The sequence below is a fragment of the Papio anubis genome, chromosome 20 (assembly GCF_008728515.1).
Source record: "Papio anubis isolate 15944 chromosome 20, Panubis1.0, whole genome shotgun sequence".
NCBI lineage: Eukaryota > Metazoa > Chordata > Mammalia > Primates > Cercopithecidae > Papio > Papio anubis.
Window position 1 is genome coordinate 31521019 of NC_044995.1, and position 144179 is coordinate 31665197.

The 144179-nt window shown below is 41.8% G+C and overlaps 2 protein-coding genes and 2 pseudogenes across 11 annotated transcripts; 1 reads left to right on the forward strand and 3 right to left on the reverse strand.

Moving 5' to 3' along the window:
• Nucleotides 1–5428: 5428 nt before the first annotated feature.
• Nucleotides 5429–5881, reverse strand: LOC116271608 (annotated as a pseudogene).
• A 15068-nt stretch (nt 5882–20949) lies between these two features.
• LOC103879999 lies at nt 20950–63495 on the forward strand. 10 transcript variants are annotated; one of them, XR_004180500.1, is made up of 5 exons: nt 20950–21428; nt 21991–22101; nt 23115–23235; nt 58413–58495; nt 58591–59288. XR_004180500.1 is itself a non-coding variant. In XM_031660357.1 (5 exons), the coding sequence occupies exons 1-4, from the start codon at nt 21343–21345 to the stop codon at nt 58425–58427; spliced, it is 333 nt and encodes a 110-aa protein (XP_031516217.1). In that variant the 5' UTR covers nt 20950–21342; the 3' UTR covers nt 58428–58439; nt 58591–59288. The 10 variants fall into 10 exon arrangements, 3 of the variants coding, with proteins under 3 accessions (XP_031516217.1, XP_021785997.2, XP_021785999.1); XM_031660357.1 differs by having other exon boundaries at nt 58413–58439; XR_001897881.3 differs by lacking the exon at nt 23115–23235.
• On the reverse strand, nt 31312–34525 carry LOC101010950 (annotated as a pseudogene).
• Nucleotides 45236–62632, reverse strand: LOC103879998 (zinc finger protein 85). Its single transcript, XM_009194005.4, is given in 5 exon segments — nt 45236–45700; nt 45702–47247; nt 51043–51141; nt 51618–51744; nt 62152–62632. Coding segments are annotated over 5 exon segments (1932 nt in total). The 5' UTR covers nt 62221–62632; the 3' UTR covers nt 45236–45609.
• Nucleotides 63496–144179: the final 80684 nt, after the last annotated feature.

The window sequence follows — 144179 nt, forward strand, 5'->3', positions numbered from 1 at the left end:
AGTCTATCCAATGTTTCCTGACGTTCTGATTGTTTTTTCTTCATGTTATTTCCTTGCATATTTCTCCCTTCACTTATTTTTTATTTTATTCATTTATTATTATTATTATTTTTGAGATGGAGTTTTACTTTTGTTTCCCAGGCTGGAGTGCAATGGCTCAGGCTTGGCTCACTGCAACCTCTGCCTCCCGGGTTCAAGTGATTCTCCTGCCTCAGCCTCCCGAGTAGCTGGGATTACAGGCATGCTCCACCGTGTCTGGCTAATTTTGTATTTTTAGTAGAGATGGGGTTTCTCCATGTTGGTCAGGCTGGTCTCAAACTCCCAACCTCAGGTGATCCACCCAACTCGGCCATCCAGAGTGCTGGGATTATAGGCGTGAGCCACCATGCCTGGCCTATTTTTTATTTTTTTTTTGAGACAGAGTGTCACTCTGTCACCCAGGCTTGAGTGCAATGGCACAATCTCAGCTCACTTCAACCTCCGCCTCCCGGGTTCAAGTGATTCTCCTGCTTCAGCCCTCTGAGTAGCTGGAATTACAGGCATGCGCCACCATGCCCGGCTAATTTTTGTACTTTTAGTAGAGACGGGGTTTCACCATGTTGGTCCGGTTGGTCTTGAACTCCTGACCTCGTGATCTGCCCATCTTGGCCTCCCAAAGTGCTGGGATTACAGGCGTGAGCCACCGTGCCCAGCCCTCCTGGATTCTTTTTCAGGTAAATCAGGGATTTATTTTTTGTTTGGATGGATTGCTAGAGAGCTAGTGTGATTGTTTGGGGGTGATAAAGAGCTTTGTTTTGACATATTACCAGAATTGATTTTCTGGTTTCTTCTCATCTGGGTAGCCTCTGTCAGAGGAAAGGTCTAGGGCTGAAGGCTGTTATTCAGATTCTTTTGTCCCATGGGGTGTTCCCTTAATGTAGTACTTTCCCCTTTTTCCATCTATATGGCTTCCTGTGAGCCTAGCTGCACTAATTGTTGTCTCTCTTCTGGATCTAGCCACCCAGCAAGTCTACCCAGATCGACGCTCGTACTTGTGGTTGTCTTCACAGAGTCCTGTGATGTGAACTGCATACGAGTCTCTCAGCCGTGAATACCAGCACCTGTTCTGGGGCAGGTAGCAGAGGGGTGAAATGGACTCTGTGAGGGTTCTCAGCTTTGGTGGTTTAATGCTCTATGTTTGTGCTAGTTGGCCTTCTGCTGGGAGGTGGCACTTTCCAGAGAGCGTCAGCTGTGGTAGTATGAGGAGAACCAGGTGGTGGATGAGGCCCTAGAATTCCCAAGAGTATATGCCCTTAGTCTTCAGCTACGAAGGTACAGAGGGAAGGCCCATCAGGTGGGGGCAGAGCTAGGCAAGTCTAAGCTCAGACTCCCTTTGGGTGGGGCTTGCTGTGGCTGCTGTAGGGGAAGTGGGTGAGGTTCCTAGGTCAATGAAGTTATGTTCCCAGGAGGACTATGATTGCCTCTGCTGTGTGATGCAGGTTGTCAGGAAAGTAGGAAAAAGCAGGCAGTAACAGGCCTCACCCAGCTCCCATACAACCCAAAAGGCCAGTCTAGCTCCCACCATGCACCCCCCAACAGCACCGAGCTTGTTTCCAGGCAGTGGGAACTTGCCACAGGCCTGGAAACTTGCCACAGGCTACAAGCCTCCCTGCTGAGAGAGCAAGCAGGACTTCCGTGCCTCTGCATCTGTCAAGTCTGCACACCGGATTCATTCCCTCCTCTGAGTTCTGGCTAGGAAACTTCATGTTCAGTTGGAATTGTTACAAAGTTCAGCTGGAGGAAAAAAAAATATATATATATATATATATATGTATTATTTTATATTTTATTTATTTATTTTTTTGAGATGGAGTCTCGCTCTGTCGCCAAGGCTAGAGCGCAGTGGCGCAGTCTCCACTCACTGTAAGCTCTGCCGCCTTCTGGGTTCGCGCCATTCTCCTGCCTCAGCCTCCCGAGTAGCTGGGACTACAGGCATCTGCCACCACGCCCAGCGAATTTTTTTGTATTTTTAGTAGAGATGGGTTTTCACTGTGTTAGCCAGGATGGTCTCGATCTCCTGACCTCGTGATGAGCCACCATGCCTGGCCTATATTTTTAATAAAAGATTTTTTTTCAAATTTTCTGTAAACTAACAGATCTAAAGATATTTAGCTTTTCTATATCATATAAAAAGAAGATTCCAGTCAGGCATGGTGGCTCATAGTTGTAATCCCAGCACTTTGGGAGGACAAGACACAAAGTCTGTTTAAACTCAGAAATTTGATACCAATATGGCAAAAGCCCATGTCTACAAAATATACAAAAATTAGCTGGGCGTGGTGGCCTACACCTGTATTACCTGCTATTCAGGAGGCTTAGGCAGGAGGATTGCCTGAGCCCAGGAGCTCGAGGCTGCAGTGAGCCATGATCCTGGGTGACAGAGTGAGATCATTTCTAAAAAAATGCCAGGCTGGGCGCAGTGGCTCATGCTTGTAATCCCAGCACTTTGGGAGGCCGAGGTGGGCAGATCACTTGAGGTCGGGAGATCAAGACCACCCTGACCAACATGGAGAAAATACTAAAAATACAAAATTAGCTGGGCATAGTGGTGCATGCCTGTAATCCGAGCTACTCGGGAGTCTGAGGCAGGAGAATTGCTTAAACCCAGGGGGCTGAGGTTGCGGTGAGCTGAGATCGCGCCATTGCAATCCAGCCTAGGCAACAAGAGCGAAACTCCATCTCAAAAAAAAAAAAAAAAAAAAAACCACAAAAAAATTAAAAAAAAAAAAAAAACACCAAAAAATGCCAACGCATATAAACATAAACTTACGTGGGTATTTTTGGAAATTTTTGTTACTATTATTATTCTAATAGTTTTTGGGGTACAGGTGGTATTTAATTACATAGCTTCTTTAGTGGTGATTTCTGAGGTTTTGTAGCACCCAGCAACTAAGCAGTGTACACTGTACCCAATGTGTAGTCTTTTAACCCTCACTCTTGCACTCGTCCCCTTGAGTTCCTGGAGTCCATTATATAATTCTTATACTTTTGAATCCCCATAGCTTGTCTCCGACTTGTAAGTGAGAACATATGATGTGTGGTTTGTTTTTTTTTTTTTTTTTTTTGAGATGGAGTCTCGCTCTGTCGCCCAGGCTGGAGTGCAGTGGCAGGATCTCAGCTCACTGCAAGCTCCGCCTCCCGGGTTTGCGCCATTCTCCTGCCTCAGCCTCCTGAGTAGCTGGGACTACAGGCGCCCGCCACCTTGCCCGGCTATTTTTTTGCATTTTTTAGTAGAGACGGGGTTTCACTGTGTTAGCCAGGATGGTCTCAATCTCCTGACCTCGTGATCTGCCCGTCTCGGCCTCTCAAAGTTCTAGGATTACAGGCTTGAGCCACCGCGCCCGGCCGATGTTTGGTTTTATATTCCTGAGTTACTTCACTTAGAGTAATGGTCTTCAGGCCAGGCACGGTGGCTCATACCTGTAATCCCCCCACTTTGGGAGGCTGAGGTGGGCAGATTACCTGAGGTCAGCAGTTCAAGACCAGCCTGGCCAACATGGTGAAACCCAGTCTCTATTAAAAATACAAAAAATTAGCCAGGTGTGGTGGCACACACCTGTAGTCCCAGTTACTCGGGAGACTGAGGTGGGAGAATTGCTTGAACCTGGGAGGTGGAGGTTGCAGTGAGCCGAAATCATGCCACTGCACTCCAGTTAGGGTGACAGGATGAGACTCCGTCTCAAAAAAAAAAAAAAAAAAAGAATAGTAGTTTTCAGCTTTATCCAAGTTGCTGTGAATGTCATTGTTCATTTTTTTGTTTTATGGCTGAGTATTTCATGATATATACATATATATCACATTTTCTTTATCTACTTGATAGCTGATGGGCATTTAGGCTGGTCCCATATTTTTACAATTGCAAATTGTGCTGCTATAAACATGTATGTGCAAGTGTCTTTTTACATAATGACTTTTGTCTGCATGTAAATAGTAGTAGGATTGCTGAATCAAATGGTAGTTCTACTTTTAGTTCTTTAAAAAATCCCCTGATGGGATGGGCATGGTAACTCACGCCTGTAATCCCAGCACTTTGGGAGGTCAAGACGGGTGGATCACCTGAGGTCATGAGTTCAAGAGCAGCCTGACCAACAAAGTGAAACCCCGTCTCTAATAAAAATACAAAAATTAGCTGGGCGTGGTGGCATGTGCCTGTAATTTCAGCTATTTGGGAGACTGAGACAGAAGAATTGCTTGAACTTGGGAGGCGGAGGTTGCAGTGAGCTGAGATCGTGCCACTGCACTCCAGCCTGGGTGAAGGAGCGAGACTCTGTTTAAAAAACAAAAAACAAAACAAAAAAAAAACCTTGGCTGTTTTCCATAGTGATTGTATTAGTTTACGTTACCACCAACAGTGTAAACGTTCTGGTTTTGATTTGAATTTTCCTGATAATTAGTGATGTTGAGACGTTCTGGTTTTGATTTGAATTTTCCTGATAATTAGTGATGTTGAGCATTTTTTCTTTTCTTTTTTTTTTTTCTTCAGTATTCACATTTTTTATTTTGAGGTGTAAAATATATGTGGCCAACACCGTTACTTTCATCGGCAGATAATATAATTGGGATGTATAAAAAAACCTGTACTTGACCTTTTATCAAGATTATCTGCCATCAAATTACCCATATCCAGGTTTCCATGAGCCTGGAATTTTCTTTCCACTTGATAGGGGTATGTATTAGAAAGTCCAGTTGATAACATTTTTATTTAAAACAAGAACAAAAATAAAAACAATCAGCATAGTCAAGTTGTCTTAGTCTTTTTTTTTGTTTTTTGTTTTTTGAGAGGGAGTCTGGCTCTGTAGCCTAGGCTGGAGTGCAGTGGCGCAATCTCGGTCACGGCAAGCTCCGCCTCCCGGGTTCACGCCATTCTCCTACCTCAGCCTCCCGAGTAGCTGGGGCTACAGGCGCCCGCCACCACGCCCGGCTAATATTTTGTATTTTTTAGTAGAGACGGGACTTCACCGCGTTAGCCAGGATGTTCTTGATCTCCTGACCCCATGATCCACCCACCTCGGCTTCCCAAAGTGCTGGGATTACAGGCGTGAGCCACCGTGCCCGGCCTCAAGTCTTAGTCTTAAGAATTTCTGGGCCGGGCGCGGTGGCTCAAGCCTGTAATCCCAGCACTTTGGGAGGCCGAGGCGGGCGGATCACGAGGTCAGGAGATCGAGACCATCCTGGCTAACACAGTGAAACCCCGTCTCTACTAAAAATACAAAAACTTAGCCGGGCGAGGTGGCAGGCGCCTGTAGTCCCAGCTACTCGGGAGGCTGAGGCAGGAGAATGGCGTGAACCCGGGAGGTGGAGCTTGCAGTGAGCTGAGATCCGGCCACTGCACTCCAGCCTGGGTGACAGAGCGAGACTCCGTCTCAAAAAAAAAAAAAAAAAAAAAAAAAAGAATTTCTGGATTTCCTTTTTGGAAGAGGTCAGGATCTTTCCAAGACCTGAGTCCTTGAATATTCTTCAAGCCATCAAAAATGGAGTCCTTTATTTTCTCATATTCTAACTCTAAAGATACTTTATTCGCTTTAAGTTTTTTTTTCCAACTCGGGATCAGTTTTAATCTTCACAGCATCATATCAGATTTGTGAAAACTCACAAAGACCAAAGGAACCTCCAACAATCAGCAACAACATGGGGACTCTGTAGCAGAGTCTTGTTCCTACACAAAGCACACATTACCACGGGTGCAAACATGATTGAACTCTTCCATTTGCTTAGAACTCCAAGCAGGCCCAGTGCTGACTCCCAAAGCTCAGCAATCCAAGCTCTCGAGAGGAGTACATCCTTGACTCACCTTCTTTCTTTGGTTATTTGGCATTTGGTCCTTACTGATAGGTTTCCAAGCATTTTTATTTATTTATTTTTTTATACATTTGTTGGTCATTTGTATATCTTATTTTGAGAATTGTCTGTTCATGTCCTTCAGCCACATTTTCAGGGGATTATTTTTTTTCTTGTTAATTTGTTCAAGTTTCTTGTAGATTCTGGATATTAGTTATTTTGTTGGATGCTTTGTTTGTGAAGATTTTCTCCTATTCTGTGAGTTCTCTCTCTTTACTCTGCTGATTTTTTCTTTTGTTGTGCAGAAGTTTTTAGTTTAATTAAGTCCCATTTATGGAATTTTTTTTGCATTTGCTTTTAGGTTCTTGATTATAAACTCTTTGCCTAAGCCAAGGTCCAAAAACGGTTTTTCTGATGTTATCTTCTAGAATTTTTATAGCTTCAGGTCTTAGATTTAAGTCTTTGTCCCATGTTGAGTTGACTTTTGTGTAAGGTGAGAGATGAAGATCCAATTTCCGTATTCTACATGTGGCTTGTCAATTATCTCAGCACCATTTGTTGAATCGGGTGTCCTTTTCACACTATGTTTTTGTTGACATTGTGAAATATTAGTTGGCTTTAAGTATTTGGCTTTATTTCTGGGTTTGCTATTTTGTTTCATTGGTCTACATGCTATTTTTATCCTAATACCATGCCGTCTTGGTAAATATTGCCTTGTGGTATAGTTTGAATTGGGTAATGCTGTGCCTCCAGATTTGCTCTTCTTACTTAGTCTTACTTTGGCTATGCGGGCTCTTTTTTGGTTTTATATTAATTTTATTTATTTATTTATTTGTTTCTTGAGACGAAGTTTTGCTCTTGTTGTTCAGGCTGGTGTGCAATGGCGCGATCTCAGCTCACTGCAACCTCCGCTTCCCAGGTTCAAGTGATTCTCCTGCCTCAGCCTCCTGAGTAGCTGGGATTACAGGCATGTGCCACTATGCCCAGTTAATTTTGTATTTTTAGTAGAGATGGGGTTTCTCCATGTTGGTCAGACTGGTCTCAAACTCCCAACCTTGGGTGATCCACCCGTCTCAGCATCCCAAAGTGCCGGGATTACAGGCATGAGCCACTGAGCCTGGCCTTCCATATGAATTTTATAATTGTCTTTTTTTTTCTTTTTCTTTTTCTTTTAGTTCTGTGGGGAATGATTATGTTATTTTGATGGAGATTACATGGAATTTGTAGATTGTTTTTGGCATTATGGTCATGTTCACAATATTCACTCTACCTATCCATGAGCATAAAATGTGTTTACATTTGTTAGTGCCATCTGTAATTTATTTTAAACCTGTTTTGTGTTTACCTTGTAGAGATCTTTCATGTCCTTGGTTAAGTATATTCCTAATTATTATTATTATTTTTGCAGCTGTTGTAACAGGGCTTGAATTCTTGACTTGATTCTCAGTTTGGTTGCTGTTTGTGTATAACAGTGCTACTGAGTTATATACATTGATTTTGTATCCTGAAACTTTACTGAATTCATTTTTCAGATCTAGGAGCTTTTTAGATGAGTCTTCAGTGTTTTCTAGGTGTAATATATCATCAGATGATACAATACAATCAGTGAATAGTCACAGTTTGACTTCCTGTTTACCAATTTGGATGCCCTTTATTTCTTTCTCTTGTCTGAATGCTCTGGCTAAGACTTCCAGTACTATGTCGAATAGAAGTGGTTGAAAGTGGGCATCCTTGTCTTGTTCTAGTTGTCAGGGGTAGTGCTTCCAACCTTTTCCCATTCAGTATAATGTAGGCTGTGGGTTTGTCATAGATGGCTTTTATTACCTTAAGGTATGTCCCCTCCATGACAATTTTGCCGAGAGTTTTAATCCTAAAGCAATGCAGAATTTTGTCAGATGCTTTTTCTGCATCTATTGAGATAATCATGTGATTTTTATTTTTATTTTTATTTTTATTTTTTTTTTTGAGACGGAGTCTCGCTCTGTCGCCCGGGCTGGAGTGCAGTGGCCAGATCTCAGCTCACTGCAAGCTCCGCCTCCCGGGTTTACGCCATTCTCCTGCCTCAGCCTCCCAAGTAACTGGGACTACAGGCGCCCGCCATCTCGCCCGGCTAGTTTTTTTGTATTTTTTAGTAGAGACGGGGTTTCACCGTGTTCGCCAGGATGGTCTCGATCTTCTGACCTCGTGATCCACCCGTCTCGGCCTCCCAAAGTGCTGGGATTACAGGCTTGAGCCACCGCGCCCGGCCAATCATGTGATTTTTAAAACAATTCTGTTTATGTGGTATATCACATTTATTGACTTGCATATGTTAAACCATTCCTGCATCCTTGGTATAAAATGCACTTGATCATGGTGTATTATCTTTTTGATATGCTGTTGTATTTGGTTAGCTAGTATTTTGCTGAGAATTTTTCATCATCTGTGTTCATCAGAAATACTGATGTATAGTTGTTGTTGTTTTTTTTTGTCATGTCTTTTCCTGGTTTTGTTATTAGGGTGATACTGGCTTGATGGAATGATTTAGAGATTTCCTCTTTATCTTTTGGAATAGTTTCAGTAAGACTGGTATCAATTCTTCTTTGAATGTCTGATGATAAAATATATCTGTGAATCCATGTGCTCCTAGAGTTATTTTGTTGGCAATTTTTATTACTGTTTCAATATGGCTACCTTTTTTCAGTCTGTTCAGAGTTTCTATTTCTTCCTGATTTAATCTAGGAGGATTGCATATTTCCAGGAATTTATGCATCTTCTCTAGGTTTTCCAGTTTGTGCACAGAGATATTTATGGTAGCAATTCAATAATCTTTTGTATTTCTGTGGTATTGCCTGTAATATCTTCTTTTTTTTTTCTAATTGAGCTTATTCAGATCTTCTCTCTGTTTTTCTTGGTTAATCTTGCTAATGGTCTATCAATTTTGTTTATCTTTTGCAAACAACCAGCTTTTTGTTTCATTTATCTCCTTGTGGAATTTTTTGTTTCAATTTCGGTTGGTTTTTTTTTTTTTTTTTTAATGATGCTTTGCTCTTGTTGCCCAGGCTGGAGTGTGCAGTGGTACACTCCCAGCTCGCTGCAACCTCCAAGCTCCGCCTCCCAACTTCAAGCGATTCTCTTGCCTCAGCCTCCGGAGTAGCTGGGATTACAGGCTTCCGCCACCATGCCCTGTTGGGTTTATTTTTTTGTATTTTTAGTAGAGACGGGTTGTTGGTCAGGCTGGTTTCGAACTCCTGACCTCAAGTGATCCACCCACCTCGGCCTCCCAAAGTGATAGGATTACAGGTGTGAGCCACCGCTCCCAGCTCAGTTAGGTCTTCTCTGATCTTTATTTCTTCTGTTCTGCTGAGTTTGGGTTTAGTTTGTTTCTGCTTCTCTAGTTCCTTGAGGTGTGACCTTACACAGTCTATTTGTGCTATTTTAGACTTTTTCTTGTAGGCCTTTACTGCTATAAACTTTTCTCTTAGTACCGCTTTTGCTGTATCCCAGAGGTTTTGATAAGTTGTGTCACTATTGTCATTCAGTTCAAAGAGATTTTTAATTTCCATCTTGATTTCATTGTTTATTTAAAGATTATTCAGGGCCAGGTGCAGTGACTCATGCCTGTAACTAACCCTAGCACTATGGGAGGCCAAGGTGGGTAGATCACTTCCATCCTGGACAACATGGTGAAACCGTGTTACTAAGAATACACAACTTAGTAGGGCATGGTGGCTTGCACCTGTAGTCCCAGCTACTCGGGAGGCTGAGGCAGGAGAATCACTTGAACCCGGGAGGTGGAGGTTGTAGTAAGCCGAGATTGCATAAATGCACTCCAGCTTGGGCACCAGAGCGAGACTGTCTCAAAAAAACAAAACAAAACAAAACAAAACAAAAACCCTTCGTGAGCAGGTTATTTAATTTCCATGCATTTGTATAGTTTTTAGGATTTTTTTGGAATTGATTTCTAATTTTATTCCATTGTGATCTGAGAAAGTAGTTGATATAATTTCAATTTTTAAAAATTTATTGAGACGTGTTCTGTGGCCTATCATATGTCTATCTTGGAGAATGTTCCATGTGCTGATGAATAGAATGTATATTCTGCAGTTGTTGGGCAGAATGTTCTGTAAATATTTGCTAAGTCCATTCATTCAAGGCTTTGGTTATCATTACTGTGAGGAAAAAATTTTCTGGGAAAAAATGTTGCATTTTCCTAAAATAAAAAACATGCCATGTACCAAATTGAGGCAAAAATAAAAAGACCTATGGTTTCATCCATCCCACCCAAGGATTAGGGCTTTAATTCCTTTTTTGGAATATTAAAATCTGTATGATCATATCTTGAGAGAGTTTTCCACCATAAAACAAAAAACAAAATGATGCCATTATTCTGAAATACTGAGTTAGCATTTTTGTGCAAATATGTACTATTTATTTTATTTCTATTTTTATTTTTTTTTGAGACAGTCTCGCTCTGTCACCCAGGCTGGAGTGCAATGGCTTGATCTTAGCTCACTGCAACCTCCGCTTCCCAGGTTCAAGCAATTCTCATGCCTTAGCCTCCCAAGTGACTGAGATTATAGGTGTGAGCCCTTATGCCCCGCTAATTTTTGTATTTTCAGTAGAGAGGGTTTCACCATGTTGTCCAGGTTGATCTCCAACTCACAACCTCAGATGATCTGCCTGCCTCGGCCTCCCAAACTGCTGGAAATTACAGGCGTGAGCCACCGTGCCCGGCCACACTATTTAATTTTCTATTGATATATAACATGCATTCAGAAATACATGCACGAAGAATTCATTCATGTAAAGCTCAATGAATTGTTCATTGTAAGTACAATGAATTACACAAAGAAACGCACTTGTGTAATCAGAAAATTAAACTGGGCACAGTGGTTCATGCCTGTAATCCCAGCATTTTGGGGTCCAAGGTGGTCAGATCACTTGAGCTCAGGGGTTTGAGACCAGCTATGGCAACATGGCAAGACCCTGTCTCTACTAAATAAAAAATACTACACATACACACACACACAAATAGCCAGATGGTATGGGAGGATCACTTGAGCTTGGCGGTGCAGGGGGAAGTTGGAGGTTGTAGTGAGCCAAGATCAAACTCCTGCACTCTAGCCTGGCTTACCAGAGCAAGACCCTGACTCAAAAACAAAATAAAAACAAAATATAACTAGCCTCATCCATGACCCAACAATCACTTTCTCTCAACTGTAATCTTGTTTTCTGTTTGTTTGTTTGTTTTTGAGATGGAGTTTCACTCTTTTGCCCAGGTTGGAGTGCAATGGCACAATCTCGGCTCACTGCAACCTCTGCCTCCCAGGTTCAAGCGATTCTCCTGCCTCAGCCTCCCGAGTAGCTGGGATTACAGGCACCTGCCACTATGCCTGGCTAATTTTTGTATTTTTAGTAGAGATGGGGTTTCACCATGTTGGCCAGGCTGGTCTCCTGACCTCAGGTGATCCTCCTGCCTCGGCCTCCCAAAGTGCTGGAATTACAGGTGTGAGCCACCACGTCCAGCCAGATATGTTTTTTTCTGCTTTTTTTTTTTTTTGAGATGGAGTCTCACTTTGTCGCCCAGGCTGTAGTGCAGTGGCATGATCTCGGCTCACTGCCACCTCCGCTTCCCAGGTTTGAGCAATTCTCCTGCCTCAGCCTCTGGAGTAGCTGGGACTACAGGCACCCATTACCATGCCCAGCTAAGTTTTGTATTTTTAGTAGAGACGGGGTTTCACCACACTGGTCAGGCTGGTCTTGAACTCCTGACCTCAGGTGATCCACCTGTCTCGGCCTTCCAAAGTGCTAAGCCCCCGTCATTCCTCTCATGGGACACATAAGATGTATGGAACCCAAAGTTCTGTCTATCTCTCCTCAGCCACAGTTTATATATTCTTCCCATACTCTTGGGTGACAGGAGGTTTTCCTTCTGGACCTGAAGTCCACCCAGTTTATAGTTGGCCCTGGACTCTGTAACCCTGATCAGAATCTGAGAGGATGCATCCATACATAGAGGAGGTCATGAGGGCCTCCTGAGGCGGGTGGATCACCTGAGGCCAGGAGTTTGAGACCAGACTGGCCAACATGGTGAAACCCTGTCTCTACTAAAAATACATTTCACATTCTCTGAAAATGACCTTTTGATGTCTACTTGGAGTGTCTGAGTCCCCGAATAGAATTGAGGCCCAGAGAACGTTGCTGCTTCAGTCACTAAATTATGCCAAAGTTCTAGAAAAGTGACTGGACTGCACAAAGTAAGTACTTAAGATATGTGTGTTGAGTGAATGAACCCCAACCAAAACATTCCTAGATATCTGAGTCAGCATGGAAACTCTCTTTCAGTGCCCTGATCTATCTATATCAAGGACAAAGACCAGCTAAAAAAATATATCAAACCTCCTTACAAAATCTAAAAACAGATTTGCTTTTTATATGTTTTCAATACAAAAAGTAAAGGTTGGGGGCGGAGCAAGATGGCCGAATAGGAACAGCTCCAGTCTCCAACTCCCAGCGCCAGCGACACAGAAGACCGGTGATTTCTGCATTTTCAACTGAGGTACTGGGTTCATCTCACTGGGGAGTGCCGGACGATCGGTGCTGGTCAGCTGCTGCAGCCCGACCAACGAGAGCTGAAGCAGGGCGAGGCATCGCCTCACCTGGGAAGCGCAAGGGGGAAGGGAATCCCTTTTCCTAGCCAGGGGAACTGAGACACACAACACCTGGAAAATCAGGTAACTCCCACCCCAATATTGCGCTTTAAGCAAACAGGCACACCAGGAGATCATATCCCACACCTGGCTGGGAGGGTCCCACGCCCACGGAGCCTCCCTCATTGCTAGCACAGCAGTCTGTGATCTACCGGCAAGGCAGCAGCGAGGCTGGGGGAGGGGCGCCCGCCATTGCTGAGGCTTAAGTAGGTAAACAAAGCTGCTGGGAAGCTCCAACTGGGTGGAGCTCACAGCAGCTCAAGGAAACCTGCCTGTCTCTGTAGACTCCACCTCTGGGGACAGGGCACAGCTGCACAACAACAACAACAACAACAAAGCAGCAGAAACCTCTGCAGACGCAAACGACTCTGTCTGACAGCTTTGAAGAGAGCAGTGGATCTCCCAACACGGAGGCTGAGATCTGAGAACGGACAGACTGCCTGCTCAAGTGGGTCCCTGACCCCTGAGTAGCCTAACTGGGAGACATCCCCCACTAGGGGCAGTCTGACACCCCACACCTCACAGGGTGGAGTACACCCCTGAGAGGAAGCTTCCAAAGCAAGAATCAGACAGGTACACTCGCTGTTCAGAAATATTCTATCTTCTGCAGCCTCTGCTGCTGATACCCAGGCAAACAGGGTCTGGAGTGGACCTCAAGCAATCTCCAACAGACCTACAGCTGAGGGTCCTGACTGTTAGAAGGAAAACTATCAAACAGGAAGGACACCTACACCAAAACCCCATCAGTACATCACCATCATCAAAGACCAGAGGCAGATAAAACCACAAAGATGGGGAAAAAGCAGGGCAGAAAAGCTGGAAATTCAAAAAATAAGAGCACATCTCCCCCGGCAAAGGAGCGCAGCTCATCGCCAGCAACGGATCAAAGCTGGACGGAGAATGACTTTGACGAGATGAGAGAAGAAGGCTTCAGTCCATCAAATTTCTCAGAGCTAAAGGAGGAATTACGTACCCAGCGCAAAGAAACTAAAAATCTTGAAAAAAAAATGGAAGAATTGACGGCTAGAGTAATTAATGCAGAGAAGGTCATAAACGAAATGAAAGAGATGAAAACCATGACACGAGAAATACGTGACAAATGCACAAGCTTCAGTAACCAACTCGATCAACTGGAAGAAAGAGTATCAGCGATTGAGGATCAAATGAATGAAATGAAGCGAGAAGAGAAACCAAAAGAAAAAAGAAGAAAAAGAAATGAACAAAGCCTGCAAAAAGTATGGGATTATGTAAAAAAACCAAATCTACGTCTGATTGGGGTGCCTGAAAGTGAGGGGGAAAATGGAACCAAGTTGGAAAACACTCTTCAGGATATCATCCAGGAGAACTTCCCCAACCTAGTAGGGCAGGCCAACATTCAAATCCAGGAAATACAGAGAACGCCACAAAGATACTCCTCGAGAAGAGCAACTCCAAGACACATAATTGCCAGATTCACCAAAGTTGAAATGAAGGAAAAAATCTTAAGGGCAGCCAGAGAGAAAGGTCGGGTTACCCACAAAGGGAAGCCCATCAGACTCACAGCAGATCTCTCGGCAGAAACTCTCCAAGCCAGAAGAGAGTGGGGGCCAATATTCAACATTCTTAAAGAAAAGAATTTTAAACCCAGAATTTCATATCCAGCCAAACTAAGTTTCATAAGTGAAGGAGAAATAAAATCTTTTACAGATAAGCAAATGCTTAGAGATTTTGTCACCACTAGGCCTGCCTTACAAGAGACCCTGAAGGAAGCACTCAACATGGAAAGGAACAACCGGTACCAGCCATTGCAAAAACATGCCAAAATGTAAAGACCATCGAGGCTAGGAAGAAACTGCATCAACTAACGAGCAAAATAACCAGTTAATATCATAATGGCAGGATCAAGTTCACACATAACAATCTTAACCTTAAATGTAAATGGACTAAATGCTCCAATGAAAAGACACAGACTGGCAAACTGGATAAAGAGTCAAGACCCATCAGTCTGCTGTATTCAGGAGACCCATCTCACACGCAGAGACATACATAGGCTCAAAATAAAGGGATGGAGGAAGATTTACCAAGCAAATGGAGAACAAAAAAAAGCAGGGGTTGCAATCCTAGTCTCTGATAAAACAGACTTTAAACCATCAAAGATCAAAAGAGACAAAGAAGGCCATTACATAATGGTAAAGGGATCAATTCAACAGGAAGAGCTAACTATCCTAAATATATATGCACCCAATACAGGAGCACCCAGATTCATAAAGCAAGTCCTTAGAGACTTACAAAGAGACTTAGACTCCCATACAATAATAATGGGAGACTTCAACACTCCACTGTCAACATTAGACAGATCAACAAGACAGAAAGTTAACAAGGATATCCAGGAATTGAACTCATCTCTGCAGCAAGCAGACCTAATAGACATCTATAGAACTCTCCACCCCAAATCAACAGAATATACATTCTTTTCAGCACCACATCGTACTTACTCCAAAATTGACCATATAATTGGAAGTAAAGCACTCCTCAGCAAATGTACAAGAACAGAAATTATAACAAACTGTCTCTCAGACCACAGTGCAATCAAACTAGAACTCAGGACTAAGAAACTCAGTCAAAACCGCTCAACTACATGGAAACTGAACAACCTGCTCCTGAATGACTACTGGGTACATAACGAAATGAAGGCAGAAATAAAGATGTTCTTTGAAACCAATGAGAACAAAGATACAACATACCAGAATCTCTGGGACACATTTAAAGCAGTGTGTAGAGGGAAATTTATAGCACTAAATGCTCATGAGAGAAAGCAGGAAAGATCTAAAATTGACACTCTAACGTCGCAATTAAAAGAACTAGAGAAGCAAGAGCAAACACATTCCAAAGCTAGCAGAAGGCAAGAAATAACTAAGATCAGAGCAGAACTGAAGGAGATAGAGACACAAAAAACCCTCCAAAAAATCAATGAATCCAGGAGTTGGTTTTTTGAAAAGATCAACAAAATTGACAGACCACTAGCAAGACTAATAAAGAAGAAAAGAGAGAAGAATCAAATCGACGCAATTAAAAATGATAAAGGGGATATCACCACCGACCCCACAGAAATACAAACTACCATCAGAGAATACTATAAACACCTCTACGCAAATAAACTGGAAAACCTAGAAGAAATGGATAATTTCCTGGACACTTACACTCTTCCAAGACTAAACCAGGAAGAAGTTGAATCCCTGAATAGACCAATAGTAGGCTCTGAAATTGAGGCAATAATTAATAGCCTACCAACCAAAAAAAGTCCAGGACCAGATGGATTCACAGCTGAATTCTACCAGAGGTATAAGGAGGAGTTGGTACCATTCCTTCTGAAACTATTCCAATCAATAGAAAAAGAGGGAATCCTCCCTAACTCATTTTATGAGGCCAACATCATCCTGATACCAAAGCCTGGCAGAGACACAACAAAAAAAGAGAATTTTAGACCAATATCCCTGATGAACATCGATGCAAAAATCCTCAATAAAATACTGGCAAACCGGATTCAACAACACATCAAAAAGCTTATCCACCATGATCAAGTGGGCTTCATCCCTGGGATGCAAGGCTGGATCAACATTCGCAAATCAATAAACATAATCCAGCATATAAACAGAACCAAAGACAAGAACCACATGATTATCTCAATAGATGCAGAAAAGGCTTTTGACAAAATTCAACAGCCCTTCATGCTAAAAACGCTCAATAAATTCGGTATTGATGGAACGTACCTCAAAATAATAAGAGCTATTTATGACAAACCCACAGCCAATATCATACTGAATGGGCAAAAACTGGAAAAATTCCCTTTGAAAACTGGCACAAGACAGGGATGCCCTCTCTCACCACTCCTATTCAACATAGTGTTGGAAGTTCTGGCTAGGGCAATTAGGCAAGAGAAAGAAATCAGGGGTATTCAGTTAGGAAAAGAAGAAGTCAAATTGTCCCTGTTTGCAGATGACATGATTGTATATTTAGAAAACCCCATTGTCTCAGCCCAAAATCTCCTTAAGCTGATAAGCAACTTCAGCAAAGTCTCAGGATACAAAATTAATGTGCAAAAATCACAAGCATTCTTATACACCAATAACAGACAAACACAGAGCCAAATCATGAATGAACTTCCATTCACAATTGCTTCAAAGAGAATCAAATACCTAGGAATCCAACTTACAAGGGATGTAAAGGACCTCTTCAAGGAGAACTACAAACCACTGCTCAGTGAAATCAAAGAGGACACAAACAAATGGAAGAACATACCATGCTCATGGATAGGAAGAATCAATATCGTGAAAATGGCCATACTGCCCAAGGTAATTTATAGATTCAATGCCATCCCCATCAAGCTACCAATGAGTTTCTTCACAGAATTGGAAAAAACTGCTTTAAAGTTCATATGGAACCAAAAAAGAGCCCGCATCTCCAAGACAATCCTAAGTCAAAAGAACAAAGCTGGAGGCATCACGCTACCTGACTTCAAACTATACTACAAGGCTACAGTAACCAAAACAGCATGGTACTGGTACCAAAACAGAGATATAGACCAATGGAACAGAACAGAGTCCTCAGAAATAATACCACACATCTACAGCCATCTGATCTTTGACAAACCTGAGAAAAACAAGAAATGGGGAAAGGATTCCCTATTTAATAAATGGTGCTGGGAAAATTGGCTAGCCATAAGTAGAAAGCTGAAACTGGATCCTTTCCTTACTCCTTATACGAAAATTAATTCAAGATGGATTAGAGACTTAAATGTTAGACCTAATACCATAAAAATCCTAGAGGAAAACCTAGGTAGTACCATTCAGGACATAGGCATGGGCAAAGACTTCATGTCTAAAACACCAAAAGCAACGGCAGCAAAAGCCAAAATTGACAAATGGGATCTCATTAAACTAAAGAGCTTCTGCACAGCAAAAGAAACTACCATCAGAGTGAACAGGCAACCTACAGAATGGGAGAAAATTTTTGCAATCTACTCATCTGACAAAGGGCTAATATCCAGAACCTACAAAGAACTCAAACAAATTTACAAGAAAAAAACAAACAACCCCATCAAAAAGTGGGCAAAGGATATGAACAGACATTTCTCAAAAGAAGACATTCATACAGCCAACAGACATATGAAAAAATGCTCATCATCACTGGCCATCAGAGAAATGCAAATCAAAACCACAATGAGATACCATCTCACACCAGTTAGAATGGCGATCATTAAAAAGTCAGGAAACAACAGGTGCTGGAGAGGATGTGGAGAAATAGGAACACTTTTACACTGTTGGTGGGATTGTAAACTAGTTCAACCATTATGGAAAACAGTATGGCGATTCCTCAAGGATCTAGAACTAGATGTACCATATGACCCAGCCATCCCATTACTGGGGATATACCCAAAGGATTATAAATTATGCTGCTATAAAGACACATGCACACGTATGTTTATTGCAGCACTATTCACAATAGCAAAGACTTGGAATCAACCCAAATGTCCATCAGTGACAGATTGGATTAAGAAAATGTGGCACATATACACCATGGAATACTATGCAGCCATAAAAAAGGATGAGTTTGCATCCTTTGTAGGGACATGGATGCAGCTGGAAACCATCATTCTTAGCAAACTATCACAAGAACAGAAATCCAAACACCGCATGTTCTCACTCATAGGTGGGAACTGAACAATGAGATCACTTGGACTCAGGAAGGGGAACATCACACACCGGGGCCTATCATGGGGAGGGGGGAGGGGGGAGGGATTGCATTGGGAGTTATACCTGATGTAAATGACGAGTTGATGGGTGCAGCAGACCAACATGGCACAAGTATACATATGTAGCAAACCTGCATGTTATGCACATGTACCCTACAACTTAAATTATAATAAAATAAATAAATTAAAAATATTTAGGATTATGTGTAAATTTAATTAAAATTATGTGTAATTTAAAAAAAAAAAAAAAAGTAAAGGTTGTGGCAAAGTATTTAATTATTGTTTATACCTTAGTGCAGGGGCCCCAACTTTCAGGTTGTGAACCAGTACTGTTCCATGGCCTGTTAGAATCCAGGCTACGCAGATTCTCACAGAAGCAAAAACTCTACTGTGAACTGTCCATTCAATGGATCTAGGTTGTGCACTGCTCATGACAATCTTGGTCCATGGAAAAATTGTCTTAGATGAAACCAGTCTCTGGTTCCAAAAAGTTTGAAGACTGCTGCCTTAGTAAACATCAGAGAGCTTATACTACAGAAACTCTGTACATGTAATGAATGTGGAAATAATTTTCTCCAAATTATACATCTAAAAACCAATGTTCACATTAAAAAAGATTTAGGGATGTAATACATGTGAGGAAGTAGTAAAAATATCAAGTCTGTGGGATGCGGTGTCTCATGCCTGTAATTCCAGCACTTTGGGAGGCTGAGGCAGGCAGATCACCTGAGGCCAGGAGTTTGAGACCAGCCTGGCCAACATGGTGAAACCCTGTCTCTACTAAAAATACAAAAATTAGCTGGGCATGGTGGCAGGTGCCTATAATCCCAGCTACTTGAAAGGCTGAGGCAGGAGAACTGCTTAAACCTGGGAGGCGGAGGTTGCAGTGAGCCGAGATCACACCATTGCACTCCAGCCTGGGCAACAGAGCAAGACTCCAGCTCAAAAACAAATACAAAAACATTAAGTCCAGTGTCTCTGCCTATAATTCTAGCATTTTGGCAGGATGAGGTAGAAAGATCACTTGAGGCCAGAATTTTGAGACCAGCCTAGGCATCATAGCAAAACACCCTTCTCTATAAAAAAGAAATAAAAACTCATTATAAAAAAAGTAAATAAACATCAGAGTATCACACAAAAAAGTACTAACACTTCAAAGTTTTATGCTAAACAAGAGTATTTGAGATAGGAAACAATCCAAAATCTAAACAATTAGAAAACTTGTTTGTATGTTTTAAAGAATTAAGACATTAATATTTGGACAGATATATTTATATTCAATGAATAGTTATTCTGTATTGATAGTATTTGAGATTTTTGGAAAGTAATGATTATTGATGTAATTAAACTCTCACATCAGTGGATGCAATGCCTACATTTCTAGTGTTTGTAAGAAAACATGTTGCTACATGTTTTGAGACCAGCCTGGCCAACATGGTGAAACCCTGTCTCTACTAAAAATACAAAAATTACCTTACCCTACCGTTGCTGCTTCAGAGCTATGAGAGGCCATTCTGTATTAGGGGGGCATCATTAGTATGATGGAAGCTTAGTGGGAAATGTAAAATTCATGAAGAAAATCTTTTTATTTTTGAGATGGAATCTCGCTCTACTGCCCAGACTGCAGTGCAGTGGCACGGTGTCAGCTCACTGCAACCTCTGCCTCCTGGGTTCATGCGATTCTCTTGCCTCAGCCCCCCAAGCAGCTGGGATTACAGGTGTGTGCCACCACGCCTGGGTAATTTTTGTATTTTTAGTAGAGACGGGGTTTTGCAATGTTGGCCAGGCTAGTCTTGAACTCCTCGAACTCCTGACCTCAGGTGATCTGCCCGCCTTGGCCTCCCAAAATGCTGGGATTACAGGCGTGAGCCACTGCGCCCAGCCTCATGGAGAAAAATTTAAGGAAAGTTGCCCCTTGTTGTTGACGTATAACAGTGATGCAGGTCACCATGAGGTCAGTGTTCAGGGCATCATTTTTCTTTACTAATGTAAGAGAGAAACATTCTGAATGTTTGAAATACATAATTATATGAATTTCTCCTCATTAAAAAAAAAAAACTGACCAATTTCCTAAAATACCAATATCTTTTTTTTTTTTTTTTTTTTTGAGATGGAGTCTCATTCCGTTACCCAGGCTGAAGTGCAGTGGCATGATCTTAGCTCACTGCAACCTCCGCCTTGTGAGTTCAAGTGATTCTCCTGCCTCAGTCTTCTGAGTAGCTGGGACTACAGGCACATGCCACCACACGCGGCTAATTCTTGTATTTTTAGTAGAGATGGGGTTTCACCATATTGGCCAGGCTGGTCTTGAACTCCTGACCTCATGATCCGCCCACCTCATCCTCCCAAAGTGTTGGGATTACAGGCATGAGCCACCGCGCTCGGCCAAAAATGTTTCTTATTGGCTGGGTCCAGGTATGAGAGTCATCATCGTGCCTGTGAGCTTGGTCCAAAAATGAATAACCATCCCACCTGTGTCAAGATTCACATAGGAGAGCCGCAGTTCCAACTGTCAAGTATGTTTGGCTATAAAATTGGGGACCTCACTAGTGAGCTGTGTCCATGTGTAAGAGTAACAATCCTAACTTTCGGCTGGATGTGCATGAGAGCCACGATGTGTTAACTCTACCACTTGAGAGTTTTATGTGATATGCTTGAGAGTCACAAATCTCTGTGACTTTCGTACAAGTATGAGATCCATGACCTTACCTATTTCCTTAAGGCTAGCTATGAGAGTCAGAATGTCTCTTGTTCGCTGGGTCCAGGTATGAGAGTCATCACTGCCTGTGAGCAGGGTCCAGCTAAATCTCACGGTTCCCCGTGTGGGCTTGGCTCAGGCAGAAGAGCTACATCACCTGAAGTCTGGGCCCATGTATCTGTCACAATCTCTCCTATGGTCGAGGCCCAGCAGAAGAGTCACATCACCTAGGCGCGGGGCCCAGGTATATTACAATCCCCTGTTTGGCAGGTCCCAGGCAAGATAGCCACATCACCTAGGTACTGGGCCCAGGTACGTGTCACATTCCCTCCTGTTGCTTGGGCTCATGCTGGAGATTCTTATCACCTAGGTTCTGGAATTAGCCATACATCACAATCCCACCTATGGCCTTGGCCCAGGCAGAAGAGTTACATCGCCTAGGTACTGAGACCACGTGTATGCCACAATCTCCGCTACGGGCAGGTCCCAGGTGAGAGAGCCACGTCGTCTAGGTGCTTAACCCTGGTATATTGTCCAGTCTCTTCTGTCGGCTTGGCCCAGGTTAGATATATACATACACCTCCCATAGGTGCCGAGTCTGGGTATGTGTCGCAATACTTCCTGTGAGCTGGGCTCAAGCTAAAGACTCACATCATCTAAGTGCTGGGCCCAGGTATATGTCACAATGCCCCTTGTGACTTTGGCCAGGCATGAGAGTCAGAACACATAGGTGCTTGGTTCAACTATATGCCACTATCCCATTTGTGGCCTTGACCTAGGTGAGAGAGTCGCATGACCTGTGGGCTGAGCCCAGGTGTATGTCACAATCTCCCCTGTGGATTGGGCCCATGCAGGACAGCCACATCACCGTAATTCCTGAGCCCAGGTATATGTCAGTCCCCGCCTGAGAACTTGACCTAAAAAAGGCTCAAATCACCTCAGTACTTGGCCCAGTTTTATGTAATCCCACTTGTGGCTTTAGCCTAGGCAGCGGAGTCACATGTCTTAGATGCTGAGCTAAGAAATCTGTCAAAATCTTTTTTGTGTTTTAGGTCCGGGCAAAGTGTAACATCACCTAGGTGCTGGGTCCAGGTACATGCCACAATCTACCCTCTGGGCAGGATCCAGGAGGAAGAGCAACACGACTCGGAAGATGGGTTCAGGTATGTGTCACAAGTACCTGGAGGCAGGGTCCAGGCAGGAGAGTCACATTACCTAGGTGCTGGAAGCAGGTGTGTTACAATTCTCCATTTGGACAGGGACCAGGAAGGAGAGCTCCATCACCTAGGTGATGGAAACAGGTGTATGCCCCAATTTCAAATGTGGGCAGGGATCAAACAGAAAAGTCACATCCACAGATGTGTCACGATACCTTCTTTGGGTAAAATCCAGGCAAGAGACTCACGTCACCTTGGTTCTGGGCCCACTGATATGTCACAATCCCACCTGTGGGCAGAGACAGGGCAAGAAAGTCACCTAACCTGGATGCTGGGCCAGGAATCTGTCACAATCCTTTTTGTGGGCAAAGCTGAGGCAAAAGAATTATACCACCTTGGTTCTGGGCCCAGAAATATGTTACAATTTCTGCCCAGAAATTCTGTGGGCAGGGCCCAGGAAGAAGTGTCCCATCACCTGGGTGCTTGGCCCAGCAATAAGTTACAAATTTCTCTGAGGGTAGGACCAAGGAAGAAAAGGAGAGGCATCACATAGGTGTTGGCCCCTGTAATATGTCACAGTCCCTACTGTTGGCAGAGCCCTGGCAGGAGAGGCATATCACCTGAGTGCTGAGCCCAGCAATATGTTACAGTATCTCCTATGGGCAAGACTGAGACAGGAGATTTACATCACCTGTGTGCTAGATCCAGTGATAGATCACCATGCACCCTGAGGACAAGGCTCAGAAAAGAGTCACATTACCTGGGTGCTGGGCCCAGCAATATACCATAATGCCCTGTGTGGGCAGGGCCCAGGCAGCAGAGTTACATCACCTAGGTGCTGGGCTCAGCGATGTGTCACAATCTCCCCTGTGAGTACAGCCCAGATAGGAAAGGAGAGTCACATCACCTAGATACTACGTCCAGCAGTATAGCAAAATCCCCCATTGTGACGGGGCCCACGCAGGAGAGTCACATCACCTGAGAGCTTGGGTCCAGGTGTATCTCACAATCCTATCTAGGAGCCGGACCCAGGGAGGAGAGGCACCTCACTCAGGTGCTGGGCAAAGGTATATGTCACAACCACATCTGTGGAAAGGCCCAGAGAAGAGCTTAACAAGCCCACACACATCCTGGCTTCAGGTATGAGAGTCGATGCCTGTGAGTTTGGTCCAAGCACATGAGTCAAAGTCTCAAGGGTTGACTGGATTTGTGCGTAAGATCCCCAATCCTGCCTGCAGAGGACTGTGTTTCAGTAAAGGAGTCACAGCCTCACTTGTGTTCTAAATCCTGGTCTGAGAGTCATTATCCAATCTGTGGAAAAGATTCACATAGGAGAGTCACAATTTCAACTTTTGACTGAATCCAGGTGTGAGATTAAGACCTTCAACAGTGGGGTGGGTTTATGAAAGAGGGTGACCATCCTTACTGCTGGTTGGGTGTGCATATGAGAGTCACAATAACTGCTGTGTGCTGGGCCACGTTATGAAACTCTCTGTATAACCCAAGGGCTCTGTACAGTGTGCAAGACAGTTGCTGTGTGCTCTAGAAACTTGTGCTGGTATGGAGCCAGGATCTTACTCATTGCCCTAGGTACAAGAGTCAACATCTCTCCTATTGGCGGGGTCAGATATGAAAGTCCTCATTGCCCCTGTGTGCTGTGTCCAGAAATGAGTCAGCATCACACCTCTGGCCAGGCCTATGTATGACAGTCACAATTCCAACTGTGTACTCCTGTGAGATCCAGGACCTCACCAGTGGGCTGTGTCCATGTTTGAGGGTGACAATTCTGGCAGCTGAGTGTGAATATGAGAGTCATAATCTCATCTGAGTGCTCTGTTTTTGTTTTTGTTTTTTGAGACGGAGTCTTGCTCTGTCACCCAGGCTGGAGTGCAGTGGCGCAATCTCGGCTGACTACAACCTCCGCCTCCCGGGTTCAAGTGATTCTCCTGCCTCAGCCTCCCGAGTAGCTGGGATTACAGTCATGCGCCACCACACCTGGCTAATTTTTGTATTTTTAGTAGAGACGGGGTTTCACCACGTTGGCCAGACTGGTCTCGAACTCCTGACCTCAGGTGATCTGCCTGCCTCGGCCTCCCAAAGTGCTGGGATTACAGGCGTGAGCCACCGTGCCCTGCTCCTGTGTTCTGTTATGACACTTTCTGTACCACTCAAGGGCTTTATATGGTATGTGTGAATGTCATAATCCTCTGTTATCTTCATAAAAGTAGGAGACCCAGGACCTTACCAGTTGCCCTAAACGTATTTATGAGAGTCAAAATCCCTCCTATTGGCTGGGTACAAGAATGAGAGTTATTTTCACAGCTGTGAGTTGAGCCCAGGCATGTCACACTCTCACCTGTGGGAAGGAACAAGGCAAAAGAGTCACATCCCCTAGGTGCTGGGCCCAGTGTTATGTCACAATTCCTCCTGTAGGCAGGGCCCAGGCAGGAGACGTGAGTTACCTCACCTAGGTGATGGAACCAGTGATATAATTCCTTCTGTGGGCCAGGCCCAGGCAGGAGTGTCATCTCACCTGTATACTGTGCCCAGAAATATGTCACAATCTTTTGTGCATAAGGCCCCCCAAAATAAGTGAAATGACCTAGATTTTAGGCCCATAGATCTGTCACAAAGCCTTCTGTGGGCAGAGCCTAGGGAGGAAAGTGATATATCACTGGATGCAGCATGTAGGTGATGTCACTCTCCTTCCTGAACTCTGTCCCCAAGGGACATTGTGACACATCACAGGGCACAGCACACAAGTGATGTGACTTTTTTTTGCCTGGGCCCTGATCTCAGGGGGCATTGTGACATATCGCCTTGCCCAGTACCCAGGGCAGGTATTAAGCAGGAGAGGAGACTAACACCACCTAGATGCTGGGCTCAGGTACATGTCACAATCCCAGCTGTGAGCACATCCAGGGAGAAGAAGAGTAACATCTGGGTGCTGGGCCCAGTGATATGTCACAATGCAACCTGGGGCCAGGCAAAAGAGAAGGGTCACATTACCTAGGTGCTAGGCCCAGTGATGTGTCACAATCACCAATTGGGCAGGTCCTAGACAGGAGAGGAGAGTCACATCACCTAGATGCTGAGTCTGGTAATGTGTCACAGTCCCAGAGCAGGGAAGGGGCAGGAGAGGAGGTTCACATCATCTAGAAGACTGGCCCAGAGAGATGTCACAATTTCTCCTTTGGGCAGTGCTAAAGCAAGAGGGTTACGTTACTTGGGTGCTGAGCCCAGCAATATTTCACAACCTGAGGGCGGGGCTCAGGCAGAGAGGAGATTCATATCACATGGTTGATGGGCCCAGCGATATGTCACAATGCCCTCTGTAGGCAGTGCACAGGCAGGAGAGTCACATTACCTGGGTGCTGGGTCGAGGAATATGTCACAATTTTCTCTGTAGGCAGGGCCCAGGCAGGAGAGGCGAGCCACATCACCTAGGTGCTGGGTTCAATGATATGTCAAATTCCCTTGAGGGCAGGGCTCAGGCAGAAGAGTCACATAACCTAGGTGCTTGGACTGAGTATATGTCACAATCCCATTTTTGGGCTTGGCCCAGGCAGGAGAGTCAAATCATTCAGATTCTGGGCAAAAATATCTTTCACAATTACACCCGCGGAAAGGTCCAGGGATGACATTTACGATCCTGCACATGTCCCGGGTTATGTATGAGAGCCAATATCTCCTGTGGGTTGGGTCCAAGAATGCAAAGCAGTCTCAGTGCTGGACTGAATCCCCGCATGAGAGCCCCAATTCTACCTGAGGTCCAAGAGTCATTATTCCACCTGTGGACCAGATCCATGTGTAAGAGTCACAATTCCAACCTTTGACTTACACTTGGCGTGACATTCAAAACCTCAACAGTGGTCTGTGTCCATCTGGAAGGGTGACAGTCCTTACAGTCAGCTGGGTGTGCATGGGAGAGTCACAATCTCTTCAGCATGGTTGTCCCTATTGACACTTTCGGTGTCACTTGAGGAATTTACATGATATGTGTGAATGTTGTCATTCTCTTTGACTTTGGTACAAGTAGGAGACCCAGGACCTTATCCATTGTTGTAAGCCAACCTATGAGAGTGAAACTCTCTTTTCTTGGCTGCGTCCAGGTATACAAGTCATTGTAGCATCTGTATACCTATGTGGGCCCAGGTATATTTAATAATCCCGCCTATGGGCAGAGATGATGCAGGAGAGTCACATCACCTAGGTTCTGGGCCCAGTGATATATTCAGGATAAATGAATTACAATTTTTGAAAGAAATGTAGTAAAATAACAGGCAGGATGCGGTGGCTCATGCCTATAATCCCCACACTTTGGGAGGCCGAGGCAGGTGAATCACCTGAGGTCGAGAGTCCAAGACCAGCCTGGCCAACATGGTGAAACCTTGTCTCTACCAAAAATGCAAAATTAGCCAGGCATGGTGGCATGTGCCTGTCGTCCCAGCTACTCAGGAGGCTGAGGCAGGAGAATCACTTGAACCCGGGAGGCGGAGGTTGCAGTGAGCCAAGATTGTGCCATTGCACTCCAGCCTGGGCAACAGAGCGAGACTTCACAGTCTCAAAATAAATAAATAAATAATAAAATACAAATAAATAAACTATTAATAATATCCAGATGAAACAGTTACCTGCATGTTCAAGTTATTTAACTTATATCATTCAAAAACTATACATTTTTATAAACGATTGAAAAACTATTAAAAGTATATCAACTTCTTGTTTTTAGTTTTAAAATACTGTCATGTGGCCGGGTGCGGTGGCTTACACCTGTAATCCCAGCACTTTGAGAGGCCGAGGTGGGCAGATAACCTGAGGTCGGGAGTTCTAGACCAGCCTGACCAACATGGAGAAACCCCGTCTCTACTAAAAATACACAATTGGTCGGGCATGGTGGTGCATGCCTGTAATCCCAGCTACTCAGGAGGCTGAGGCAGGAGAATCATTTGAACTTGGGAAGTGGAGGTTGCAGTGAGCTAAGATCACACCATTGCACACCATTGCCTGGGCAACAAGAGTGAAACTCTATTTCTAAATAAATAATATGAAATGAAATAAAATAAGATAAAATAAAATACTGTCATTACTTCTAGTTGACATAACACAAAAATTCAGCTGTTGTTGCTGTAGAAACTAGATGTCATGGTTGACTCCACTTTACTTCCGGTCTTTCTATTTTACACAATCAAAGTAGCACACCAAAGCCGGAAATGCTACACCTTGATTGCAAACACACCAGTGACCTTCTAGTAAGAATATATGTGTGAGGATATTAACTTGAAATTCTTGGCATCTTTTGTTGAAGTACAGACTTCTATATGACAAATAATAATAATAATAAAAAAGAATTTAACACTGCAATAGAATCAGAAAAGTATTCTAACAGTACCTTCTAATCAATTATTATTTTTTCATCACCAGAATGGTTGTGATAGAGTGGTTGCAGTAGTGTGGTCATAAATAACCCATACTGTGTATTTCATCATTTTTGGTATACAACCATAAGACTTTTATGCTTAAAAAAAATGTTTCCTTGCGAGGCAGAGTGGCTCACACTTGTAATTCCAGCACTTTGGGAGGAGGCAGACAGATCACCTGAAGTCAGGAGTTTGAGACCAGCCTGGCCAACATGGCAAAACCCCATCTCTACTAAAAATACAAAAACTGGCCGGGCGCGGTGGCTCAAGCCTGTAATCCCAGCACTTTGGGAGGCCGAGATGGGCGGATCACGAAGTCAGGAGATCGAGACCATCCTGGCTAACACGGTGAAACCCCCGTCTCTACTAAAAAAAAAAAATACAAAAAACTAGCCGGGCAAGGTGGCGGGCGCCTGTAGTCCCAGCTACTTGGGAAGGCTGAGACAGGAGAATGGCGTAAACCCGGGAGGCAGAGCTTGCAGTGAGCTGAGATCCAGCCACTGCACTCCAGCCTGGGCGACAGAGCGAGACTCCGTCTCAAAAAAAAAAAAAAAAAAAAAAAAATTAACTGAGCATGGTGGCAGATATCTGTAATTCTAGCTACTCAAAAGGCTGAGGCAGGAGATTTGCTTGAACCTGGGAGGCGGAGGTTGCAGTGAGCTGAGTTCATGCCACTGCACTCAAGCCTGGGTAACAGAGTCAGACTCCTCAAAAAAAAAAAAAAAAAATTCTTTTCCTAATTCAGGAATTTAACATGATTTTCACAGCCTCACATTTTCAAAAATGGTTTATTCTAAAAAAGAAATGTGATTAAACCACATTTTTCCCCAAAAAGAGTACAGTAACAAATTATAGTGTACAGTTAATAAATAAAATATAAAGATGTATCCATTTATTTTAGCTGCACACTTGGGGATAAGACACTTTTTGGGCCATAAACCAAGAGCTGTCAGAGACATTAGCTCATAAAACTTGGGGGGACCTGGTATAAAAACTTTCACCTCTACACCCAAAAGAGACATAATTCTGTGTCTTTCACTGCTAATTTCAACTATTAACCCAAAACTGGAGAAATGTAACATGCCATTATACCAAAAGCATTTTATTATTTTTATTTTAGATTCATGGGGGTATATGGGCAGTTTTGTAACTTAAGTATACTGCATGATGTCGAAGTTTGGACACTTAATAATTCCACTGTCCAAGTAGTGTACCTCATACCTGATAAGTAGTTTTTCAATGCTTGTCTTGGCCTTTTTTTTTTTTTTTTTTTTAGAATTCCCAGCATTTATTGTTTCCATGTTCACCCAATATTTAGCACCCACTTATAAGTGAGAACATATAGCATCTGAAATACTTATATATCGTGCAATACTAAGAAACCACAGAAAAAGACGTTCTTTGCAGCAACATGGATACAGCAGAAGGCCTTTATTCTTTTTTTTTTTTTTGACTTCTGAACTTTTTATTGGCCTCCTGCTCCCCAAAGGGTACCCTGCTTCTGCTGGCTCAGACAGCACTTTGTTGATCTCGGACAGCTCTTTGTCATCCACCCTCCGGCGGGTGGTTTTCTTTTGGATGGTTTGCATGGAGTTGCTGCTGTCCAGGGCATCACTAAGATTGAAGTCCTCGCCATCTTCCAGCAGGCGGCAGTAGGTGGCGATCTCAGCCTTCAGCTTGACTTTGATGTTCAGCAGGGTCTCCTACTCCTGGGCCTGGCGCTGTCCCTCTGCTGGGGTTTGTGCCAACTCTGACTACAGGTGCAGCAGGATCCAGTCCAGCTGCTCCATCAGCAGGGCGTAGAGGGCTTCCACGTTCCTCAGGCTGTCCTCCAAGCTGGCGGAAGGCCCTTATTCTAAGCAAATTAACAAATAACATGAATCTAAGATTCATGGGTACCTACTTTAATTCTGTCTTTTCTATGGTGAATAGCGCTGCAGTAAACATGTGAGTGCCAGTGTCTTTTTGGTAAAATAATTTCTTATTCTATGGGTATATACCCATTAATGTGATTAATGGGCCAAATAGCAATTCTTTTTTTTTTTTTTTTTTTTTGAGAGGGAGTCTCGCGCTGTCGCCCAGGCTGGAGTGCAGTGGCGCGATCTCGGCTCACTGCAAGCTCCGCCTCCCGGGTTCACGCCATTCTCCTGCCTCAGCCTCCTGAGTAGCTGGGACTACAGGCGCCCACCACCGCGCCCGGCTAATTTTTTGTATTTTTAGTAGAGACGGGGTTTCACTGTGGTCTCGATCTCCTGACCTTGTGATCCGCCCACCTCGGCCTCCCAAAGTGCTGGGATTACAGGCGTGAGCCACCGCGCCCGGCCCCAAATAGCAATTCTATTTTAGTTATTTGAGAAATCTTCAAACTGTGTTCTACAGGGGCTGAATTAATTTGCATTTCCACCAACAGTGTGTGTAGATTCCTTTTTCTCCACAACCTCAACGTATTTTTATTTTTGTTGCATTAACTTCTAAGGTGTTAGTTATAATTTTTTTTTCTAGAGCCCTGCGTCTAGAAGAGTACTTTCTGCATGTTCTTCTAGGGTTTTAATAATTCGAAGTCTTGCAGTTAAGTCTTTAAACTATATTGTGATATATTGTTTACATTGTGAGAGGCAGGGTTTTTTTTTTCTTTTGCATATGACTAACGAGTTTTCCCAGTATCATTTCTTAGATGGGGGGTTATTTTCTTTTTATTTCTGTTAACTTTGTCAAAAATAGGTTGTAGGAGTGTAGCTTTATTTCAGGGCTCTCTCTTCTGTTCCATATGGTTTGGCTCTGCGTCCCCACCCAAATCTCGCCTTGAATTGTAATAATCCCCACATGTCATGGGAGGGTCTGGGTGGGAGGTGATTAAATCGTGGGGGTAGGTTTTCCCATGCCGCTCTCTGAGTAGTGAATAAGTCTCTTAAGATCCCATGGTTTTATAAAAGGGAGCTCTTCTGCACATGCTCGCTCTTGCCTGCTGCCATGTCTTGCTTTCCCTTTGGCTTCCATCATGAATGTGAGGCCTCCTCAGTCACATGGAACTGTGAGTCAATTAAACATTCCTTTTATAAATTACCCAGTCTCAGGTGTGTCTTTATTAGCAGCATAAAAATGGACCAATACAGTCTATATGTCTATTTTTGTACCAGAACCATGTTATACTGATGACTGTAGCTTGTAGCACAGTTTGAAGTCAGGTAATTCGATGCCTCCAGGTTTTATTTTGTTTGTTTGTTTAATGTTGCGTTGGCTATTTTGGCTTTTTAAAAAATTCTCCCGTATAAATTTTAGAATAGTTTTTTCCCCTAATTCTATAAAAATGGCATTGATAGTTTGATAGGAATAACGATCTGCAGGTTGCTTTAAGTAGCATGGACATTTTAATTATATTAAATCTTCAAATTCATGAGCACGAAATGCTTTTCCATTTATTTGTGTTTTGTCTGATATCTTTTTTTTTTTTCTTTTTTTTTTTTTTTGAGACGGAGTCTCGCTCTGTCGCCCAGGCTGGAGTGCAGTGGCGCGATCTTGGCTCACTGCAAGCCCCGCCTCCCGGGTTCACACCATTCTCCTGCCTCAGCCTGCTGAGTAGCTGGGACTACAGGTGCCCGCCATCGCGCCTAGCTAATTTTTTGTATTTTTAGTAGAGACGGGGTTTCACCGTGGTCTCGATCTCCTGTACTTGTGATCCGCCCGCCTCAGCTTCCCAAAGTGCTGGGATTACAGGCGTGAGCCACCGCGCCCGGCTGTCTGATTTCTTTCATCAGTGTTTTGTTGTTTTCTTTGTAGAGATATTTTACCTCCTTCATTTAATGTATTCCTAAGTATGTTATTTTTTTCTTTGTGGCTATTGTAAATAGAACTCTGTTATTTATTTATTTATTTTTACCTCTGAACTTTTTATTGGCCTCCTGCTCCCCAAAGGGTATCCTTCTTCTGCTGGCTTAATGTCTCACAACTTTGGTATCGTTGGTCTCAGACACCACTTTGTCATACACTATCTGGCGGGTGGTGGTCTTTTGGATGGTTTGCATGGAGTTGCTGCTGTCCAGGGCATCACTGGGATTGAAGTCTTAACCATCTTCCAGCAGGCGGCAGTAAATGGTGATCTCAGCCTCCAGCTTGACCTTGATGTTCAGCAGGGCCTTGTACTCCTGGGCCTGGCACTGCCCCTCTGCCCGGGTCTGTGCCAGTTCTGACTCAAGGTGCAGCAGGATCCCATTGATCTGCTCCATCTGCAGGGCGTAGCAGACCTCCACCTCCCTCAGGCTGTTCTCCAAGCTGGCCTTCAGATTTCTCATTGAGTCCAGGTCAATCTCCAAGGACTGGACTGTACATCTAAGATCTGTGAGCATCATCTCAGCAGCTACAACCTTGGCGGACTGCGTGGTGACCACTGTGGTGCTCTCCTCAATCTGCTGAGGCTAGTACTTGTCCAGCCCCTCTCAGTTCTTCTGAGCCAGCTCATCGTATTAGGCCCAGATGTCCGCCATGATCTTGGCAGGGTCCTGAGCTTTGGGGACAACTACCTCCATGGTCAACCCAGAGCTATCAACCTGGGCTTACAGTCCTTTTACTTCCTCTTCATGGTTCTTCTTCATAAGGAGCAGCTCCTCCATGAGAGCCTTGATCTCTGTCTCCAACTGCAGCCAAGTGACATAAGTGTCATCAATGACTTTGCAAAGCCCATGGGTGTCCCTCTCCACAGACTGGTGCATGGCCAGCTCTGTCTCATACTTGACTGTAAAGTCATCAGCAACAAGATGGACATTGTTGCTCTGCAGAATGATGTGGGCATTGTCCATAGTATTTGTGAAGATCTGAGCCCTCAGGTCCTTGATGGTCTTGAAGTAATGGCTTGTTTCTGACCTGGGGTCCCATCTTCTGCAGGTGCTCCTGGATTTTGCTCTCCACTTTCCGGTTCTCGGTCCTCAGGCTCCTCACTGTGTCCAGGTAGAAGACCAGGCAGTAGTTCAGGCTTTGCATGGTCTTCTCATTCTGGATGCCTCCCATTCCTCTCAGACCCCCGGCCATTCCTGCAGCCAGGCCCCTGGACCCCATGCTGCCTCGGAAGCTGGTGAAGCAGGACATGGAGATCCGGGAACCAGAGCCCCCCATGCCTGCACAGATGCTGGCTGCACTGCTGACCATCTAGGTGCCTGGACAGAGCCCAGGGACCAGTAGTTGGTGAAGGTGGAGTGAGTGGTGAAGCTCATGCTGTCCGGGGAGGAGAGCGAGAGGACAGGACTCAGGCTTTGCGACAACCAGAACTGTGTTTTTGATTTTGTTCTCAGCTTGAATGTTATTCATGTACAGAAATTCTACTCATTTGTGTATGTTAATTTTGTATCCAGAGACTTTGCTTAAGTCATTTTTTAGGCTTAGGGGTCTTTTTGTGACATCTCCAGTTTCCCAGGTAGAGAATTATGTAATCTGTGAGGATAATTTGACTTTCTCTTTTCTTATTTAGATCCCTTTTATTTCTTTATCTTGTTTAATTGCTCTAGCTAGTACTTCCAGGACTATGTTGAATATGAGTGTTTAGATTGGATATTCTTGTCTTATTTTTATTCGTATGGAGAGTTCATCCAGCTGATTCCGTTCAGTATGATTTCAGCTGAAGATTTGTCACAGATGGGTTTACTATTTTGAGATGTTTCTTTAAGGCCTAGTTTGCTGAGAATATTTTTATAAATATTGGATTTTTTGAATGCTTTTTCTGCATCTATTGTGATAATCATGTTTGCTTTTAATCATCTTTATTTGATGAATCACATTTATTGACTTGCATATGATGAAACATTCTTGCATTCATGAACTAAAGCTCCCATGATTGTGACAAAATTTTTTGATTTGATTATGAATTCAGCTTGCTAATACTTTATGGAGAATTTTTGTTTTAATGATCACCTGAAATATTGGCCTACAGTTGCTGTTGTTGTTGTGTCTTCACTAGATTTTGGTATCAAGATGGTATTGGTTTTATATAGAGTTAGGAAGAAATCCCACCTTGATTTTTTGGAGTACATTCTGAGGATTAGTACTGGCTTGTCTTTGTGTATGTGGTAGAATTTGGTTGTGAATTCATCTGACCTAGGGCTATTCATGGTTGGTGGGTTTTCTATTACCAATGTATATATTTCTATTACTATTCTATAATGTATAATTTCTAATGCTAAATGTATAATTTCATTATACATTTTATTAATTTTTGCTGTGTTCAAGATTTTTGCTTCTTTCTGGTTCAATCTTGAGAGGTTGTGTGTATCCAGGAGTTTATCTATTTTCTCTAAATTTTTTAGTTTCCCTGTGTGGAGATGTTCATAGTAGTCTCTGAGGATGTTTTGTATTTATGTGGAGTTAGTTGTGATTTCACAACTCTAACATTTAAATAGATGCAGAATAAAAGTTTGACACATTCCCTAATGATAAATCTCTGAAAAAATTAAGTATAGGACAAATGCACCTCAAGTTAATAAATGCCACATATAACAAAAAAGTGCACAGTAAATAGCATACTAAACAGGGAAATGTTGTAAGCTTTTAATCTGAAAGCTAGAACAAGACAAGGATGACCACTTTCTTCAGTCTTACTAAACATAGTACGAAATGTCCAAGACAGAGAAATTAGAGAATAAAATCAAAGTCATTCAGATTGGGAAAAAAAGTTAAATTATTATTATTTGCAGAAGACATAATCTTAAGAATAGAAAAGCCCAAGACTTTACTAAGAACTACTAGAAACTAACAAACAAATTCATTAATTTACAGAATACAAAAGCCACATGCAAAAGTCAGTAGCATTTTTGTAAACAATTAACTATCTCAAAATAAAATTGAAAAACAATCCTATCTACAATAACTGTAGTAACTATACTTTGAGATAAATGTAACCAAAAAGTTGAAACACCTTACATTATAATCTCAAGAATATTAAAGTAATACATAATACACAAATAAAAAATATTATGAATTGGCATTAATATTGTTAAATATCTGCATTATACAAAATGATTTACAAATATAATGCAACCTCTATCAAAATATCAGTGACACACTTCATAGGAATTTAAAAATATATATCTAAAATTTATATGGTACCACAGAAGACCCTGAATAGCAAAAGCAAGCAAACAAAACAAAAAAGGCCAAAGGTATTACCCTACCTGGATTTGAAATATGCTACAAACCTATAGTAACCAAAACAGTAGGGTACTTCAATAAAAAAGGACACATAGGCTAATGGAGCAGAAGACGAAATGAGAAATATATTCATATACTTATAGCTGATTATATTAATAGTTGACAGTCTTTTAGGGAAATGAAAGTATCTTCAATAAATGGTGTTAAGAAAACTTTATAGCCACATGCAGAGCAATAAAATTAGACCCTCATCTCACACTATAAAAAAAAATCAACTTAAAATAAATTAGGTATCTAAATGTAAGGCTTGAAATTCTGAAACTAGTACAAAAAATATACAGTGAAAGCCCCATAACATTGGTATGGGCAGTGACTTTCTAAAATTTAACCTCAGAATCCCAGGGAACCAAAGAAAAAATAAAGGAGTCAGATTACTTCAAATTAAAAAGTGGCTGCACAGAATCTGATACAATCAACAGGATGAGACAACTAAAAATGGGAGAAAATATGTGCAAATTATACATGTGACAGGGGTTTAATATCAAATTATATAAGAAACTCAATTATAGAACAAAAAACAAATAATACTAAAAATGAGTTAAAGGCTTAAATATTTTTCAAAAAAGACATAGGCAAGAGATATAAAAAACGCTCAATATCAATTATTACCAGGAAAAGCCAAAAAAATAAATAAGTAAAATTTAAAAAACTATGATTATCAACTCACTTCTGTTAGAATGACTTATTAAAAAGAAGAAAATATTAGTAAAGGTGTGAAGAAAAAGGAATGCTTGCACATTGTTGGTTTGAATGTAAATGAGAACAGCCATTATAAAAAACAAAATAGGCCGGGCACAGTGGCTCATGCCTGTAATCCCAGCACTTTGGGAGGCCGAGGCAGGTGGATCACCTGAGGTCTGGAGTTCGAGACCAGTCTGACCAACATGGAGAAACCCTGTCTCTAGTAAAATATAAAATTAGCCAGGTGTGGTAGCGCATGCCTGTAATCCCAGCTACTCGGGAGGCTGAGGGAGGAGAACCGCTTGAATCTGGGAGGTAGAGGTTGTGGTGAGCCAAGATCACGCCATGGCACTCCAGTCTGGCAACAAGAGCAAAACTCCATCTCAAAACAAACAAACAAACAAACAAAAATAAATAAAAAATAGAGAAGTCTCAAAAAATTTAAAATAAAACTATCTTATAATACTGCAATTTTAATATTGGATATATATCCAAAACAAATAAAATCAGAATAAAAAAATATTTGCACTTCTATGTTGTTTGCAACACTCTTTACAATTGCCAAAATATAGAATCAACAGTTCAACATCAAATGAGTAAATAAAGACAATATAGTAGGCTGGGTGCAGTGGCTCATGTAATCTCAGCAGTTTGGGAGGCTGAGGTGGGTGGATCACTTGAGGTCAGGAGTTCAAGGCTAGCTTGGCCAATATGGTGAAAACCCATCTCTACTAAAAATATAAAAGTTAGTTGGCCATGGTGGCATGTGCCTGTAGTCCCAGCTACTCAGGAGGCTAAGACAGGAGAATTGCTTGAACCCGGGAGGTGGAGGTTGCAGTGAGCCGAGATGGCACTACTGCACTCCAACCTGGGCTACAGAGCAAGACTCCATCTCAAAAAGAAAAAAAAAAAATGATATATATAAACAATGGAATACTACTTATCTTCAAAAAAGAAAATTCTATTATTTTCAATCACATGGATTAACCTGGAGGGCATCACATTACCTAAAATAAGCCAGGCACATAAAGATTATTATTATTTTTGTGACAGTCTTGCTCTGTTGCCCAGGCTGGAGTGCAGTGGCACGATCTCGGCTTACTGCAACCTCTGCCTCCCAGGTTCAAGAGATTCTCCTGCCTCAGCTAGGACCACAGGCGCCCACCTCCATGCCCAGCTAATTTTTCCATTTTTAGTAGACGGGGTTTCACCACATTGGCCAGGCTAGTCTCAAACTCCTGACTTTGTGATCTACCCGCCTCGGCCTCCCAAAGGGCTGAGATTACAGACGTGAGCCTCGGCGTCCGGGACAGAAAGATTATTTCATAATTTTACTTACACATGGATCCTTAAAAAATGTAATCTTATTGAAGTAGAAAGTAAAATGGTGACCATTAGACACCAAGGTGTTTAGAAGGGGGGTTTGGAAAGATGTCAGTCAAAAAATACTTATACTTGAATAGGAGAAAAAATTTCAAAAGATTTTTTTGTACAGCATGGTGACTATAGTTCATAATAATGTATTTGTATTTTTGAAAAGCGCTAAGACTATGTCACGTGCTCTCACCACAAAAATGTTAACTATGTGAGGTAAAGCATTAATTATCTAGAATTAAACATTTGACAATGTATACACACTTCAAAATTCATGTTTTACAGAATAAATATTTATTTATTACAGATAATAACTGCATAAAAGACACTAAAAAGGCAGTTGTTGTTTATGGTCTCCTGACTGGTCACTCTTTGAACACAGTAAACAAGTTTGTGAGCAAACTAATAGGATATGTTTCAATCAAAAGCTGCCATGATCTCCAAGTTTTCCAGAGAAAATGATCAAGAAGTTGGCTACAGTTAGGTGACTAAGAATAGAAACTCTAGACTGAACTTCACCCACTAAAGAAACTATATAAGACTGAGAAATTTTTTCAAATTAATATCAATATAAAAAAGAAATATTATTCCAAATTTTAAATCCATGAGGTCATTTTATTATTTTACAAACTTTAACATTCACACTTAAAAATAGAAGATTCTGCATGGAAACATTAAGTTGTGCTATATCATAGAAAATTAAATTTAAAAAATTTCACTTACCATTAGCTCTCTTAAAAATTTAATTTCTGAGATATACTTTTTAGCAAATATTTACCACACTTTGTGTAAGAATTTAATATTTTTCTTTTACAAGCAGAGAAAAAGAACACTAACTGACTTAATCCTCTCACCTGTGGATACTGAATGCCTTTTATCTTAATTAACTGATCTGAAAGTTGTATTGATAAGCAAACTCTCCAGTTAATACTAATTGTTTAGTACATTAAGAAAAACAACTTTCTCATCAAAACCTACAAAGTACTGTGTAAAATGGCATGGCATAAAGACAACAATGAAAAAACCATAGCTATAATACAGAAAAAGAAGGGCTGTGATGCATACATAGCTGGAATACACATAATAAAACAAAAGATACTTAGAAAATAAAGGAAGCATAATAATGGGAGACTTTAACATCCCACTGTCAACATTAGACAGATCAACGAGACAGAAAGTTAACAAGGATATCCAGGAATTGAACTCAACACTGCACCAAGTGGACCTAATAGACATCTACAGAACTCTCCACCCCAAATCAACAGAATATACATTCTTCTCAGCACCACATCACACTTATTCCAAAATTGACCACATAGTTGGAAGTAAAGCACTCCTCAGCAAATGTAAAAGAACAGAAATTATAACAAACTATCTCTCAGACCACAGTGCAATCGAACTAGAACTCAGGACTAAGAAACTCAATCAAAACCGCTCAACTACATGGAAACTGAACAACCTGCTCCTGAATGACTACTGGGTACATAATGAAATGAAGGCAGAAATAAAGATGTTCTTTGAAACCAAAGAGAACAAAGATACAACATACCAGAATCTCTGGGACACATTTAAAGCAGTGTGTAAAGGGAAATTTATAGCACTAAATGCTCATGAGAGAAAGCAGGAAAGATCTAAAATTGACACTCTAACATCACAATTAAAAGAACTAGAGAAGCAAGAGCAAACACATTCAAAAGCTAGCAGAAGGCAAGAAATAACTAAGATCAGAGCAGAACTGAAGGAGATAGAGACACAAAAAACCCTCCAAAAAATCAATGAATCCAGGAGCTGTTTTTTTGAAAAGATCAACAAAATTGATAGACTGCTAGCAAGACAAATAGAGAAAAGAGAGAAGAATCAAATAGACGCAATAAAAAATGATAAAGGGGATATCACCATCGACCTCACAGAAATACAAACTACCATCAGAGAATATTATAAACACCTCCACGCAAATAAACTAGAAAACCTAGAAGAAATGGATTATTTCCTGGACACTTACACTCTCCCAAGACTAAACCAGGAAGAAGTTGAATCCCTGAATAGACCAATAGCAGGCTCTGAAATTGAGGCAATAATCAATAGCCTACCAATCAAAAAAAGTCCAGGACCAGACGGATTCACAGCCGAATTCTACCAGAGGTACAACGAGGAGTTGGTACCATTCCTTCTGAAACTATTCCAATCAATAGAAAAAGAGGGATTCTTCCCTAACTCATTTTACGAGGCCAACATCATCCTGATACCAAAGCCTGACAGAGATACAACAAAAAAAGGGAATTTTAGACCAATATCCCTGATGAACATCGATGTAAAAATCCTCAATAAAATACTGGCAAACCGAATCCAGCAGCACATCAAAAAGCGTATCCATCATGATTAAGTGGGCTTCATCCCAGGGATGCAAGGCTGATTCAACATACACAAATCAATAAACGTAATCCAGCATATAAACAGAATCAAAGACAAAAACCACATGATTATCTCAATAGATGCAGAAAAGGTCTTTGACAAAATTTAACAGCCCTTCATGCTAAAAACTCTCAACAAATTTGATATTGATGGAATGTATCTCAAAATAGTAAGAGCTATTTATGACAAATCCACAGCCAATATCATACTGAATGGGCAAAAACTGGAAGCATTCCTTTTGAAAACTGGCACAAGACAGGGATGTCCTCTCTCACCACTCCTATTCAACATAGTGTTGGAAGTTCTGGCTAGGGCAATCAGGCAAGAAAAAGAAATAAAGGGTATTCAGTTAGGAAAAGAAGAAGTCAAATTGTCCCTGTTTGCAGATGACATGATTGTATATTTAGAAAACCCCATCATCTCAACCCAAAATCTCCTTAAGCTGATAAGCAACTTCAGCAGTCTCAGGATACAAAATCAATGTGCAAAAATCACAAGCATTCTTATACACCAGTAACAAACAGAGAGCCAAATCATGAATGAACTCCCATTCACAATTGCTTCAAAGAGAATAAAATACCTAGGAATCCAACTTACAAGGGATGTAAAGGACCTCTTCAAGGAGAACTACAAACCACTGCTCAGTGAAATAAAAGAGGACACAAACAAATGGAAGAACATACCATGCTCATGGATACAAAGAATCAATACTGTGAAAATGACCATACTGCCCAAGGTAATTTATAGATTCAATGCCATCCCCATTAAGCTACCAATGACTTTCTTCACAGAATTGGAAAAAAACTGCTTTAAAGTTCATACGGAACCAAAAAAGACCCCGCATTGCCAAGACAATCCTAAGCCAAAAGAACAAAGCTGGAGGCATCATGCTACCTGACTTCAAACTATACTACAAGGCTACAGTAACCAAAACAGCATAGTACTAGTACCAAAACAGAGATATAGACCAATGGAACAGAACAGAGCCCTCAGAAATAATACCACACATCTACAGCCATCTGATCTTTGACAAACCTGACAAAAACAAGAAATGGGGAAAGAATTCCCTATTTAATAAATGGTGCTGGGAAAAATGGCTAGCCATAAGTAGAAAGCTGAAACTGGATCCTTTCCTTACTCCTTATACAAAAATTAATTCAAGATGGATTAGAGACTTAAATGTTAGACCTAAAACCATAAAAACCCTAGAACAAAACCTAGGTAATACCATTCAGGACATAGGCATGAGCAAGGACTTCATGTCTAAAACACCAAAAGCAATGGCAACAAAAGCCAAAATTGACAAATGGGATCTAATTAAACTAAAGAGCTTCTGCTCAGCAAAAGAAACTACCATCAGAGTGAACAGGCAACCTACAGAATGGGAAAAAATTTTTGCAATTTACTCATCTGACAAAGGGCTAATATCCAGAACCTATAAAGAACTCAATCAAATTTACAAGAGAAAAAAAACAACCCCATTGAAAAGTGGGCAAAGGATATGAACAGACACTTCTCAAAAGAAGACATGCATACAGCCAACAGACACATGAAAAAATGCTCATCATCACTCACCATCAGAGAGATACAAATCAAAACCACAACGAGATACCATCTCACACCAGTTAGAATGTCAATCATTAAAAAATCAGGAAACAGCAGGTGCTGGAGAGGATGTGGAGAAATAGGAACACTTTTACAGTCTTGGTGGGACTGTAAACTAGTTCAACTCTTGTGGAAAACACTGTGGCGATTCCTCAAGGATCTAGAACTAGAAACACCATTTGACCCAGCCATCCCATTACTGGGGATATACCCAAAGGATTATAAGTCATGCTGCTATAAAGACACATGCACATATATGTTTATTGTGGCACTATTCACAATAGCAAAGACTTGGAATCAACCCAAATGTCCATCAGTGATAGACTGGATTAAGAAAATGTGGCACATATACACCATGGAATACTATGCAGTCATAAAAAAGGATGAGTTCGTGTCCTTTGTTGGGACATGGATGCAGCTGGAAACCATCATTCTCAGCAAACTATTGCAAGAACAGAAAACCAAATACCGCATGCTCTCACTCATCCGGGGAATTGAACAATGAGATCACTTGGACACAGGAAGGGGATCGTCACACACCGGGTCCTATTGTGTGTGGGGGGGAGGGATAGCATTAGGAGATATACCTAATGTAAATGATGAGTTAATGGGTGCAGCACACCAACATGGCACATGTATACATATGTAACAAACCTGCATGTTGTGCACATGTACCCTAGAATTTAAAAGTATAATAATAATAAAAAAAAATAAAGGAAGCAGAATTTCTCTTTAAATTCAGCAAGAGTCAGCTTTGTAACCTGGAAAAAATGTCTTCTTAACATGAAGAATCAATATTATTTTTTCACCATTGATATTTTCCATCTCTGACTTGAAGCTACAAACTAACCTCAGCAGGAATATTTATAGCTTGTTATGGAGCATCTGTTACACAGTAAGCACTCGCATGTTTGTTTGCTATATTTATATATAAAAACATCCTCATGACTTATAAAGCATCCTTAGTACTTACCTGAAAAAAAATTGGCTCAATAAATAAATATAGTTATTTCAATTATAAAAAGTGAAAAGAACAACAACTAAAGAAAAGCAGGCCGGGCGCGGTGGCTCAAGCCTGTAATCCCAGCACTTTGGGAGGCCGAGACGGGCGGATCACGAGGTCAGGAGATCGAGACCATCCTGGCTAACACAGTGAAACCCCGTCTGTACTAAAAATACAAAAACTTAGCCGGGTGAGGTGGCGGGCGCCTGTAGTCCCAGCTACTAGGGAGGCTGAGGCAGGAGAATGGCGTAAACCCGGGAGGCAGAGCTTGCAGTGAGCGGAGATCCGGCCACTGCACTCCAGCCTGGGTGACAGAGCGAGACTCCGTCTCAAAAAAAAAAAAAAGAAAAAAAGAAAAGCAGGTTAAATAGAGTACTTCAATTAAAAGAAGAAATGAAATGTTCTAAGAACATAAAATATAACTTAATACACTAATTTTGGAATTACATCTAAACATTATTTTGTGTGCACTACTAAATTTTATAAAAGCATTATAATCCCTGACAAACTCACATAATGCCTCAGCAACTATAAAAAAACTATAAAAAGCAAGAAAATTATAGGTCCAGCATACGTACCAGGCAAGTCAAAACAAAAATATTTGCATGAGAAGATTCTGAACCATAAGCCATGATATATTACAGTAATAAATTCAACACAAAGCAGAGAGTATACATTTGTTTTCAGCATTTTTGAGGTATTCAGTTTTCTAGTAAACTACCTTATTATTATTATTATTATTATTATTTGGAGATGAGTCTTACTCTTTCACCCAGGCTGGAGTGCATTGGCATAATCTCAGTTCACTGCAAACTCCACCTCCTGGGTTCAAGCAATTCTCCTGTCTCAGCCTCTTGAGTAACTGGGACTAGAGGTGTACACCACCACACCCAGCTAATTTTTGTATTTTTAGTAGAGATGGGGTTTCACCATATTGGTCAGACTGGTCTCAAACTCCTGACCTCAGGTGATCCACCTGCCTCAACCTCCCAAAGTGATGGGATTACAGGCGTGAGCCACCACACACAGCCAATTATTAAGATGATTTTTACCCCTAAGGTTTATCTTTAGAGTAATATATGTGTATTTTACTTCTATGTAAATAAAAATTAAGAGTCTGTATGTTTGCAGGCAGAGAGGCTACATGTTTAAAAAAATTAACAAATTTTTAAATGTTTATTCAGAATTCAGAAATGTATGGATTTTATTAATACTTCTATACAATTCTTATTATGACCATAAAATGACCCTGTCACCAAAAACAATTGCATTAGTCAAAATAACTAAATGTGTAGAATAGGTTTGTAATACAAAGGATAAATGCTGGAGGTGATGGATACTTCACTTACCCTGATGTGATTATTACATATTATACACCTGTATCAAAATATTCTATATATGGCATAAATATATACACATACTATATACCCACAAAAATTAAAAAAAATAAGTTCATATAAGAAAAAAAGAATAAAAATTTAACCTACAAGAACAATGTTCTTTAACCAATTTGCAGTTTAAAGTCACTGGTAAAAGAGATGTTAGTTCATTATGTTACCAAATTGAACACTGTAACCATCTTTTAACTACATTCTTGAGTAAGCTAGATAGGTTAAACTTAGTGGCATAATAACGCATCGCTGAATGCACAATGGTCATAATGTTAAAAAAGTTTAATTAAAAAACTAAGTTTACATGTAATCTGACAAATTTAAAATGTACTGCATTTTATTACAGAGAAATATAATTAGTAAAATATTACTAATTTTAACTAAAACTAAAAGTTTTTCATTCACTATAATGCAGAAGAATATTACTCTGAACAACTACCTCATATATCACTCAATATTATTTTAACCACAAAGAGCCCCACCACTTAGATTTTCATCACGCATCTTACATTTTAATGTTCTTGTTCTTTTTTTTTTTTTTTTGAGATGGAGTCTCGTCCTGTCACCCAGGCTGGAGCGTACATAAGAATAGTGTATTTTTCTTTCTTTTTTTTTTGAGACTGAGTCTTGCTGTTGCCCAGGTTACAGCGGAGTGGTGCGATCTCAGCTCACTGCAACCTCCGCCTTTTGGGTTGAAGTGATTCTCCTGCCTCAACTTCCCCAGTAGCTGGATTACAGGTGTGCACCACAGTGCACAGCTAATTTTTGTAGTTTTTAGTAGATGGGGTTTCACCATATTGGCCAGGTTGGTCTCAAACTCCTGACCTCATGATCTGCCCGTCTTGGCTTCCCAAAGTGCTGGGATTACAGGCGTGAACCACCACACCCAGCCTAATGTTCTTATTCTTTAATAGAAAAGGTCATAAATACTGACCACCTAATAAAAAAAAAAATCTCATGTCTTTGATGCAGCAACAAGTGATCACATGCTTTCACATGTGAACATAATAGCAATGAAGAAGAAAGAGCATGAAGTAATTTGAAAATTGAATTACATGATTATTTGCTTTTCAAAAAACCTGTAATTTTTTTAAGGAAAAAAAGTATACTTTGAATGTAATGAAAACTGCAAAAAATGTTCTACTTCTTTTAAAGTTATATACAAATAATTTATCCACCAAATTTAGTTTTGGATTATTTTCTATACTCAGCACTCTGATTTAGTGTAGTGTCTGAAGTGCCAGCGCCTTAGATATTTCTACTGTGAATCCTCCACCTCCCGGGTTCACGCCATTCTCCCGCCTCAGCCTCCGAGTAGCTGGGACTACAGGCGCCCGCCACCACGCCCGGCTAGTTTTTTGTATTTTTAGTAGAGACGGGGTTTCACCATGTTAGCTAGGATGGTCTCGATCTCCTGACCTCGTGATCCACCCGCCTCGGCCTCCCAAAGTGCTGGGATTACAGGCTTGAGCCACCGCGCCCGGCCTAAATATATTTTCATATCTGCTGCATCTGCAAAAATATATTTTAGTATGAATCCTCTGCTGCTTTTTAAGCTGTAGTTTTTGAAAAGGTCTTTCAAAATTTGTTACATTTGCAGGGTTTTTCTCAAATATAAATTCTCTGATGTTGGCCAGGTGTGGTGGCTCACACCTGTAATCCCAGCACTTTGAGAGGCTGAGGTGGGCGGATCACCTGAGATCAGGAGTTTGAGATGAGCCTGACCAACATGGAGAAACCCCGTCTCTTCCAAAAATACAAAATTATCCAGGCATGGTGGCACATGCCTGTAATCCCAGTTACTCGGGAGGCTGGAGCAGGAGAATCGCTTGAACCTGGGAGGCAGATGTTGCGGGGAGCCGAGATCACGCCATTACACTCCAGCCTGGATAACCAGCGAAACTCCATCTCAAAAAAAAAATTCTCTGATGTTAAACAAAGTTTAAGGGACTGCTTCAGGGGTTTCCTCTAGTACAAAATCAGTACAATAAGATTTGTGATACAAGGTACTACAACCCTCTTTATATTTGCAGTGTTTGTCTTCAAAATGATTACTCTTTTTCACATTAAAGGCTTATATTTTCTGAATGCTTTTTGGACAGTAATTGCATTTATAATGCTTTTATTAAGTATTAACTTTCTGATGCTGAATAAGATGTGAGCAGATATTAATGGGTTTTCCACACTCTTTATATTTGTATAATTTTTCTCAAGTATAAATTCTTTTCTGTGCAATAAGGTATGAACATAAATTAAGCTTTGCCACATTGTTCGCACTTGTAGTTTGTTCCAGTATGAATTATCTTACCTAAAATAAAGTGTGACAACCATTTAAAGACTGTCACATTCTTCACATTTTTGGAATTTCTCACCAGTATGATTACTTTTATGCTTGTAAGTTTGAGGTGGTGTCAAAATTATTGTCATATCTTTCAGGTTAGTAGGGTTTCTTTCCAGTATAAATTTTCTTATGTTTAATAAGACTTGTGAATTGCTTAAAAGCTTTGCCATAATTTTCACATTTGTAATTTTTCTCCGGTATGAATTATCTTATGTTTAGTAAGGACTGAGGACCATTTAAAAGCTTTGTCACATTCTTCACATTTGTAAGGTTTTTCTCCAGTATGAATTCTCTTATGTTTAGTAAGGTTTGAGGACTGGTTAAAGGCTTTGCCACATTCTTCACATGTGTAGGGTTTCTCTCCAGTATGAATTTTCTTATGTTTAGTAAGTTTTGAGGATTGGTTAAAAGCTTTGCCACATTCTTCACATTTGTATGGTTTCTCTCCAGTATGAATTACCTTATGGATAGTAAGGGTTGAGGGCCATTTAAAACCTTTGCCACATTCTTCACATTTGTAAGGTTTCTCTTCAGTATGAATTTTCTTATGTCTAGTAAGATTTGAGGACTGGTTAAAAGCTTTGCCACATTTTTCACATTCATAGGGTTTCTCTCCAGTATGAATTTTCTTATGTTCAGTAAGTTTTGAGGATTGGTTGAAAGCTTTTCCACATTCTTTACATTTGTAGGGCTTCTCTCCAGTATGAATTATCTTATGTTTAGTAAGGGTGGAAGAGTGTTTAAAAGCTTTACCACATTCTTTACATTTGTAAGGTTTCTCTGCAGTATGAATTATCTTATGTGTAGTAAGGTGTGAGAAATGATTAAAGGCTTTTCCACATTTTTCACATTTGTAGGGTTTCTCTCCCGTATGAATTATCTTGTGTGTAGTAAGGTGTGCAGACTGGTTAAAGGCTTTTCCACATTTTTTACATTTGTAGGGTTTCTCTCCAGTATGAATTATCTTATGTGTAGTTAGGTTTGAGGACTGCTTAAAGGCTTTGCCACATTCTTCACATTTGTAAGGTTTCTCTCCAGTATGAATTTTTCTGTGGGAAGTAAGGGTTGAAGATCGGTTAAAAGCTTTACCACATTCTTTACATTTGTAGGGTTTCTCTCCAGTATGAATTATCTTATGGGTAGTAAGAGTTGAGGATCGGTTAAAAGCTTTGCCACATTCTTCACATTTGTAGGGTTTCTCTCCAGTATGAATTTTCTTATGTTTAATAAGATTTGAGGACTGGTTAAAAGCTTTACCACATTCTTCACATTTGTAGGGTTTCTCTCCCGTATGAATTCTCTTATGTTTAGTAAGAGTTGAGGACCAGTTAAAGGTTTTTCCACATTCTTCACATTTGTAGGAATTTACTCTAGTATGAATTCTGCTATGTTGAGTTAGGCATGAAATCATTCGAAATGATTTGCCACAGTCTCTACATTTGAAAGGTTTCTTTTTAGTATGTCTTATCCTATGTCTGTTTGAATTTGAAAATTTATGAATGACTTTTACATATTTATCACATTGAAATATTTTGCTCTGGGTAGCTGTGAGACATTGGTTAAGTCCATTATAACCTCCTTTGTGCATCTTACACTCATCCACACTTTCACAGCCTTTTCTTAATGGCAAATTCTCATGTCTACACGTTCCATATCTTTTCAGTGTCGCTTTTTGGAAAGAATCTTTTACATTCTGCTCTGGCCAAAGGTCTTGGGCAAAATGAGAATATATAACTGAAAGAAATAAAAATGACATATTACTCCACTTGCTAGACTTAGATGAAGACAGTTTACAAATGTAACATATAAAACTAAACAAACTACATTAAGTAAGATGGCACAGCAAAATACCATAGGCCCTAAATGCTTCATAGACATATAAATGTAACAAAAACATACTGACCAAAATACATCTGTGGAAAATTTATAAATGAGTTAAGTGTGTGCAGTGCCCCAGGTGAGCATAATGCAAAGAGCCACATAGGAAAAAAACAGTTTATTACATTTACAACATAGCTCTTTCTGCTGCCCAATGTAACAGAGTGCCTTTAGAAGTAAATTGGCAACTCCTGGTTTCTTTTATAAAAGACAAGAAAAATAGTGGCAAAAACATTTTTATTTCTGATTTCCAGGGACTTTTCCAGACACTGGTTTCTGTACTGAAATAAATGGTATAGCATTGGAATGGCAGTTTGAGTCTGGTGAGATCAAAGGTAAATGCTACAGTAGCGAAGAGACTGCAATACTATAGGCAGGAAATAGTTGTAGCAAATGATTACTGACTATTAAGAAGAAACATGAACAAACTCCTTTAACTAAAAAAACCTAAAATATTCCAGACAAGACACTTCCTAAGAATATGTTAGAGAAACTCTCAGAATCTCTATCCAAGACCATTGGTTTCAGACTATGCCAGGACAAAGCTATAATATGAAGATTGTTACAGGTAGTTTGTTTTTAATGTCTAAATTTCAATGAAAGATTACAATGTATACAAAATATTAGGGCAACATAGCCCCATCAGAAATATAAAAATTTCAGAAAGCTACCATTAAAAATAAACATACACAAATTAGTTTTAAAAACCTGAATAATATTCAATGAGGAAAATAGAAACACAGAGAGCTATTGAAAATCTGAAGAATGAGGATAACAAAATATTAAAAATATAAAAAACCAGAAATTGTGGAAGTGAAAAATACAAAAAAAATTTAATATAAGAAAAAATGATGTAAAAATGAAGAAGCTCAACAAACTAGAATACATACAAAGATATTTTTAACAAACACATACATGAGTGCAATTTCAAGTCACAAACAAGTAGAGAATCCTGAAAGCTGCAAGATAAAAGTGATGTGTCATTTATAAGCATAGTCTTATGAGATAACCAGTAAATATGTCATGAAAAGTTTGCAAGCCAGAAGGAAACTGTGTGATTTTGTAATAGTCCTGAAATTAGTTTAAAAAGTATACTGGCACTGCCATTATTAGACTCGACTGCAGAAACCTGCGCTAGTGTCTGCCCTATATACAGAAGTCCTGAAGGATATTCAGTCTGTCCAAAAATAAAAAGGGAGTTACAGCTATCCAAGCCTCTTATAACAAACCAACTAAAGGTAGACCCTAGTGCAGACCCAGAAGCCTTGTGATTAAGCTACAACTCCTCTGAACTATAAACCCAGAGGGTATCCCATCACCCTGGGGGCCCAACAGAAGATCTTAACCTTCTGAAACCATTTTATAAAAACTTGAAGAGGGCCAGGCGCGGAGGCTCATGCCTATAATTCAAGCACTTTGGGAGGATGAGGCAGGTGGATCATGAGGTCAGGAGTTTGAGACCCGCCTGGCCAATACGCTGAAACTCTGTCTCTACTAAGATACAAAAAAATTGTCCAGGTGTGGTGGTGCACACTTGTAGTCACAGCTACTTGGGAGGCTGAGGCAGGGGAATCACCTGAACCCAGGAGGCAGAGGTTGCAGTGAGACGAGATCGTGCCACTGCACTCCAGCCTGGTGACAGAGCGAGACTCCGTCTCAAAACAAACAAACAAACAAACAAAACAAAACAAAACAAAACCTGAAGAGCTGTTTGCTCATTCAAATTCATACACACCAATGCAAAACTATATTGTGCTCATTGTAAAATGTGAAATAGAGGTTCCTCTTCAAAGGGACTTTTCTCCTCATCTAATTAGGAATAAATAGTAACTTCTCTTAGAATCAAAATGTATTCAAAGATCTGTGCTAACATTCTTAGATATCTGCTAGCCATAATAAACTAATCAATGTATGTGTTCTTAGCTCCCACATTTTAGCCTAAATATTTGCCCTGGCATGCTTATACTGGTCCAAGCAAGCATTAGGTCATAGCCTGTTAATATTCCTTATTTGGAAGTGTTTTCACCTTTCTCAGCATTCCACAAGTTGCTCCCTCCTTCCTTTGTTCTCCTCTGCCTTTGCCTCTTTTAGAAAGTTCTAAGTTGCTAGCCAATTGGGACAAATACAGAATGTGAGGTCCCGCTGTAGCCAGTGGAAACCGGACACAGCAGTAGGGTGAACACATCAGGTTATAAGTGACCCTGTCTCCTTTGTTCAGTGCATTCTTGTGGCAAAACTGTTCGCGAGTGTACTCTTTCTGCAGAAAGTAAACTAGACTTGCTGAGAGATCCTTTGTCTCTCAAAGGATTTTTGTGACATCAAGCACCCGTTCCCAATACTATTGTCAATGCTTCCATTTTAATATAGCACTGGAAGTATGTGGCAGAATTAGTAAAAAAAAATTTTTAAAGCCATTGAAATTGAAGACAAATAAGTAAAAGTTGCTGGTTGTAGATCATATAATCTTATATATAGAAAACCATCAACCATAGTACATTAAAACCTGTCTAAACTAATAAATACACTCAGTAAATTAGCAAAATATAAAATTAACATACAAGTATAAATTATGGTTCCATATATTTAAAACAAACTATCTGATAAAGAAAACAATCTATTTATAATAGCATCAAAATAACAAATTTCTGAGAACAAATTTAACCAAAGAGGTAAAACATTTTTACACTGGAAGATATAAGATATCATAGAAAGAAATAAGAGAAGACAGAAATAAATTTTAAAATATTTCATGTCTATGGATTGAAAGAATAAATATTGTTAAAGTGCCATGTTACACAAAGTAACCTATAGATTCAATAAACTCCCTATCAAAATTCTAGTGGCGGCCAGGCGTGGTGATCACACCTGTAATCCTAGCACTTTGAGAGGCCAAGGCAGGTGGATCACCTGAGGTCAGGAGTTTGAGACCAGCCTGACCAACATGGAGAAACCCTGAGGTGGACGTTGCAGTGAGCCGAGATCACACCATAGAATTTCAGCCTGGGTAACAAAGAGTGAAAAAAAAAAAAATCTAGTGGCAGTTTTTATGGTAATGAAAAATACAATTCTAAAACATACATGAAACTACAATAAACTTTGAATAGCCAAAGCAATCTTGAGGTAAAAGAACAAAGCATAGGGGCATCATACTTTATAATTTCAAACTCTATTTCAAGACTGTAGTAATACAAACAGGATGGAATGTGCAGAAAAATGAACAAAAAAACCCCCTCAATGGAACAGAAACTACTACTCACACATTTCAAACATGATGCAAAAATAGAATTTAAAAAATTGTTCAACAGTTTTTCAAAATTATGCAGATCTTTGTGTGTCCCCCAAAACAATGAAAAACAGTCAGACTGTGCAGTCTCTTATATGCCACAAAAAGGACTTTGGCTCTAACTGTAAACTTGAAGATCACCAAAGGGAAAGTAGAAGATGCCCCTATGTGAGGGCAAAAAAAAAAAAAAAAAAAGAAGAAAAGAACAAAAAGAAAAGAAAAGAAAAAAGAAAGAAACCTCAGGCTTCCGAGAAACTATTTTCTTTGGAACACAGTTTCCGAAATCACATTTTAAGGACTGGTATTCTCCTTGACCTTTGGACCTCTCATCTCTGCTGTCTATTGTATTCATTTTCACTTTCACCTACCTGGGGATTTGGCCACCATGATCTCATGTCTCTTCATACTCCAGGCCTCTTTTCCTTGCTCTAGACAAGTGATCAGGTCTGGCTTAGAAACAGCAATACCTGTTTTATTAAAAATAAATAATATAAATCCTGCTCATCTTCTCTAATGACCAATCTAGTAATGTGCTTAGATAGTAAATCCCAAAATACTAATTTATAACAGACATTTCCAAATACTTAAAAAATATTTTTGATTTGTAGGTTCTTAGTTTTACTATCCAGTACTATTGAATCAAAAATTGGTGTTGGCAATTACTTTTTAAGGTATGGGCAAAAATATTTTATGCCACGAAATTTGTGGAATTTAGTAATCTAGAGTGAAGGATACAGATTAGCTCAGGAATTTGGAAAGTTAAGGTAAAAATGAAACATCTTGAACAAATTCTTTTCTACATGTATTAATCCTCAAGGTTTTCTTGAAAACAGGGATCTGAAACTAATGTATGCAAAGCACACTTTACCAAAAAAAATTCCACAAAGAAAAGAAATAACACCTTTAGGGTATATTAGGAATTGTGTATTGAAGTTATGCTCACCCAGGAAGACCAGGTTTCTGTAGTTCTCTAACATCACATTTCTATATAAATTCCGCTGTGCCGTGTCCAGGCATTGCCACTCCTTCAGAGAGAATTCTATGGCCACATCCCTAAATGTCAATGGTCCCTGAAAAATACACACACATACACACGATTACCAAGTGGTTACGAAAAGCATTTTTAATTTGACTCAAGGTGAAATGAGAGTAAAGGTAATTTTCTGACTTATAGGAGGAACTAAAATTATAAAATAAAATAATTTTCTACTATTTAGAAATATTCTCTAATGTATTTTTTAACTCTAAGAAAAGAGAGTGGCATAAGATCCACAATATCAGTGTATACATGATACTTTTCTGGACGACATAGTATAAAATTAAGGGCATAAAAATGTATATTTTTTGAGTGCTGTATATGCATTGTAGAGAATGAATTGTGTATGTGTTTCAGATGGAAAAGACAGGTTGAATTAGAAGGTACTTTTTACATTTTAATGTGTACAATAAACTGGAGAACTTGTTAACGCAGGTTGTTTTTTCAGATGATCTGGAATAAAGTCTGATTGTCTGAATTTCTAACAAGCTCACCAGTAAGGTCAATGTTTTTGGTCAAGAATAATATTTTGTCAAACATCCAGTAAGGGGAAGAGTGCTATGTTTTTCCTAATTTTTCTGGCCTGTAAACAAAGATAAGAGCTTTGACTTTCCAAAGACAGATATATGCAAAAAAAAAAAAAAAAAACACACCAAAAAAACACAAAAAAAACCAAAAAAACAAAACAAAAAAACCCCCAAAAAACTAAGAAAAAAGGGCAGCTGCTGAATTAACTGTGATGGTTTATGTACATTAGCTGCATTACGATAATAATGAAGAGAAAAATAATTAACTCTATAGTGATAAAATCTGTCAGAGAACTCTTTAACCAAGTGAATCATTAACATGAACTGCACTAGGACAAATTTTTATGACGTGCTGATGCACACGGAATGACACAGCATCATGGCTGTGATACTGCCCCTCCAAAACTAAATTACAGTCTGAATTTTAACATTAAAAAATCAGTTTTATGCAAAGTTCAGGATACAGATATCTTCCCTGTTCTATAATTTGTAATAGCAATTTTAAGTCATCTTTCTTTAGCACCCTAGAGAGCAGGTATCTCCTGACAATTTTTGTTTAGAACTTTCTGGGTAATAAATGTCATCTTGTTTAACTAAGCATTTCCTTGATCCTGTTTTGCATAGAGGTAATGGAGAATACAGATGGAACCTCAACATTACATGTTTTCCATCTTTACAAACGACTCCAGCTTTCCGCCAATAGAAATCTTGAGTATCCACACCTTTTCATGTTCAACAGTGACAAAGGGAACATTTTTAATAGTGCAGATTATAAATTCGTGGTAGGAATTCTGCATGGCATATAAGAAGCCACAATGTAAAGAATGTAGAAAGGGCTCTGGTATATAGAAACAAATATTTTTCAGACACCCTTGACTATCACAAAATGTTTTAAAAGTAGTTAAAATAAACTCTTTAGGGAGGAATAATACAATAGAGAAGTAATGATGTGCATGGCATTCTAGGAGGCACAGTGGACACAGCTCTTGATCTGAGACACGTTTTGCTTTAAAAAAAAAGCCATTTTTTCTTCTTTCTCCTTCTTTTCTGGGAATCCTTTTCAGATGAGATTCTTTGAACAAATTACAGCTGCATGTTGAGAATATGTCTTTAAAGATGTCAGCATCACCTGCTTATCTGCTACCACGAGACCCACAGGCAGAAGGATCAAGACCGGCAGAAAAAGCTCACTCATTTCTGTCTATAACGGAAGAGATTCAGGAACAATGAGCTGCTCCATGGAGATCAAAATACATTTCACTTTTCCTGTTCTCAGGTGCCCTCCCCCGTCACAGACATCAGCAATTTCTGCTACAATAATGAAAATATGGGCCATGGCTGGGCTTGGTGGCTCAATCCTGTAATCCCAGTACTTTGGGAGGCCGAGGCAGGCAGATCATGAGGTCAGAAGATCGAGACCATCCTGGCTAACACAATGAAACACCGTTTCTACTAAAAATACAAAAAATTAGCCAGGCGTAGGGGCATGCGCCTGTAGTCCCAACTACTAGGGAGGCTGAAGCAGGGGAATCGCTTGAACCCAGGAGGCAGAGGTTGCGGTGAGCTGAGATTGCACCACTGCACTCCAGTGAAACTCCATCTCAAAAAAAAAAAAAAAAAAAAGAAAAGGAAAAGAAAATATGGGCCACATTGCCCTGTCCCTACCAAACCCAAACAGAAACAGTCCTGTGGCCACCCTTTAGTGCAAAGGTAGAACTTAACACATCAATGTACCTGGAACACCTCATACTTGATTCTGGCCTCACCTTAGAGTCACATGAAGCACTTCATTACTACAACATGGATGCTTTCCCCCAGAACAATAAACAGAATCCATGGAAAGGGCACAAGTAAAGAGATTTCTGCAAATTGGCCATGGAATCCTAATGAGAAGCCTGGGCTGATAACCACTTAGCTAAGCATTGCCTCTCAAGCCTTAATGAGCTTATAAATCACTTGGTAATTTTGACTTCATTCTATGTAATGTGATTCTGCAGGTTTGGAAAGGGTCCATGAATGGGGTTTTAAACAAGTCCCCTGTCAATGCTGATGTTGCTCCCCCTGGGCTCATTATTAGCATTAGAGAAAGCAGACACAGCACAGGGTCCCTTACACTCAGCACTCTTGTCACAACCAAATACTTCTGGTACAAATAAAGACAACACATCTCTGCCAGGCACGGTGGCTCATGCCTGTAATCTCAGCACTTTGGGAGGCCGAGGCAGGCAGATCACATGAGGTTGACAGTTTGAGACCAGCCTGACCAACATGAAGAAACCCAGTCTCTCTACTAAAAATACAAAAAATTAGCCAGATGTGGTGGTGATTGCCTGTAATCCCAGCTACTCGGGAGGCTGAGGCAGGAGAATCACTTGAACCCGGGAGGCAGAGGTTGTGGTGGGCTGAGATCATGCCATTGTACTCCAGCCTGGGCAGCAAGAGCAAAACTCTGTCTCTAAATAAATAAATAAATAAAACCCATCTCCATCCTAAAGTATCATATTCTTTGCTGGTTCATTAAAGTTTACAGAGGAAACAGAAGGCAGCAATGTCTGAATAAGCCTGCATTTGGCAACAACATGTACACATGTACTAATGCAAGATACATTAAGCAGGAACAATGTACTCAAAAGGATGTTAAAGAGCACTGTGTTGGCAATAACACATTACGTGATTTCATCATCATAACACTCTGAAAGCTGTTGTTTAATAATTCTTAGGATTTAATTAAAGAGCCCAGCCTTTCTATTTCTTCTTGTTTCTCTGTCATTGATTTTTTTTTTAATTGCATAGAAGAAAAGCTAAATGTAGACAGATGAGAATAATACAGAAAAGAAGGTTTAATGTATTTTAGAGAAGTTTTTACCATATTTATATTTAATTTTACGTGACTTGCAGAGCAACTACTGGATTTGCAAAAGTAGAAAACAAGTTGTTAAACAATGTAGAACTGCAAGCACTGGTTTTAATAAAAAAATTAAAAATTAAGACCCTAAAATACATACTTTATTTTTACCATTTATCTGTTTTGAGGTTTTAGGAGATTGTGAGCACTATCTCTAGAAAGGCAGCAGGATTCACCAGACAAAAACTCTGATCTTGTCTTCTTTTTTTTTTTTTGAGACAGAGTCTTGCCCTGTCACCTAGGCTGGAGTGCAATGGCATGATCTCAGCTCACTGCAACTTCCACCTCGTGGGTTCAAGAGACTCTCCTGCCTCAGCCTCCCAAGTAACTGGGGTTACAGGTGCACACTAGCACACCAGGGTAATTTTTGTATTTTTTTTTTAGTAGAGATTGGGTTTCACCATGTTGGTCAGGCTGGTCTCAAACTCCTGACGTTATGATCTGCCCACCTTGGCCTCCCAAAGTGCTGGGATTACAGGCATAAGCCACCGCGCCTGGCCCAAAACTCTAATTTCTTCTAACAAATTGTGTGAGGCAAGACTCCAGAGTGGGGCCAGACCTAAATAAGGCCTCTAAATAGGTTAAATCTAAACAGAACTGGGGCACGGAGAGGACTCTGTGTAGAATTATGTTCTCTATGCCACTGGGGTATTTCCAGTTCTGTTTTGCCTAAGCTTACCTAACAGAAACTTAAATCCCAGAGTTTGTGTAATTTTAATCTTTTTAAGCCACTGTCCCCTCAATTTTACAACATATACTAATCAGAAATTTAAAGAAATACTTTAAGGTTTTCTAGGGTAATTTTATTATAAGATATATATGTATTCTTAGCAAGGTAAAAGAAATAGAAATAGGCTGGGTGCAGTGACTCATGCCTGTAATCCCAGCACTTTTGGAGGCTGAGGTGGGAGGATCACAAGGTCAGGTGTTCGAGACCAGCCTGGCCAAGATGGTGAGGCCCTGTCTCTACTAAAAATACAAAAATTAGCCAGGTGTGGTGGTGTGCACCTGGAGTCCCAGTTAGTTGGGAAGCTGAAGCAGAAGAATTGCTTGAACCTGGGAGGCAGAAGTTGCAGCGAGCTGAGATCGTGCGATTGCACTCCAGCCTGGGTGACAGAGCAAGACTCTGTCTCAAGAAAAAAAAAAAAAGAAATCAGAGTTTTTGTCTGGTGAATCCTGTCACTGTACTCCAGCCTGGGCGACAGAGCAAGGCTCTATCTCAAAAAAAAAAAAAAAAAAAAGTAAGAGCTCAATAAGAACACGTACACAAAAAAAGAAACAACAGACAACGAGGCCTAGTAAGGGTGGAGGCTGAGATGACAAGGAGAATTTGAATAAATATTTGTTTGGTGTTATGCTTAGTACCTCTGTGACAAAATAATCAACACCAAACCCCCGTGACACAATTTTACCTATATAAGAAACCTGCACGTGTACCCCTGAACCAAAATCAAAAGTTAAAAGAAAAAAACCTGATGAGTGGGGAAAAGTACAATGTAGGTGGAAGGATTGTAGGTTTTTGCTACATATAGATAGCGGTCCCAGTGGGGCTGTACTCTGATTTATTTGTGCCTGTGCAGGCAGATGGGATTATGAACAGGTGGTCCAGAACCCTAGCTTGGTGGAGAAAACAGTTTGCTGCTGCAGATTCAGTGTCTGGGGGTTGGGCTATGCCAGGAGAATTGTAGACACTCTTGTGGGATTTTGGCAAGAAACACTAGGATCCACAATGACGTGGTAAAAGTCCCGAGGATGATGACTAGTCTTGAGAGGGATGTGGATACGTCAATGTCTAGTGTGTGTTTGTGAGTGGGTGGGACTCCTGTGGTGGCAGCTGCAAGAAAAGGGGGTCTGTCATCAGAGGTCCTTTCCTCCAAGTTTTCAGTCCACAGTCACCCTGGGAGGAGACCTGGAATCACAAGACAATGGGTAATGTGACAGCCCGTGTACATGAGAGCAGAGCCTCCCATTTCCACACACCCAGAGTTCCATTCGAGGCCAGGCCTCCGTGATATCTTTTTTCTGGTATCAAATCTGTAGAGTTTGCTGAACACTAAGCAATTCTCCAATATCTACTAATTATCTGAAATTTGAATTCTGACACCACCCAGAGTCAGCACAGACCCTGATTCAGGGTTCGGTCCCACAACATTGTCCTCATTACAGATGCCAGTCACAAACCCCATAGGCCCATCTATGCTTCTGAGCTACTAGTAGTTTAAAATGTGGGGATTCTCATAACCTCCCTCTAGTTCAATAATTTGATAGAGCTACTCGCAGAACTCATCAAACACTGTAGTTATGTTTACTGGTTTATTATAAAAGATACAACCCAGAAAAAGTCAAATGAAAGAAATGTAGAGGATAAAGAAAAGAGGTGGGGAAAAATGAAACATACATAATCCTGGAAAATAGCTGTGATTAATAACATTCATCCTTTGTGTGCTCCAGCAACAGTTTATGAAAAGAAACACTTTTTTTTTTTTTTTCCCTCAGACGGAGTCTTGCTCTGTCGCCAGGGTGGAGTGTAGTGGCACGATCTCGGCTCACTGCAACCTCCGCCTCCTGCTTCAAGAGATTCTTCTGCCTCAGCCTCCCAAGTAGCTGGGACTACAGGCACATACCACCACGCCCGGCTGATTTTTGTATTTTTAGTAGAGACAGGGTTTCACCATCTTGGTCAGGCTGGTCTTGAACTCCTGACATCGTGATCCTCACGTCTCGGCCTCCCAAAGTGTTGGGATTACAGGCGTGAGCCACCACACCTGGCCAGAAACACCCTTCTTATTATGACTTAGAAGGTGCTCCCTTTTCTTACCTATCACATAGCCAGATATATACTCTATACATTTTCTTCCTTTTCTCATTAAAAAAATCAGCTGAATTTTTGAGTAGGTGTTGGAATTTGTCTTCACTGGTCTAAATAAAATAATTTATTTATCTTTTTAATTTGTATTTTTTTTGAGACAGAGTGCAATGGCACGATATCGGCTCACCACAACCTCTGCCTCCTGGGTTCAAGGGATTCTCCTGCCTCAGCCTCCCGAGTAGCTGGGATTACAGGCATGTACCACCATGCCCGGCTAATTTTGTATTTTTAGTAGAGACAGGGTTTCTTTGTGTTGGTCAGGCTGGTCTCAAACTCCTGACCTCAGGTGAAATGCCCACCTCAGCCTCCCAAAGTGCTAGGATTACAGGCGTGAGCCACCATGCACAGAAATAAAATACTTCTTAATCAAACTTCACTTAACTTTATTTTTTTTCCCACAGGCTCCTGAACTTTGAGCTACCCTGAGTGTGAGTCAACATACAACCCCATTTTATGTCCCTCCTACATATATGCTGACTTCAGGGTAAAACATTCTCTGATCTAAAATCTGATTTTTTTCCCCTCTCCATTTGCCATTCCCCTCCCACCTTTTTTCTAATCTTTTATGCTCCTCCCTAGGAAACAAAGCCTTTGTCTGCCTGAACTTTGCAAGCCATAAAGATTATACAGTTGGTACTTCCTCCTGTTGCAATATTCCTCTGGAATTCATTTTTTTTTTTACACAAATCTAACTTTGTTTTATTTTACAAACTCTAGAAAGTGCCTCAAAACAATAAAAAAGTTTCTCATCAGTAAGACTCCCAGTTTCCTTTCATCTTAACCTTAACTGCATGTGCCTGTGGGGCCCCAGCTTTCCAGGGCTTTGGAGATTCTCTTAGGATAAAGACTTCTTCCATGGCTGGGGTGAGCAGGCTGGGACATCTGCAGGGGAGGCTCCCCAGAAAGAACTAACTGGGCATTTAATAACCTTTTATTGTAGGCTTAATATTAGCCTTAGGTTGCAGTCACTGGGTTCAAGCTTTAATTTCCACATCAGATTTATTCCCTTGGTTTTTGAAACTGAAAACTCCAATGAAATCACTCAAACATTGTGTTCATATAAAAAAAGGAAATTTTTGGTGCTTACATTTTATACCTCAATTAGAAAAGCAAACACACCTATTCCTTTTCAACAATGAACATATTATTTTATTATTTCTATAAAAAATCATGTAGTAAACAATTCGTCATGGGAACACTTCTAAGAGGTACCTTCTAAGAGGTACCAAGTTTCATCTCATAAAATTTAGCACGAAACTTAAAAATCAAGATAACAGGATATGGGACAGAAATATTCACTGCCACAACTTTGCCCTGCAAAAAGAAAAATTGATGTTTTCATGAATCTATGTAACTCACCAATTATACACCACATTCTCTTATGGAAATCTATTTATTTTCTACAGCCAAAATAGAAGAGAGACTTTTCCTAATTTTCTCCTTGATAACATTCTAAAAGCTAAGACTTGGAATTCTGTTTAGAATCACCCAGCCACAAGCACACTTGAGAAAAATCTTAAACTCACACTGACAAAGGAAAAGGTAAATGAGAATTCTTAAATGGAATATATGATTAGATTTTAATTTTTTTTTCTAAAACCCACTTCTTTTACGCCCTGTGCAAACATTTTTGTGCCTTTTAAACTTCACTCATTAAATGCAATTTACAATTAAAAGAAGCTGAAGTCAAAATAAGTGAACAAATCTTTTCAAGGTGACAGACCCACGGAGTGACAGTGCTGATTAGAAAACACATGTGTCTGACCTATGTGTCAAGTCAGGCCACTCAATCACTTGAAAGATTCTCCCACCCACTCCTGCTCACTAAAGTTCTCAATGACCAGCCTCTCAAGAGACACTGCACTATACCCCAGTGACTGCCCCAAGTGCATTTTACTTTGCAAGTTCTTGCACCATCTCACCGGGGTGACTTTTTTCTGTCTTTTGGGATACTATTTGTTCTTTCACAAATCTTAGAGAATCCAGTGGGTAAAAATTATTTCTGCATTTTTCTCTCAATACCAGCATCTGACTGGCTGACCAGCAATGTGTCTCCAAGAGAAGCTGGGTTGGGTGAAGTCAATCTTTTTTTTTTTTTTTTTTTTAATACAGAGTCTCACTCTTTTGCCCAGGCTAGAGTGCAGTGGTGCAATCTCGGCTCACTGCAACCTCTGCCTCCCGGGTTCAAGCAATTCTTCTGCCTCAGCCTCCCTAGCAGCTGGGATTACAGGTGTGTGCCACCATGCCTGGCTAATTTTTGTATTTTTAGTAGAGATGGGGTTTCACTATATTGGCCATGCTGGTCTCAAACTCCTGACCTCGTGATCCGCCCGCCTCGGCCTCCCAAAGTGCTGGGATTACAGGTGTGAGCCACCGCGCCCAGCCGGATGAAGTCAATCTTAATGTCTCAAGGAGTTAGCTTTTCAAAGGAAGAGTACACCAGGAGACTGCACTCACACCCAGAGTATCTACCTGCTCCCTTGATGGGATACACTTCATACCTCAGGTTGTCCTGTGAGAGAAAATGACCCAGCAGCTGATATTCACTAGACACTCTAGCCAACAGAGCCACCGTGGTGGGCATCTGGGTTTATCCCCAGACAGTACTGAAAACCCAGGACCAGGAAAAAACTGAAGAGTGGCTGATGATCCATCACCCCATAAAGTTTCCAAATGGAAACCTTGACCCAACACCATTCTGATAGGAACTCTGTGCCTAGGGAAGATAAAAGGAAGAGACACAGAGATTTTTTTACCATATGGGGTCAGGGATTATTATTCGCTTTCTTCTCATGGGAAATATTTACAAACAGAAGACAATGTTTTAAATAGTGCCATCCAATGGTTTGTCAAAGAATTATTAATTGAAATATAATAAAATGTACAATAAAGGACAAATAATTGATTATGTGTATCAGGGAGGGGAAGGTGGCATTTGGGAATGTCAACGACACTGGAAATTTAGTATTTTACTGTAAATCAGAGTTAATCTGGAAGAACAGGGAGTAAGAACTAGATTTGAGACCCTGCTTCAGACACGTGTGAAAAATGCAGGGGAAAAGAAGTACCCTGTGGACTGTGCAAATAATTCAGTGGCAGGCAATTAGACTGAGGTGGCTCTAGTCCCTGGGGTCCTCCTTTTTAAAAAAATCTAACTAATAATGTATTTTTTAGTAAATTACCACATCGGGGAAAACAAAATTCAGGCTTAACCAACTATAAACTGCCAATTAAACTCTGATTACATAACCTGAAAATTGCCAACACGATCGTACAAATTAAGAGACTACATAACTGTACCTAACCAATTACTAAATTTGATGTTCTTCATCATGCACCTTATAAAAGTCTTTTATTCAAGCCTCCCATGGACCACAAACTACAAGCCATAGCTGAGCGCTCTACAATACTTGAACCACTTTTTAAGTTCTTTAACACTTTTGCGGTGACTCCTATACTTTTTTTTTTTTTTTTTTGAGACAGTTTCGCTCCTGTTGCCCAGGCTGGAGTGCAGTAGCGCGATCTCAGCTCACTGCAACCTCCGCCTCCCGGGTTCAAGCGATTCTCCTGCCTCAGCCTCCTGAGTAGCTGGGATTGTAGGCCCACGCCATGACGCCCGGCTAATTTTTGGGTGTTTTTTTTTTTTTTTTTTTTAATTGAGACAGGGTTTCACCATGTTGGCCAGGATGGTCTTGAACTCTGACCTCAGATGATCTGCCCGCCTCGGCTTCCCAAGGTGCTGAAACTACAGGCGTGAGCCACAGCGCCCGTCCCCCCATACATTTTTAATAGAAAAGAAAGAGGAACTGGGAACCCCAAAGACCAAAGCTCTTCCCATTCATGAACCCGCACCCCGAGTCAGGATTCTCCCCTGACGACCCTCCCGTGGTCCCTGCTCAATCAGGGAGAGACGCGGTGCTGCGGATGCAGAGCTGCCCAGAGAGGGTTCCAGTCCAGGGCACAGTCACTGCGCAGGGAAGAGACAGGACGCCCGGGCACGGCTGTCAGCGCAGCCGCCATCTTATGGCTGAAGGGGACTAGGGCCGAGCTGGGCAAAAAGAACTCCGAGCGCAGATTGTGGAGCTGACTACAGGGAGGCCCGAGTCCCGCCACAGCCGCTTCCCACCGGTTTCAACCAACCTCTTTCCGCTCTCGGGATGGCGCAAACGGCACTCTCACCATTTCTAGGCTTCCAGGGGGTCCCAGCATCTTAGTTGTGGATCACCCAATACCTGCAGGTTACAGGGACACAGAGGCTTGGCCTCTAGGAGCAGAGGACACAGAGCAGAGAAGACAAGACCTGGAGCACAGGCAGGAGCGAGAGACAAAGGCCCCGCCACATCCCGGAAGCCGCCCTGTCTGCTCCAGCTGCGTTCCTGATTGGACGGTTCCCAGCCCAGCGTCTCTGATTGGATAATATTTAAGGCACGTCTTTTCAGGCCGTGAGTGACAGAAGATGTGATTGGATGCTGGGCTGAAAAAGGAAAGAGTGACAGCCTAGGCTGCAGCCTTTTCAGACAGGGCTTCCTTCCTGAGCTGAGTCAGGCCCACACCAGAGGGTATTTGCCCTTAACCTCGTGTATCAAGTTATATGCATTCAAAAATAATATATTGTATGGCTATTCACAAATGAACAAAGTATAACAACAATTGTTCTAAAATTTTAGATTTTATGACCTTCCTGTATTCTGGTCTTTCGATCAGGTAACCTCTGAAATAAAATGTGAGTCACATGTGAATTTAAAATTTTCTAGTAGCCAAACTTTAACAAGAAAGAAGAAACAAGTGGAATTAATTGTAACAATTTAATTAACCCAATATATTCAAAATATTTTCATTTTAGTATGTGAGCAATATGTAATTATTAATGAAGTATATATACATTTGAAACAAAATCTTTGAAACTAATTCTGTATTTTACCTTTCCAGCACATTGCAGTTCAGACCAGCCACATTCCAGGCACCCAGGAGCCACACATGGCCAATAGCTGCCACACTGAAGTACAGCTGTGATGTCAGTGGGGGTGGAGGGCCTGAACACCCCTTTTTTTTGCCACAGGTGAGGGGACAGCCTCTATTTATCAACATTTCTTTTCAGTTCCGACGGTGAAACAAATAGTGGTTATAGAAAAAACTGATAGCAGCAGGAATAAACCACAGGTAAACCACTGCTTACCACCTGTTGCCCACCTTTCTTTCAGAGATCAGACAGTGAACAAAGGATGATGGGGCCACAGGAGAAAAAAAACTATGTCTTCAGATCTGTTGACAGTCTTGACCTTTAATGTTTACATAGGAAGAAAATAGATTAAAGGCACACTTATTTTGCTATTTGACCATGACCCTAATGGTCAGGCTGTGGTTAGCTGTTTTCTCCTGTGGTGTGGGAAACTGAGTGAATATAAGCACCAATCACATGCACACATGTCCACATGTCCACATGTATTTCGGCGTTTCTTTTTTCTTTTTTTTTTTTTGAGATGGAGTTTCACTCTTGTTGCCCAGGCTAAAGTGCAATGGCAAGGTCTTGGCTCACCGCAATGTCTGCCTTCTGGGTTCAAGTGATTCTCCTACCTCAGCCTCCCGAGTAGCTGGGATTAGAGGCATGCGCCACCACACCTGGCTAATTTTTTTGTGTTTTTAGTAGAGACGGGATTTCTCCATGTTGGTCAGGCTGGTCTTGAACTCCCGCCCTCAGGTGATCCAACCACCTCGGCCTCCCAAAGTGCAGGGATTATAGGTGTGAGCCACCACCGCTGGCCATATTTCTGCATTTCTCAACATTATCTTACTAGATATCTAACTTTAAATGGGAAAAAATATCAGTACTTTTATGGTGCCCAATGTTAGAAGGTAACTAGTAATCAACCTGTCATTAAATCTTAGCATTCTGTCTGCACTGGGTGCATGCATTAGTTGGCTATGGCAGCATAATAAACCATCCAAAACTGATTAGTTCATAATTGAAATGCTCAGTCATTTAGGCTGGGCTCAGTGGGGCCATTCTTCTGTTCTCAGCTAAGTGCCTTCAGACATGTATCTATCATGAGCTGCTCATTGACTAGCTGTGCTTGTAGAGGTGAGCTTCTGCTTCTGGGACTGTCAACAGGGATACCTTGCTTCTCCTCCTCATAGTATCCTATACTCCAGTTGGCTAATATGGGCTTTTTTTTTTTTTTCTTTTTTTGAGATGGAGTCTTGTTCTGTCACCCAGGGTGGAGTGCAGTGGTGCGATATCTGTTCACTGCAAGCTCCACCTCCTGGGTTCAAGTGATTCTCATGCCTCAGCCTCCTGAGTAGCTGGGATTACAGGTGACCACTACCATGCCCGGCTAATTTTTTTGTATTTTTAGTAGAGACGGTGTTTCACCATGTTAGCCAGGATAGTCTCCATCTCCTGACCTCGTGATCCACCCACGTTGGCCTCCCAAAGTGCTGGGATTACAGGTGTGAGCTACCGCGCCTGGCCTAATATGGGCTTTTTTTCATGAAGATGGCAGCATTCTGAAAGAAAAACAGAAGCATGCCAGGCATGCTGGCTCATGTCTGTAATTCCAGAACTTTAGTAGGCCAAGGCAGGAGGATCACGTTAGGTCAGGAGTTTGAAACCAGTCTAGTCAACATGGTGAAACCTCACCTCTACTAAAAATACAAAAATTAGCTGGGTGTGGTGGCACACGCCTGTAGTCTCAGCTACTCAGGAGGCTGAGTCAGGAGAATTGCCTGAATCTGGGAGGTGGAGGTTGCAGTGAACCAAGATCATGCCACTGCCCTCCAGCCTGGGTGACAAAGAGAAAGACTCCTTCTTAAAAAAGGAAAAAAACAGAGAAAAGAAAAGAAAAACATAAGCAGTCAAAACTGTTTGAGCCTAGGCTCCAAAAACACATTGTCATGTTCTCAGGTTTCTACTGCCATGAGCAAATAAGGCCAGACAGATCAAGCGTTTGGAAAATAGATTCTGAATCTTCATGGGAATGGCTGTAAAAGCACCTGTCAATGTACATGGATACAGGAGGGATGAAAAATTGCTACCATATTGGCAATAAGTATCCTTCTGCTTGTTTTTTTTTTTTTTTTTTTTTTTTTTTGAGATGGAGTCTCACTCTGTCACCAGGCTGGAGTGCAGTGGCGCGATCTTGGCTCACTGCAACCTCCGCCTCCTGCGTTCAAGTGATTCTCATGCCTCAGTCTCCTGAGTAGCTGAGATTACAGGCCTGCACCACCACACCCAGCTAATTTTTGTATTTTTAGTAGAGATGGGGTTTCTCTATGTTGGCCAGGATGGTCTCGATCATCTGACGTCGTGATCTGCCCAATTCAGCTTCCCAAAGTGCTGGACTTACAGGCGTGAGCCACCGTGCCCAGTCCATTCTGCTTTTTCTGCATATGCGGTCTATAGAACTCTTCAACATCAGAAAATTGTCCAAACACCCACAGCTACTGAGTGGCTTGGGCCGGGACTCAGGATCAACTCTGTCTAACTCCAAAGCCTATGTACCTCCATGGATCACACTACTCAAGTAGCTGTCATAGACTCTTAAAATCCTGGAGAGTGACATTTCTAAAATAAAAGCCAGATTGCTTGTAGATGTGTGCCCATAAAGTATTGTTTATTATTGGGAAAAATCTCAAGAAATTACTGAAGCACATGGTGGCCCAAATCTGTAATCCCAACACTTTGGGTGGCTGAGATGGGAGAATCATTTAAGCTCAAGAGCACAAGTGCAGCCTGGGCAACATAATAAGATCCTGTCTCAATAAAAGAAATTTAAAAAATTAACCAGGCATGATGGTACTCAGGTGTCCAGGGCAGGAGGATTGTTTAAGCCTGGAAGGTGGAAGCTGGATTAAGCCTTGATTGATTACACCACTGCACTCCAGCCTGGTTGATAGAGTGAGACTCTGTCTCAAACAAAATGAAACAAAAACAAAAAAGAAATTGCAAAAGCATTTTGAAAGAACATAGAATAATTTGGAAAAAATAGCTGACATAGCTGATATAGAGTAATTTGGAAAACATAACTTGTTTTAGATAATCAAAACCCAACAACACATCGCTTATTTTTTATCATAGAACAAATTTGAGGCCAGTTGTGGTGGCTCACACCTGTAATCCCAGCACTTTGGGATGCCGAGATGGCAGATCACCTGATGTTGGGAGTTCAAGACCAGTCTGACCAACATGGTAAAACCCCGTCTCTACTCAAAATACAAAATTAGTCGAGTGTGGTATCTCGCGCCTGTAATCCCAGCTACTCAGGAGGCTGAGGCATGATAATCATTTGAACCCAGGAGGCAGAGGTTGCAGTGAGCCGAGATTGTGCCACTGCGCTCCAGCGAGACACTGTCTCAAATAATAATAATAATAAATAATAATAATAATAATAAAAACGTGGAAATTTTTAAAAGAAAATTTCAGAGAACTTAAATTTAACATAGTTTAATTGAGCAAAGAATAATTTGCAAATTAAGCAGCCTGTGGGTCCTGAGTAGCCTCAGAGAGACTCCAGCACAGCCACATGGTAAAAAAGAGTTATGCACAGGGAAAGCAAAGTGACATACAAAGAATAGAAGTGGTACAGAAACAGCCAGATTAATTACAGCTTGGGATTTGCCTTATTTGAATATGGTTTGAGCAGTTGATGTTCTTTTATTGGCACAAACATAGTGGTTGGTACAAGAATAGGTAAAAACCTATTTAGATATCCAGTTAGGTTTTAGTTGACTATGTACCGAAAAACCTATTGACCAAAATTAAACATTAAAGGAGTTAGCTTTAGGCTATAATTAATTTAACAATATCTCCCATTTGGTTAGTTTCTCAATTTTGAGAAATAACCCAAAACTTTAGACATTATTACCTTGTCACCATCAAAAATTTACTTATGACTGGGTGCAGTGGCTCATGCCTGTAATCCCAGCACTTTGGGAGGCCAAGGCAGGCAGATCACAAGGTCAGGAGTTCAAGACCAGCCTGGCCAATATGGTGAAACCCCATCTCTACTAAAAATACAAAAATTAGCTGAGCCTGGTGGTGGGCACCTGTAATCTCAGCTACTTGGGAGGCTGAGGCAGGAGAATCCCTTGAACCTGAGAGGCAGAGGTTGCAGTGAGCTGAGATCATGCCACTGCACTCCAGCCTAGGTGACAGAGTGAGACTCTGTCTCAAAAAAAAAAAAAAAGAAAAGAAAAAAAAAGAAAAAAAAGAGACATATTTAGTCTCAATTTCCACTGTAAAATAGTAGAACTGTGGGTTTTGTAAAGTGAAAAACAGGACTTTGGGTTACTATTGTTTAAAAGGATTACAGTAGAAGAGACCTCCTTGTATTGAAATCTGCTGTATACAAAAGAAAAACAAGACCTCATCAGTTTTAGAATCTACCTATTTCTTTAAATTTTCAGTTTGACTATGTCACATTTAGCATGCATGACTCCATTTTGGTTTGTTTTGGTCTATTTGGGCCTAGTGAACAAGCTCAGTCCAGAATGATGGCCTCTAATAATTTTATTTAAAAAAATTCCCCTCTTTTGATTAAGTTTTCACATAGGTCAGAGTGTCACCAAACCTCAGGGTTTTAGTGTCACTCTCAGTTTCCATTGTTTTAGGTTTCTGTTCTTATCAGATCATTCATAGGTTATGGTGTTCTAATGGTCAAATACATCTTCAAGTTTTCATCTTTCCAGTTAAAGAGAGACCACTTGACATTCTAGAGATGACTGCATGCAAAGATTTTTAAGTTTTGAGAGAATAGAGTGCAGTAGGAAGACTATTATTTTGACTATCAGGAAAATAATATCAAGAGTTTGAAGTATGGTTTTATTTATTTATTTATTTTGAGACAAAGTCTTGCTCTTGCCACGCAGGCTGGAGTGCAATGGCACGATCTCGGCTCACTGCAACCTCTACCTCCGGGATTCAAGGGATTCTCCTGCCTCAGCCTCCCAAGTTGCTGGGATTACAGGTGTGTGTCACCACAGCTGGCTAATTTTTGTATTTTTAGTAGAGAAGGGGTTTCAACATGTTGGCCAGGTTGGTTTCAAACTTCTGACCTCAGGTGATCCACCTGCGTTGGCCTCCCAAAGTGCTAGGATTTCAGGCATGAACCACCATGCCCAGCCTGAAGTATGCTTTTTAACCAAGGTCCCCATTGAACTAACCAACTATGATTAAATAGATCAAATGATTAGCTAGATAAGTTGTCTCCTCATTTCAACCAAGCAGTGTGTTCATTAATCCCCTACAACTGAATCTCTGTGATACTCAATGTATTTCTCCATGTGTAACTACAAATACTAGCAACTGCACAGATACTTCTCTGTTTATCTAGTAAGTAAACTAGATACATTCTTTTATTTAGCACGACTTTAGTAAAAAATTTTAAAGTCTATTGGGTAACCATAGCCTTTACAGTAGAATCTGCTATAGAGCGTATTATGGAAGATAAATTTCTAACCATTGCCTCATTTACTCTAAACCTTTGAAAGAAAGACCTAACAAATCATGACCACTCAGAAGAGTAATGGCCTCCTGGCAATGCTCTCTAACTTATTCTGAATAAGTTTCTCTTTAAGTTAATGTTGCTCCAAGAGCAGTGGATCAATATTCTGTTTCTTATATTATGAGGCAAAAAATTTCCCATGTCACATTTAGCAAGAATGTGAGAAATTTCCCATTTCTCACCGACAGTGGCCCTTCATCTTTTACCTATCCAGATGTAAGTTTGTTGATGTATTTGGCTGCAAAACCATGAGTGCACATAAGAGATCCCTTTTTTATTTCTGTTGTTTGTAGAGCCATAAAAAAGTGATCTAGGAGTGTCATGATAGCAGAGATGTCTTCATTTTTGATATTCTGGAAAAAGCTATCTATGTCAAGGTTGCCATCTGCTTTTGAGGAGAAACTTCTCTGCTTAGGTTTACCTAAAAATCTCCAATTAAGATATCCAATATGATTGCAAGAGTTTAGAGGGCCCCTTGTGAGTTTAAAGATTATGAACCCAAAGTTTAAGGTCCCAAAGTCTTCATGCAGTGCAAGTGGCAAGCGGACTCAATCTCTTTGCTCTAGATTATAAAAGGTTTTCCTGTTCCCAGTCAATAGACTATTAAAAGTTTTTCTGGCCAGGTGCAAAGGCTGAACAGGTTCTCACTGTGATGAATGAGTGGGTTACAGTGAACAGGTTCCTTCTGTAATGAATGAGTGGGTGAGAGTGAACAGGTTCTCACTGTGTTGAATGAGTGGGTGACAGTGAATAATTTCCCACTGGGATGATTGAGTGGGAGACAGTAACAGGTTCCCACTGTGGTGAATGAGTGGCTGACAGAGAACAGGTTCTCACTATGGTGAATAAGTGGGTGAGAGTGAACAGGTTCCACTGGGGTGAGTGAGTGACTGACAGTGAAGAGGTTCCCACTGTGGTGAATAGGTGTCAGACAGTGAACACATTCCCCCTGTGCTTAATGAGTGGGAGACAGTGAACGGATTCTCACTGTGATGAATGAGTGTGTAACAGTGAACAGGTTAATCCTGTAATAAATGAGTGGGAGGCAATGAACAGGTTTCCAATGTGATGATTGTGTGGGTGACAGTGAACAGATTCCCACTGTGGTGAATGAGAAGCTGAAATTGAACAGGTTCCTACTGTGGTGAATGAATGCCTGACAGTGAACAGGTTCCCACTGTGGTGAATGAGAAGCTGAAATTGAACAGGCTCCTACTGTGGTGAATGAATGCCTGACAGTGAACAGAGTTCCCCACTGTGGTGAATGAGAAGCTACAGAAATTGAACAGGTTCCTACTGTGGTGAATGAATGCCTGACAGTGAACAGGTTCCGACTGTGATGAATGAGTGGTTGATTATGAAAGCGTTCCCACTGTGATGAGTGAGTGGGTGTGAGTGAACAGGTTCTGACTGTGGTGTATTAGTGGGTGAAAATAAAGTTTCCCACTGTGATGAGTGAGGGGCTGACAGTAAACAGGTTCCCACTGTGGTGACAGAGTGGCCAACAGTGAACAGGCTTCTATAGTGGTGAACGAGTGGGTGACAGTGAACTGGTTCCCACTATGATGAATGAGCGGCTGAAGGGAAAAAGTTCCCACTGTGGTGAATGAGTGGGTGACAGTGAAAAAAATTCTAAGATGGTGAATCTGTGGATGACAGTGATCAGGTTTCTCCTGTAATTAATGAGTGGCTGACAGTAAACAGGTTTGCACTGTGATGAGTGAGTGGGTGACACTGAACAGGTTCTACTGTAATGAATGAGTGGGTGACAGTGAACACGTTCTCACAGTGATGAATGTGTTGGTGACAGTGAACAGATTTCCACAGTGGTAAATGAGTGGGTGAGAGAGAAGAGGTACCCACTGTGATGAGTGAGTGGGTGACAGTGAAGAGTTTCCCACTGTGGTGAAAGGGTGGTTGAGAGTGAACAGATTCCCACTGTGATGAATGAGTGATTGACAGTGAACAGGTTCCTGCTGTGATGCATGAGTGGGTGTCAGTGAACAGGTTCTCCCAGAGATGAATGAATGGGTGACAGTGAACTGGTTTGCACTATGCTGAATGAACAGCTGAAAGTAAACAGGTTCCCATTGTGGTGACTGAATGGGTGACAGTGAACAGGTTCCCACTGGGATAAATTAGTGACTGACAGAGAATAGGTTTCGACTGTGGTGAATGAGTAAGCGACAGTGAACAGGTTCCCACTCCGGTGACTGAGTGACTGACAGTGCACAGGTTTCTACTGTGGTGATCGAGTGGGTGACAGTAAACTTGTTCCCACTGTGGTGAATGAGTGGCTGACGGGGAAAAGGTTTCCATTGTGATGAACGAGTGGCTGACACTGAACAGGTTCCTACTGTGGTGAATGAGTGTGTGACTGTCAACAGGATTCTACTGTTTTGAACGAGGGGGTGACAGTGATCATGTTCCTCTGGTAATGAATGAGTGGGTGACAGTGAACAGGTTGCCACTGTGATTAGTGATTGGGTGAAAGTGAAAAGGTTTCTACTGTGGTGGACAAGTGGATGACAGTGAACAGTTCCTACTGTGGTGAATGAGTGACTGAGAGTAAACAGGTTCCCACTGTGATGAATGAGTGGGTGACAGTGAACAGGTTTCCAGTGGGTAAATGAGTGGGTAAGAGTCAACAGTTTAGCACTGTGATGAGTGAGTGGGTGACCGTGAACAGGTTCCCGCTGTGGTAAATGAGTGGCTGAGAGTGAACAGGTTCCCACTGTGATAAATGAGTGGGTGACAGTTAGCAGGTTCCCACTGTGATGAGTGAGTGGCTGACAGTCAACAGGTTCCCACTGTGGTGAATAAGTGGCTGACTGTGATCAGTTTCTCACTGAGATAAATGAGGGGATGACAGTGAACAGGTTCCCACTGTGATGAGGGAGTGGGTGAGAGTGAACAAGCTCCCACAGTATTGAGTGGGTGACAGTGAACAGGTTCTCACTGTGATGAGTGAGTGGCTGACAGTGAACAGGTTTTCAGTGTGGTGAATGAGTGCCTGACAGTGAACAGGTTCCTACTGCGATGAAAGAGTGGGAGACAGTGAACAATTTCACACTGTGATGGATGAGTGAGTGACAGTGAACAGGTTCCTCCTGTAATAAATGAGTGGGAGACAATGAACAGGTTCCCATTGTGATGAATACGTGGGTGACAGTGAACAGGTTACCACTGTGATGAATGAGTGGCTGACAGTGAACAGGTTACCAATGTGATGAATGAGGGGCTGACAGTGAAAATGTTGCCACTGTGGTGAATGAGTGGGTGACAGTGAATAGGTCCCACTGTGATGAGTGAGGGGGTGACAGTGAATAGGTTTCCAGTGTGATGAATGAGTGAGTGACAGTTAACAGGTTCCCATTCTGGTGACTGAGTGGATGACAGTGAACAATTTTATGTTACAGTGAATGAGTGGGTGACAGTGAATTGGTTCCCACTGTGGTGAATGAGTGGCTGAGAGGAACAAGTTGCCACTGTGATGAATGTGTGGCTGACAGTGAACAGGTTCCTATTGTGTTGAAGGAGTGGGTGACTGTGAACAGGTTTCTGCTGTTTTGAACGAGTGGTTGACAGTGATAAGGTTGCTCCCATAATGAATGAGTGGGTGACAGTGAACAGGTTCCCACTTTGATTAGTGATTGAGTAACAGTGAACAGGTTTCTACTGCTGTGAAAGAGTAGGTGATAGTGAACATGTTTCTACTGTGGTGAATGACTGACAATAAACAGGTTCCCACTGTGATGAATGAGTGGGTGATAGTGAATGGGATTCTCCTATAATGAATGAGTGGGTGACAGTGAACAGGTTTCCACTGTGATGAATGAGTGACTGACAGCAAACAGGGCTTCACTGTGGTAAATGTGTGGGTGAGAGTAAACAGGGTTTCACTGTGGTAAGCGTGTGGGTGAGAGTGAACAGGCTCCAACTGTGGTGAATGAGTGGTTGACAGTGAACAGGTTCACACTGTGATGACTGAGTGTGTGACAGTGAACAGGTTCCCAATGTGGTGAATGAGTGGCTGACAAAGAACAGGTTCTCACTGTGGTTAATGAGAATGAGTGAGAGTGAACAGGTTTCCACAGTGGTGAATGAGTGGCTGACAGTGAACAGGTTCTCACTGTGATGAATGAGAGAGTGACAGTGAACAGCTTTCTCCTGTGATGAATGAGTGGATGACAGTGAACAGGGTTCCACTGTGACGAATGAGTGGGTTACAGTGAACAGGTTCCCACTGTGATGAATGAGTGGGTGACAGTGAACAGGCTCCCACTGTGTTGGGTGAGTGGGGGAAAGTGAAAACTTTCCCACTGTGGTTTGTGAGGGGCTTACAGTCTATAATATCCCACTGTGGTGAATATGTGACTGACAGTGATTAGTTTCCCACTGTGATAAATAAGTGGGTGACAGTGATTAATTTCCCACTGTGATAAATAAGTGGGTGACAGTGAATAGGTTCCCACTTTGGTGAGTGAGTGGCTGACAGTGAACAGGTTTCCAGTGCGGTAAATGAGTGCCTGACAGTGAACAGATTCCCACCGTGATGAATGAGTGGGAGACAGTCAACAGTTTCCCACTGTGATGAATGAGTGGGTGATAGTGAACAGGTTCCTCTGTGATAAATGAGTGGGAGGCAATGAACAGGTTACCACTGTGATGAATGGGTGGGTGACAGTGAACACGTTCCCACTGTGATGAGTGAGTGACTGACAGTAAACAGGTTCCCACTGTGGTGAATGAGTGACTGACAGTTAACAGGTGCCCACCATAATGAATAAGTGGGTGAAAGTAAAAAGGTTTCCACTGTGATAAATAACTGGTTGAGAGTGAACAGGGTTCCACTGCGGTAAATAAGTGAGTAAGAATGAACAGGTTCCCACTGTGGTGAATGAGTGATTGACAGTGAATAGGCTCCCACTGTGATGATTGAGTGTGTGACAGTGAACAGGTTCCCACTGTGATGAATGAGTGGCTGACAGAGAACAGGTTCTCACTGAGTTGAATGAGTGGGTGAGAGTGAACAGGAATCCACAGTGGTGAATGAGTGGCTGACATCGAACAGGTTCCCACTGTGATGAATGAGTGGGTGACAGTGAACACGTTTCTTCTGTAATGAATGAGTGGATGACAGTGAACTGGTTCCGACTGTGATGAATGTGTGGGTGACAGTGAACAGGTTTCCACTGTGATGACTGAGTGGTTGACAGTGAACAGGATCCCCTATGGTGAGTGGGTGACAGTGAACAGGTTTCCACCGTGATGAGTGAGAGGTTGACAGACAAAAAGGTCCCCCTGTGGTGAATATGTGACTGATAGTGATCAGTTTCCTACCTTGATGAATAAGTGGGTGACAGTGAACAGATTCCTACTGTGATGAATGTGTGGGTGGCAGTGAACAGGATCCGACTGTGGTGAATGAGTGGCTGACAGTGAATAGGTTCCAACTGTGATGAATGAGTGGGTGGCACTGAAAAATTTTTCCTGTAATGAATGAGTGAGTGACAGGTGAACTTTGGTTCCCAAAGTGGTAAATGTCGTGGGAGTGAATATGTTCCCACTGTGATGAGTGAGTGGATGACAGTGAACAGGTTTCCACTGTGGTGAGTGGGTGGCTGATAGTGAACAGTTTTCCACGGTGATGAATGAGTAGGTGACAGTGAACATGTTACCACTGTGATGCGTGAATGTGTGATAAAGAACAGGTATTCACTGTGATGAATGTGTGGGTGACATTGAACAGGTTTCTACTGTGATGAATGAGTGTGTTACACTGAACAGGTTCCTCCTGTAATGAATGAGTTGGCGACAATGAACAGGTTCCCACTGTGATTAATGTGTGAGTGAAAGTGTACAGTTTCCCACTGTGATGAATGAGTGGCTTACAGTGAACAGGTTCTGTTTGTGATGAATGAGTGGGTGACAGTGAACAGGTTCCCACTGTGATGAGTGAGTGGCTGACAGTACTGTGGTGAATGAGTGGGTGACAGTGAATAAGTTCCAACTGTGATGAATGAGTGGCTGACAGTGAACAAGTTTCTACTGTGGTGAACGTTTGAAGAACAGTGAACAGGTTCCCACTGTGGCGAATAAGTTGCTAACAGTGAACAGATTCCCACTGTGATGAATGAATGCGTGACAGTGAACAGCTTCCTGGTATAATAGATGTGTGGTTGACAGTGAACAGTTTCCCAGTATGATGAGTCAGTGGGTAACAGTGAACAGGTTCTCATTGTGGTGAATGAGTGGGTGGGAGTGAACAGGTTCCCATTGTGGTGAATGAGCCGCACTGACAGCGGTGGTTTTCCTCTCTCATGAGTGGAGTGGGTGCAGAGTTGACATGTTGCCACTGATGAATGAGTGGGTGACAGTGAACAGGTTCACATTATGATGAATAAGTAGGTGACAGTCAACGTTTTCTCACTCTGGTGAATGAGTGGGTGAGAGTGAACAGGTTCCCACTGTGGTGAATGGGTAACTGACAGTGAACAGGTTCCCACTGTGGTGAGTGAGAGGGTGACAGTGAAGATATTCCCACTGTGATCAGTAGGTGAGAAGGAATAATATCCCAGTGTGATGAATGAGTGAGTGACAGTGAACCAGTTCCCACTGTGATTAGTGTTTTGGTAACATTGAACAGGTGTCTACTGCGGTGAAAGAGTGGGTGAAAGAGAACACGTTCCCACTGTGGTGAATGAGTGGCTGACAGTGAACAGGTTCCCACTGTGATGATTGACTCAGTGCCAGTAAACACTTTCCTCCTGTAATGAATCAACGCGCGACAGTGAACAGGTTTCCACTCTGATGAATCCGTCGGTGACAATGAACAGGTTCCCAATATGGTGAATGTGTGGGTGACACACTGAACAGGTTCCCACTATGATGAATGACTGTGTGACAGTGAACAGGCTCCTATTGTGGTGTGTGTGTGGGAGACAGTGAACAGGTTAACTTTGTGATGAATGAGTGGGTGACAGTAAGAGGTTCCCACTGTGATAAGTGAGTAGGTGAAAGTGAACAGGTTCCCACTGTGATGAATGAGTGGGTGACAGTAAGAGGTTCCCACTGTGATAAGTGAGTAGGTGAAAGTGAACCGGTTCCCACTGTGATGAATGAGTGGGTGACGGTGAACTGGTTCCCACTATTGTGAATGAGTGGGTGTTGGGAGAAAAGTTGAGTGTTGGGAGAGAAGCTGAGGCAAGGCTTACATGTCTGCTAGACTTGCTGGCTCCTTGCTTCTAGCGCTCCCATTATCTCAAGCAGCCATACGTTTTTCATTCACTTGATACACTGTTTCTTTCAACCCCCACATCCTCACCACCTGGCTGTTTGTTTGTTTGAGTAACAATAAATAGCCTGGGCTCCCAGAGCTTGGGGCCTTCGCAGCCTCCACACTCACAATGGCCCCTGGTCCCACTTTCTCTCTCAAACTGTCTTTTTCTCATTCCTTTGACTCCACAGGACTTCATCACCCCCACGACCTGGTGTTGGGTCTGATAACCCCAACAGGGGGTGAGAGTGAACAGGTTCTCAATGTGGTGAGTGAGTTTGTGACAATGAACATGTTCACACCGTTATGAGTGAATGGGTGAGAGTGAACAGGTTCCCACTGTGGTGAATGAGTGGCTGACAGTCAACAGGTTTCCACTGGGATGAGTGAGTGGGTAAGAGTCGATAGGTTTCCACTGTGATGAATGAGTGGGTAACAGTGAACAGGTTCACATTATGATGAATGAGTGGGTGACTGTCAACATTTTCTCCTGTGGTGAATGAGTGGATGAGAGTGAACAGGTTCCCACTGGGGTGAATGAGTGGCTGACAGTGAACAGGTTTCCACTGTGGTTAGTGAGAGGGTGACAGTGAAGATATTCCCACTGTGATCAGTGAGTGTGTGAGAAAGAATAGGATTCCAGTGTGATGAATGGGTTGGTGACAGTGAACAGGTTCCAATTGTGATGAATGAGTGGGTGACAGTGAACGAGTTCCCATTGTGATTAGTGTTTTGGTGAAATTGAACTGATTTCTCCTTCAGTGAATGAGTAGGTGAAAGAGAACACACTCTTATTGTGGTGAATGAGTGGCTGACAGTGAACAGGTTCCCATTGTGATGTATGACTCAGTGCCAGTAAACAGTTTCCTCCTGTAATGAATGAGTGCATGACAGTGAACAGGTTTCCACTCTGATGAATCTGTCGGTGACAATGAACAGGTTCCCAATGTGGTGAATGTGTGGGTGACACTGAACAGGTTCCTACTATGATGAATGAGTGGGTGACAGTGAACAGGTTCCTAATGTTGCATGTGTGGGAATGACAGTGAACAGGTTAACACTGTGATGAATGAGTAAGTGACAGTGAAGAGTTTCCCACTGCGATGAGGGAGTGGGTGAATATGAACAGGTTCCCAATGTGGTGAGTAAGTTTGTGACAGTGAACAGGTTCCCACTGTTATAAGTGAGTGGGTGAGAGTGAACTGGTTCCCATTGTGGTGAATGAGTGGTTGACAGTGAACAGGTTCACACTGTGATGAGTGAATGGGTGAAACTGAAAATGTTTCCAATGTGGAGAATGAGTGGGTGACATTGAGCAGGTTCCCAATTTGATGAATGAATGGCTGACAGTGAACAGGTTCCTACTGTGGTGAATGAGTGGGTGACAATGAACAGGTTTCCACTGTGGTGAACGTGTGGGTGACAGTGAATAGATTCTGACTGTGGTGAACATGTGGCTGACAGTGAACAGGTTCCCATTGTGATGAATGAGTGGGTGACAGTGAACAGGTTCCTCTTGTAATGAATGAGTGGGTGAAAGTGAACACATTCTCAGAGTGATGAATGAGTAGGTGACATTGAAGAGGTTCAAACTGTGGTGAATGGGTGGGTGACAGTAAACATACTCCCACTTTGATGTATGAGTGGGTGACAGTGAACAGTTTCCCAACTGTGGTGAATGTGTGTGTGACAGTGAACATGTCCCTCTGTGATAAATCAGTGGTGACAGTGAACAAGTTCCCACTGGGGTGAATGAGTGAATGACAGAGAACAGGTTCCCACTGTGGTGAGGGCGTCGGTTACAGTGAACAGGTTACCATTGTGATGAATGACTTGGTGACAATGAACAAGTTCCCACTGTCATGAGTGAATGTGTGACAGTGAACAGGTTTTCACTTTGATTAATGTGTGAGTGACAGTGAACAATTTCCCATTGTGGTGAATAAGTGGGTTAGAGTGAACAGGTTCCCACTGTGGTGAGTGAGTGGGTGACTGTGAACAGGCTCCCACTGTGATGAGTGAATGTGTGAGAGAGAACCAGTTTTCACTGTGATGAATGAGTGGGTGACAGTGAACAGGCTCCTACTGTGATGTGTTACTGGGTGAGAGCGATCAGGTTCCTACTGTTGTGATTGAGTAGATGACAGTGAAAAGGTTCCCACTATGATGAGTGAGTGGTTGAAAGTGAAAAGGTTCCTACCGTGGTGAATGAGTGGGTGACAGTGAAAGGGTTTCTACTGCAGTGAATGATTGGGTGACAGTGAACAGGTTGCTACTGTTGTGAATGAGTGGCTGACAGTGAAGAGGTTTCCACTGTGATGACTGAGTGGGTGACAGTGATCCAGCTTCTCCTGTAATGCATGAGTGGGTGAGAGTGAACAGGTTCCCACTGTGATGAATGAGTGTGGACAGTGAAGAGGTTCCCAATTAGATGAGTGAGTGGGTGACAGTGAACAGGTTCCCACTGTGATGAATGAGTGGGTCACAGTGAACAGATTCCCCTTGTAATGAATGAGTGAACAGGTTTCTACTGTGCTGAGTGAGTGGGTGACACTGAACAGGTTCCCACTGTGATGAGTGAGTGGATAAGAGTGAACAGGTCCCATGGTGATGAATGAGTGGCTGACAGTGAACAGGTTCCAGCTGTGATGAGTGAATAGGGGAGAGTGAACAGGTTCCCAATGTGATGAATGAGAGGTTGAGAGTGAAGAGATTCCCACTGTGGTAAATGAGTGGGTGAAAGTGAACAGGTTCCCACTGTGATGAGTGGTTGACAGTGAACATGTTGCCACTGTGGTGAATGAGTGGCTGACAGTGAACACGTTCCCACCATGATGAATGAGTGAGTGACAGTGAACTAGTTCCCATTGTTGTGAATGAATGGCTGGCAGTGAACAGGCTCCCACTGTGTTGAGTGAGTGAGTGACATAAAGTGGCTCCCATTTTGATGAGGGAGTGGATGACAGTGAAGAAGTTCCCATTGTGATGGATGAGTGTGTGACAGTGAACAGCTTCCCACTGTGATGAATTAGTGTGTGACAGTGAACAGGTTCCCACTGTGATGAATGAGCAGCTGACAGTGAACAGGTTCTCACTGTGTGAATGAGTGGTTGAGAGTGAACAGGTTCCCACAGTGGTGAATAAGTGGCTGAAAATAAACAGGTTCCCACTTTGATGAATTAGTGGGCGACAGTAAACAGGTCCCCACTTTGATGAGTGAGTGGGTGACAGTGAGGAGCTTTCCACTTTGACGAGTGAGGGGTGACAGTGAACAGGTTCCCATGGTGATAAATGAGTGGCTGATGAAGAATAGGTTCCCACTGTGATGAATGAGTTGGTGACAGTGAACAGGTTCTCACTGTGATGAACGAGAAAATGAGAGTGAACAAGTTCCAAATGTGCTTAATAAGTTGCAGACAATGAACGGGTTTCTACTGCAGTGAACGAGTGTTTGACAGTGAACAGTTTCCCACTGTAATGAATGTGTGACTGACAGTGAACAGCTTCCCACTTTGATGAAAGAGTGGTGACAGTGACCATGTTCCTCTTGTAATGAATGAGAGGCTGACAATTAACAGGTTCCTACTGTGATGAATGAGTGGATGACAATGAACAGGTTCCAACTGAGCTGAGTGGCTGACAGTGAAGAGGTTCCCACTGTGGAGAATGAGTGTGTGGCAGTGTACAGGTTCCAACTGTGGTGAATGAATGTATGAGGGTGAACAGGTAGCCACTGTGGTGAGTGTGTGGGTGACAGTGAACTGGTTCCCACTGTGGTGAATGAGTGATTGACAGTAAACAGGTTTCCAATGTGGTTACTGAGTGGCTGACAGTTAACAGAATTTTACTGTGGTGAAAAAGTGTGTGGCAGTGAACTGGTTTCCATTGCAGTGAATGACTGGATGATAGTGAACAAGTTCCCACTGTGAAGAATGAGTGGATGACAGTGAACACCTTATTCCTCTAATGAATGAGTGGGTGACAGTGGACAGATTCCCACTGTGATGTATGAACGGGTGACTGAGATGAGGTTCCCACTGTGGTGAATGAGTGGGTTACAGAGAACAGGTTCCCACTGTGATGAATGAATGGGTGAGGGTGAACAAGTTCCCACTGTGATGAACGAATGGCTGACAGTGAACACATTCCCACTGTGATGAATGAGGGGGTGACAGTGAACTAATTCCCATTGTTGCAAATGAATGGGTAACAGTGAGCTGGTTCCCACTGTGATTAATGAATGGGTGACAGAGAAGAGATTTCCACTGTAATGAATGAATGGGGTGACAGTGAACAGGTTTCCACTGTGATTAAAAAGTGTGTGACAATTAACAGGTTCCCACTCCGATTAGTGAGTGGGTGACAGTAAAAAGGTTCTCACTGTGGTGATGGAGTGGGTGACAGTGAACAGGTTCCCACTGTGGTTCAGATGTGGTTGACAGTGAACAGGTTCCCACAGTGATGAATGTGTGGGTGAAAGTGAACAGGTTTTTACTGCAGTGAATGAGTGGGTTACAGTGAACAGGTTCCCAATGTAATGAATGAGTGGGTGACAGTAAACAGGTTCTGCCTATAATGAATGAGTGGTTGAAAGTGAACAGGTTCCCACTTTGATGAATGAGTGGGTGACAGTAAACAGGTTTGTCCTGTAATGAATGAGTGGGTGAAAGGGAACAGGTCCCCACTATGATGAATGAGTGGGTGACAGTAAACAGGTTCCCCTTTTAATTAATGAGTGGGTGAAAGTGAACAGTTTCCCACTGTGATGAGTGCGTGAGTGACTGTGAACAAGTTCCCAATGTTATGAAAGTGTGGGTGACAGTGAACAGGTTCTCACTGTGATGAGTGAGTGGGTAACAGTGAACAGGTTCCCACTGTGTTGAGTGAGTGGGTGACAGTAAAGTGGTTCCCATTTTGATGAGGGAGTGAGTGACAGGGAACAAGTGCCCATTGTGATGGGTGAATGGGTAACAATGAACAGGTTTCCACTGCAATTCGTGAGTGTGTGACAGTGAACAGGTTTCCACTGTGATGAATTAGTGGGTGACAGTGAGGAGGTTCCCGCTGTAATGAATGAGTGGCTGACAGTGAACAGGTTCTCACTGTGGTGAATGAGTGGTTGAGAGTGAATAGGTTCCCACAGTGTTGATTAAGTGACTGACAATGAACAGGTTCCCACTTTGATGAATGAATGGGTTACAGTGAACAGACTCCCACTTTGATGAGTGAGTGGGTGACAGTGAAGAGGTTTCCACTTTGGTGAGTGAGGGGTGACAGTGACTAGGTTCCCACAGTGATGAATGAGTGGCTGACAAGGAACAGGTTCCCATTGTGATGAATGAATTGGTACAGTGAATAGGTTCCCACTGTGATGAATGAGAAAGTGAGAGTCAACAAGTTCCAACTGTGCTTAATACGTTGCAGACAATGAAGAGGTTTCTACTGCAGTGAACGACTGGGTGACACTGAACAGTTTCCCACTATAACGAATGTGTGGCTGACAGTGAACAGTTTCCCACTTTGATGAATGAGTGGTGACAGCGAACAGGTTCCTCTTGTAATGAATGAGAGGTTGACAATTAACAGGTTCTCACTGTGATCAATGAGTGGGTGACAGTGAACAGTTCTCACTGTGTTGAATGAGTGGGTGAGGTTGAGTTTGTTCTCACTATGGTGAAAAAGTGGATGACAGAGAACAGGGACCCACAGTAATGAGTGAGTGGTTGACAGTGAACAGGTTTCCACTCTGATGAATGAGTTGGTTATAGTGAACAGGTTTACACTGTGATGAATGTGTATGTGACAGTGAACAGGTTCCCACTGTGGTGAGTAAGTGGGTGACAGTGAACAGGTTCTCTCTCTGATGGGTAAGTCAGTGAAAGTGAACAGGTTCCAACTGTGGTGAGTGGCTGACAGTGAACAGGTTCTCACTGTGGGGAATGAGTGCCTGACAGTGAACAGTTTCCCACTTTGATGAATGATTGGGTGACAGTGAACATGTTCCTTGTAGGATAAATGAGTGAGTGACAGTGAATAAGTACTTACTGTGTTGAATGATTGTGTGACAGTGAAGAGTTTCCCACTGTGATGAGTGAGTGGGTGAAAGTGAACAGGTTTCCATTGTGATGAATGACTGGGTAACAGTGAACAGGTTCCCACTGTGATGAGTGAGGGATGAAAATTAACAGGTTCCCTCTGTGATGAATGAGTGGGTGACAGTGAAAATGTTTTTCTTGCAATGAACGGGTGTGTGACATTGAACAGGTTCCCATTGTAACAAATGAGTGGGTGACAGTGAAGATGTTCCCACTGTGGTGAATAAGTGGCTGAGAGTGTGCAGGTTCTCACTGTGGTGACTGAGTGGGTGAGAGCGAACAGGTTCTCACAGTGATGAATGAGTGATTGACAGTGAACAGGTTCCCATAGGGATGAGTGAATGGGCGGCAGTGAACAGGTTGCCACTCACTGGTTCCCACTGTGATAAGTGAGTGCATGACAGTCAACCAGTCCCACTGTCATGAGTAAGTTCCCAATGTGATGGATAAGTGGATGATAGTGAACAGGTTTCGCTGTGATTAGTGAGTGTGTGAAAGCGAACTGTGATGAATGAGTGGTCGACAGTGAAGAGGCTCTCACTGTAGTGAATGAGCGGGTGACAGTGTACAGGTTCCAACTGTGATGAATGAGTGGGTGAAAGTGAAGAGGTTCCTGCTGTGATGAATGAGTGGCTGACAGTGAACAGGTTCCCAATGGGGTGAAAGAGTGGTTAAGATTGAACAGGTTCCCAAAGTGGTGAAGGAGTGACTGACAATGAACAGGTTCCAACTGTGATGAATAAGTGGGTGACAGTAAACAGGTTACCACTGTGGTGAGAGAGTGGGTGACAATAAACAGGTTCCCACTGTGATGATGAAGGAGTGGCTGACAGTGAACAGGTTCCAATTGTGATGAGTGAGTGGATGACAGTGATAAGTTTCCCACTGTGATGAGAGCTTAGGAGACAATGTATAGGTTCCCAGTGTGATGAAAAATGGGTGACAGTGAACAGGTTCGCACTGTGATGAGTCAGTGGGTGACAGTGAACTGGTTTCCACTGTGATGAGTGAGTGGGTGACAGTGAACATGTTCCCACTGTGATGAATGAGTGGCTGACAGTGAACCAGTACCCAATGTGGTGAATGAGTGGGTGAGAAAGAACAGGTTCCCCCTGTGGTGAGTAAGTTTGTGAAAGTGATCAAGTTCCCACTGTGATGAGTGAGTTGGTGAGAGTTCACAGGTTCCCACTGAGATGAATGAGCAGCTGACAGTGAAAGGATACCCACTGTGATGAGTGAGTGGGTGAGAGTGATCATATTCCCACTCTGCTGAATGTGTGGGTGACAGTGAACAGGTTCCTACTCTGATGACTGTGTGGGTTAGAGTGAACAAGTTCCCAATGTGGTGAATTAGTGGGTAAGGGTGAACAGGTTCCCACTGTGATGAGTGAGTGGGTGACAGTGCACAGGTTCTCACTGTGATGAGTGAGTAGATGACAGTAATCAGGTCACCATAGTGATGAATGAGTGGACGACAGTGAACAGGTTTTCACTGTGTTGTATGAGTGGATGAGAAAGAACAGGTTCCCAATGTGGTGAGTGATTTGGTGAGAGTGAACAACAGGTTCCTACTGTGATGAATATGTGTGTGACAGTCAACAGGTTCTTACTGTGATGAGTGAGTGGGTTAGAGTGAACTGGCTCCCACTGTGGTGAATAAGTGGGTAACAAAGAACAGGTTCCCACTGTGATGAGTAAATGGGTGACTGTGAACAATTTCCCACTGTGATGAAAGAGTGGGTGACAGTGAACAGGTTCTCACTGTGATGAATGAGTGGGTTACAGTGAAAAGGTTCTTACTGCATGGAGTGAATGGGAGACAGTGAAGCTGTTCCCACTGTGATTAGTGAGTGGGTGCCAGTATACAGATTCCATTGTGATGAATGTGGGACACAGTGAACAGATTCCCACACAGATGAGTGAGTGGGTGACAGTGAACAAGTTCCCTCTGTAATGACTGAGTAGGTGACAAGTGAACAGATCCCCACTATGATGAATGAGTGGGTGAGCGTGAACAGGTTCCCACTGTGATGAGTGAGTGTGTGACAGTGAATAGGTTCCCACTGTAATGAGTAAGATGCTGACAGTAAACATATTCCAACTGTGGGGACTGTGTGGGGTTCAGGTTACAGGTTTCTACTGCTGTCAACAATTGGGAGACAGTTAACTGGTTTCCAGTGTGGTTAATGAGTGGCTGAGAGGGAACGGATTTCCACTGTGATGAATGGGTGACTGACAGTGAACAGGTTCTTACTGTGGTGAATGAGTGGATGACAGTGAACAGGTTTCTCCTGTAATGAATGAGTGGATGACAGACGTCAGGTACCCACAGTGATGAATGAGTGGCTGACAGTTAAAAGGTTCCCACTGTGATGTGTGGTTTGGTGACAGTGAACAGGTTTCTATGGTGGTGAATGAGTGGGTGATAGTTAACAGGTTCCCACTGTGGTGACTGAGTGACAGTGAACAGTTCCCCACTATGATGAGTAAGTGGGTGACAGTAACCAGGTTCCCACTGTGATGAGTGAGTGGGTGCCAGTGAACAAGTTCTAACTGTGATGAATGATTGGGTGACAGTGAATAAGTTCCTACTGTGTTGAGTGGGTGGGTGACAGTGAACAGGTTCCCACGGTGGTGAGTGAGTGGGTGAGAGTGAACGTGCTCACATCATAATAAATGAGTGGGTGACAGTGAACATGTTCCCAATGTGTTGCATGAGTGGGTGAGAGTGAACAAGTTCCACTGTGGTAAACAAGTGGCTGACAGAGAACAGCTTCCCACTGTGGTGAATGAGTGAGTGAGAGTTAAGAGGTTTCCACTGTGGAGAATGTGTGACTGATAAATAACAGGTTCCTTCTGTGATGGGTGAGTGGGTGACTTTCAACAGGTTCCCACTGTGATGAATCAGTGGTCGACACTGAACTGGTTTTCACTGTGATGAAAGAATGGGTGACAGTCAACAGGATGCCACTGTGGTAATGAGAGGGTGAGAGTGAAGAGGTTCTTATTGTGGTGAATGCGTGCCTGATAGTGAACTGTTTCCCACTGTGGTGAGTGTGTGGATGACAGTGAACAATTTCCCATTGTGATGAATGAGTGGGTGAAACTGAATGAAAAATTTCCAAAGGTGATGAATGAGTAGGTGATGGTTAACAGGTTCCCACTCTCACCCACTCATTCATCTATTACCGTGTCACCCATTCATTTATTATATTGTGAGCATGTTCACTCTTACCCACTCACTCACCACAATGATGAGTGCATGGGTGACAGTGAGCAGGTTTCTACTGTGATGAGTAAGTGACAGTGAACAGGTTCTCACTGTGATGAGTGAGTAACTAACAGTGGACAGGTTACCATAGTGATGAATGAGTGGGTGACAGTGAATAGGTTCCCACTGTGATATAAGTGGGTGATATTTAACAGGTTCCCACAGTGATGAATGAGTAGTGACAGTTAACCGGTTTCCACTGTGATGATTGGGTGGGTGACAGTCAAGAGGTTCCCACCGTGGTGAATGATGGGGTGAGATTGAACAGGTTCCCACTGTATCGAATGAGTAGCTGACAGTAAATAGGTTCCCACTGTGATGAGTGAGTGGGTGAGAGGAAACAGGTTCTCACTGTGATGAGTGAGTGGTCAATGGTTAACAGGTTCCCACTGTGATGAGTGAGTGGGTAAGAGGGAACAGCTTCCCACTGTGATAAATGAGTGGGTGACATTGAACATGTTCCCACTGTGCTGAGTGAATAGGTGAGAGTGAACACCTTTCCACCATGATGCATGAGTGGGTGACAGTGAAAAGTTTCCCACTGTGGTGAGTGAATGGTTGACAGTGAACAGGTTCCCACTGTGATGAATAAGTAGGTGACAGTCAACAGGTTCCCACTGCGATGAGTGAGTGGGTGACAGTAAAGAAGTTTCCTCTGTGATGGGTGAGTGGGTGACATTGAAGTTTTCCACTGTGATGAGTGTGTGGGTGATGGTTAACAGGTTACCATTGTGATGAATGAGTCAGTGACATTGAATAGGTTTCTGCTGTGGTGAGTGAGTGGGTGAAAGTGAACGGGTTCCCACTATGATGAGTGTGTGAGTGACAGTGAACAGGTTCTCACTTTGGTGAATGAATGGCTGACAACAGGGTCTCACTGTGATGAGTGAGTGGAAAACAGTGAACAGGTTCCCACTGTGGTGAATGAGTGGCTGACAGTGAACAGGTTCCCACTGGGATGAATGAGTGGGTGACAGTTAACAGGTGCCTCCTGTAATGAATCAAGGTATAGAGAACACTCCTCAACAACATCAGGATACACAACCCTCTCAATAGCTCATACAACATTCTCCTTTATAGACTACCTGTGAGGCCAAAAACAAAGCCTTAACACATTTTTTAAAACTGAAATTTTATAGGTTACTTTCTATGACAAAAATAGAATTAGAATATAAAACAATAATATAAATAATTGATAAATTTACAAATATATAGAAATGATACAACACACTCTTGAGCATGCGCTTGTTCAAAAAACTGGGCTGGGTGCAGTGGCTCATGCATGTAATCCCAGCACTTTGGGAGGCTTGGTGGGGAGATCACCTGAGGTCAGGCGTTCAAGATCAGCATGGCCAACATGGTGAAACTCCATCTCTACTAAAACTACAAAAAACAAATTAGCTGGGTTTGGTGGCATGCACATGTAACCCCAGCTTCTCAGAATGAGGCTGAGGCAAGAAAATTGCTTGAAACTGGGAAGCGGAGGTTGCAGTGAGCTGAGATCATGCCACTGCACTCCAGCCTGGGCTAGAAGAGCAAGACTCCATCTCACTAAAAAAAAAAAAAAAAAAGTAAAAAAAAAATACTACACATGGCTCAGGCAGAGTGGTTCATGCCTATAATCGAACATCTTTAGGAGGCCACAGCAGTCACATCACTTGAGACCAGAAGTTCAAGGTCAGCCTAAGCAACATAATGAGACTCTACATATAAAAATACAGAAATGTTAAAATGTGTCCACTATATTGAAACATAAAATGATGCCAGATAGCATCATACAAACATATATAAACATAAATCTCTCCATTAAATATAAATATATGGACACATATAGGATTCTTTACTACCAAAATGATGGTACAGGCTGGGCACGGGGCTCAAGCCTCTAATTCCAGCACTTTGAGAGGCTGAGGCAGGCAGATCACTTAAGGCATAGGAAAAGAAATATTTATTGAGGCAGAGTTTTGCTCTTGTTGCCAAGGCTGGAGTGCAACAGCGTGATCTTGGCTCACCACAACCTCCGTCTCCTGGGTTCAAGCAATTCTCCTCCCTCAGCCTCCCAAGCAGCTGGGATTACAGGCATGTGCCACCAAGCCTGGCTAATTTTTTTTGTATTTTGGTAGAGATGGAGTTTGTCTATGTTGGTCAGGCTGGTCTCGAACTCCTGACCTCAGGTGATCCACTCGCCGCGGCTTCCCAAAGTGCTGGTATTACAGGTATGAGCAACCGCACCCAGCCAATTTTTTGAATATTTAATAAGCTCACCAGTAATGCCAATGTTTTTGGCCCAAGAAGGACATTTTGTCCAACATTCAGTAAATGGAAAAGCCTGTGTTTTTCCCACCTTTTCTAGCCTGTAATCAAAGATAAGCGCCTTCATTTACCAAATAAAAAATATGTAGAAAAAATTGAGAAAAAAGGACAACTACCAGATTAAATGTGATGGTTTATGCGCATCAGCTGCATAAAAATACTTAATAATAAAGAAAAAAAAATTAACTCTACAGTGAAAAAATCTGTCAGAGTTATTTCACCAAGTGAATCATTAACCATTAATTGCATGAGTACATATTTTTATGAAGTGCTAATGTACATGTAAAGTGCTAATGTACACAGAAAAACACAGCATCACTGTTGAAATACTCCTCACCCCAAAATTAGTCTGAATTTCACTATTAAAAAATGTCTTTTATGGAAACTTCAAAATACAGATAACGCCTATGTTCTGTAATTTTTAGTAGTAATTTTTAGTAGACTTCATTTAGCACCGTAGAGATCAGGTATCTCCAAGTAATTTTTTTCAGAGCTTTCTGGGTAATAAATGCCATCCCATTTAAATAAGCGTTTTCTTTTTTTTTTTTTTTTTAATTTATTTATTATTATTATACTGTAAGTTGTAGGGTACATGTGCATAACATGCAGGTTTGTTACATATGTATACTTGTGCCTTGTTGGTGTGCTGCACCCATCAACTCATCATTTACATCAGGTATAACTCCCAATGCAATCCCTCCCCCCTCCCCCCTCCCCATGATAGGCCCCGGTGTGTGATGTTCCCCTTCCTGAGTCCAAGTGATCTCATTGTTCAGTTCCCACCTATGAGTGAGAACATGCGGTGTTTGGTTTTCTGTTCTTGTGATAGTTTGCTAAGAATGATGGATTCCAGCTGCATCCATGTCCCTACAAAGGACACAAACTCATCCTTTTTTATGGCTGCATAGTATTCCATGGTGTATATGTGCCACATTTTCTTAATCCAATCTGTCACTGATGGACATTTGGGTTGATTCCAAGTCTTTGCTATTGTGAATAGTGCCGCAATAAACATACGTGTGCATGTGTCTTTATAGCAGCATGATTTATAATCCTTTGGGTATATACCCAGTAATGGGATGGCTGGGTCATATGCCATCAGAGAAATGCAAATCAAAACCACAATGAGATACCATCTCACACCAGTTAGAATGGCGATCATTAAAAAGTCAGGAAACAACAGGTGCTGGAGAGGATGTGGAGAAATAGGAACACTTTTACACTGTTGGTGGGATTGTAAACTAGTTCAACCATTATGGAAAACAGTATGGCGATTCCTCAAGGATCTAAATAAGCGTTTTCTTAATCCTGTTCTGCAAAGAGCTAATGGAATACACAGATGGAACCTCAACATTCCATGTTCTCCATCTTTACTAAGGACCACAGCTTTCCCCGATAGAAATCTTGAATATCCACATCTTTCCATGTTCAACAGTCACAAAGGAAACATTTTTAATATTGCGGATCATAAATTCTTGCTGAGAATTCTGCATGGCATATAAGAAGCTATGATGTAGAGAATGCAGAGAAGGCTCTGGGATATAGGAAAGAAATATTTTTCAAAGACCCTTGACTATCATAAGAATTTTAGGCCCGGCACAGTGGCTCACACCTGTAATCCCAGCACTTTGGGAGGCCGAGGCGGGCAGATCACGAGGTCAGGAGATTGAGACTATCCTGGCAAACACGGTGAAACCCCGTCTCTACTAAAAATACAAAAAAAAAAAAAAATAGCCGGGCGTGGTGGTGGGTGCCTGTAGTCCCAGCTGCTTGGGAAGCTGAGGCAGAAGAATGGTGTGAGCCTGGGAGGCGGAGGTTGTAGTGAGCCAAGATCGTGCCACTGCACTCCAGCCTGGGCGACAGAGTGGGACTCCCTCTCAAAAAAAAAAAAAAAAAGAATTTTAAGAAATAGTTAAACCAAACTCCTTAGGGAGGAAAACACAAGTACAGAAGTAAAGGTTTGCAAGTACTAAATGCATGGCAGTCCAGGAGGCAGAGTGGACACAGCTATTCATCTGAGACATGTTTACCTGAAGAAAAGTCTTCTTTTTCTTTCTCTTCCTTCTCTGGAATTCTTTCTCAGATGAGACTCTCTGGACAAATTACACCTGCATCTTGAGAATATGTCTTTAAAGGTGTCAGTACCACATGTTTACCTGCTACCATGACATCAACTGGCAGAAAAGCACAGAAAAAGTCCACTCATTTCTGTCCTTTAAAACATAAGGGATTCAGAAACAATGAGCTGCTCCATGAAGATGAAAATAGAAGTTTCTCCTTTCCTGTCCTCAGGTGCCCTCCCCTGCCACAGACATCACCCATTTCTGCTATAGTAGAATAGGCAATTCTTCTGCCTCAGCCTCCTAAGTCACTGGAAATACAGGCACCCAACACCACACCTGGCTAATTTTATTTTTTGTTTGTTTGTTTTTTGTTTTGAGATAAAATTTCACTCTTGTTGCTCAGGCTGGAGGACCATGGCATGGCTCACCGCAACCACCACCTCCTGGTCCCATGATTCTCCTACCTCAGTCTCCCAAGTTGCTGGGATTATGTAGTTCTTACTTCAGGACTTAACAAAGGAGGATGAATGCAGGAATGAAGACAAAGACAAAAGGATTTGTTTCAAAGAAGGAGTCAGAGAGTTCCTTGTTTCTAAAAACAAGGGCCCTGACCTTCTACAGTTCTTCATATTTATTGGGTAGAGTGAACAGAAAGGAAGGGGTAACTGTCGGTCAACTATTTAACACAGGCCCACATGATTGCCTTCTTTGTTCAACAGACTTCAGATGTTCCTGTAGATAACCTCAAGGAACATGGTGCCTGGAACGTGACTGACTGCATTCAGTATTCTTTCTGGTGGCAGACGCAGTTGTCAGCTTGATAACATCCTGCTTTCATGAGAACAGTTTGCTGTTTGCTCATATAGCCACCAGTGGTATACTGAGTTGGTCACGACCCTCATTCCTTCGGCCTCCAACATCTTCTTTTGGTTTTTGCATTAATTGAATAAAGGTAATTCCAGCTGTGCAGTTTTCAATTGCCAGGTGGTGGTCCACCCAATCTTACAGACTAGGGGATTAAAAACACAAACCGTAAATTCAGTGGCAATATTTCTTACAAAGGTAACATTAAAACTCCGTTGAGTAATGTTACTAGTATTGAATAGTGTTCTGATCCAGATGCTGCCATTCATAAATGGGAGGCTGCCTTCCATATCGACTCCTGAATTGGGCCCCTCTTTCCTTGATGATGCCACTGATGCAAATGTGGGCTAAAGCCTATTCAGTGTCAAGCAAGTTGTAGAGCAGATTGCAATTGAATCCCTGTGTGATAGAGTGAAGAGAGATTGAAGGTCCGCCACCAGTGCCAGCGAAGTTTGTTCCATGAGGTCTGATTCTCATCTCTCCCGTCTGACCATGGGGACCCCAGTCAATGTCTTTCATTAACACAGACTGTTGTCTATCTAAGGGGCCAAGACACTGGGTCCAAGGAGTTGGGTGAGAATTACCAAAGACAGCCTATTCCGTATAATCAATACAATTTGGACAATGGGGCCAAGAGTGATTGGTGAGCACACCAGTAATATTAATAGAGCTAAGGCCTAATATGTACATAATTTTTCCATGGTAATTCAACCATGCCTGGGATTGGACTGCAAGACAACTATGGTTGAGCTATATATCCTTGGTGATGCATAACAGGAGTCCCTCCAATGGGACAGTGTAATTGATGTTATTGTTCTGAGAGTCTAACTGTTCTGTGTCAGGGGGAGTTAGGGGTCCTGGAGCTTATGCTCCCTGATCATGATATACTTCAGGAGGACTGTTTCTCTAGAGTACATGTCACACTACCGGGGGAGCTAGGAACATATGCCCAATATGTTTTTGCCTCTACACAGGGGAAACACACCACACAGGACACTACAGCTGGTACAGCCAAGAACATGGAGTCAGGGGCTTTTGCCTGACCATAGTGCTCCAGCACTTTCTGAGCTTCCTGTGTGGTTTTCTTGATCTGTCCCCACACTATGGGGTTGGATGTCAGTGTGACTCCAGTCAGCCCTCGTTCTGTCTTTGCATTCAGATTTAGCTGGCTCATGGCTCATACTGGACAGACCAGGCCCACAGTTGGACACCTTGGATCCCTCCAGTCTCCTATTCCATGGTCACACACAACTGGAGGGCACCCACACGGTTTGTCTATTTCCTGGAAAAACAAGCATACCCTTGTCCCCAGTCAGCAAATCCACTGAACCTTTCCATTGTCCCTTTTCCACAGATTTCCATAACAACTTTTGATAAACCTCCCTGTTTTCTTCTAACACTTGCCAATGTCGTTCTGCTGGAGTCTTACCATCCATACCAGGAGTCAAAAAATTTAAAGCAAACAAGGCTAAATGTAATTTTGTTTGAGGTGGTAGATGGTCTCCTATTCCCCCTTTTTGTTTTTTCAACATACATTGTAGTATTTGATGTGCCTGCTCAATAATGTCTTGCCCTCGAGGATTGTAAGGAATTCCTGTTTTATGAATGATTGCCCACTACTGTAAAAAATTTTGAAAAGCATGACTAACATAAGCAGGTCCATTGTCAGTTTTCAATTGTTTAGGGACCCCCATGTGGGTGAATGATGACAATGTCATCAGACATGACCAGGTGTTTCCCCTGTTTGGCATGTGCCATGTAGCATATGGGAGCAGGTGTCTATAGTCACATGAACATGGCTGAGTTTGCCAAAGTCTGCTATATGTGTAACATCCATCTGCCAGATTTCATTTGGAGCCAAGCCTCATAGGTTGCATCCTTCTATGCGTGCAACACCAGGGACATGCTGGCAAGTGGGGCAGGTTTGCACAATAGCTCGAGACTGGCTGAGAGGCAGATGAAACATATGAGTAAGGGCAGAGGTGTTTTGATGCAGTAATGCATGGGAAGCTTGGGCTTACTGAAATGGAGAACCAATTAGTTTATCTGCTCTATCATTGCCTAGAGATAGTGGTCCAGGAAGTTGTGTGTGTGACTGGATATGGGAAATATCAAAAGGGGCAGCATGAGAGTGAATATCTTGTTGAAGTCTTAGAAAAAAGTTAAGCAGCTCTGGTTCTAGGGTGCTCTTAATTGTGTCTCAATGTGACTGACTACATTTACAACACAGGCTGAATCACAGACAATATTAATAAGAGATAGGGCTGTGAGTTCTAAAACCTGAATAACTGCCATTAATTCTGAGTGTTGAGCTGAAACTCCAGAGGTCTTTATTGTTTGAGTATGTTTAGATCCATAAATAGCTGTGCGGCCTTCGGAAGAACCATCAGTGAAATAGGTCTGTCCACCTGGAATGGGCTTGTGATGAGTAATCACAGGAAGGATGAAAGGATGAACTTTATAAAATTGCAAAATTTTGTCTGATGAAAAATGGTTATCTATTATTCCCATAAAATCTGTGAGAGCAATTTGACATGCAGCTGACATTTCCCAAGCTGTGCCCTGCTGTTGGGAATCCAAGGGAACAATAATTTTTCGGGGTCATATCCTGTAAGCATTCTTAATCTATGCCTACCTATTGTTATAAGTTGTGTAATTAAAGAAAGATAAATTTGCAAAGATTTCACTGTCAGATTGGATTTTAAAAAGTCATTCTATTATCATTATTGATTTGTCTATGAATTGGCCTAAAAGTCTGGTTGGAGAATGGGGGGTAGGAAGAAAAAACAAAAGCAAAGGCTTTTACGGTTGTAGCCAGGAGGCATGTCTTTGCTGAAGCATCTGTTCTACAAGCTGTAACTCAGCTTCTGCCTCCTTAGTAAGTTGCCAAGGGGAAGGGTTTGATAAAGGTGTGTGAGTTGATAAGTAGTAATAACTAGCATTGGGTGCAGCCAATTAATATCCCTTAATAATTGCTGGAAATCATTCAGAGTTTGTCATCTGTCCCTGCAGAGAGCTACTTTCTGAGGCTGAGCACCTCTTTCAGTAACAATAGTATCTAAGTACTGTCATGGGGATATTGTTTGCACCTTTTCAGGAGCTACTTTGAGATTCTATTCAGTCAAGGGCTCATTTTATTTCTCTGAATAACTGGCGTAATATTTGATCTGTAGGAGTGGCCAAAAAAAATCATCCATATAATGAATGATGATGTAGGAAGTGGGAAACATATCCTGAGGCTCTTTGAATGCTTTTCCTACAAAATGCTGACATAATGTATGACTGTTGAGTATGCCCTGGGGTAAAACTTTCCACTAATAATGAGAGACAGGCTCTCTATGATTAATAGAAGGCACAGAGAAGGCAAATCGAGGCTTGTCTTTCTCAGGCAATGGTATAGTAAAAAAAAAACCCAAAACTTTAAGATCTATTGTTATGAGAGGCCAATCTCTTGGAATGGCTGTTCAGGATGGTAGACTTTGTTGTAATGCACCCATTGGTTTAATCTGTACAATAATAGCTCTCAAATCACTCAGCAGTTACCATTTTCCTGACTTTTTCGGGATCACAAATACTGGTGAATTCTGGAGGCTAGCTGACTCTTGTATATGTCCTGCATCCAACTGCTCTTTTACCAGCTGATGGAGTTGAGTCAGTTTCTCCTGGGATAGGGGCCATTGATCCACCCATACAGGTTTATCAGTCAGCTACTCTAGCAGCAAAGCTGTGGGTGAAGGAGAGATAGCAATGACCCCTATCAGAAATATTGATGGCCTAGCCCTTTTCTATCTGTTTTCCCGGTTATCAATTAGGGTTTCCCTGAAGAAACTTTCTCAAGCCTTTCCAGCTCTGATATCCCATTTCCTTCAACATTTTAAATCCTGGGTTATCAATTTTTTTCATTTGCAAGTCTCATATCCCATGCTGTAAGTAAATCTCAGCCCCATATATTAACATCTATATTTGTGACGTAAGGTTGAAAAGTACATGGTTGTCCATCCAGACTGAGGTAGGGTAGAACTCAGCACTCTGTTGAATAGCTTTGAGCTGTTCCTACTCCCAACAGGGATGTAGAGGTTAATTGCAGGGGCCGATAGGGGCCAATTGTTTTTGGATATTACTGACACATCAACTCCCATATCCATAAGCCCATAGAATTTCTTTCCTTTAATTTGCAATGCACAGCTGAGTCAATTAGATGCTATGGGTTGTGATAGATAAAGTTCCTGCATAGCTGTACTCCAAAATCCTTGATTCTCTCATTTCTCCTTTTGTGGAGAAGACTGTAAGTTGCAGGGAATAAGCAATAGTTGAGCAATATATTCCCTCAGTTCAAAAACCCAAAGATCTTGTGACATTACATCTACTTGAATTTCTCCTTTATAATCAGAGTCAACAATCCCGGGGACCACGGTAATGTCCTGTAAGTTAAGATGACTTTTGCCCAAAATTAATCTCATATACCCTGTTGGTAAAGTCCCCAAATGCCAGTGGGAATCTTGGTGGGTTTTTCTCCTCAAACTAATGTAACCCATCCTCTGACTGAAAGATCTAGTCCTGCACTCCTGTGTGTTCCTGGGGAGAGGGAATAAATGTTCCTCTAGGAACCCACCCCTGAAGCAGGGTTGTGGCCTGGATGGGGAATGCCCTCATTGTTTGAGGGGCCCACGTCCAGACCCCCTTCTCATTTCCCAAGAGGGGTGTGCCGTTCTGATGAAATTCTGAGCAGTATTGATTAGCCCAACGATTTTCTTTATTACAATAAGGGCAGAGTCCTGGCATTTTTTTCTGTCGCACAGTGCGGGGGGGAGGGGTACTGCATTATAAGGTCCCTTCTGCCCAGAGGTCTGAAGGCATTCTTTTTTGAAATGTCCATTTTTCCCACAATTATAACATTTTGCCACTTTAGGACTCAACCCTTGGCCCTTTCTAGATTGTCCACTACTAAACTAGCCATTGTTTGAGCCAACATTGTAGAACAAGGAAGTTCAGTTCCCACATCCTGACAGGCTTTGAGAAAATTTTCCAAGCTCTTCGTGGATCTCACAGGTGCCAGTGCATGTTTACAATCCACATTTGCATTTTCAAAAGCTAGAATCAAAGTAAGCATTTCTGCAACAGCAGCATGAGGAATCTGACGTTGCACTGCCTCTTGTAACTGTGCAATAAAATGTGCCTAGGGCTCGTGTGACCCTTAAGTGACACGCAGAGAAGATTGCACTGGGACCACTTCCTCAGGAATTGTGACCCAGGCATGCTTAGCAGCCAAGGCACACTGCTGGTAAGCAGCATCTGGGAGTGTCAATTGTTGCACCAGCTCTGAATAAGGGCCACTACCCAATAGCATATCCTCTGTAATGTTCCCATGTCCAATAGTACAATTCTGCCTAGCCTGGTCTACACATATTTCTTGCCAATTTAAGTTCCATGTCAAGTACACACTAGCGGACAAACAAGTGTGAGATAGGTGCTTTATATCAAAGGATGGGAGGTGCATAGCACTGAACACAGATTCTAGCAATCCTAAAGTAAATGGGCTCTGTAGTCCATTATTAACCACACTAGCTCTTAATTATTTTAATAACTTAAATTCTACTTAGGGTGTGTCTGTGAATAAACTCCTGTGGATTGTTCTGATCAGGCCTTACAGTAATTTAAAAAAAAGCAGAATGTCCTAGTGGTTCCCCAGCTATGGCAGAGGTATGCAGAAATTTGGTCTCTGTTTCTGCTACTACTGAAGGAGGTGGTCAGGCCAGTTATCATCCTCTCTCTCCTGTTTATCATTTTCAATGGGCACTGTTGGTGAGACAAAAGATCCTTTCAATTTTTGAGACTTGGAACATGGCTAATGCTATCCAGCAGAATAAGAACAGCACAATAGCAGGAGGACAGTACGGACTAAACCCTAAGCAGAGAAAACAGAAGGGTCCACTTTAAGACTTTTTTGATGAGCTCCTTTCAATCCTTCTCCTACTCAGTCCCAATTTTCCATATCAAGGGTGCCTGTCTGTGGAAACCACGGGTTATGTGTAATAACCTCCTGCAGATCCTTAGTGTTTGAGAACTAAGCTGAGCACCAGATCATTTAAGTAAAACTTTAAGCATCTGCAGATAATGTTGCTCCTCAATAGACAAATTCTGCTCCAGATTCAGAAACTTTCCACTCCCAGTACCTCCTCAGGGCACTGACTTTATATGCTCTGCTGGCAAACTTGTCCAGGGGCTCCTTGTTCATCTAATCAGTTTCACTTTCTCTGCTCCAGCAGATCTTCTTCATTCATGTCCCTACTCAGGTGCCACTTGTGGCTGTTACTTCAGGACTGAACCAAGGAGGGTGAATGCAGAAATGAAGACAAAGACAAAAGGATTTGTTTGAAAGAAGGGGTCGGGGGCTCCTTGGAGAACAACGGCCCTAAGCTTCTACAGCCCTTTGTATTTATTGGGTAGGGTGAACAGGGAGGAAGGAGTAACTGTCAGTCAACTATTTGATTTAACAAAGGCACACATGATTGCTTTCTTTGTTCAACAGGCTCCAGATGTTTCTGTAGATAACCTCAAGGAACATGGTGCCTGGAATGAGATTGCTCTCAGCATTCCTTCTGGTGGCAAACATAGTTGTCAGCTTGTCAACATCCTGCTTTCATGAGGACAGTTTACTGTTTGCTCATATAGCCTCCAGTGGTATACTCAGTTGGTCATGACCCTCATTCCTTCAGCCTCCAACAGGATTACAGGCATACACCATAACACCTGGCTAATTTTTTTTTTTTTTTAGTAGAGACAGGGTTCCTACATGTTGGTCAGGATAATCTCAAACTCCTGATCTCATGTGATCCATCTGTCTTGGCCTCCCAATAATTTTTGTATTTTTAGTAGAGAGAGGGTTTCACCATGTTGGCCAGGCTGGTCTTGAACTCCTGACCTCAGGTGATCTGCCTGCCTCAGCCTCCCAAAGTGCTGGGATTACAGGTGTGAGCCACCAACCTGGCCTAAAATAAAATATTTCTTAATCAAACTTTACTTAAGTTTATCTCCCTCCCTCAGGCTCCTGAACTTTGAGCTACCATCAGTCTGAGTCAACATACAACCCCATTTTAAGCCCCTCCTAAGAACATGCTGATTTCAGTATAAAACATTCTCTGATCAAAGATCTGACTCTTCCACCTTCCATTCACCATTCCCCTCCCACCTCCTTTCTAATGTTGTTTGCTCCTCCCTAGGAAAGACAGTCCTTTTCTGCCTACATCTTTGCAAGCCATAAAGATCTTTTAATTAGTTGATACTTCCTCCTGTTGCAATACATTTTTGGAATTCTTTTTTTTATATAAATCTAATGTTTTTATTTTACAAATTCTAGAAAGTACCTCAAAACAACAACAACTTCATCATCAGTAAGACCCTCTCAGTTTCCTTTCATCTTAACCTCCACTGTATCTGCCTGCAGAGCCTCAGTTTTCCAGGGCTCTGTGGTTTCTCTCAGGATAAAGGCTCCTTTTATGGCTTGGGGTGAGCAGCCTGGGACATCTGCAGGAGCAGCTGCCCAGAAAGAACTAACTGGGCTTTTAATAATTTCCTGTTGCTGGCTTAATATTAGCCTTAGCTTGGAGTCACTAAGTTCAAGCTTTAATTTCCATGTCAGAGTTACTCACTTGGTTTTTGAAACTGTTTTAAAAAACCAGGGAAATTACTCAAACACAGTGTTTACATAAGAAAAGGAAATTTAAAGGTGATTACTTTTTTTTTTTTTTTTTTGAGATGGAGTCTCACTCTGTCACCGAGGCTAAAGTGCAATGGCACAATCTCAACTCCATGCAACCTCTGTCTCCCAGGTTTAAGCCATTCTCCTTCCTCAGCCTCCCAAGTAGCTGGGACTACAGGCATGTGCCACCACACCTGACTCATTTTTGTATTTTTAGTACAGATGGGATTTCACCATGTTGGGCAGGCTGGTCTCGAACTCCTGACCTCAAGTGATCAATGCCTGCCGGCCTCCCAAACTACTGGGATTACAGGCATGAACCACTGCACCTGGCTAAGGTGCTTGCATTTTATACCTCCATAAGTAAAGCAAATATATCTACTTCTTTCAGACAATACATGTATTATTTAATTATTTACATTAAAAATAATGTAGTAAAAATTAGTCATATGGGAACACGTCTAGAAGGTACCCATTTCATCGCATATAATTTAGCATTAAACTCAGAAATCAAGACAACAGGATATAGAATTTAGATATTCATGGTCACAAATTTACCCTGCAAAAAGAGGAACTGATGTTTTGACAAATCTATGTAACTCATCAATTATCTACCACATTTTCCTGTGGAAATATATTCATTGTCTATGGCCAGAATGGAAGAGAAATTTTCCCTGTTTTTTTCCTTGGTAGCTACCATTCTTTAAGCTGAGGCTTAGAATTCTGTTTGAAATCACTCTACGATAAAAAACAAACCTGAAAAAATTCCTAAACTCACTCTGGGAAATAAAAAGGTGAATGAGAATTATTAACAAATGGAATATATAATTAAATACTAATTTTTTTGAAACTCATTTATGTCCTTTGTAAATATTTTGTTACTTTCAAGCCCTACTAATAAAATGCAAATTACAGTTAAAAAAATGATGCGGCTGGGTGCAGGGGCTCACGCCTGTAATCCCAGCACTTTGGGAGGCCAAGGCAAGTGGATTACTTAAGACCAGAAATTTGGAACCAGCCTGGTATATCTCTACTAAAAATACAAAAACTAGCCGGGTGCAGTGGTGCGCACCTGTAGTCCTAGCTGCTCAGGAGACTGAGGCATGGGAATCACTTGAACCCAGGAGGTGGAGGTTGCAGTGAGCTGAGATTGAGCCACTGCATTCCAGCCTGTGCAACAGAGTGAGACTGTCTAAACAACAACAACAACAATAAAAAAACAAACAAACAAAACAAACCTGAGGTTAAAATAAGTGAACAAATCTTTTCAAGGTATAGATCCACTCAATAACCACCCTCCCAGGAGACGCTGTGCTATGCCCCAGTCAATGCCTCAGGTGCATTTTACTTCGTAAGTTTTATACCATCCCACTAGGGGCAGTATATTGTCTTCTGAAGTGTTTTTTTTCCCGCAATTTTTTTACTATTTTTCTTTCACTATTTTTCTGCCCCCACCCCACACAGAATCCAGGGAGCAAAAATTATTTGTTTTTCCCTCAATACCAGCATGTGATTGACTGACTAGCAATGTGTCTCCAAGAAAAGGAAGGAGGTTGGATGAAGACAATCTTCATGTCTCAAGGGGTTAGCTTTTCAAAAAAAAGTGAACTAAAAGATGCCTTTCCACCCCAAGGCTGCCACCCCACCTGCTCCCTTCAGAGGCTACACTCCGTACTTCAGGTGGTCCTATGGGAGAAAACGACCCAAGAGCTAATGTTCACTAGACACTCTAGCAGACATAGCCATAGTGGGTATCTTAGTTTATCCCCAGAAAGTACTAAAACCCAGGACCAGAAAAAAACTGAAGTTTGGCTGAGGACACATCACCCTATTAAGTTTCCAAAGGGTAATCTTGACCCAAAAACATTCCAGTAAGTTCTCTGGAAAAATAAAAAAAGAGAGGTACAGACATTTTTTTATAATACAGCGTCAGGGGATTATTTTTTGCTTTCTTCTCAAGGGAAATATTTATGAACAGAAAACAAATCTTTTCAATCGTGTTATGCAATGCTTTTTAAAAAATGATTAATTGGCTGAGCATGGTGACTCGCACCTGTAATCCCAGCATTCTGGGAAGCCAAGGTGGACAGATTACCAAGTCAAGAGATTGAGACCATCCTGGCCAACATGGTGAAACCCCATCTCTACTAATAATACAAAAAGTATCTAGGAGTGGTGGTGCACACCTCTAGTCTCAGCTACTCGGAAAGCTGAGGCAGGAGAATTGCTTGAACCCGTGAGGCAGAGGTTGCAGTGAGCTGAGATCGGATCACTGCACTCCAGCCTGGCTACAGAGCGAAAGTGCGTCTCAGGAAAAAAAAAAAAAAAAAAAAGATTAATTGAGGAACATGGGATACACTTGAGGCCCTGTTTGGGACACATGTGGAAAATGCCAGGGAAAACCTGTCCCCTGTGGGGTGTGAAAATAATTAAGTGGCAGGCAAGTAGACTGAGGAGGCTATAGTCCCTGGATTCCTACTTCTAAAAAATAAAATCTAAACTCAAGTGCATTTTTTAGCAAATTACTACACTGGGGAAACAAAATTCAGGCTTAAGCCACTATAAACTGCCAGTTAAACTCTCATTACATAACCAGGAAATTTTCACCTTGATTGTACAAATTAAGAAACTACGTAACTAAACCTAACTAATTATTGAATTCGGTTTTCTTCATCATACACCTTATAAATGGCTTTCCTTCAAGCCCCTCCCATGAACCACAAACTACAAACTATTACTGGGTGCTCTATGATTCTTGAATCACACTTTGATTAAATTATTCGATATTTTTTCAGTGAGTCCCTTTTTTTTTTTTTTTTTTTAAGAGAGAGTCTTGCTCTGTCACCCAGGCTGGAGTGGTATAATCTCAGCTCACTACAACCTCCGTCTCTGCCTCCGGGGTTCAACCATTTCTCTCACCTTTGCCTTCCTAGAATCTGGGACTACAGACATTTGCCATCACACCCAGCTATTTTTGTATTTTTAGTAGACATGGGTTTCCCCATTTTGGCCAGGCTTGTCTTGAACTCCTGAATTGAAATAATCCACACGCCTCAGCATCCTGAAGTGCTGGGATTACATGCATGAGCAATTATGCACGGCCCTATAAATATTTAATAGGAGAAAAGAGAAACTGCGAACACCAGGGACCAAAGCTCTTCCCATTCATGAACCCGCACCCTGAGTCAGGATTCTCCCCTGATGACCCTCCCCTGGTCCCTGCACAATCTGGGTAACACTTGTGGGTACAGAGATGCACGGAGAGGGCTCCAGGCCAGGGCACAGTCACTGCGCAGGGAAGAGACAGGACACCCGGTGGTCCGGCTGTGAACGCAGCCGCCATCTTATGGCTGAAGGGGACTGAGGCCGCGCTGGGCAAGGAGAACTCCGGGCGCAGATTGTGGAGTTGACTGCCAGAGGCCTGAGTCCCACCACAGCGGCTCCCCACCAGCTTCAACCAGCTCCTTCCCGCTCTTGGGATGGCGGACCCGGCACTCTCACCATTTCTAGGCTTCCAGGGGGTCTTAGCTGTGGATCTCCCAATACCTGTAGGACACAGGGCCACAGAGGCTGGGCCTCTAGGAGAAGAGGACACAGAGCAGTGATGAGGTGACCTGGGGCTCTGGCTGCAGTGAAAAATAAAGGCTCCGCCAAACCCGGAAGCTGTCCTGTTCGCTCCAGCTGTGTGCGTGATTGGACAATTTCCAGCCCAGCATACCTGATTGGATAATACTTAAGGCCCTGCCCCCTCAGGCACTGAGTGACAGAAGATGTGATCAGATGCTGGGCTGAATTAAGAAAGAGTAACGGGCCGGGCGCGGTGGCTCAAGCCTGTAATCCCAGCACTTTGGGAGGCCGAGATGGGCGGATCACGAGGTCAGGAGATCAAGACCATGCTGGCTAACACGGTGAAACCCCGTCTCTACTAAAAAATACAAAAAATTAGCCGGGCGAGGTGGCGGGCGCCTGTGGTCCCAGCTACTCGGGAGGCTGAGGCGGGAGAATGGCGTGAACCCAGGAGGCGGAGCTTGCAGTGAGCTGAGATCCGGCCACTGCACTCCAGCCTGGGCGACAGAGCCAGACACCATCTCAAAAAAAAAAAAAAAAAAAAAGAGTAACGGCCTAAGCTGCAGCCTTTTGCAACAGGACTTCCTTATCTGACCTGAGCCAGGCCCACCCCAGAGCATCGGAAAATTCTCTTTTTTACTCTCTCTTTTTGAATGTGTTCAAAAGGTGAACAGAAGTATTTTTCTGTCATATTAATAATACATAAAATCTTCATTCAAGAGAAAATCAATTTTATTTGACAATAGTGCATTATCAATTAAAGCTAATTTTAATAAAACCGTTTTAACAAATTTGTCATTTTTGACCACTCCAGATTTACATATATATTTTGTAATCTCTTGTAATTTTTTAAACTTTTTATATTTTATTTTTATCCACATTCTTTTTATTTTTCCATTTGAAACAACCTTCAAGTAATTTCAAACTGCTATAGGAGGTAGAAATAAATAATTTTGGGCCAGGCGCGGTGACTCACGTCTGTAATCCCAGCACTTTGGGAGGCCAAGGTGGGCGGATCACTTGAGGTCAGGAGTTCAAGACTAGCCTGGCTACTGTGGTGAAACCCCATCGCTACTAAAAATACATAAAGTTAGCCAGGAGTGCTGGTGCACACCTGTAGTCGCAGCTACTCCAGAGGCTGAGGCAGAATCACTTGAACCCAAGAGGCGGAGGTTGTGTTACAGACCAAGGGGTTCACCTTGCCCTTTGCCTAGACAGAGCTGTTTTATCAAGACAGGAGAATTTGTGGAGGAAAAGTTAAATATTAAATTTGAACTCAATTGAACGTGGCCACTAACAATGGTCACCAAGTCCTGGAACCGGTTATGTGAGCCCCTTGAGGCATTTATCCAGCGCTGATTTAGAGAAATCTCTCTTTCAATCTACTCCTATACAATGGTTATTGAAAAAAATTAGACAATCGCAGAAAAACAAGTTGACCATTTTGTGATCTTTAAGCACAATCACAAAGGGCCCCGTGACTGGGCCTCATGCCAAGGGACTTGTTACAAAAAGAGCTAGGGTCCCAGACCGCGCCGAAACTTCATGACACCTCTCCTCTTCTGTGCACGGATGGGTGGCCGACTCCGGAGCCCAGGCTGTTGCTTCCCAGTCTGGTAGTGAATTCTCCATAGTCTGGTGAGCACATATATATATATATATATATATATTCCCATCTCCTCTTCCCATTGCAATTTGCTTATTTTATCAATCTCTGTATTATATTTATTTGCTTATTGTATTATTTGCTTATTATATCTACATTGCCATTTACATGGAATAAATGTTGTTTACCCTTAAAAATATTGTGTGTGTGTCTTTTCTTCTTTCCTCATACGTTTCCTGCACAGAACATTTTTGTCATCACAAACAAGATTAGAAACCATAATGTGCTATTTTTTGGCCAGAACGACTGGGCTGGAGGCTCAGGGACTTCACATATCCCAGGATGGGGACTCCCCCAGTTCTCCCTCTTGGCGATTGAATATTCCAGGGGAACTGGCCTTTGTGAGAATTGGGAATCTAAATTAGTGCAATTTAAACCTTTGTGCATGAAGTGCTGCAGGGGATTGCAGTGAGCAAAGGAGATGCTGAAGGGCTCTCCCAAAGTGGATGGTGTTTTCTTACTGCTTGTAACTTAATGTATCAAGATATGGGCTGGTTGCAAAAAGAGAAATGTAAGTTGGAAAAGGAAAATGCTAATTTGACTTCCAGACTGGCCCTGGCCCAATGCCAGGTCTATGTCTTGACTGATCAGGCTCAAAGCTATCAGCCTATTGCTGAAAAAAGCAGCTGTACAATTGGCCCAATCAGGGTAAAAACTGAAGAACTAGTTAGCCGGGGCTTGGCACAGGTAAAAACCCAGCTCCTATCTCAAAAATGGGAAATTAACCCTAGTGAAATTCAAGGACCTGAACAAACTGTAAAATTCCTTGGCGTCCTATGGAATACAGGTAAATAGTCCATTTTACCAAAGACTAAAACTAAAATACTAGAATTTGCAACCCCTACCTCTAGAAAGGAGGCCCAGAAATATATTGGCATGTTTGGATTCTGGAGACATCATATTCCCCACTTGGGTAACATTTCACAACCTCTGCATGTGGTCACTAAAAAACACTATAACTTTCACTGTGGAGGGAGAGAGAGCATGACTTCTGAGAAAGTTAAACAAGCAGTGCAACTGGCCCTGGATCTATGACCCATATGGGATTGGCCAGTAGAATTGCAAATAACTGTCCTAGATCAACATGCTAATTGGAGCCTTAGGCAGTTCAGAAACAAAATAAGAGGGTACCTTTCAGGTTATTGTGTGATATGATGAGGTTTCTCTTCAAATAGCTTGATTAATACTTTATTCTTTAATTAATAATACCCCACACCTTTTTTCCTTTTTCTCCTTTTTTTGCTTCCTTTCTGCCTTTGTTACATGCCCAGACATACAACAGTACCAGGTGTTATCAGTACCAGCTAACATTTCCTTTCTTATTTGGAGGAAGACTAGCTCTCAAGCTCATTGCACACACCCCTTCCCCTTTCCCCTCTCTCCCTTATGTGTCCATCTTATCTAAAGAAAGTTCAAAGGTTTAGCCAACCGGGACTAGTTTAGATTGTGTGGCCTGGCCGGGCGCGGTGGCTCAAGCCTGTAATCCCAGCACTTTGGGAGGCCGAGACGGGCGGATCACTAGGTCAGGAGATCGAGACCATCCTGGCTAACACGGTGAAACCCCGGCTCTACTAAAAAATACAAAAAAACTAGCCGGGCGAGGTGGCGGGCGCCTGTAGTCCCAGCTACTCGGGAGGTTGAGGCAGGAGAATGGCGTAAACCCGGGAGGCGGAGCTTGCAGTGAGCTGAGATCCAGCCACTGCAGTCCAGCCCGGGCGACAGAGCCAGACTCCGTCTCAAAAAAAAAAAAAAAAAAAAAAAGATTGTGTGGCCTGACCCCAGCCAATGGAAAAAGGGTACAGGGGCAGGACTTGCATCGGGAATAAAGGCTCTTGTGCCCCTTTGTTTAGGTGTGCTGTCATGGTGACTGGCCAAGAAGAAGCACCCCTCTGTGCAGAAGTAAAATTGCTTTGCTAAGCATCCTGTTCAATTTCCTTACAATTTGAGTGTTATTCCCAACAATTCTAGTGCCCAAATGTGGGCCTTGAATATTCCCCTTCAGGAAGGGGATCTTTGCTCACCTCCCCCGGGGGTATGCATCCAACTGTCGAGTTATGGTGACCTGAGGGTGAGGAGGATCAGGACTCACCCATTGTGATGAATGAATCTGGCTTCTCAGCAAAGCGGGGAGGAGAGGCTTGGAAGACCATGGGAATAAGAGGACCAGGTAACTCTTGTGCACCGAATAAGGTAGGAGACTTTGCAAAGGCAACAAAGTATTGCCTTGGTGGTAGGGAAAATTTGAAGATTGAGAATGTGTGAATGGGGCTAAGCATTATTGTTGTGTGGAGTGAGTAAGTCTTCTCTGTGTTTTTTGCTGCCATCTATCGACTAGGGGCAGGAACAGTCAGAGTAGATAAAAAGAAAGAAGGGTGCAAGGAACCTTCAGGAGGGTGAGCTATAGGATATGCAGGAAACCGCTAACAGGAGGGACTGAGCCTCCAGAAAGGGGGAGGTAAAACACCTGTAACACGAGAGGTTGAGCCCCCTCTTAAAGCCTCAGTAGAGAGAGGGGGCTAGACACCTCTAACAGGAGAGGTTGGAGCCCACTCATAACCCCTAAGATGGGGAATGTTTCAAGTAAGACAGGAAAACTAAAGAGTCAAGAGAGTGATGAAATTCCTTCTGATAGCGCCTTGGAGCTTATGCTAAAGTATTGGAAAGATAATGAGAGAACCAAGTATAAAGGTAAACAGCAGATGATAAAATATTGTTGTTTTATTTGGGTGTGAGAACCCACCCTTAAACCCTCACTTTTCTGGCCAAAATTTGGGTCTAATGAGGAGCGGATTAGTCAGCTCTTAATCGAGCATGTTAATGATAAGAACCCTGTCTCCCAAGAAGAAATCGATTACGCCCTCTGTTGGTGGCAGATACCTGCCCTCCTTTACCCTTTAGACTCTGGAGGGAGAAAGCCAGAAGCCAACCCCTCTGGAAGGGAAAGAGTTCCCATGTCTAGACAACCCACATCCACTAACACTTGGGACCGTCTAGAGTATCTTCCTCCATTCAGTGCCCCGATCCTGCCACTCCAGTTCCCATTTCAGGTCCCTCCCCTGCTTGCATCACGCTTCCAGTTGTCACCGATGCCGCTCCTCTGTTTTCTTCCCTCCGGCTGCGGTGTCAGGTTATTCCCCAGCTGTTTCAGGCCACTCCCTCATCTGCGTCACCTGCCCGTGTTCCATTCCCCCAGCTGCTGCTGCTGCAGATCCCTCCCCCACTTGTGGTGCCTCTTCTCATATTGCTCCTCCTCCCTATTGTACTGACTTTGCAGAATTACCTTCTTGTGAGCCTGCCCCCAACCTGTTAAGTATCCCTCTTTAAAGGGATTTCAACATAAGATAGAGCAATGTAAAAAAGATATTCAAAACTTTCCATTTCCCTCCACACCTAAAAAGCCAGATCCAACTTTCTTTCCTATAGGAGAGGTACCACAAGGAGAGGGAGCTATTGGCTTTTTAAATGATCCCTTAACTAGTTCCGAAGTCCAGAATTTACAAAAGGAGCTTAAGCCATTAGTGAAAGACCATTATGGAGTAGCATACCAAATTGGTCAATTTCTAGGGCCTCAGATATACACTTGGGCCGAGTCAATATTCATCTTGGGCATCCTCTTTTCAGGAGAAGAACGAAGTATGATTTGGAGGGCTGCCGTGGCGGTTTGGGAACATGAGCACCCTCCCGGTCAAAATGTTTCTCCTGCGAACTACAAATTTCCCACCCAAGATCCCCAGTGGGACAATAATAATGCAAATCACTGAGAAAACATGCAGGATCTAAGGGAGATGATTTAAAAAACGGAATTCGAGAACCAGTACCCCAAACTCAGAATCTTTCTAAAGCATTTGATATTCAACAGGGAAAAAAGGAGGGACCCGCTAGATTCTTAAATAGATTGAGGGAGCAACTGAGACCGTATGCAGGCCTTGATTTGGAAAACCCCCTTGGACAAGGAATGTTAAAACTTCACTTTGTTACTAAAAGTTAGCCAAACATTTCAAAAGAATTACAAAATTGGGAGGACCGTCCCCTGAGTGAACTGCTCAGGGAGGATCAAAAAGTATATGGAAGAAGAGACAAGGAAAAACAAAAACAAAAGACAAAACATATGTTATCTACCTTCCAACAGATGGCTCCAAGTCCATATATCTCTAAGCAGGGCTTTTAAGGGGCCAGAGATCATAAGGGGCCTAAACTCTCCTTTAGAGGACCCAAGCCTCCATCTGGATAGTCGAGGTCCTCATTTAATAAGTCCCCTAAGTGGTAAAGGAGAGCAAGGGCAGGGAATGCCAAGACTGAGAAGGAAGAAGGACAAGATAGATGCTACAGATGTGGAAGAACAGGCCACTTTAAGAGACAATGTTCTGAACTAAAGAGGGAGAGAGAAACTTTCACACTCATGACTTTTGAAGAACAATAGGGGAGGTAGGGGCTCTGCCTCTTTTATTTTCAGTCCCACCAGGAGCCCTTGATAAATTTGGAGGTGGGACCTAAACGTGAATTTATCAGCTTTTTAGTAGATTCAGGGGCTTCACGCTCCTCTGTTTGTTTCCCTCCACCTGGTCCTTCCTGCTCTTGAGAAAACTTTGGTCACCAGGGTAAAAGGAGAAGGATTTAAGGCAAAATTTTAGAAAGCACAGAAGTCAGATATCAAAATCCATTTACTCATATTCATTTTTTATTAATTACTGAAGCGGGAACTAATCTATTAGGAAGGGACTGAAGGTTAAGTCTAGGCATAGGCCTTCAAGTGGACCCTAAAGGATTCCTCACTTCACTACATTTACTCACTGCTGTGGATGAGAAATATATTCATCCTGATGTCTGGTCAAAGGAAGGAACTAGAGGAAAACTCCAAATCCCTCCAATATATAAAACTAAAAACTCCTGGGGAAATAGTAAGAAGACAGCAATACCCTATTCCTTTAGAGGGCAGAGTAGGGCTAAAGTTTGTAGTTGAAAGTCTTGTTAAAGATGGCCTTCCTGAACCATGTATGTCTCCTTACAGTACCCCAATCCTGCCTGTCAAGAAATCAGATGGGTCATATTAATTAGTGCAAGACCTTAGAGCTATTAATCAAATAATCTAGACCACTCACCCAGTTGTTCCTAACCCTTACACCATTCTTAGCAAAATTCCATACAGTCATCAGTAGTTTACAGTGATAGGTTTAAGGATGCCTTCTGGTCATGTCCCTTGGCTGAGAATAACCAAGATATATTTGCTTTTGAATGGGAAGACCCCCATTTGGGGCAGAGACAACAATATCAACGGACAATCTTGCCTCAAGGGTTCACAGACTCCCCCAACCTCTTTGGTCAAATCCTAGAACAAGTACTAGAGAAAGTCACAGTCCCTAAGCAAATATGCCTGCTTCAGTACATGGATGATCTTCTAATATCTGGTAAAGATATAAAGGAAGTAGGTGACTTCTCTACACATATGTGCAATCACTTGCAATGTGAGGGGCTGCAGATCTCAAAAGGGAGACTTCAGAATGTAGAATCTGAAGTTACATATTTAGGTCACCTAATTAGTGCAGGTAAAAGAAGAATAGGACCCGAAAGAATGGAGGGAATTGTTTCCCTACCCCTGCCTCAAACTAAACAAGAACTCAGGAAATTTTTAACACTAATTGGATATTGCCATTTATGGATTGACGCATATGCATTAAAAAGTAAACTTCTATATGAGAAACTTGCCCAGTGGAAGCCCGATTGTCTCTTGTGGACTTCTGAGAAAATCCAGCAAATTGGGGAATTAAAAGAGATGCTTATAACTGCCCCTGTTCTAGCTCTACCCTCCCTAGAAAAGCTATTTCACCTTTTTGTTCATGTAAATAATGGGGTAGCTCTAGGTGTGTTTACCCAAGAGCATGGAGGCTGTCAACAGCCTATGGCCTTCTTGTCAAAAGTCTTAAGCCCAGTCACTTGTGGGTGGCCCCAGTGTATCCAATCCATCGTGGCTACAGCAGTATTAGTTGAAGAAACTACAAAGTTAACCTTTGGAGGTAAGTTAACAGTAAGCGCGCCCCACCAAGTTAGAACTATTTTAAATCAGAAAGCAGGAAGGTGGATCACTGACTCAAGGATTTTAAAATATCAAGCTATCCTACTGGAAAAATATGACTTAATATTAATTACTGATAATTCACCTAATCCAGCAGGCTTTTTAACAGGGGATCCAAACTTAAAAAGAGAGCATGCATGTTTAGATTTGATTGATTACCATACAACATTCTACCAGACATAGAAGAAGCTCCTTTCAAGACAGGGTGGCACTTATACATAGGTGGGTCCTCCCAGGTAATTGAAGGAAAAAGACATAATGGGTATTCAGTGACTGATGGAGAAACGCTTGAAGAAGTAGAGTCAGGAAGATTGCCTAATAATTGGTCTGCCTGGAGGTGTGAATTGTTTGCACTCAGCCAAGCTTTAGAACATTTATAAAACCAAGAAGGAACTATCTATACTGACTCTCAGTATGCCTTTGGGGTGGCACACACATTTGCAAAATTTGGATGGAGAGGGGTCTTATCAATAGTAGAAGCCAAGATGTAGTTCAGAGAGAACTAATTGCTCATGTCCTCCACAATCTCTAGTTGCTGGAAGAGATAGCTACTGTACATGTCCCAGGACATCAAAAGAAATTGTCTTTCACAAGTTGGTGAAATAATCTCACGATCAGATAGTAAAGGAAGTTGCCATTTTTTTCCAAAATGCCTGTTTTTCATTTAACTCCACACCTTCCTTCTCCTACTGCAACCCCATTTTCTCTTCCATTGAAAAAGAGAAGCTAATAAGAATAGGAGCTAAAGAGAACGCAGAAGGGAAATGGATATTACCAGATCGAAGGGAGATGTTGTCAAAACCTCTCATGAGGGAGGTCTTGTCTCAGTTACGTCAGGGGACCTACTGGGGATGCCAAGCAATGTGCGATGCAGTTTATGGGTATATAGGAATTTACACCCTGGTGAAACAAGTTCTAGATAGTTGCTTAATATGTAAAAATACTAATAAGCAGATTCTAAGGAAATCGCCACTTGGAGGAAGGAATCTAGGGCCAAGACCATTTCAAGGTGTTCAGATCGATTATATTGAAATGTCCCCAATTGGTCATTTAAAATACTCAGTAATAATAGACCACTTTACTCACTGGGAAGAGGCTATCTCATTCTCAAGTGCAACCGTTGATAATGTAGTTAAAACATTAATTGAAAACATCATACACAGATTTGGACTAATAGAAAATATTGATTTAGACAACGGAACCTTTCAGTACACATGTCATTAAGAAGTTAGCCCAGGTTCTAGATATAAATTGGGAATACCATACCCCTTGGTATCCACCCTCCTCAGGAAGAGTAGAGCGGATCAATCAGACTTAAAAAAACCACTTAGCTAAGTTAGTTTTAGAAACTCGATTGCCATGGACTAAATATCTTCCTACTGCTTTGTTAAGAATCTGGACTGCCCCTCGGAGAGATATTGGCCTTTCCTCTTACGAAGTGCTCTATGGATTGCCCTACTTACACTCCACTGCTGACATCCCTATATTTGAAATAAAAGATCAGTTCCTCAAAAATTACACACTTGGTCTATCCTCTACCTTCTCTTCCCTTAAGACTAAAGGTCTCCTACCACAAGTGCTGCCCCTGGAGTTTCCAGCACATCAGAATCAGCCGGGAGATCATGTTCTCATCAAAGAGTGGAAGGAAGGGAAACTTGAACCAGCTTGGGAAGGACCCTATGTTGGGCTCCTAACTACTGAGACTGCAGTCCAGACAGCGGAAAGAGGATGGACTCATAACACCTGAGTCAAAAAAGGCGCAACCACCTCCAGAATTATGGACTGTCACTCCAGGGCTCGACCCCACCATAGTAACTCTAAAAAGAGCTTAATAATCACTTGTTTATTTTCTCTTTTCTTTTCAACGGGTCATCTTGTCATCAGTGTAACTCGGGCTAGCCATTCTTTAACCCTTCAGTTCGAAGCCTGTTCAGTCATCCCTTGCAGAGATGAGCAAGGTCAAAAGAAACTATCCCATATTGATAAGTATCTATGTCCATACTGCAAAGAGTCAACCAAGTTTAAGTATGGAGCTTTAAAGAGGTCCCTGTAGTGACTGGGCTGATGTTTGATGGACCACTAAGTACAAAGGGTGGACAGCCTGGCCCCCTGCTTCAAATAGGTTATGGGGACTAAAACAAAAACTTCAACTAGAACATGGTCTCACCCTGCCAAATTGTAAGCCATTGCACTGTTGTTCTATCCTGTTGCATTGTATCCTGTTGTTGCTGATTATAAATAATCCCTGGACAATGGCCCAAGAACTTTCTATATTCGAATGGTATGGATTACGAGCAGACATTGCAGGACAGGACGCTATAGGAATCTTCTCCCTAAGGTTAGTTAAACCACTGATTAATAATAATAAAGGAATTCACCAGAGTCCAGAAGACACGTGGAAACCAATGCTCCCCCCAAGTGTAGTGAGTCCAATGTCCTCCTCCTATCTCCAAAATGACCCAACCAAGGTAACAGTTGTGGAGGTAGAAAACTTCAGGCAAACTGTAGGCAAACTATAGCTCTAGAGGCATGATATCAAGATGCAAATGCTTGGCTGGAATGGATTAAATATTCCATCCACACTTTAAACAAAAGTGAATGTTACACTGGTGCTCACGGTGGATCGGAGACCCAGATTATGTCCTTTCCACTTGGATGGTCTTCCAGTTGACTGGGCATGAGCTGTATGGTAGCTCTCTTCCAAAACCCCTCAGCCTGGGGCAATAAATCATTCTAAGCTCTTTCTCTGCTGTTCCCTGAAGTTCAACAGCCTGCGGGTCAGCCCCCGAGGGCCATTCAGTGTCCATCTCCCAATGTCAGTTTTACTTCATGTCTCTCACGACAGGGAGAAAACTTGGCATTCCTGGGAGCCTTAACGGGATGCAGTGAGCTTAAGTCCTTCCAAGAGCTTACCCATCAGTCAGTCCTTAGCCATCCTCGAGCAGATGCACGGTCATATTGTGGTGGACCAATACTGGACACTCTGCCAAATAACTGGAGTGGAATTTGTGCTCTAATTCAATTGGCCATCCCTTTCACCCTGGCATTTCATCAGCCAGAAAGGGTAGAAACCAAACATCGTCAAACAAGAGAGGACACCCATGGGTCCTTCGATTCTCAGGTTTACATAGATGCCATTGGGGTCCCAAGAGGAGTGCCAAATGAATTTAAGGCCCCAAATCAAATAACTGCCAGATTTGAATCTACATTCTTCTGGTGGTTAACTGTAAATAAAAATGTGAATTGGATAAATTACATTTATTACAATCAACAAAGATTTATTAATTATACTAGAGATGCTATTAAAGGGATAGCTGAACAATTAGGACCCACCAGTCAAATGGCCTAGGAAAATAGGATAGCATAAGACATGATACTAGAAAAGGAGGGTGGAGTTTGTGTCATAATCAGGACCCAATCCTGTACTTATATCCATAATAATACTGCTCCTGGTGGGACCAAAACTAAAGCATTACAAAGTCTTACTGCCTTATCAAATGAGCTAGGCAAAAAATTCTGGACTAAATGATCCTTTCACAAATGTAATGGGAAATTGCTTCAGTAGATGGAAGGGACTTATGTCCTCAATCCTCATCTCTCTGGCCATCGAAATAGGGTTGCTTATTCTTGTAGGATGCTGTATTATACCCTGTGCCTGAGGACTAACATGAAGATTTATTGAAACGGCTCTTACTAAAACCTCTTACAATCCTCCTCCCCCTTATTTGAATGAGCTTTTCCTTCTAGAAGACCAAGTAGAACAATGGAGCCAAATTATTCTAAAAAAAATTTGAAGGGGAAGAGTTATAAAAAGAAGAAGGGGAAGGCTGTGGGATATAATGAGGTTTCTCTTCAAATAGCCTGATTAATCCTTTATTCTTTAATTCATAATACCCCCACCCCTTTTTCCTTTTTCTCCTTCTTTTCTTTCTTTCTTTCTGCCTTTGTTACATCTCCAGACACTCAACAGTACCAGGTGTTATCAGTACCAGCTCACATTCTTTTTCCTTATTTGGAAAGAAGACTAGCTCTCTAGCTCATTGCAGACACCCCTTCCCCTTTCCCCTCTCTCCCTTATGTGCCCACCTTATCTAAGGAAAGTTCAAATGTTTAGCCAACTGGGACTAGTTTAGATTGTGTGGCCCAAACCTGGCCAATGGGGAAAGGGTACAGGGACAGGACTTGCACCAGGAATAAAGGCTTTCGTACCCCTTTGTTCAGGTGTGCTCTTACGGTGACTGGCCAAGGAGAAGCACCCCTCTGCGCAGAAGTAAAATTGCTTTGCTAAGAATCCTTTGAGTGTTCAACATATTTAGGATTTTAAGTGTTATTTCCAACATCATGGTCCCAGAAACTGCCAGAGTCTAGCAAAGCATATACCCTTTTTGAGAAGCAATTGTTAGCTTGCTATAGGGCTTTACTGGAAACAGAACACCTCTGCTTCAACCATAATGTCTTTATGAGGCCTGAAATTTCTGTTGTGACTTGGATCATGTGTTCCCCCAAAACTCACCAGAGAGGGCATGCCCAAGTCCTTTCTGGAAATGGTACATACAAGTCCAGCTTAGTCAACACCAAAGGGGGTATCACTTTTACATGAGCATGTACAAAATTTGCCAGCTCATAAAACCACTGAGAAAGTTCTGCAGATAGGGAAGGAAACCTCTCCTCCCACACAAGGGACAAACCTTTTAAAGAACTAAGCCCAGAGGATCAGAAACATGCTTGATTTCTGATGGATCCACCAAATACATTGGTGGGATCCGATGCTGGAAGGCTGTGGCTTTTAATCCTGTTAAAAATATAAGCATTTCTGATGAAGGAAGGGGTGAGAGCAGCCAGTTAGCTGAACTACTAGCCATCCTCCGAGCTATTCAAGCAGAGGCCAAAGGGATTTGTCATTTGTATACCAAGTCTTGATCAGTAGCAAATGGTCTTATTACCTGGATACCCCAATGGTAACAAAACAAATGGTTAATTGGGAATAAAGAGGTTTGGGGAAAAAAATACTGGGAGGATATCTGAATCCTGGTGCACACTACCATTGTCACTGTTTTCCATGTTGATGCTCATGCATCTCTGCTTTCTCTTGACAGACTGCTTAATCAACAAAAAAAGATCAACAGTCCAAAATTTCTACCATAACTGCAAACTTGAATAAGGATGAATAGACTACAATGTGTTCAACCCTTGCAATGACAGGCATTATAATGTATGGTGGTATAATTGATAGTGATTATTGGCCTAAATGCTACTAATTTAGTGGTCTAAATGCTCCACTTAAAAGATACAGAATGGTGGAATGGATAAGAGTTTACCAGGCCAGGCGTGGTGGCTTATGCCTGTAACCCCAGCTCTTTGGGAGGCCAAACCTGGTGGCTCATGTAAGGTCGGGAGTTTGAGACCAGCCTGACCAACATGGAGAAACCCCATCTCTACTGAAAAAAAACAAATAAATGTAGCTGGACATGATGGTGCATGCCTATAATTCCAGCTACTTGGGAGGCTGAGGTAGGAGAATTGCTTGAACCCTGGAGGTGGAGGTGGAGGTGAGCCAAGTTCACGCCATTGCCCTCCAGCCTGGGCAACAAGAGTGAAACACCAACTAAAAGAAAAAAAAAATAAAGATTTTACCAGCCAAATATCTGCTGTCTTCAAGAGATTCACCCAACATGTAAGGAGTCGCATAAACTTAAGGTAAAGAGTTGGAAAAAGATATACTATGCAAATGTACCCAAAAAGCAAGCAGTAGTAGCCATTCTTACATCAGATAAAATAGACTTTAAAGCAAAAACAGTTTTAAAAAATACAAAGAGTGACATTATATAATGATAAAAAGACTAGTCCAACAGGAAAATATCACAATCCTAAGTATATATGCACCTAACTCTGAAGTTCCCAAATTTATAAAACAATTACTACTAGACATGAGAAATGAGATAGATGGCAACACAATAATAATGTGGGACTTCAATACTCTACAGGCAGCATTAGACAAGTCATCAAGACAGAAAGTCAACAATAACAACAAAACAATGGACTTAAACTATACCCTAGAACAAATGGACTTGACAAATATTTAAAGAACATTCTACCCGTACATTTTATTTGTCAGCACATGGAACATTCTCCAAGATAGACATATGATAGGCCACAAAACAAGTCACAATAAATTTTAGACAATCAAAATTATATCAACTACTCTCTCAGACTACAGTGGAATAAAGTTGAAAATCAACTCCAAATGAACCATCGAAACCATGCAAATACACAGAAATTAAATAAATTCTAGAAATTAAATAAAAACATGGAAATTAAATTAAAAAATAAATTTAATATCAACCTGTTTCTGACTGATCATTGGATGAAATCAAGATTGAAATTTAAAAATTCTTTGAACTGAACAATAGTAATGACACAACCTATCAAAACATCTGGGATACAGCAAAAGCAGCGCAAAATGGAAGGTTCATAGCATCAGGTGACTACATCAAAAAGTCAGAAAGAGCATAAGTAGACAATCTAAGATAACACCTTAAGGAACTAGAGAAACAAGAACAAGCCAGACCGAAACCCAGCAGAAGAAAAGAAATAACAAAGATCAGAGCAAAACTAAATGAAACTGAAACAACAACAAAAATACAAAAGATAAATGAAATGAAAAGCTGGCTCTTAGAAAAGATAAACAAAATTGATAGACCATTACCAGCATTAGCCAAGAAGTGAGAAGATCCAAATAAGCTCAATTAGAAAAGAAACATAAGATATTGTAACCTATGCCACAGAAATACAAAAGATCCTTCAGGGCTACTGTGAACACCTTTACAGGCATAAATTAGAAAACCTAAAGATGAATAAATTCCTGGAAATGTACAATTCCTAGATTAAAAAACAACAACACTGAACAGACTATAGCAAGCAGTGAGATTAAAATAATAATTTTTAAAAATTACCAACCAATAAAAAAGTTCAGAACCAGGTAGATTCACAGCTGAATTCTACCAGACATTCAAATAAAAATTGGTGGAGGTGGGGCCAAGATGGCTGACTAGAAGCAGCATAGAAAAGAACCATAATAGCATGTGAAACCTCTAACAGCACCTGAGGTATTCAGGTTCTCTCATCAGAACTAACTAGGAGGCTGACATGACCCCCGGAGAGGAAGGAAGAGCAGTGTCATGCTGGGGACCACTTGACAGCCACTTGGGGCTGGGAAGCCCCCACTGCCCAGCCAAGGAAGATGTTGAGTGAGCATGTTAACCATCCCAGGAACCTGTGCTTTTTCTGTGGAACTGTGCAACCCATGGATCAGAAGATTCCACTCATGAATCCACACCATCAGAGCCTAAGGTCCCAACTATTGAAAACAAGAGCTTCTTGGAGTTGCAAGGAAAATGAGCACTCAAACAAGGAAGTTCTCAGCAAGGCAAATTTACTTCTGCAGAAGGGTGCACAGGATACCAAGGCTTTTGACAGAAGGTGAGGATGGAGTTCACCTTTTGTCTGACTTGGGCAAAGATAGATTGCTTATTGTGGTCAAAGGAAGTCCAGGTTGGATTGTAAGTGTTGTTGTTGTGGCCCCATTGGTAATGACACAGCCATTTAGAAATGTTGTCGGGGTGATTCACCAAGGTAGCCCATTCCTGGTGGCCTCTGGCAACTCGACGTAGAGCCAACACTGTCTGTTGTTGGCTTCAGTGGCACCAGTGGTTACACAGTTGATAAATTTATTCTTGGCCTCAGACACAAAGACACAGGTTCTGACCATTAGTAGATTGGTTATTCCCTGTAATAACAAAAACAGAGGGGAATGTAATATTGTTTCTCTTCTCTAGGAAATTGTACTCTGCCTTGATTTTCTGTTTTCATAGCTACAAGGTCACCAGCATTAGGGGCAGGGTCTGATGGATGCTGTACCCATATATTGTCTCTAGGATTTCAGCTAACAGTACCAGTGTATCTGAATTTCACAGTTCTGTATGTAGGCTCTGTTGGGGCAGAGATTTCCTCTGGAGTTAGTTGTTGACAAGGTTCCACTAACAATTGAGCAACCTGCAACTCTGGTTTTATAACAAAAGAATCTGGAGTGGTACGGCCAGGTGCGGTAGCTCACACCTGTAATCCCAGCACTTTGGGAGGCCGATGCAGGTGGATCATGAGGTCAGGGGATCGCGATCATCCCGGCTAACACAGTGAAACCCCATCTCTACTAAAAAAATACAAAATATTAACCGGGCATGGTGGTGGGCACCTGTAGTCCCAGCTACTCATGAGGCTGAGGCAGGAGAATGGCGTGAACCCAGGAGGCAGAGCTTACAGTGAGCCGAGATCGTGCCACTGCACTCCAGCCTGGGTGACAGAGTGAGATTTCATCTCAAAAAAAAAAAAAAAAAGAATCTGGAGTGGTATTCCTTTAACTATCCCCAGTAATCGCTATCAATTATACCACCATATACTATAATGTCTCTCGTTGCAAGGCTTGAACATGTAATTCATTTACCTGCACTCAAGTTTACAGTTATGGTGAAAATTTTGGCCTGTTGATCTTCCTGCTGAATAAATAGTCTGACAAGGGAAATCAGAGATGCATGAGCATCAACATGGAAAACAGGTCTGGGCACAGTGGCTCACACCTGTAATCCAAGCACTTTGGGAGGTCAAGGTGGGTGGATCATGAGGTCAGGAGATTGAAACCGTCCTGGCCAGCATGGTGAAATCCCGTCTCCACAAACATACAAAAATTTACCGGGCATGGTGGTGTGTGCCTGTAATCCCAGCTACTCGGGAGGCTGAAGAAGGAGAATTGCTTGAACCCAGGAGGGGGAGGTTGCAGTGAGCTGAGATTGTGCCACTGCACTCCAGCCTGGTGACAGAGCTAGACTCCATCTCAAAAAAAAAAAAAAAAAGGAAAACAGTGATAATGGTAGTGTTTGCCAAGATTCAGATATCTTCTCAGTATTGTTTTCCCCAAACCTCTTTGTTCCCAATTAACCATTTGTTTCATTGTCATTGGGGCATCCAGGTGGTAAGACCTTTTGCTACTGACCAAGAGTTGGTATACAAATGACAAATCCCTTTGGCCTCCTCCTGAGTAGCTCAGAGCATGGCTACTAGTTCAGTCAACCGGCTACTTCCACCACTTCCTTCATCAAAAATGCTTTTCTTGTTGTTGGTGGTTTGTTTGTTTTTGAGGTGGAGTCACAGTCTGTCGCACAGGCTGGAGTGCAGTGGCACGATATCAGCTCACTGCAACCTCCACCTTTCAGGATTCCAGTGATTCTACTGCCTCAGCCTCCTGAGTAGCTGGGATTATAGGCACATGCCACCACACCTGGCTAATTTTCATATTTTTAGTAGAGATGGGATTCACCATGTTGTCCAAACTTGTCTTGAACTCCTGACCTATGATCCGTCCACCTTGGCCTCCCAAAGGGCTGGGATTACAGGCATGAGCCACCGCACCCAGCCAGAAATGCTTATGTTTTTAACAGGATTATAAGCCACAGTCTTCCAGGATCAGGTCTCACCAATGTATTTGGCAGATCCATCTGTAAACCAAGCATGTTTCTGATCCTTGGGCTTAGTTCTTTAAAGGATTTGCCCCATTGGGTGGGGTGATGTGGTTTCCTTCCCTATCTGCAGTAGTTGCTCAATGGTATTTCAAGCTGGCAAGTTTCGTACATCCTCATGTAAAATTGATACCCTCTTTGGTTTTGGCTTAGCCCAGTCTTGTATGTACCATTTCCATTTTATGTTGCTACTTTCTTGGTTGTGCCCTCTCTGGCGGGTTCTGAGGGAAGTCATGATCCAAGTCATAATAGGAATTTCAGGCCTCATAAAAATATCATGGCTGAAGCAGAGGTGTTCTTTTTCTCACAAAGCCCAATAGCAAGCTAACAATCACTTCTCAAACGGGGTAAAAGCTTTGTTGGCCTCTGGCAGTTTCTGGGTCCAAAATCAGAAAGGTACCTTCTTCCCATCTTGCTTCTGCCTAAGGCTCCAATTAGCATGTTGATTTAGGACAGTTACTTGCAGTTCTACTGGCCCATCCTGCATGGGCCATAGATCCAGGAAATGAGAATAAACAAGTTGCACCACTTGTTTAGCTTATTCAAAGGCCATGCTCTCTTTCTCTCTCCAATGAAAGGCATAGTGTTTTCTAGTGACTGCATGCAGTGGTTTTAAACTGTTACCCAAGTGGGGAGGATTATGTCTCCAGAATCCAAACAATCCAATAAGTTTCTAGGCCTCCTTTTTAGTGGTAGGGGTTGCAAGTTCTAGTATTTTAGCCTTAGCCTTTGGTAAAATGGACTATTTCCCTGCATTCCATAGGATGTCAAGGAATTTCAGTTTGTGCACGTCCTTGAATTTTACTAGGTTAATTTCCCATCCTTGAGACAGGAGCTGAGTTTTTATCTGCTCCAAGCCTCAGCTGACTAGTTCTTCACTTTTACCCTGACCAGCCATTCAGACAGCTGTTTTTTCAGCAATAGGCTGATAGCTTTGAGCCTGATCAGTCAAAACATAGGCCTGGCATTGGGCCAGGGTCAGTCTGGAAGTCAGATTAGCATTTTCCTTTTCCAGCTTACATTTCTCTTCTAGCAACCAGCCCCTGTCTTGACACATTAACCTATAAGCAGTAAATGAACACCATCCATTCCAGGAGACCTCCTCAGCATCTCCTTTGCTGACTGGAATCCCCTGCAGTGCTTCATGCACACTGAAAGGTTTAAATTGTACTAATTTAGATTCCCAATTCTCACAAAGGCTAGTTTCCCTTGCCCATTCAATCGCCAAGTGGAGAACTGTGGGAGTTCCCAACCCAGGATATGGGAAGCCCCAGAGCCTCCAGTCATTTCCTTGTGGCCAAGAAGTAGCACACTTTTGTTTTCGAATTCTGTTTTTGACATCAAAAATGTTCTGTGTGGGAAATACATGAGGGGAGAAGAAAAGACACGTACACAATACCTTTAAGGGTAAACAAGCTTCATTCTACATAAATGGCAATACAGATATAATAAATAAATGATATAATGAGCAAATGATACAATAAGCAATTTGCAATGGGAAGAGGAAAAGGGAAAATATATATATATATATATACACTTATCAGACTATGGAGGATTCACCACCAGACTGGGAAGCAACAGCCTAGGCTCCACAGTCAGCCACCCATCTGTGCACAAATGAGGAGAGTTCTCCGGAAACTTCAGCGTGGTCTGGGACCCTAGCTCTTTTATAACAAATTCTTTGAAATGAGGCCCAGTCATGGGGGCCCTTCGCAAGTAGGCTCAAGGAACACAAAATGGTCAACTTTGTTTTTTTTGTGATTGTCTCTTGTTTTTCAATAACTAATGTATACGAATAGGTTGAAATAGAGATTTCTCTAAAACAGCACTGGATAAATGCCTCAAGGGTTCACATAACCTGTTCCAAGACTTGGTGACCATTGTTTGTGTCCATGTTCAATTGAGTTCAAATTTAATATTCAACTTTTTCTCCATAAATTCCCATGTCTTGATGAACGGGCTCTGGCTAGGCAAAGGGCAAGGTGAACCCTTTGGTCCATTACACAACCTCCACCTCCTGGGTTCAAGCAAATGATATAATAAGCAAATCAATATAATAAGCAGGTTGACATAATAAGCAAATTGCAATGGGAAGAGGAGAAGGGAAAAGATATATATATATATGTGTGTGTGTGTGTGTGTGTGTGTATGTGTTTACACTCACCAGACTATGGAGGATTCACCACCAGAGTGGGAACAAACAGCCTGGGCTCCAGAGTCAGACACTGCACTCACCAAGTTATGGACAATTTACCACCAGACTGGGAAGAAACAACCTGGGCTCCAGAGTCAGACACCCTTCTGTGCACAGATGAGGAGAGGTCTCACGAAGTTTTGGCATGGTCTGGGACCCTAGCTCTTTTGTAACAAGTTGTTTGGCATGAGGCTTAGTCACTGTCAGGCTGAAGGTCAGACATTGTAACACCTGTGACCTGCACATATATGTCCAGATGGCCTGCAGGAGCCAAGTAGTCTGGGGCAGCTGAAGAAACACAAAAGAAGTAAAACAGCTAGTTCCGGCCGGGCGCGGTGGCTCAAGCCTGTAATCCCAGCACTTTGGGAGGCCGAGACGGGCGGATCACGAGGTCACAAGATCAAGACCATCCTAGCTAACATGGTGAAACCCCGTCTCTACTAAAAAAATACAAAAAACTAGCCGGGCGAGGTGGCGGGCGCCTGTAGTCCCAGCTACTCGGGAGGCTGAGGCAGGAGAATGGCGTGGAGGCAGGAGAATGGCGTGAACCCAGGAGGCGGAGCTTGCAGTGAGCTGAGATCTGGCCACTGCACTCCAGCTCGGGCGACAGAGCAAGACTCCGTCTCAAACAAAACAAAACAAAACAAAACAAAAAAAACAGCTAGTTCCTGCCTTAACTGATTAACCAGCATTACCCCATTCCACCATTGTGACTTATCCATGCCCTACCTTAACTGATCAATTGACTTTGTGGCATTCTTCTTCTGGACAGTGAGTCTTATGATCTCCCCACCATGTACCTTGTGACCCCCTCCTCTGCTAACAATAGATAATAACTACCTTTTACTGTAATTTTCCATTACCTACCCAACTCCTATAAAGCAGCCCCTTCCCCATCTGCCATCACTGACTCTCTTTTCATACTCAGCCCATTTGCACCCAAGTGAATAAACAGCCTTGTTGCTCACACAAAGCCTGTTGGTGGTCTCTTCACATGGACATGTGTGACAGTTGGTGTCAAAACCTGGGACATGGGTACTCCTTCAGAAGACCAGCCTACTGTCCTCACCCTCACTCCATGAAGAGATCCACCTATGACCTCAGGTCCTCAGACCAGCCCAAGGAATATCTCACCAATTTCAAGTCAGGTAAGCAGCCTCTTAACTCTCTTCTCCAGCCTCTCTCACTACCCTTCAATCTCCCTGTTCTTCCAATTCCAGTTCTTTTTCCTCTCTAGTAGAGACAAAGGAGATGCATTTTATCCATGGACCCAAAACTCTGGCACTGGTCATGGACTCTGGAAAACAGTCTTCCCTTGGTGTCTAATCACTGCAGGGATGCCTGCCTGATTATTCACCCACATTCCAGGGCTGTTCTAATGACCACGGGGATGCCTGCCTTGATCCTCCACCTTGGTGGCAAGTACCCCCTCCCCTGGGTGGCAAGTACAACCCCTCTCTTTCCATGTCTCTACCCTCTCTTTTCTCTAAACTTACCTTTTTACTATGGGAAACCTTCCACCCTCCATTCCTCCTCCTTTCCCTATAGCCTGTGTTCTCAAAAACTTAAAGCCTCTTCAACTCTCACCTGACCTAAAACCTAACCATCTTACAAGATCTAGATAATTTTTGTCATAAAATGGGCATATGGTCTGAGGTGTCCTATGTCCAGGCATTTTTTACCATTTGTTCCCTCCCTAATCTCTATTCCCAATGCAACTCATCCCAAGTCTTCCTTCTTTTCCTCCTGCCTGCCCCTTCAGTCCCAATCCCAAGCATCACTGAGCCTTTTGAATCTTTCTTTTCTACCAACCTATCTGACCCCTCCCCTCCTCCCCAGACTGCTCCTCCTCAGGTCACTCCCCACCAGGCTGAATCAGGTTCCAACTCTACTTTGGCCTCTACTCCCACACCCTACAACCCTTCTATCACCTCCCCTCTTCACATTCGATCCAGCTTACAGTTTCATTCTGCAACTAGCTCTCCCCCACCTGCCCAACAATTTCCTTAGAGAGGTGGCTGGAGCTGAGGGCACAGTAAGGGTTCATGTACCTTTTCTCTATCAGATCTTTCCCAAATCAGTCAGTGTCTGGGCTCCTTCTCGTCAGACCTCACTAAATATATACAGGAATTCCAGTATTTAGCCCAGTCCTACAATTTAACCGGGAGTGACTTAAATGTCATCTTAAATTCTACCCTCCCCCCAGATGAATGGGAAACAGTTTTTTCTCTAGCACAGTCTCACACAGACACCCACCCATCAGAAGCCAGGCCTCCAGGAAGGCATAAGAGCAGTTCGCTGAGAAGATCCCTAATGGCACTATCAGGCAGGTTCCCCAGGTATAGCTAGGTGAGATTACATGATTTCCTGCCTAGTTGAAGGGCTTTAAAAGGCAGCATACAAATCTGTTAATTATAACAAACTTAAAGAAACTACCCAAGGTAAAGACAAAAATCCGGCCCACTTCATGGCCCATTTGGTGGCTACCCTTAGCCACTTTACAGCACTAGACCCTGAAGGACCAGAAGGATGTCTTATTCTCAATATGCATTTTATCACCCAATCAGCTCCTGACATTAGAAAAAAGCTTCAAAAATTGGAATCTGGTCCCCAAACCCCACAACATGAATTAATCATCCTCGCCTTCAAGGTGTACAATTTCGGAGTTACAATTGCCAAGTGACAAGGCATTTCTGAGTTATAATGACTTGCCTCTGCTGTGAGACAAAACACAGCCACACCTCCAGCACACAAGAACTTCAAAATGCCTAAGCTGCGGTGGTCAGGCATTCCAACAGGACCTCCTCCCTCAGGATTTTGCTTCAAGTGCCAGAAATCTGACCACTGGGCCAAGGAATGCCCGCAGCCTGGGATTCCTCTCAAGCCATGCGCCATCTGTGAAGGGACTCACTGGAAATCAGACTGCCCAGCTCACCTGGCAGCCACTCACAGAGCCTGTAAAGCTCTGGCCCAAGGCTCTCTGACTGACTCCTTCTCAGATCTGCTCAGCTTAGCAGCTGAAGACTGCTGCTGCCCAATCTCCTTGGAAGCCCCCTGGATCATCATGGACACCAAGCTTCAGGTAACTCTCACAGTGGAGGGTAAGTCTGTCCCCCTTTTAATCAATACAGGGACTACCCACTCCACATTACCTTCTTTTCAAGGGCCTGTTTCCCTTGCTCCTTTAACTGTTGCGGGTATTGGCGGCCAGGCTTCTAAACCTCTTAAAACTCCCCAACTTTGGTGCCAACTTGGACAACATTCTTTTATGCACTCCTTTTTAGTTATCCCCACCTGCCCAGTTCCCTTATTAGGTCGAGACATTTTAACGAAATTATCCACTACCCTGACTCTTCCTGGACTACAGCCACATTTTTGCTGCCTTTCTTCCCAACCCAAAGCCTTTTTCACATCTTCCTCTTGTATCCCCCCACCTTAGCCCACAAGTATGGGACACCTCTATTCCCTCTCTGGCAACCAATCACATGCCCATTACTATCCCATTAAAACCTAATCACCCTTACCCTGCTCAACGCCAGTGTCCCATCCCACAGCAGGCTTTAAAGGGACTAAAGCCTGGGCCGGGCGCGGTGGCTCAAGCCTGTTATCCTAGCACTCTGGGAGGCCGAGACAGGCAGATCACGAGGTCAGGAGATTGAGACCATCCTGGCTAACACAGTGAAACCCCGTCTCCACTAAAAAATACAAAAAAAAAGAAAAACTAGCCGGGCGAGGTGGCAGGTGCCTATAGTCCCAGCTACTCCGGAGGCTGAGGCAGGAGAATGGCCTAAACTCGGGAGGCGGAGCTTACAGTGAGCTGAGATCCGGCCACTGCACTCCAGCCTGGGCGACAGAGCAAGACTCCGTCTCAAAAAAAAAAAAAAAAAAAAAAAGGGACTACAGCCTGTTATTACCTGCCTGTTACAGCATGGCCTTTTAAAGCCTACAAATTCTCCCTAAAATCCCCCTATCATACCCATCCAGAAACCGGATAAGTCCTACAGGCTAGTTCAAGACCTTTGCCTCATAAATCAGATTGCCCTTTCCATCCATCCTGTTGTGCCAAGCGCCTATACTCTCATCTCCACAATAACCCCTTCCACAACTCATTATTCTGTTATCGACCTCAGAGATGTCTTCCTTACTATCCCCTTGCATCTCTCCTCTCAGCCTCTTTTCACCTTTACTGGGAATGACCCTGACACCCACCAGTCCCAGCAACTCACCTGGACTGTTCTACACCAAGATTTCAGGGACAGCCCACACTGCTTTAGTCGGGCCCTCTCTCATGACTTACTTCCTTTCTGCTGTCTGCCTCCCACCTTATTCAATATGTTGATGACCTTCTTCTTTGCAGCCCCTCTTACCAGTCTTCCCAGCAGGACACTATCCTGCTTCTCCAACATCTCCTGTCTCCTTACATCTTTGAACCTCTTTCAATGGCCCTCATCTCTAGTCTCCTGAAGAATTTCTTTATTTTCTGGAGAGGTCCAGCAAAGCCTCTTAAGACACTTCATATCAGTGGGCTGACACCCTTCTCTGCACCTACTTAAAAAGTCTTCCTCCTTACATTAATTCCACTCCCCCCATATTTGGACCCCTTACGACCCAAACCACTATCCCTGTTGCTGCTCCTTTGTGCATCTCCTGGCAACAACCTACTGCAAACTCCAGCAGACCTGCAGCTGAGGGACCTGACTGTTGGAAGGAAAACTAACAAACAGAAAGGAATAGCATCAACATCAACAAAAAGGACATCTACACCAAAACCCCATCTGTAGGTCACCATCATCAAAGATCAAAGGTAGATAAAACCACAAAGATGGGGAGAAACCAGAGCAGAAAAGCTGAAAATTCTAAAAAACAGAGCACCCCTTCTCCTCCAAAGTACTGAAGGTCCTCACTAGCAATGGAACAAAGCAGGACAGAAAATGACTTTGACAAGCTGACAGATGTAGGCTTCAGAAAGTCAGTAATAACAAACTTCTCTGAGCTAAAGAAGGATGTTCGAACCCATCACAAGGAAGCTAAAAACCTTGAAAACAGATTAGATGAATATCTAATTAGACCTGCTTTCCATAGTTCTGGGATTGCAGGCAGGAACCACCACGCTCGGCCATGCAGTTCCATTTTTTTTTACTTAGAATCAGCTTGAGTTTCTCCAGCCTGGCTTATTATTGAGCCATCAGCCCTGGGTCACTGGGAATTCTCTTATAATCACTTAGGTGCCTTTGAGGCATTTAAGGATGCCCAGAGAAGAATTGTGTCAGGCTGACAAGAGTGGTTAATTCTACTTCTGTCTCAGTGTAAGAGAAGTGAGTCATCCTGTATTTGTTCATCCCCTCATACAAGAGGTGTCTTTGGTTGGTACCCAGATGAGAGTTTCTCCAGGTTCCTGGTAATTGGATAATAAACAAGGAAAAGATCTGGAGACCCAAATAGATAAACTAGTTGCTTCCATTTCATATGGCCATTAAAAAACAAAAACAAAACAAAACAAAATGAAACAGTCATGGTTCCTACAATCCAGAAACTTTTAGTCTAGACTAGCAACTGGGTAAATAATTAAATTATGCATCATATGGTTGGTATAACAAATAGATGTGTCCAGAATCTTGGGCTTTATTTAGGCCACTTTCTTTATATTGTTGTGACTTCTGTTGTCTACACCTGAAGGGATATTTATGAACAGAAGAATTGTTATTATATATTTTTTTCTTTTTTGAGATGGAGTCTCACTCTATCACCCAAGCTGGAGTGCAGTCGCAGAATCTCAGCTTACTGAAACCTCCATCTCCTGGATTCAAGTGATTCTCCTGCCTCAGCCTCCTGAGTAGCTGGGATTACAGGCAGCTGCCACCGAACCCGGCTAACGTTTGTATTTTTAGTAGACTTTGTGTTTCACCATCTTGGTGAGGCTAGTCTTGAACTGTTGACATCATGATCCACCTGCCTTGGCCTCTCAATATGCTGGAATTGCAGGAGTGACCCTCTGTGCCCAGTTGTATAATTTTTATTTCTTTTACCTTGCTATGTGTACATATTTATTTTCTAATAAAATTACCCTAGAAAGGCTGGGCGCAGTGGCTCACGCCTGTAATCCCAGCACTTTGGGAGGTTGAGACAAGTGGATCATGAGGTCAGGAGTTCAAGACCAGCCTGGCAAATATATGGTTTTGTAATAATACAAAAATTAGCCAGGCGTGGTGGTGCACACCTGTAATCCCAGCTACTCGGGCGACTGAGGCAAAAGAATTGCTTGAACCAGGGAGGCAGAGTTGCAATGAGCCAAGATCACGCCACTACACTCCAGCATGGGTGACAGAGCAAGACTCTGTCCCCCCACCAAAATAAAATTACCCTAGAAAACCTTAAGGGATTTATGTAATTGCATATTAGTATACAGTGTAAGGTTGACAGGGTAGTGGTTAGAAGAGTCTAAAATTTCAGAAACTCTGGGATTTAAGTTTATTTTAAGTAAGCTTAGAAAAAACAAAACTGGAAGTACCATAGTGCCATAGAGAACAGAATTCTACATAGGGTCCTCCCCCTGTCACAGACCTGTTCAGATTCACCGTTTTGGGAGGCCTTATTTAGGTCTGACCCTACCCTGAAGTCTTGTCTCACAGAATTGATTAGAAGAGATCAGAGTTTTGGCTGGTGAATCCTGCTGCCTTTCTAGAGCTGGTGCTCACAATTTCCTGAAACCCAAAAGCAGACAAATGGGAAAAATAAAGCATGCATTGTTGGGTCTTAGTTTTTAAATTTTCTATTAAAACCAGTGCTTGCAGAGACATTCTATTTAGTAACTTGCCTTCTCTTCTTACAGACCCAGCCATTGCTACACAAGTCACAAAATAGTAAACATAAACAGAATAAAATTTTCTGTAAACTACATTAAACTCTTCCTTTCTGTATGTCTTTCATCTGTCTATATTTAGCTTTTATTCTTTACAATTTTTAAAAAGTTTGATGACAGAGAAACAGAAGAAGAAATAAAAATGCTGGGCCCTTTTTCTAAATCCTGGAAATTATTAAACCCTTAGTACCAGCTCCCAGGGTGTTAAGAGAATTAAATCACATAATGTGTCATGCCCAGTACAGTGCTGTGTATCCTACTCTTGAGCTCATAGTACCTGCTTAATAAACATTGCATTAGTACAGGTGTACAAGTTGTTTTTAAATCCAAACTTATTGAGACATTGCTGCCTTCTATTTTCTCTGTAAACTTTAAAGAGCCAGCAAAGAATATGTCTTTAGGATGGAGATGGGTTGTCCTTATTTGTACCAGAAGTATTTGGTTGTTACGAGAGTGCAGAGTGTAAGGGACCCTGTGCTGTGCCTGCTTCTCTAACTAATGCTAATAATGAGCCAATGGGGAGCAACATCAGCATTGACAGGGAACTTGTTTAAAACACCCATTCATGGACCCTTTTCAAACCTGCAGAATCACATTACATAAAGTGGAGCCAAAATTACCAAGTGATTTATAAGCTCGTTAAAGCTTGAGAGGCAATGCTTAGCTTAGTGGTGATCAGCCCAGGCTTCTCATTAGGATCACATGGCCAATTTGCAGAAATCTCTTGTGCCCTCCCCACAGCTTCTGTTTATTGTTCTGGGTGGAAGCATCCATGTTGTTTTAATGAAGGGCCTCATGTGACTCTAAGGTGAGGCCAGAATCAAGTACGAGGGCTTCAAAATACATTCATGAGAATTAAGTTCCACTTTTGCACTAAAGGGTGGTCACAAGGCCTGTTCTGTTTGGATTTGGTAGGGACAGGTCAGTGTGGCACATATTTGCATCACTGTAGCAGAAACTGCTGGTGTCTGTGGCCGGTGATGGCACCTGAGGAAAGGAAAGGAGAAACTTATGCTATGATCTTCCTGGAGCAGTACATTGTTCCTGAATCTCTTCTGTTTTAAAGGGACAGAAATGGGTGGACTTTTTCTGCCAGTTGATGTCATGCTAGCAGGTAAACATGTGGTACTGACACCTTTAAAGGCATAGTCTCAAGATGCAGGTGTAATTTGTCCAGAGAGTCTCAGTCTCATCTGAGAAGGAATTCCAGAGAAGGAGGAGAAAGAAAAAATGGCTTTTCTTCAGGTAAACATGTCTCAGATGAAGAGCTGTGTCCACTCTGCCTCCTGGACTGCCATGCGTTTAGTACTCACACACCTTTACTTCTCTACTTGTGTTTTTCCTCCCTAATGAGTTTGGTTTAAGTACTTCTTAAAGTTCTTATGATAGTCAAGGGTCTCTGAAAAATATTTCTTTCCTATATCCCAGAGCCTTTTCTACATTTTATACGTCATAGCTTCTTATATGCCATGCAGAATTCTCAGCAAGAATTTACGGTCTGAAATGTAGGATACAGTAAATATCTCTTTAATAGTTTCAGCTTGTTAATTTCCTTTAAAATCCAAGAGAGGAAAATCGTTAAGTACAATGAGTTCTGAAGTCCTCTTCAAAGAACAAATATTTCAGTATTTTCAGCTTCCCTATTCTTTGTTCTCCATTCTAATGTTTAAATGCCTCTATCTTTACGTCTCCTTGCCCCTAGTTTCAGTAAATGACCCCCTTCTAACTCACATATTTAGGGTCCTTACTCATCCCCAGTCACCTAATCTGTTCTGAGTCACCCCTAGTCACCTGCTCTGAGCCATCCCTAGTTACCTGCTCTATTCTGACTCACCCCTAGTCACGTGCCTTGGAACCGTACTTCCTGCTGAAACTACTCACCCTGCCACCCTTGCTCTCTTTAAAATAGCCAATCAGAATTAGCTAAGACTGTGCAGTCTAACCCTAGCCAATAGGAGAAAGATACAGCAGTAGGGACTAGAGACGTAAGGGGTAAAACCCCCTTCCCCTCCCTTGTCCAGTTGTGCCCTTGCTGTTGCTCCATGTGTGAGACGCAGCTTTCTATAGGAGTAAATGTGCCTTGCTTAGATGTTCTCTGTTTGAGTGCTCGTTTTCTCTGAGACTCCGAGTAATTGTTTCCAACACGCGATATTAAAAATGTTCCCTTTGTGGTTGTTGAACACGAAAAGATGTCGATACTCAAGATTTCTATTGGGAAAAACTGTGGTCCTTAGTAAAGATGGAAAACATGCAATGTCGAGGCTCCATCTGTGTGTTCCGTCAGCTCTATGCAGAGCAGGATTAAGAAAATGCTTATGGCCGGCCGCGGTGTCTCACACCTGTAATCCCGGCACTTTGGAAGGCTGGTGGACCACAAAGTCAGGAGATTGAGACCATCCCATCCTGGCTAACACGGTGAAACGTCCGTCTGAAAAAGCCAGGCATGGTGGTATGAGCTTGTAGTAACAGCACTAGGGAGGCTGAGGCAGGAGAATTGCTTGAGCCCAGGAGATGGAGGTTGCCCTCAAAAATATACATGTTCATGCCCTTAATTTTATACCTTGTTACCTAGAAAAATATCATATATGAACTGATGTTGTGGATCTTACGCAGCTTTTTTTTCTCAGAGTTGAAGAATACATTACAGAATATTTCTGTGTTGAAAATTATTTTATTGGATAATGTTAGTCAGTCCTGTAAGTAAGAACCGGTTCTCTTTATTTTCCAATTTCACCTTAAGACAAAATAAAAACTCTGCCCACGGCTACTTGGTAAAAATGTGTGTGTTTTAGGGTCCATTACAATTTAGAGGTGTGGTCATAGAATTCTCTCTGGAGGAGTGGCATTGTCTGGATACCGAACAGCGGAATTTATATAGGGATATGATGTTAGAGAACTACAGAAACCTGGTCTTTCTTGCTGAGGATAACTTTAATACAAAATTCATAATACACCCTAAAGGTTTTATTTCTCTTTTTGTGGAATGTTTTTTAGTAATTTGTTCTTTGCATCAAAGAGTTTCAGAATGCTTTTTTTTTCCAGAAAATCTTCAGAATTTGTTCATGTAGAAAAGAATTTCTTCAAGATGTTTCATCTTAATCCAAACTTTCCACATTCCTGAGTTGAGTTTTATTCTTCACTGAAAACTTGTGGTAATTCCAGAAATTTTGGCATAAAATATTGTTGCCCCCACCTGAAAATCTAACTGCTAGCACCAAGTTTTGATTCAGTAGTATCAGGTAGTAAAATTTAAAAACCTGCATGCAGGGCCTGGCACGGTGGCTCACGCCTATAATCCCAGCACTTTGTGAGGCTGAGGCAGGAAGATAACTGAAGTTCAGGAGTTTGAGATCAGCCTGACCAACATGGAGGAACTCCATCTCTACTAAAAATACAAAATTAGCCAGGCATGGTGGCGCACACCTGAAATCCCAGCTACTCCAGAGGCTAAGGCTGGATAATTGGTAGAATCCGGGAGGCAGAGGTTTCACTGAGCCGAGATCACGCCATTGCACTTCAGCCTGGACAACAAGAGCTAAATTCGGCCTTAAAAAAAAAAAAAGAGAGAGAGAGAGAGAGAGAGAAAGAAAAAGATACCTACAAGTTGAAAGCATTTTCTAAATATTTAGAAATTTCTGTTATAACTTAGTATTTTGGTCTTAATTTACTAGAATATTGTATTACATCCTCTCTGCTGAGCACATTACTAGCTTGTAATTGGAGAATATGAGCACGATTCATGTTATTGATTGATTGATTGATTGATTGATTGATTTTTTTGAGACGGAATCTCGCTCTGTCACCCAGGCTGGAGTGCAGTGGCCGGATCTCAGCTCACTGCAAGCTCCGCCTCCCGGGTTCACGCCATTCTCCTGCCTCAGCCTCCCGAGTAGCTGGGACTACAGGAGCCTGCCTCCATGTCCGGCTAATTTTTTGTATTTTTTAGTAGAGACGGGGTGTCACCGTGTTGGTCATCATGGTGTCAATTTCCTGACCTCGTGATCTGCCTTCCTCATCCTCCTATAGTGCTGGGATTACAGGTGTGGGCCACCACGCTGGCCTCATGTTATTTATTTTTAATGAAACAGGTATTGTTGTCTCTAAGCCAGACCTGATCACCTGTCTGGTGTAAGGAAAAAAAAACCTTTGACTGTGAAGAGACATGAGATGATTGCCAAACCCCCAGGTGGGTGTGAGTGGAAATGAATACAACAGATGACACAGATAAGAGATCCCAAGATTAAAGAGAAAGTCAGTCCTTAAAGTGTGTTTTGGGAAGCTGTATTCCAAAGGAAATAGTTCCTGGGCAGCTGTTTTTGTTTTTATTTTTGTTTTAATTTTTCACTCACAAAGGGACATCTGCTGTCATATGCTTTTAAATTCTTTAAGGATTCTTCTTTTCTTTCAGTGAGCTTCCTTCAAGCTCACAGTGAGAGCCAAAGTCCACTTCATAGCCTGTAAGTGGCTGCATAATCTGGCTGCTTTTCCAGTGTTTTGGGGACACACAAATCTCTGCATGATTTTGAGGAACTAAAACTATTCCCAAAGTTCTCTTTTTGCGTCAGGTCTGAGTAGTAGTTTCTGTTGAATTTTTTTCTGCTCAGTTTTCTGCCCAGTCCATTCTGGTTTTATTACTATATAATATTGAAATAGAGTTCAAGAGTATAAGTATGATACCTTTCTGCTCTGTTCTTTTCATCAAGATTGCTTTGGCAATTCAAAGCTTATTATAGTTTCATGTAAATTTCAGAATTGTAGTTTTCATTACTGTCAGAAAGATGCCACTGCAATTTTAATAGGAAGTTTATTGAATCTATAGATCACTTTGAATAACATGGCACTTTAATAATACTTATTCTTTTAATCCATAGACATAAAATATTTTAAAATTTATTTACAACTTTTCTAATTTTTTCTTTTTTTAGTAAAGATTTTTTACTTCCTTGGCTAATTTTTTTCTCATACATTTGTTATTTAATGCTATAGTAAATAAGATTTTTTCTTCCTCTATTTTATCAGATAGTTTAAGTGTATAAAACCGTACATATACTTGTATGTTAATTTTATATTTTGCTAATTTACTGAGCGTATTTATTAGTTTAGATAACTTTTAATGTATTCTTTATGGGTTTTTAAATATAAGATTATATGATCTACAAGCAGCAATTTTTTATTTATTTTTCTTCAATTTTAATGGATATTAAAAATTTCTTTGACTAATTCTTCTGCCACATACTTCCAGTGCTACATTAAAGTAGAAGCACTGACAATGGGCACAATGTAGTTTTGTACTGGTGTCTGAATTTGATGGAGCAAATACCACTTCGAGTTTTCATAAACTGATTTCAGAAGGTAAAGATTCTTTTTGTTGGGCCCTTAGGGTGATGAGATGCCCTCTGAGTTTGTAGTGAAGAGGGATTGTAGCTTGGTCACAAGGCTGCTGGGTCTGCACTGGGGTCCACCTTTAGTTGGCTTGTTACGGGCTTGGTAGTTGTAATTCCCATTTTATTTTTGGACAGACTGAATATCTTTCAGGACTTTGCTCCATAGGGCAGACACTAGGGCAAGTTTTAGCAGATGGGCCTGCATATGGTGGGCCTTGTATCAGGATATGGATGAGTGCGGCTTTCAGTGAGTACCAGAGAGCATTTCTTCAGGTAACTGTGTGAATTTCTATATAGGCAGAACTGACCATAAACTGTGGCTCAGGTAACTGAAACTGAGTCATTGAACCGCCTCAGCGACCCTAGTAAAGGCCAAGGTCTGCAGGCCTGGATGCATGGCTGTAAATGGGCACCTTCTTCCAGGTCTCTGGAATAGCAGGACCTCTGCCAGACTGTGGCTGGGAGGAGTTTGTGGTGGTTACAGAGTAAGTTCAGAATTCTCAGTGGAACAAAGCTGGGTGAACCCTATCCTGGTCTGTAACCAAAACAGGGGTTCCGTAGTATCCAAAGTAAATGAAAGCCTGCCTTCTGAATAGAACACTTCTCAAACTTAAACTTTAACAGCATTTCACAACTGCAGCCCTGGATCTCAAATCTCTCTTAGAGGCACTTATTTTTGAGATGTCATCTTGCAACATAACCCAGGCTGGTCTCAAAATCCTGACCTGAAGCAGTTCTTTAAACTTAATGTACCATGTAGCTGTCATTACAGATGTGAGCAATAATGCCCTGTTCTCTCATAAAGGCATTTTTGTCAGGGATGGCTGACATTTTTTTTGTTGTTATAAGGGAATATGAAAATAGGGTACTTTTAACCTTTTTGTCTTGCTGATGTCACTCTCCTTATACACTTTTACTTTCTATTTTCTATTTCAAATTTGTCTCTAATTTTAGATTCAGATATTTAGGACAATATGCTAGAATTTGCGTGGTATGCCAGAAGTAAATGAGATAATTAGTAGGCACCTCATATTTACTAAAATAGTTACATATATGTCTGATGCAGGCAAAAAGGAATTATAGGATTTTCATTTACTTGTTTCAGTCTATGTCTAAATAATAACAGTTTATTTCTTAATATTTGTTTTTCATATCAGAGAGTCTAACCATATTCTGCAAAATATATATCTTTTCCTATATTTAGCAATGTAAGGCTATTTGCTTCTAAAGTTGGATTACAGCAGTTTCATTTTGTGTAATAATAGCATATATTTAAAACATAAAAAGCAACTCTAGTTTCTTTACAAGGCTAATTTATTAACTTTCTCATTAGAATCTTCTATTTATAATGATACTACATATTCTCTGAAATTCTACTGCCACACAGTGGATATCAATGATTTAAAATATTTGTATATGATGAGTATGTAGTAACAGTTAAATACTGCAGTTACGTAGATACTTTCTTTTCTTTTCTTTTGAGAAGAGTTACGCTTTCTCACCCAGGCTGGATTGCAGTCGTGTGATCTTGGCTCACTACAGCATTCATCTCCTGGGTTCAAGCAATTCTCATGCCTCAGCCTCCCAAGTAGCTGGTATTGCAGGTATGTGCCACCACGCCCAGCTAATTTTTGTATTTTTAGTAGAGATGGTGTTTCACCAGTTTAGCCAGGGTGGTCTTAAACTCTTGACTTCAGATGATCTGTCCCCCTTGGCCTCCCAAAGTGCTGAGATTATAGGCGTGAGCCACCACACCCTGCCTGACAAAATTTTTTTGATGATACATCAACGTAGTATACCAGATTTTACGAGTAAACATTTCTCTTATTATTGTTTTGAAATTCTGTGTTAGCGAGTTTCTTCACTGTAGATTTATTTATTATTATTATTTTTTTTTTTTTTTTGAGAGGGAGTCTGTCTCTGGTACCCAGGCTAAAGTTCAGTGGCACAATCTCAGCTCACGGCAACTTCTACCTTCCAAATTTAAGCCATTCTTCTGCTTCAGCCTCTTGAGTAGCTGGGACTACAGACGCACCCCCAAGCCCAGATAATTTTTGTATTATTATTAGAGACAGTGTTTCACCATATTGGCCAGGCTGGTCTCAAACTCCTGACCTCGTAGTATGTCTACCTCAGCCTCCCAAAGTGCTGGGATTACAGTCATGAGCCACTGAGTCCAGCCTCAGTGTAGGTTTCCTAACATCAGTTTATTGTGTCTATTGGTTTTACTTATGTAATATAATTTTAGACAATTTGCAATTCTGTTTGTATACTTTAAGTCAATTTAGTTTTAACTAAGAAATAAATTATGCATGTCTATCACAATCAGATTACATATGTATGTGTGCTAATCTATAAATATGACCCAAATTTTAGTTATGGCTTATTTCATATTCTCTATTAGTTAATTTTCGATGGTAGTTTTATCTCGTCTAAGTGAGTAGTCATGGAGATAGTCTTACTTTCACCATCTGTTTAGTGATTAATATATATTTCTTTTTGTGAGAGAAACCCTTTTGTGATTCAAGTCAAGTTTCAAACAGATTTATAATTCTAGATCTTTAAAAAGTTTTTCTCTATAAACATTGCTTTAAAAACACATAACATAAAATTTATTATCTTAAATTTATTGATGTGCATACTTCAGGGCCAGGCGTGGTTGTGACTCCTCATCACATAATCCTAGGTTTTGGGAGGCCAAGACAGGAGGACCTGGAGCCCAAAGTTTTGAGACCAGCCTGGGCAACATAGGGAGACCCCTCTCTCTCTCTATGTGTATATATATATATATATAAATAATAGCCAGGTATGGCAGTGTGCGGGTCCCAGCTACATGAGAGGTGAGGGAGTCAAGTGCCTACACTCCAGCTCAGGTGAGCAAGTGAATGTCTCCAGCTCATTTTAGGCATTTTTGAGAACGAACCTTGCTCGCTGCCCCAAACTGGAGTGCAGTGCTGTGATCTCAGCCTCCTCAGCTCTTTGGGGTTCCCGCCAATTTCCTCCCTCCTCCAGCCTCGAGTAGCTGGGACTACGAGCCGCCATCTCCATGCAGCCTAATTTTCTTGTATTTTTAGTAGGAGACGGGGTTTCACCGTGTTAACCATGATGGTCTTGATCTCCTGACCTTGGTCGCGTCTCGGCCTCCCAAAGTGCTGGGATTACAAACACGAGCCACAGCCGGCCCATTTCAGGCATATTAAATTATAGTATTTACATTGTTATGCAAAATACTTCTAGAAACTTTCCATCTTGCAAAACTAAAACTCAATACTCATTAAGTAACAACTTCTAATTTTACCCTCTCTCCAGCTTTTGACAGACAAACCTTCCATTTTCTGTTTTTATCATTTTGACTACTTAGGATATCTAATATAGGTGTAATCATACAGTATCCATAATTTTGTTACTAGATTAATTCAGGTGATACAATATTCTCAATGTTCATCTTAAAATAGAACAAGGTTTTTTTAAGGTGGAATAATAATCTATTGTATGTATATGTTACCTTTTTTGATATGTTTATAAATCAAGAGACATCTGAGTGGCTTCGCCCCTTTGGCTTTTGTGAATACTGCTGCAATAGACATGGATATTCAAATATGCCTCCCATGTCCTGTGTGTGTGTGTTTTTTTTTTTTTTTTCAGATGGAGTCTTGCTCTGTCACCCAGGCTGTAGAGCAGTGTTGTGATCTCAGTAAACTGCAACCTCTGCCTCCTAGGTTCAAGCAATTCTCCTACTTCAGCCTTTTGAGTAGCTGAGGTTACAGGTGCCCACCACCATGTCCAGCTAATTTTTTGTATTTTTAGTAGAGATGGGGTCAGGTTGGTCTCAAACTCCTGACCTCAGGTGATCTGCCCCCTTGGCCTCCCAAATTGCTAGGATTATGGGTTTGAGCCACTGCGCCTGGCCTTTATTACATATTTTGGATATAGATTTATAAATGAGGAACATTTATAACTTTTTAAAATAATGGCTGCATCCTTGTTTTCTGCCAACATTTAACATCGGTTTCATTTTTATTGCATCATCAACAGATTTGCTGTTTTTTAAAAATATATAGTGGCCATTCTGATGGGTGTGAGGTGATTTTGTTTGTCAGTGTTTTTTTTTATTATTATTTTTCATTTCTTTACAAGTTAGTAATTTTTTGTGTCTTTTCAAATGCTTTTTCACGTTTGTGTACTTTTTAAATGAAAATTTTGTTTGTCCATTTCTAAATCAAGTTATTCAACTTTATTGTTTAATTTTTAGAGTTGTTTGTATATTTTGAATATTAACTTATTTCACATGTAATTTGCAAATGTTTTCATCCATTTTCTAAGGGACGTTGTTACTCTTGAATTTTTTTTGATATGCAGAAATTTTGAAGTCTAGTGTAGTTAAAGTTTTCTATTATTTCATTTGCTGCTCATGCATTTCATTTTGTATCTAAGAAAATGATGCCAAGACCAATGTCATGTCTTTTCCCTGTAGTTTTTCTAGAAGATTTGTTAGTCTTTTATGTCTAAGTATTTTATTTAAAATATATTTTAATTCAAGGAAATAATCCAACTTTATTTTATCAGTTTTGATATTCAGTTTTCAACATCATTTTTTGAAAAGATTATTTTTCTCTATTTTGTGCTCATGGCAACCTTGTGGAAGATCATTTGATCATATACAGAAGGGTTCATTTCTGAGCTCTCTATTTTGTTCTTGCATCTGTTAATCTTTGTGTCAATATCACACTGTTTATGTTCTGTAGCTTTTAATGGTAGGTTGTATTGACATCTTTGAAAAATGACATTTTTTTGACACCACAGCAAGAATGTGTTGAAGAATGTGCTTCATATTCACATAGTTTTGAAGTTGCCAGTTTGACTTTTGCTTTTAATTCCTAGTTTCATTGAATTTTTGTTAGAAAACACACAGTGTATAATTTTAATCTTCTTAACGTAATTTGTTGTTGTTTTGAGACAAGATCTTGCATCCCAGGCTGCAGTGCAGTGGCATAATTTTGGCTCACTGTAGCTTCAGCCTCCTGGGCTCAAGTGATCCTTTCAACTCAGTTTTCTGAGTAGCTAGGACTACAGATATGCACTACCATGTCTGGCTAAATGTTTGCTTGTTTGTAGTGTTAGGATCTCACAATATTGTCCAGGCTGGTCTCAAACATTTTGCACCAATGGATCCTCTTACCTTGGTCTCCCAAAGTGTTAGGATTATAGGCAAGAGCCACTGCACCCAGTCAGTATTTTTAAATTTAATGAAACTTGCTATGTGTCCTAACAGAATACACCAGATGCAAATAGGAATATTGTGTATTATCTTGGTTTTCACTGGAAAGTTTTATATGTTTCTGTGAATCCTAGTTGGTCTATAATATGGTTTGGATGTCCATGTTGTCCAAACCTCAAGCTGCAATATAAATCCTCAGTGTTGGTTGTGGGACCTGGTGGGACATGTTCGTGTCATGGGGGCAAATTTCTCATGAATGGCTTGGTACAACCTCTTGGTAACCAAAAAGTTTACACTCTAGTAATTCAAATGATAACTGGTTCATTAAAAGAACTCGGCTCCTTCACCTTACACCTGCTCTGTCTCTTCTCATATAATATGTGTGGTTACTCTTTACCTTCCACCATGATTTTAAGCTTCCTGAAATCCTCACCAGAAGCAGATGCTGGCACACACTTATACAGTCTGACAAACTGTGAGCCAAATAAACCTTTTTTCTTTATAAATTATGCACTCTCAAGTATTCCTCTATATGCAAAATAGTTAATAAAGTCTATAATGTCTTAGTTTTCTGTTTCTTATTTTTTATCTGAATTTTCTCTTTATTACTGCAAATGGGGTCTTGATGTCTGCAATTATTATGTTGCTATGTATGTCTTGCTTCACTTTTGGCAATATTTGCTTCATATATTTTAAAGTCCTGATGTTATATACACATATGCAGATAGATAGATAAATATTATTGTTATAGATTCCTGCTAAATCAACTCACTTTATCATAACATAATATCAGTCATTGTCTCATGGCCATACTTAAAGCATATTATATCTAATATAATTATGACCACCTTTCTCAATTGTGACAGTATTTTCATGGAATATACTTTTTTTATTATATTACTTTTAACCTATTTGACTCAATGCTGAAATGAGTCTCTTGTAGGGAGCATATTGTTTGCTTTATAAAAAAACCAATCAGGCATTCTATTTTTTCTTCATATAATTGTATTTATTTATATATTCTTTTTTTTTTTCCAGATGGAGTTTTGCTTTTGCTGCCCAGACTGGAGTGCAATGGTGCAATCTCAGCTCACTGCAACCTCTGCCTCCCAGGTTCAAGCAATTTTCCTGCCTCAGCCTCCCTGGTACCTGGGATTACAGGCACCTGCCACCATGCCTGGCTAATTTTTTTCTATTTTTAGTAGAGGCCGGGTTTCGTCATAATGGCCAGGCTGCTCTTGAACTCCTGACCTCAGGTGATTGGCCTGCCTCAGCATCTTAAAGTGCTGGGATTACAGGCATGAGCCACCACACCCAGCCTCGTGTATTTTGGAGATAGGGTCTTAGTCTGTCAACCAGGATGATTTGCTGCCTGAAACTCCCAAACTCAGATGATCCTCTCATTTCAGCCTCTCAAGTAGCTGGATTACAAGTATGTGCCGTCACACCCAGCTACCTTCTTTGTATTCTTTGTTGAGACAGAGTTTTGCCATATTGCCCATTCTGTTCTTGAACTCCTGGGATCAACTGATCAGCCTACCTTGGCCTTACAAAGTCCTAAGATTACATTTCATTTTATTAAGTAGTTTAATTAAGTTATATTCAAAATGATTGCTTAAAGAAATGAAGTTGTTATTGCCAGTTATACTGTTCTTGTTTTATGTGTTTTTAGTAGTATATTTTTCTCAATTCCTTTTTTACTTTCTTAAATTTAATTTAATTTTGTACTGGCATGCTTTGATTGTTTTTGATTTCCTTTTGCATACTTTCTATAAATATTATCTTTGTAATCATCTTGATAGCTGGAGATTACAAACATCTTAAAGTTAAAGCAATATAATTCTCATAACTTCAACTGAATACAAAACTATGCTTCTATATTTTTGTTATTGATATTAAAATTATTTTATATGGTGTATCTATTAACAGATTTATGCAGAGTTACATATTCTATAAAAGTACTTTAACGGTTTTATGTACCATTTTTTTTTTTTGAGATTGAATCTTGCTCTATTGATTAGGATAGAGGATAGTGGTGAAATCTTGGCTCACTGCAACCTCTGCATCCCAGGTTCAACAATTCTCCTGCCTCAGTCTCCCAAGTAGCTGGGATTACAGATGCCTCCCACCAAGTCTGGATAATTTTTTTGTATTTTTTAGTAGAGATAAGGTTTCACCATGTTGGCCAGGCTGTTCTTGAACTCCTGAATTCAAGTGATCCACCCACCTCAGCCTTTAAAAGTGCTGGGCTTTCAGGTGTGAGCCACAGCGTCCGGCCAGAAGTTACTTTTTAACTTACTATTCACAGCCTTTCATATCAATACAAAGATTGACACATCTAGATATAAATATACATAGCAAGACAAACACTCACATAGAGAATTATATAAATATTTCTATCTAAATATTTGTATATACAAAACATGTTCCCCAAGAGACGTTTTTAATCTTTTAGCATGCTCTAAAGATGCTGATGTAGAATTACTTTTTTCTTCTTTTGCTAAATAGCATGTCAGAATGGAACATAGTTATACAATGTTGTTTATGTAAATATCAACAAAGCTCTATCTTCAAGGGCAAAGCCACAGAAATAAGCTGAAAAGAAAGTCATGGAACACGTCTGTCCAGGACAGTATCTCAGCGCCCTGCATGTCTGTACATGTTCTGTTCTCATGCACCATTTGGTGCCTGTCTTGACAAAGCCACAGTCACCATTTAGATAATTGGATGATTGGATCCACCCGGGCTAAGCTACCTGTCTGGTTGGGATCACCTGGGCTGTGCAGATTGGCTGATTGCAATCACCTGGTTTCTGCTAATTTGCTTATTTAATTGATCTCAGCTTCAGGGGTAGCATACAGAGATGTCCTCTGACCTACTTTATTTCTGTGGCTTTTTTTTTTTTTTTTTTGAATGTTGTATGCAGAAATAAACATTTCATAGACATACCCATGTGACTCATTTTCTGTGTATATATTTATCTAGCCACCTATTTTATGTCTGTATGTACAGAAAGAAGCCCATAAAATAAACTTGATCAGAGGTTATTTCCATTTTCTTTCCCTACAGGTTAGGTAAATTCAATCAGCTACTGAGCTCTGAAGATTTATTCAAACCAAGCCACACACCACATCACATTTTTTAAAAGAAATGTAAAAGTGTCTTTAATAACCTGGCATCTGGGTGTTTTTAATTCTGGTCTCATTAAACTAGCCCATTGAGGTTCTTTTCATCTATCTAGGAACTGCCAGAAATGCTTGACACCAGTGGGCTGAGCCTTCCTCACAAAGAAGATTTTACCCGGTAAGTAAGAGCCACTTATGGCACTTCAGTGATTGTTCACTATCACCCGTTTGAAACGTGGCCAACTACCATGTACCATATTTGCTTCCATCATCAACAGCTGTCTTCTAAAAAGAGACCTAGACTTAATTTTTTTGTTACCGTAAGTACCCGACTTCTGCCACAACGACAAAAAGACAGGAGTGTGATTTTACATCACACACTCTTGGAAATACATACAGTTCTTGTCTTGATGGAAGTTCTAAAAAGAAAGAATAAGTATTCTCATATTTAGGTTAGAACTTTTGGACTGGGGCTGGATTATCTCGACCCTACGTACAACAATAAAAGAAAAGTCAACCCTGACATAGAGTAAATAACTCCAGTGGCCTTAGTAAATTTTCATCTTCCAGAAGTGCACAACAAAACCCAGTGCTTCCTTTGAATATGTTAAGTGCAGCAGGATGTATATCAGAGCATTCCTCTATTTCTGTACTATTCTAGATATAGTATTCTATAGGGACAATATTTTTATACATGTATGGAAGCTTTTGTGTTACTGTTTGTAGCAATAACTATCAATACTTTCACTTTCAACGTCTTTATTCTGTTTGAATATAAATACAAAGTTTGTTACAGCTTCAGATATATATATATATTTATATATACTTAGGTAAATATATGAATATATGCACACACATGGTAGATAAACACTCACAAACTTATATGAATGTGTCTATGTAAATATTAATGTATACAGACAATATTTTCCCACTTTTTAAAATATAGAGCCTATACTAAGAATGCAGATGTAGAATTAATTGACTTCTGTTTTGCTCAATAGCGTATCAGAATAAAACATAGCCATACGATGTTGTTTATGTAAACATAAAGCTTCAGCTTCGGGTTTCAGGCCTAGTAAATAAGCTGACAGTAAAGCTGTGTGGTACATACTGTCCAGGTTAGCATAGAAGGCCCTGCATTTCTTCTTGCTGTGCATGGGCTATTTACATTTACCATTTTGGGCATACCTTAATGAATTGGTAGCTGCTATTTAGATAATTGGTTGATTGGAATCACCTGTACTGAACTAACTGGCTAATCAAATTCACCTGGATTGATTAATTGGCTGATTGAAATCACCTGGGCTGAGCTAATTCACTGATTGAAATCACCTGGGCTGAGAGGATTGGTGGTTTAAAATCACCTGTGCTAAAGTAATTGGCATATAAGATTCACATCAGCTGAGCTAACTGACTGATTAGTATCACCTGGAATAAGCTAGTTGGCTGTCAGAAATTACCTGGGCTAATCAGCTGGGATAGGCTAATTTGCTGATTGGATTCTCCTGGAGTGTGCTAATGGGCTGCTTGGAATCCCCTGAGGTAAGCTAATTGGTTGATTTAAATTATCAAGCTGAGATAATTTATTCAGAAAAGTTTAACACTTGGCCGGGCCAGTGGCTCATGCCTGTAATCCCAGCACTTTGGGAGGCTGAGGCAGGGGATCACTTGATGTCAGGAGTTCGAGACCAGTGTGGCCAACATGGTGAAATCCCATTTATAGTAAAAGTACAAAAATTATCCAGGTGTGGTGGTGGGCACCTGTAATTCCAGGTACTGGGGAGGCTGAGGCAGGAGAATCACTTGAACCCGGAAGGTGGAGGTTGCAATGAGCCGAGATTGTGCCATTGCACTCCAACCTGAGCAAGAGTGAAACTCTGTCTAAAAAAAGAAAAGAAAGAAAGAAAAAAAAAAAAATATATATATATATATATATACCATCAGAGGATGATAACTTGAAGTATTTTAAAGATGTTCTCTAAGAATCTAAAACTATTTTTACTTTTAGTTTCTATAAATGTTTCTTAAGCATTTTTAATTTCCAAAAATCTTTTACATAAATGTTGTCTTTTATTTTTCTGAAGAATTTAAATAGAGTAAAATTATACGCATCAAAAAACCGACTTTTCTGGTAATAGATCAGCTTAATTTTCAGAACAAATATGTTAAACTTCACAAAACTTTATGCTGACCAATTTGATCAGTAGCCTCTTTTATACAACTGGGAGAGATGACACCAAGATGTAGCATTCATTGTTGGGTGAGAGACTAAATGACTACCAGTAGCTAGATATTTTCTGTTTTACTAACAAATGTTGATTTTCATTTCTATATTGTCTCAAGTTATGTTAATAATGAAGTGATAAACTTTATACAGGAAATTTCAAAAAACTTATTTTTTAATCAGCCATAATAGTATGCAAAGACAGAGAA

Bases quoted from the DNA above. Each gene is read 5' to 3' on its own strand.
- LOC103879999 (XM_021930305.2), top strand. From the start codon at position 21,343: ATGGCCTTGGCCCAGGCAGAAGAGTTACATCGCCTAGGTACTGAGACC. The intron at 21,429-21,990 runs GTGAGAGAGCCA...TTTGTGTTTTAG, and splicing joins CCGCTACGGGCAGGTCCCAG to GTCCGGGCAAAGTGTAACAT. The intron at 22,102-62,940 runs GTATGTGTCACA...TTACCTTTCCAG, and splicing joins GACTCGGAAGATGGGTTCAG to CACATTGCAGTTCAGACCAG.